The sequence below is a fragment of the Cucumis sativus genome, chromosome 1 (genome assembly GCF_000004075.3).
Source record: "Cucumis sativus cultivar 9930 chromosome 1, Cucumber_9930_V3, whole genome shotgun sequence".
Lineage (NCBI taxonomy): Eukaryota > Viridiplantae > Streptophyta > Magnoliopsida > Cucurbitales > Cucurbitaceae > Cucumis > Cucumis sativus.
In genome coordinates, this window is record NC_026655.2 from 5,099,808 (window position 1) to 5,235,213 (window position 135,406).

A 135,406-nucleotide genomic window follows, 5' to 3' on the forward strand; every position below is an offset into this window, starting at 1 on the left:
ACAAGGATAAATTTTATCAATTTGAAATTTTACTATATTTTGTAAATATTTTAAATATATATGAAAATAATTGGAAACTAAAAATGTTAGGTTTAAATCCTATATATTGGACACTCAACTTTGTATGTTGTTCTATTTTGGACTTTGAACTTTTAATCGTGTTTGTTTTAATACCTAAACTTTTAAAAATAACATATATTGATCCTTGCCGTCATGATTCTGTAGACTCTCTATGGTGAGGTGGGCTTAATAAATAGAATGACAGATATGATAATCACTTTTAATAATCCAGAGTTTTAATTTTAGTTAAAGGCTAGAGGGTAAATTGATGTTTTATCAAATAACTAAAAAAGTTACCGTCTTTCAGATTATGATCATCATCATTTTGACACAATGTCGATTTATTGAGGCAGTTCTTTTTTTCTTCCATTTATTTTTTCTCCTTTTTTGGATGTTATGATTTATCATAGGAATATATGTTCACAATTCATAGTATAGTTTTTAGGGGTTAGAGGAGGGATTAAAAATAAAAACTTGACCTATTTGGCCCCTAAACTAACTAAAAATAAAATTCATTAATTGCAATGACTTCCATATTTTTCATATAATATATGAAGTATGAAACCATCTAAAATATATAATTGGAAAATTTAAAAATGTGACCATAAGATTTGAATAATGTGGTTTAGATATATACTCATTTATTTTTAAATATTTTGTATAATCGATCGAATCATTCTATTTCATAACCTAATTAAAAAATTCAACTATATTTATTTTTTGTCTTTTTCAAAAAAACAAAAATATCAAAGCAAAAAAAATTCAACAATATTTCTCACTTTCAATTGATGTGTTTAATGACACATTTAATATATTTTTTTCAAGAATAACATGTGTAAGATTTGTATCATCCTAATTTTTGCTATATTATATAATTATTTACTTAGGAATAAAAATTAATATTAAATTACAAAATATAAAGAGGTTGAACGTTTAGACCTATGACACCATTTTAAATTGTTAATTTAGAAAAAAAAAGAAAAAAAAAACTAAAACTAGTGAGTAAATTTAGATTTAATTATATATTATCTAATCGTGTTTATCGTGTTAATATAATTTTATTTTAATTATTATATTCAAAATAAATGGATTGGACATATAAAAGAAATTCTTTTAAAAAAACATGAAAATAGTTTATAATTTTACTTTTATATTCGTTGAATCATTAGATTAATTGAACTTGAAATAAAATAGAAAAAACGGAATATGATTGGATATCGAATAGGATTTTAGATTTGATTTTTTTTCCATTGTTATTGTCAAAATAACAATTAAATAAACAAATGAATAGACACATAAAATTTGGTGATTAAATGGCCAAATCAAATAAATCTTCCAAAAAAGTCAAACTATTTTTTTTATATTGCATAAATGGCACTGTTTAAAATTGAGTAGAATGACTCCTCAAATCAAGCGAGATAATCGATAATTAGTTCTAGTAATGATAATAATGTGATCGAGAAGATTAAAATATTGCAATATCATGAAGAAATCGTCCTTTTGAGAGATGCAATAAAAATGAATAATAGCATTTAACATACACGAAACTCAAATTACTATTTAGGAGCTTAATTAATAACTCTCACTCAATGGATCGTATATTTCATTTCAGTAAATTATCAGATTACTTCGAATTAATCACACACAATAATTGTTCGTATTGTTTTCATGCTCTTACGAAAAAATACTATTCCAAGATTTAAGAATTGGATCTTGAAAACAAGTAAACAAATTAAAGGGTGTTGTTATTGTTATTATTATTTTGAAAATAATTTGAAAGTAATAAAGGACAACAACTAGGGAGGAAAGTACTCAATCCAAAAGAAACAAATTAATATGAACCATTAAATATAGTGAAGGAGAAGGAAGATTAGTTTATCAAAATCACCCATAGTCATCAAAATTATCTTTCATAAATATATGGGTGTGTGAAATATATAAGGATTGTTTTATAATGTTTACGAACTGCAATAAAATATCAACCCGAATCATAATAGTCTATTTTGATCTATCATATACTGATATTTGACTATATTTGTATTTCTTTTTTATCATTTAAAATAATTTTTCTATATATAATTAGTATTTTGCATATTATTTTTTTTTATGAGAATTCTATAGTAGAAAAAAATCGATAGACCTCATATCCATGTGTGCAGTGTAGTACAATATATCATCGTGGATTGGATTAGTCTTTCTAATGAGCATCCTCGATTCTCTTATCTCTTGAACCTCTTCATTTTCAATACGAAAATGAAACGACCTTTCCTTCCTCTAATTATGTCGAATTGCAAGACACGTTAAAATACAATATAAATCTTTATATTTATGATGGTGCAAGGTTTTGGTGTTGATTTGCTTTTTTCACGATGAAATTTTCTGAACATGAAGAAGGATACATGGATGACTTATATTAATTTTTAAACTTAAACAACCAGTAAACTCACAGTATGAAGATTTGAAAGAAAAGAGATATATTAGGAGAGCAATGAACATATCCATTTTTTAGGGCAAATATGAAAAGAAAATCTAATTACGACTTTATGAGAATGAATGTAATGTACAAAGTCGGTGGCATTATTATTTTGCTTCCGTGCATTTAGATCATAATATCATATTTCCAACGTTCTCTTTCCCAAAACAGGACCAAACGCGGTATTAGTTGAACTTCTTAAACTAAAAGTCAGGCCCAATGGTGCCCCTCTCTTATAGGCTAAAATCAGGCCCAACATGGCCCAAGTTTATTATGGTTTTGACCAATAACAAATGATTATATATGAGATAGATCACTCTCGACTTGACCTATACTCGAACATCATCAACCCAACCCAACCCAACCATTAAGCTTTTGGATTTAGTTGATTTGGATTATTGAGTTCACTTATTAAATTTGTGTCATTGAATTAAAATTAACAACTCAATCTCAATTATAAAGAAATTTCTTTTCAATCTCAATCTAATGAAGTTAGTAACCTAACCCAAGGTTGGGTTGGATTGGGTTGATCAAGTTTTCAAGTAATTAATTTGTTGACACAAGAAAACTGTAAAGACGTATATAACATTATTTGTTACTTTATATGTTAATTCATTTAATACATTGCAATTGCCATCTCAATAAATGTTATAAGAAAAAATAATCTTAGTTGATATCTCTAACCGTTACACAATCGAGTATAGATTGAACAAAAACTACATTTTCTTAGAAATCGTCTTTAACTAAATGGCTACCGTGCACTTAAAATCTATTTGTTTTATTTCATAATTAGAATAAATTATTTTCAATGTTAGACAATGCTTGAATTTAGATCACGTATAAGCAAGGTGCATTAACATTAATGCTCAACACAAAAAATTTGATTTACATTATAAATTTACAATATAATTACTACTTGCAATTTTTATTTAAAAAAAAACGATAATTAGATGGAAGCACATGAATCTGTTGCTAATATCATCCACTTTATTGTTGCAACATTAACGTGTTCATAACTTATATCGATGAAATGAAATGTATGAAGAAAAAGTTAAAAAGAAAAAAATAATATAAATTTGATACAACATTGGTAATTACAAATTGAAAATTAAAAAGAAAAATTGGTATTTGAATTGATAAGTACATTTATGATTAAAAAAACATATTAGATGGAAAGAGATTAATGACAATTGGTGGTGACAAAAAACTTGCATTGGAAATGTAGTTTATGTTAATTAGAATGTAATCAAGTGTTTAATATACTCGTCTTTATATAATCATAGAACTAACTAAGGTTTGTTTCAAATTTCAACGACTTTATTTTTAAAATTTCAAAATTTAAAAAACTCTTTACTTTAATACAACAAATGGCCTAAGGGGTTGGTTTTTATTATTAAAAAAATCGGGTCTAAAAGGCGAAAAAGCAGAAATAAATAAATAAAATCCAGTCAAACACGTCAGTGATCTAACGAACGTCACAGACCTCTCCTCGGCGTCCACGTCAAGGCGCACGTTAGAGCACAGCACAAAATTTCACTGTTCATTCACACAACACAACACAACACAACACACACACAAGTCCCCATCAAGAAAATGGCTTCCCATCTCTCAAAAGCACAAATCCCCATTTTCTTCGTCAAACATTTCTCCTTTCTCTTTCCCATTTCTCTCACAGACCTTCTTCAATGGCGAAACCCACAAACCAGCACCGTAGTTTAGCACCTCCTGACCATGATGATTCTCCTCCCCTTAAACCCATTTTCAGAGCTACTTCCTCTGCTTCCATAGCTAACAATCATTCCATGCTTTCAAAGCTTGATTCCTCCATAGCTGCTGTTCCTAATCCTTCCTCCTTATCCACCCATATCCCATTTTCCACGCTTCATAGTCAAACTGGGTTTTCATCTCAAAGATCAAAGAATTTGAACCCACCTCCAGCTCTCTCTGTTTCTTCTATGCTGAAATCAAAACCCCACCTCCAAAAAATTCCTTCTGGTGGGGATGAGAAATTGAGTAAGGTGTGTAGAGAGTTGGGTAGGAAGAAGTTTTTTTATGAGAAGAAGGAAACCAATGATGGGTTTGATAAAAAAGGTCTTTGTCTTGTGGTGAAGCAGAAGGAGGAGAAGGAGGAGAAGGAGGAGAAGGAGGAGAAGGAATTGAAAGAGCCTCAAAAGGAGCAAAAGATTGTCAGCTTGAGACCAACAGTTTCTTTACTTCGAAAGAGTGGGAGAAGGAAATCATTTGCTGTTTCACAAGTTGAATTGAGTGATATTTTTGCCAAAAATGGTGTGAAAGTGGTTTCTGTTGATATGCAACCAGCTATGCAGATTCATGCTGTGGATTGTGCAAGAAAAACTCATGACAGTATGGAGAAGTTCACTTCCAAAACTCTTGCTTTATCTCTCAAAAGGGTAATTAGTTTAAGGGTTATGTTATGTATACAAATCTGTGCAATTTATTGAAATGAATTAGCTATTAACTTTTCTTGTTTGATTTCTTGCTTGTGGTTTTCCAGGAATTTGATGGGGTTTATGGTCCGGCTTGGCACTGCATCGTGGGGACAAGTTTTGGGTCTTTTGTGACTCATTCAGTTGGTGGTTTCTTATATTTCTCACTGGACCAAAAACTGTATATTCTATTGTTCAAAACGTCCGTACAAAGAGCTGATTGAGATTGAAGTAGATGTCCAAAACACAGCTGGGAAGTCCAATAAATTTGGCATATTAGAGTTTAAGAGAGGTAAAAGAGGCCATCCATCCGAATACTTGTACATTGATTATGTTAAGAAACACACCAACAATACAGAATATTCACTACAATATGTTTAGAGATCTCTTACAAGCTGTTTACTGAACAATTTCATTGCAATTATTGAGGTTTAGTGAGAGAATAACCCTTACTTTTACAGCTCAAAGACTCGTTCTCTACATCTACTTTTCGGCTTCCACTAATCTTTCTGTTTAAATTGCATGTACACAATCTCTCTATTTGCTGCAAAGATTGACTGATTAAGGCTTAGTGGTCTGTGATACATCGATAGCAAAGAATGTTTTACAAGATTTAAGGCTAAATTATGCAGTTTTGTTTCTTGATATGAGATGTGTTTATTATAGAGCTTTCACTCCGCTACCTGATTTTGTAAAATGTAGCAAATGTTTGGTCTGGACAATTGGAAAGGACAAGGAGAGAGGTCTTTACCCCACTCTCCATTTTTTCCAACTTTCTATGTTATAAAGTTTCTTTCTTCAGCTGGTGATATGAGTTATTACTTTACTGAAAATGATGGTAGGCAGGCCCACAGCTTTTATGTTTGATATTGGATGCACATTCTTCTTTGACCGGTACATGTGCATTCTTATTTATAGCTCCTTATTTTGAAGATTGGACTACTGATTTTTGGCTCTTTCTGGAAGTTGGAAAAAAATTATCACTTAGTTTTGCATTGTTATTTAATTTGGTGGGAGGTTGGGACCCTTGGGTCGGTTCTGTCCCTAGTCAATATTAAGCATCTTTTATTCAAAATATGATGGCCAAGGACAAAAGTGACTATTGTTAGTTGAAATTCCTTTCTTGCTTGAACAATTAATGACAAATAAAAAGATATCTATCTGCATTTAAAAAAGATTGGCTTCTTCCCCTTCCAAGTTTTCAGTTAGTAAAATGGGATGAAACCAATAAAAAAATCCTTGAACTTGCTGTCACTTTTAATAAACTCGAAAAGACATTTAGGGGAGGGGATTATGACTTTAAAAGAAGAAGAAAAATTCTTGCATCATGCAACACTAAACATTTGTTTCATTGTAAATGGAATATGAAAGCCAACCAAACACCTTGCCTTTCTGGTTTCCCTTGAGGTTCTATCATTGATCCAGCTATGGCCTTAAAAAGAAGGAATATTAGCCTTTTTCTTTCCCTTGTTCTTTGGCTTTTTGATGTGTAAATCGAAAACCACTTTCTTGAACACCATTTCCACTCTTCTAAATTTGATGGGTCATCATGGGAGAAACACAATTAAGAGAAAAGAAAGGAGGGTCCTCTACACCCATCTGCGATAGCCAAATATTCTTCAGCTCTGTACCTGAAAATTCATAAATTTTTGTTGGGTGAAGCTTTCAAAAGCATTAGAGAAAGCTTTGAAAGCAACTGAAGAAAAAATAAATGGAAAGCAAGTCCCTCACTGCTATGGAAGAAGTTAGCAGCTACAGAGCTTCATGAAGCTTGATATCTATATTCAGCATGTCATACAACACTATGTACATCCTACAAAGAATTAAACTGCAAGGAAAAAAATACCCGCCTATAAATCAAACTCTCTATAGTTGAAACCTAACTATAATTACTGAATAATTTACCAATTTGGGAAGTTAAGAATCGCTGTTCTCGTCGAGAGAATTTTGAACTTTCCCTAATTTGTGTGAAATATCAGCTAACATTACTTTTCCTTCATGCTTAGAGAATTTGCCATCTGCTTCGAGTTCTCTCACGATCTCGTTAAGATGAGAGAGCTCTCGGGTCAGTGCAGAAGTTCTTCCCTTTCCTGCCATTTTAGAAACAGAAATCAAACTTCTCCTAGAAAGTTTCACGTCCATGGTTGATATAACACAATACCTGTATTTTCATCTATTTGATTGACACTGCCAGAGCTTGAATGTAGAGAAGAAATTGCACCATCTGAGGATAAGTTGTTCTTCTTTGTCTTTTTCAAGCGGCCTAAAAGATATGTTTTTTCTCCTTTAAAGTTTGACACTGGTTCGGTTTGGTCTTCTCCTTCAACGTTCCCTAGGGAGAATGGCAAAGCTACCTCTTGATTGTTTGTACTTTCTTCTTTGCTATTTACCCCTCCAATCTTCAACGCAGGCGGTACACTCATCACGTCAAAATTGTTAAAATTTTCCTTGTTGTTCTCTCTCCCGTTAAAACTAAAAGGCGTACTACATTCAGATTTTTCATCCGAAGATAAACAGGATTGTGACTTGAATTCTTGGTAATCTTCATCAGATATCTCATCTTCCCCAAGATATCCATATTTTTCTCTGTAAACATCAAGTTCAGCCTCTCTCTTAGCAAGCAAATCATTTGTAGCTTGTAAGGCTTCCTGATCATACTCTGCCTGTTCTTCCATCATTCTTTGGTACTGTAAAGCTTCCATTTGAACGGCCGCTTTTTCAGCCTGTAATCGAGTAATCATGGCCATTGCATTGTTTGCTGCTACAGCCGATGCGCTTCTTTCTTCATCCAGTTCCATGTACAGCTCCATGAGCGATTTTCGATCTATCCGAACTTGTCTTTTCAAGCAATTCAAAATGGAATCATTGTCTCCTGGCCCCATCATATCTGCTTCGTAAGTCTCTGCTGCAACCTCTGTTCTATCAAGTGGTGATTTTCTAGAGATTCTAATAGCCCACCTGGGACTATTATTAGCAGAATCTGTTAGTGGAATACCAAAAAATTTATTCCCTTTACCAAAAACAGGAGTCCTTGAACTTTCATGCATGTCCTCAGGTTCAGGTAACAATGGCACTTTAACAGCCTTCGCATCCTCCTTAACTGCACTCTCATCAAATCCAGATACTACAATTATTCACAAACAAACCAAATGAAAGAATGCTGTAGTGAAAGAAAGAGAAATTTTGGACTTACATGGATGAGCATCAAGATTTCTTCCATGTATACCTTCGTCGTCTTCGACAAACTCTGATTCACTATCTGACAATAATTTGAGTTCGGTGTAACGAATGTGCGGCAATTCCAAACCAGTTTTGTCGTCGTTTCTGAAAGAGGGCGTAAATGAAGCTCGTGGCGAAGGAGCAGGAGCTTGTGAAAAGGTACTCCCATTTTTCCCTTTTGAATTGGAAGATTTAACTTTCAATGGCTCTCCACAACACGAACAACAAGAATAATTAACACCAAACCCTTTGTCCATTGGCAGGCCATCATCTTTCTTCCCCACAGGCGGCAAGCTCACAACTTGACGATTATCATCCTCAACAAAACATTCAAGATCCTTGTGCAATATCCCAACGAGGGATTTGTAGGTATTGCAATCAGATTCCTTTTCGGTTGCAAAAGAGAGAAGACAAACCTCACACATCTTTCGAATGTCGGAGAGTTTCTTGTGGTTGTGACAATATGCAAGAGATGAAATATCCTTCTTGTGTCCTTCACAAATGGAATTGTTGTAATAGAAATCTGTATTTTTGTTAACTAAAACATGGTCGATTCTTGTGCAGTACAAACAAGGAACTCGCAATTCAAAGAACTTAGCGAATTCGTTGGCCAAAAATGTAACAATCCCATCAATGAAAAGCAAAATTATGAGAACCCATTCAAGAACTGCACACACTACAAAATGTGGAAACTGTCCCAGCTCTTGTTCTACAAAACTGGTGAATGAACGTTTTGTCGCCATCTTTTTTCCCTTTTTAGTTTCTCTTCCCAAAAATTAAATAATTTTTTTTACAAATTCTAACCCAACCTCCCCTGTTTTATGAATTTGAAATTGTTTTCTGAAGATGAAAAGATCATGACCTTGGTGGGATTGGACCAGACCTAGATCATGATCTTTTTTTCTGTTCTTTTTCTTTTTCCTTTTCCCTTCCCCTTCCCCTGCCCTGTTTGTGTTTCCGATCAAAGGCGACAAAGCAAGAGGTTATGAGCTAAGTTAGGGGATTTAGACTTTTTAGGATTTATTTCCGATACTTTAGGGCCCAATTGAGGTTGGCTTTTATGACCAATTACCTAAAATAACGCTCATTCCTCCACTTCCCAACCAAACATTATATCACTCAAATTAAGGACCCAATTAACATTTTTTTACCATTTTCCTTTTTCTTTCTAAAGATTAAAATATAAAACGTTTACTATATATGTAGTTTACTAAAGAAAAAGACTCTAAATTTTTTTAATTCCATTACATTACATTTGATAAAGTTGATGAGGATTAGGATGAGTCAACGTTTGGTAATGCAACTGGAAGATTAGAGAGGGTATCCTCAAAGACCCATGCAATGAGCTTTAAAAAATTGTTAGTCTGTTGTTGGCAATATCTTCATCATGAAGCTGCTTCAATTATTTTATGCAAAGGATTACATTTTTTATCACTACTTTATTTTATTGAGGATCATTCCTTTGCTTTGGGCTGTGGGTTGAACTTTTTAGACATTATGTAATTGTTTAGCTTGTACATACATATACATATATACGAAAATAACAACTCAATTTCAATTTATATAATACAATCTAAACAATTACAAATAGGTGTATCGTTTTAAAGTGAATAATAAGTTCGATTGGGTTATTTTATTGAACTCATTAACCAATCTAACCCATAAGATTGTTGTTTATTTGAAGCAAACCGCATTGATTGTAGATTTTTTGAACCCCTAGATTGCATTGAACAAAAATTTCAATTCTTTGTCCCTAGAATACAAATTTTATAAGCAAAAACGAGTGAAGACTGGTTTCTTGATAAATATATTTACAAGTTAGTATAACAAAAATGTTTAATGCTTTCAATACTCGTCCAGACTCTAGCTCGTGGGTAGAATGTTTGCACACATGTAAGGAGATATACATCCCTTGACCTGAAAAAAGGAAGAATTAAAAACTTAAAACAACAAAATTACACTATCACTAAACAAAAAGATAAATAATTTTGTAAATTCTTGGGTTGGCAATTTCATGATATCGTTTTATCATTTGATGCTGAAAACAACTTTTCTTTAGCATATAAGCAACAACGCTTCCTCTAACAGGTGTTTTTCAATGGTCAGTTGGGAGAATAAAAGAAAAGGAATAACACCATCTAATAGCAGGCATGAAAATTTATGTAAATCTCAAAAGGATCTATTACCTGCAGTAAACAAGAAGGAATTTGAATAAACCCCTGCAAAAGAAGGTCGACCTTTTCCAAAGTGCCATGGGGGACGGGTGTGATAACATATAGGAGACCTTTAAATGTATCGATGCCTCTAACAATTCCTGTTCCACGAGATATTAGTTAAAGAATTAAACTACACTAAAATGATGTTCTTAGGGAATGACTTTAAGGCCTAAAGCAAGTAGGTAAGTCAATAATAGAGATAACACAATGTAAAAGAAGTAACCTACCAAGACCGACACACCACGAAGAATTTTCAGAGTTGTTGGAGCATGTAGCCAAACCAACAATTGTTGCATTCAAACTATAGAAGATCTGATCACTTGGGACCTATGTAGATAAATGGAGACATAGTTAATACCGGTACATTGCAGGGGTGGTGGTTCGGTAAGAGAGGTGCAACAACTCAATTAGTGATAAATATTGCTGATGTGTTAAAACTCAATGGTAGGAAAATTGAAGGGGAAAAGAAGAGAGAAAATTGGAGAGTTTTGATTTTTGAACCAACCTGACAGTGCAGGTGTCTAATCTTAATGCTTGATATTGGAACTTGGTAAGGAGGGTGAGATGCCAGTGCATTTGCAAGCTCTTTAATTGTGGTAATATTGCAATCTCTGGGAAAGCACTGTCTAAAATAAGCCATAATACGCAAATCTCGCATAAGACTTGTATCCTTTTGCACTAGTATCCTAACATGATGAAGGAAGAGATGTAAGAAAATTATCCATTCAAGTATATTGTCACAAACCAAATGTCTTTATGAAACAACACACAACATGACAATAACTTTATGAATTATGACTTTGTTCAAGATGGCGCTAGAGCAATAAGCAACAGCAGACCACAAATACAATAGAAAAGACAATGTTTAGTTACTAAAAGAATGGGAAGATGATAATAAAAATAACATTATCAAAACTAAATAAAGCCAAGTCATTCAGTGCAAAGAGATCCCGGAAGGGAGACAAGAAGATATTAAAACATCAGGATCACAGTGAGGATATATATGAAAACCAACAATTAACCTGCATAAATATATTCTTTTGAAACTAAAGATTGCAAGAAACTTACGATCGGTTAAACTCGTCTTGCCGAGCAGAACGAATTTCTATTAGACTGGTCGTCCCGTAATTTTCCTCCTCTTCTAGCCAAAATTCCCCAGCTGGAAGGTTCTTACTCTCAGCAGATATATTTATTTTGACTACATGTGATGGAGCAATGTATTTCAACATGTCTACCAATATCTCATAACCAATACCTGGGAAACAGGGTCAACATAAATACGTATCTCTGACCAAGCCATCTCTCCAAAGCAATTAAAGCAGGAAAAAGTAATGTTTAAGCAGATGTAGAACTCAAACGAGCAGGATACCTTTCACCCAGCCAGGTGTATTTACAATAAGAGGTAATTCAATCTTCGCAAGTTCTTCGGTCTTGTTAAAAGAATTGTACTCCTTGTGGTAATAGTCATACAAAGTATTTGCATAACTTAAGTATGCTTTCGGATCTCTTTTTGAGGAAATATCACCAAAGAAAAAACATCTAAAAGAAGAATAAAAAGAAACAGTGAGAAAGTAGAATTTTCACCTTCACCACTTCAGAAAATACGAAAGGGACGTAAGATACAGTAAAACCATCCTTGTTTAAAAATTTTAAATGCATTTTTACATTCATTTAGAAAAAGAGATTAAACGGCAACATAAAATATGGATACTTGTTAAATGGATTCAACATAATCTACCTTTCTGGCGTCTTTAAGCAGGGAGTCGACAAGTCTAAAAGAATAAGAGGAAGAAAATTACATCAGTCGAGGGAGACTGTCAGTAGGAAAAAATTTATTGGCAAGTTCATGAGAATTGATCAACAAGGCAAGGACTCTATAACATAATTACCTGGGATTAGTCTGTCAACCACAGTGAGGGACAGAAAACCCGGTGGAGTAAACTCAGGCTGTCCAACATCTGAATCCAGATAAACCACTTTTTTATACCTGAAAACAATAATAGAAGAAATACATTGTGAAAAACATGGCAACTTGGGGAAAAAGAGAGGTACGCAAGCAAGAAATTCATAGTTCCGAATTGAAATCATCAATACTTAAAAGAAGAATAAGATCACCTTCGAAGGAAAACATTGAGAAGGTGGCGTGAGAAAGTACTTTTGCCACAGTTTTTTGCACCACAGATAAGAACAACAGGGGGCGGCGAAGTGGGAGAATCAAAAACTATGGATTCTGCAGCCTCAGACCATTCTTCAGGTATAAAAATATTAGGAGATGAATTTTCAAGTTCTAAAAAAGAAGACATGGATGGGTTTTATTGAGTCCACCCAAATCTCCAGCAACTGTAAAACAAATTCATCAATTCAGTGTACAAACATATATGCACTTGTTCAAAAAGTTAGACTTCTGGCCCATTATCATTAAATAATTTTCCTCATCGTCATTTTTCTTTTGTTCTCTAAACAAAAAAGATTGTACACTCAACCACAGAATAGAAAGAGTTGATACCAATGTGGAGAGAAAAGTTACAGAGATCAGAAAAGTAGAGTAAATTACTATTATGATTACATATAATGAGATGAACTGAAAAGACGAACATGTAGAATCGCTGCCTTAACCTCCTCTGTGGAATCCCTGGATTTAAATCATTCCACTTGTTTGGAGGAAAAAATTAATAAAGTAATTTGAAATCAGTTCAAATTTGGAAAAATCCTTCTATATTTTTCTTTCCATTGCATTTTGCTTGCAACAATAACTTCGATCTTTTCAAATACACTGTTCCATTCTTTTTTACACTCAACTAAGCTATATGCGAGTTCTCTCTTTTGCAATGTTCATCTTTATATATATATATAATCTATTGATTGATTTGAATAAGAATTATATATCTCAATCTGTTTTTTCATTTAGACTCGTTGAACATTGGTTTTATAAAAAAAAAATTAAAAAATTGCTTATTGATTTTCTTCTTTGGAGGTGAACAGATTAAACCAGCGAAACAAAATAGAAAACCAATAGAAATAAAAACCTTAGGAATCTGAAAAATGAGCAGTACCTCACAAACTCCAAGAGTTAGGGGCTGAAATACAAGCAAATTTGATGGCGAGATTTCGTCGGAAGGCTGATACTGCGGGAGCTAAAAATGCAGCATGGGCGTCAGCAGGAATGGAGGGCGGCGAAGAAGGGTGCAGTGGCGGGCAATCAGAGGGAGGAGATGGTTGAAGGTGAAGTAGGGTTTAGAGAGAACAAAAGCTCCGATGATTAATTGCAAGTTTGGTGACAGAGTGATGACGGTGCCGTTGTCTTCCCGCGAAGGAGCGGAAGAAGGGATTTAGGTTATATATATATAACCTAAATTAAACGTAAATTTAAGTTCAAAATATCCTAATTAACGTTAATTTAAAGTTTTAACCTAAATTAAACATTTACCCAAACCCAAACTTCTCCTTTTTCCTTTTTAAATCTAAAATATCTTAATATATTTAATTTTGGCTAATACTTTAAAAATTAAAAATTTTAATCCAAAATTTTGAAAACTGATTTAATTTAATGTAAATCTAATTTATTAGATTTCAAACATCAATTTGAAAACCAAATTAAGCCAACCCATGGCTATATCCCAAAATAATTAATAGTTACAAATTTAATAATTAAATTTAAAATAATTAAGTTTATAGCAATATTATAAAAAATTTGTAAATATAGCAAAATTTGTAAAATTCTATCAAGATAGAGTCTATCACTGATAGATCATGTTGTAAAAATTGGTCTATCACCGATAGATCATACGAGTCTATCAATGATACAAGTCTATGAGCGATAGTTTTGCTATATTTATAATTTTTTAAAAATATTGTTATATCCTTAATTATTATTCCTCAAATGGTCATCCATTACAATTACCCTAAAATTAAAATGATTGAAAATAACGAAACTAGTGAAAGTATTTACAAAATATTAGATTCTATCGATGTTTATTTAATGCACTGATAAACATTGATGAAAGTCTATCTATGTCTAGTAAACTATAAACATAATGAAACTTGGTTTGATTCGTAAACCTCTAGAACAAACCTAAAATTCTGATATTTGCTCCAATATCCTTAGTTTTACTATTTCACTTTTTACTCTAAATTAAATGTGCAAATTACAATAATATTGCAGAATTAAGTTATTTAACACTGACGTATGAAGTTAATAAGCCGACACATTTTAAACTTTTGCCTTACTTTTGCCTAGTTAGCATACAAAATAACAAAAAGTTTAAACTATAGATTTCATAATTACTTATATTCTGCAACATACAGATACAAATATCTATATATCATAAAAAAAATGGAAAAACATATTCAAATACATTCATAAATATGTAGCCATCCAACCAAAGATATATCCAAAAACTTTTTCACAACAAATTCCCTAATGGGAATAGTTTGTCATAAAAAGGTTTGGTAGGATGGATAGAAGGAATATCTACATGCAATGTGGCATAAACTATTTATAAAAAAACAAACAAAATAATCTTGTCTTTGTATTAAAGAAAAAAACCCCAACTTTCTTCAATATATCAACTTGGCTACTCTTAAAACATCAAGACAAAGTCATGTTTATTCAATATAATTTTCAATAGTTTCCACCAAAAATTTTGAAATAGTTACACGTGCGTGTAACACCTATTTGTATACAATTTTAAATCATCAATTGATCTACAAGTTTAATTTTTTTTTTAAAGTATTGAATTAGTATGGAATTGTCATATATGTATATGCTTATTAACTTTATGCTCTTTATATAGGTACATAATCGGTATGAAATTAATATCATAATTAGCTAGTCAACTGACACATAGAGTAATTGTTTTTGTAGATTCGTCGTGCTCTCTTGAGATGGGGATATGCGTTATTATATTATAATTAAGTTATAAAATAATATTAAGTTAACTAAATATCTTGAGTGTTTCATGGATTCTTCGTCTTCCTCCTCCATCCACACACACATAACGTAGTCTTCAGCAAGTGAGAAAGGGATCTATCCACTTGCAAAAGAAATTAAAGTCCCAAAATTATTCTTTGAAATTTTGAATTATGGAATCTCCCTTCAATCTTCTAATCAAATTATGTCACTAATCTCTCTCTCTCTTTCAAAGCAAAGAACCTCAACAAACACAGCTTATAAACATTATAAATCCAACTCAATTTCCTCTATGTTTCTTCATTCCATCCTTTTTTTTTTCTTCTTTTGCAATTGAATAAACAAAAATTCAACCAATCAATCAATTACCAAAGCTATGATCGGTAAAGAATCAAGATCCACGGAATCGCTATGTGAGAAGTCCATGTTGTTGGTAGCGAATTTAATCAAGCTTTCCAGTTCGATTTCTTTCGCTAGGACGGCGAATAATGAACCAACCGCTGGATCATCTACGACCACGCGACGGCGATCGGGAGGAAATCCAGCGGCGACGCCTCTAATTCCGGGAAGTAAACGGCTGCAGGAGCCGCAGAGCCGAGCGAAGCCGATATACGTAACGAAGCCGGGCGGAGGTGGCTTCCAAATCGGACATGGATCGCCGTCGCCGAGGTATTCATCGTCGTCGTCTTCTTCTGTGATTTATGAAGAGAGTGATTTTGATGAGGGGAATGTGGATGGTTGGGCGTCTGAGTATATAGAGAAAGTTCATAAGAACAGGAAGGATTTTGAACAATCGACGATGAAGAAGCCAAAATCAATGGCTAAAAGTCGATTTCGTAGAACCAATTCCTCTGTTCTAAATTAGCTATAGCTTCTTTCCTCTCTATCTTTGAATTTTATCACTTTTTAAAAAAAAATTACGAGTGATGGTTCATTACTATGTGTTCATCTTCAAGTTCCACCATTTTAGGGTTTCGGATCCCATTTTTAACCTCTCAATAATGTAATAAGTGTTTTATCTATTAGATTATGATTAAATTAGTCTAATTATTTAATTAATCGTGCTTATACTATAGCTTCCAAACACTTTAATTTTTTTCAAAATAATGTATATTTTAAATTAAACACATCATTAGTATTTGTTTCGACATGGTTGAATGTGTCCAAACATTTTTCTTTTCAATAAATTATTATACGTCATTACTTAATTTTAATTTTTCACAACTATTAAGGCATATACTCTTTGTATTAAAGTTTAAATACTTCCACTTAGAATGTTTGGTTGAATTAAGCATAATCACTACTTGGTTGTATAAAATATTTTAATACATTTCATCTTTGACAACATTTAAAAAATATCTCGTTTATAATTTCAACATTCTTTTGACGTAAAGTAATTAACCAATCAATTGTCGCTAGCTTATCGACTAAATCCATATTTTTTTTATTACGTTCAAATATCAAATATGTATTTTAAAAACAGTTTTAGTTTTTCTCGGTTTTTATGATGTGTTTAATTATGAATTAGATTGTTTAAATGGAAAGTGGTAACGAGAGATACTTAACTTTTGAGTGTTGTCCAAGTTTTGAGCAGCCATAGCAATGGCATCCCCTTTTGTTGAGAATCCTTACTACCTAAGAAGAAAAGTACACCATGGCTCTTAATTAATCAACCAATAATGTTCTCAAATTAAATTAAATGGGAACTAAATCCCACTTTAATTATTCACATATTTCTTTTAATAGAAATTCTCCCATCATTATTTAATTAATAGTCTAATTCTCACATCATTATTTAATTAATAGTATGTTGATGTAATAGTCGGTAAAATTTTATTATATTTATAAATATTTTAATTTATTATCTATTATTTAATTAAATAAAATAATATTCATATTAACGTCATAAAATATTAAAGTTATATATTTTGAATGAGCTAAAAGTATTCGACGAACATTATCGAAATAAATTTAGGTCATTATTCTCGAATGAAACATTTGTAATTCAAATCTTTCATTATATTTAAATATTAAATAGCGAAGTTTATCTTTAATAGATGAAATTATTTAATTATTTTTTCCACTTATATTTTTTGTTGGAGAAGATGAAATAGAACTTTTGAATTAATTAGGATAAAGAAGTTGAAAGTATATAATCTAAATGGGGCTTTCCAGCATGTTAGTGTTGATATTTTTTAATGGTCTAATTTTGAAGTACTAATTACACTCATAGTAATGAATTTTTGCAATTGAAAGTAAATAGTTTGTCTTTTCTTTAATTTTTTTAAAAACACTTTTTAATAATTCGTAAATTTGATTAATATACTTTAATAAATCATGAATTTAATCCTTTAAATTAAACTTGGATGGAAATTGGTTGAAATAAAAACCATACTTTTAATGCATGGAAAAGAAAATGTCTTCTTTTTAATTAAAAAATTACTAATGATTTGGTTTTTAATTAAACATATAAAAAATCACTTTCATCTCTTAACTTTTTACTTTGTTATCACATATTACCGTTATTTTAAAAATCAAAAGTTGGCATTAGTTAGAATTCTATACTTCTATTTCAGAAAAATGGAATCATATAAATAAATATAGAAAAAAATTAGTAATTACCAAAAGAAATATACGAAAACCAACTTTTTAAAAAAAAAAAACAATAAAGAAATAGAAATAGAAAAAGAAATAAACTATTTACCTCAATAGAAAAAAATTACTAAAAACAAAATTCATTATCTACGATGTAAGAATAATCCGACAACCCAAATAACATATACTACTCATATTATAAGGATTGAGTTGATTTGGTTTAAAATTTAGATTAGTTTTTTTTTTTCAAATTGGGTTGAGTCTCAACTTGAGGTTTGAAAAATTCGATTCAACTCAACTCGAATTAATGATATTATATATATTTATATTAAGTTTTACAATATTATGCTTTGAATATTTTTTTTATTTTAGAAATTTGGTTAATATTTAACTCCTTCTTAAGTAATACTAAATGTCATAAAACTTTTTGTTAAGTATTATTGTATTAACATCGTACTTCATTAATGTTTTTGGATGTGTGGATTTATGGATATGAATATAACGTCATAATGTTTTTTTAAAATTAACAAATATTAGAAATAGGAAAAAAGTAATACAACTCGATAATCTAATCCAATCCTATCCAACTAACCCGAAAATTATAATTGGTTCCAAAATATCTCTAAATTCAACCCAAATTCCTTTACCTCAATTTTTAGAGTTTTATAAGAATAAAAGGAAAATTGCATCAAATAACAAAAACATATTTTTTTTAAAAAGAAGTTTATGATACCTATTTTGAGTGATATTATATAGTAATTATATGATTATCGACTTTTAAATTTATTACTATAAAAGTATAATGACATAAGTGTTATTAGGAGAAAAAAAATGCTATTTTTGGAGGGCGATGATAAAACGTGTAAGAGTGGAGAAAGAATAGAGATTTATTCGATGGGGGAAAAGGGAAAGGAAGAAAGGAAGGGGGCAGGAGAGAGCAATAATGGATGGAAATAATGTAATCCGGATCCTGAAATGGAGCCCAACAAATCCGCATGGAACTGATTTCTATGTCCCACATCACATAACACCATTTCCTTCTCTACCACTCACAATCCCTTTCAACCCTCTCTCTATCCCCAATCCTTTTTCTCTCTTTTTTGTTTCTTAATACTTCCAAACTATTACTATTCCTCTCCCTATCAAGTGATCATCGTCCAAACGGTTCTCGAACTTTAAATTTTCATCATACTTTTTGTTTGATTTCAAAAAGAATAAAGAAAGATATGTGATCATGAGTAGTCAAAGTAATTTGAACTATATTAGTTTTATTTTAAAAAACTCTAACTAATTTGAACTAACTCACTCAAATGGTTTATGACTTAAAACAAGTTGATATCTAGATAACTTTAGGATGTTACTTAGGCTATCGAGACCAACCCCAAATAAGAGTAAAAAGATCCTACAAAAGGAAACCAAACAAATTGTGAAATGAAACCTATATGAGTGTTAAGACAATTTATCTAAGCTTGCAAGCCAAAAAAAAAAAAAACTCTGAGATATTAATTTGTAGATAATAGATTAAATCCATGACATTTTAGGATAATTTCTAAAATACTAATATATTTGTTAATCATGGACAATGTCAATAGGGCTACCAAAGCTATAAAAGAAATAATGAGCAAGTTGCAAAAGAATTCCACCACAAAATAATATTGAAATCAAGAGTATGAGCAATATCAAAATATGACGGTATAACCACCTTTGACCCACGATCGAGGATGAAACGCTATCCTCAATCACAAGATGCACCAACCTAATCTAATCAAAGATGAGGAAATATGAGGTAGCTACATCACCATAGCCCCTCCCTTATCAGAACTTGATATTTTTCATACTCAAAACCAAAACACAGGAAGTCCACAGAAAGATATCGAAGAAACCAAGTCGTTTTATCATTAAACTGAAGTGAGCAGAGACTGCTTGTTAGGTTCAGTTATACAAACAAACACCAAACGAAGATGAATCTTCCAAAGGCAATGACATAATAAACAAAGAAAACAACAAGCCATGGCAGTTCTCTATTTTTACTTTCTTTTTTCCTTTTACTTGAACCCTTCTTTAGGGGTAGGGGTGGTGGGGATGTACAACTACAACAAACAACTTACGTTAGTCGCCTAATCGCTTTGCGTTTTGGATCAATATATCATACCATTCAACCCTACAAAGTGATTTTAAGCAACACTGATAATGTTATCCCCATTGCTGATACTTGACATTCCTTGGAAAGCAGAGTGTTTCATTGACGAATTGGTTGAGTCTGAAGGCAAAGCGAGGTTAAGAGAAAGAGCTCCTGAGTTTAATGTCGATTTTGAATTCAAGTTAAACTCAAGGGTGGTTCCACTGAGTGGCAAAACTTCAGCACCAATTGATGTTGTATCAGTTTCCAAGTTAAACTCAAGTGATGCATCAGTCTCCATTGGAATTGGTATAGGTAAAATTGCAGGGCAAACAGACAAAGGAAAAGTTGGTATCATGGGATGATATACATTTATGTTACAAGTTTCAGGTGGTGGGGGTGGCAACAAGGATTGTAATTGGGAGGAATTATCTTGAACTTGAATTTGTTCTTCCTCAGCAGCCTCTTTTACCTAATGAACCCACAAAAGGAATTACAAGTAAGCATCCATTCCAACTTACACTTGGTAAAGTATTCTATAATTACAAGCAAATGATTAAACTCACTCTGAAACATGCTTTGACACCATGAAAATCACATTTAAAAGTGTGATCGAACACTAAATTAATTTTAACCAATTTCAAATCACTCCTAAACATGTTCTACATCCTCGAAACCACTCATCATATTAACTTGTTCGGTTTTGCCTATAACTTTGCTGCAAGAAACTAGTGGTTTTCTTCCAGAAGATTGATCAAGAAAAGCTAGAACAGAGAAGCAAACTCATAAAGGGGATTCGTCAACTCATGAACCAGTAGGCCAAAATTCTAGTTAGCCACTATCCCAAATGAATTCACTATTACAACTTGAGATCAAACTTGGCAACCCTATGGAATCAAACAACAGAATGCACAATACTTGAAAAAACCAAACCATCCGTCCATACATACGTAAGTTATGAATTGATTAAAGACGGAAGTTACCGTATCAGTAGTGATATCAAAGAGGCTGGATCTACGGCGGCGACGATTAAGGTTGCTTCGGCGTAGAAAGTATTTCTGGGCGTGGCTAGCAACCTGAGTTGGGGTTCGAGTCTTAACAAAATTCCTCGAAATTCCTCTCCAATCTCCTTTCCCCACTTTCTGTAATCCCAGCAAGAAAAGCTTGTGTTCTTCCTCCGTCCACGGTACACCTGAAAATCATCCCCAATCATTAACAACTCCAAATTCCAAATAAATTCCACTAATTTACAAGCTTCCAAGATAAAACCTAACAAAAATCGAAACCCCCCGCCGATTATCGGTCATTTACACAACCACTCTACAAATCACATCTAAAAAATCACTAGGTAAGCACCCAATTCAAAGAAAAGCTAAGAAAATCAAACCTCGCTTGCGTTCACGCTCGCGATTCCCACCGGAATTGGGAACAGCGTCATCCGCAGAAGCATAACCGGCAGGGGAATCTTCCTTCCTGTCGGCGGCAGAGACAGTAGTCTTACAGTTGCTACTATTATCATCAATAGAAGCTTCAAGAGGATGTTCATACTGAGAGAGATTGTTCATACTAACGCTCTTCCTCATCGGGTCAACCACAACTCTGACTCCAAACAACATGAACTCCTTGGTGACGCCGGCAGCATCCATGACGGCGTCTCCGGGGGCCTGCATCGGCATGATGGGCATCGGAAAAAAGGAGAAAAGAAACGAAACGCACCGAAATTAAACAACAATATCAAAAGACAAGTGGTGTGGTGAAGATTTTGGTTCCGTCATTATATATATATACATATACATATACATATACATATAATGCGGCGATGACAATCATGGAGAGGCTACGGAAGTCAGTGTTTTTAAATGCAATACGTGTCATTTTCTTATTGGCTGTTCAGTTTTTTGTTTTTATTTTTGTATTTTCTATTTGTCCAATTTATCATTCTCTTTCTTTATTTAAACATCAACAAGAGAAAGAGAAGATCATACCAATTTTGTAAATAGGTGTAGTTTTTTAGTGGAAATTATTGATAGTAATTTGTGATCAACTCATACATTATTTTAGTTTAATAGTTTAAGTTAGAGTAAACAATTTTAGGTTTTTGTTATTCCATTTTAATTTGAATTTTAAAAGGTAAATTGTAAATTAAAAATGAGTGAAAATATAATTTATCATTAAGTGATAATTTATTGTAAGACTATGATTAGAACACATAAATCATAAATATTGAAGTGCAAGTTTATATATAATATGGTATTAGAGGAGCTTTCATATATACTAAATACAAATTAAATACTATTCCAAGTTGATGTTGTTATATTTTTCAATGATCATACAATAAATTGCAAGTAATTTAATACAACCACAATATTAAATTTTCATTTACCATAAAACTTTGAATTTTACTATTTTCATTGTTTAACGCTTTTGTTTGAAAACAATAAAAGTCTTAATCTCAACTGTTTTTCAACATTTAAATGTTGTAAGACCAAACAGATTGTTTCGTGAGATTAGTTGAAATGCGTTTAAGCTAATTCAAATAGTGACTGAAGTAAAATTTATAACACGTGAGGAAAGTTAAATTGGATTGGAATTGTTTGGATGAGATTTTTGAAAGAAAACATAGGAATGTAAAAAGATAGGGAAAAGGAAAAGGAAAGAAGAGGGGAATTGGGGTATCAAATCAACAAAATATATGGTTGAAAATGCTTACACATACCCCAATATGAGATTTGTAGGACAAAGCATTAAATAACAAAAATCACATCACATGAAGAAGAAAGACAATTTCTTCTTTCTTCTTTCTTTTTTTTTTTTTCTTTTTTACAATTTTACTTTGCACATTGGTCCCTTTACTTTTTAGTTTTTACCAATTAGTCAACACCCCAAGTTGTATATCAAATTCTTCCCTTCAAAAACACAACTACCTTCATTCAACCTTTTTTTTCTCTTCTCTTTGATATATATATTTGGTCACAATCACTTTTGAGATTGTTTGGGTTTTACCATATGAATTCAAAAAAGTAGAAGAATCTCTTGTTTTCCACTTTTTAAAGCTCAAAATTTTATTTTAAACGACGTAATCTCGAGTTTAGTATGATTAATTAATAGAGTTTAGTATTTAAATTATTAGGTTCGGGTCTAATTTAATATTAAAATTTGAATTTGCGTCATCTATTAAATTTTATTTTCATTAGCTTGCACATGTTGAAGTTTATAAATTATAATTACATCTTTTTACAACATTGTATTTTTCAAACTAGTTCGAACGTGTTTATCATGTTCTACAAATATGAATGAAATATAGCAATGATATTCAATCATAAAATTAAAAGCTAGATTATAATTGCAAGTACCACGATAGAATACGTAATTTTTGAGTCCGATTAGGTTATAGTAATAATAAACATATCCACTAAGTCCATCCTCCACGGGGAGCGCAGGAAAAGGAAAATCATCGTTCTTTGGTTAGCAAAACGCCAATAAAACCAAACTTTTTTGTTTCCTTTTGTACAATTTGATTATGAACCGTTGGCTAAGCATATTCGCTTTCTGTCACAAATGTTATTATATAGTTTTTTTTAAACTTATTTTCTTTCTTTTCTTTATTTCACATTATCTTGTTTAATATTTGTTGGTGTTACTTTTAGTAATATAAGCTTTTTATTTATTTTATTTATGGGTGGGTTGCTTCTTGGAGGATAAATCAAGATAAGGTCATGTGGGGTTCACCCACCAACCATTTTAGTTTTCAATTCCACCACTAACTCAAACAAACTCATCACTTCTAATAACATAACTTATATATCACCTTTGATTTTATTGGGGAATGTGACAGAATACGAACAATCAGAATACGTCGACGTCTTAGTTGTTGGATGGTAAGAAACTCTTGCTATTCGGCATATATTGAAAGGTTCTTTGGATTGACTTTTGTGTGTTTAGGAACTTTTTTTTTTCATGTGAGAAAAATTGTAAATTTGAAGAAACGCAAGAGTGTTGTCGCCTATCGATATGAATGATATATTTTAAGCTAACTTAGTCAATGAGAAAGTATTATTCGATAGTGATGCATTGAGTCTATTGTTTGTGTATGATTTAAAGATACTAATTAATTATCATTCCAAGATGGTTCGATCGAGCGGTTGGTTTTTAAAAGTAGATAAATAAAACTCTATTATTTGCATCTCGAATTTCAAAATGGATGGACTTTATGTGTCTAAAGAGATTGAAGTTGTCAACTTAAACAACAAGTGGGAGTATGAGTGTGAGAAAAAATAATGTTTTTAAGAAGAAAAAAAGAACTTATTTTTATTTAAACACTTTGGATAAAAATTGATTAAAGCACACTTGAAACTATTTTGAATGCATGTTGAATACTCCAACTTCTTAAAAAATGACTTGATTTTTAATTAAACACTCGAAAAAACATTCCTTCAAACTCATTTAATATCTCAAATAAAATGATGAAACACGAGCACATGTTTATTACTAATTTTGAGTTATGTTCACTCTACCGTTTAAATAACTAACAAAATTAAAAACAAAAAGTTCTAAACTAAAACAGACAAAATATATATGGTAAACCCGTGGGTCCTTCCATGTCTATTTTCTTTTCAATATTCGATTTTTTTCAATGTTTTTGTTTTCCTCCTTTCCGTCCACCTTTTTCTAATCAACTTATCACATCGTAAGAAAATTATATCAAAAAAAGACTAAAACTATGTTAGATGAATAAGAGAAAATTAAAAAAAAATTACATATTTGACTCGTATCATCAAATATCATCAAATTACACATATAACTAGAAATTGATCTTCTATCATAAGCACTTATCAGCCGAAGGCTTCATTATATATATAGAATTTCAATGATTTAAGGAATCTAACCAACCAAATCGTACACAAAACGATAATTCAATTTAAAAGATCACAATACATCCAATCAAGAAAAATATGTGATTATCTCTTGTCAAAATCATATCTTAAAGGGAAGGGAAAAATGAGAAAAGCATCTTTAAGGAAATGAAATGTGTGTGTTTATGGACAAAGCGTGAGAAAGGAACATCCCATCAAAGTACTTTTGTGATGGCAAAATATCAAAGGATCTTTACTAACTTTCATCCACTTCATATCTTAAAATAGTATAAAATAAATTGTCCAAAGTAGGCTAATTAATTAACCCACTTTCTCTTTTTAAAATAACCAACACTCGTCACACATTATTATTCCAAATAATAAATCTTTCCATTGATCTTGCCAAGGAGTTTATGCAGTATTTAGAAAAAGAAAAAAGGTATTGCAAAGAATAATTTATATGTGACCTTTTTGTTTTTGTATTATAGAAGATTAATTAAGTATTGGGTGTCTTACATGTGTTTGTTTTTCTTTCTTAAAAGAATAATGAATTAGAACAAAAGAACGTTGAAAGTCAAGTCTTATGTTGGTACACTAATTTTGAAGTCAGAGGTCATCGTACAATGAACACAAATTTTTTTTCCTTTTCAATTATGTAATTATTGTTTTTTATTCTTTTGAAGTAATGGATGATTAAGTGCTAATTACATGTTTGGTAAATTTAGTAATTATATTGAGGGATCTAAAGTATGGTTTTCATCCAATCTTGCATTTTAAAATGGGATATAAAGTGTTACACTTATCCAATGAATTTTGAGTTTAGTTTCGATTGGATCTATGTTAGAGTTTGTACAGGATTAGGCAACCTTTTGTGAATTTTAAGCTTCTTCTTTTCTACTTCTTTTTCATTAAGCTTCCAATAGAAAATCTCTCTTGCAATCACTTATAGGTGCTCGGTTCCCTTACCGGCCTAAAACGTAGAAGAGTATGTAAAATGGTAAAGGCGATTCTTGCTAATCCTTCATATTTTCTATGCATGTAGTTGTAGAATTCCAAATCTAAGAGATATGACACCTCCCTGACTGTTCTAACAAATTACAAATAAACAGCTTTTACTTTTCAAGTAAAGAATATTAATTCTAAAGCTACAAAAACACCGACCTCTTTACTTGGGCATGCATCTTCTTCTTCCTTGAATCGATCAAATTAGCCTCTTTATAAGTGAATCATCGCAAGCAATGTTGCAAGAAAACTTTGCCTCCACCTGAATTCTGTGATACTGTCATTTCGTAAGTTCTTTTGAAGACGAAGAGCCCCATGGATCACATCCTTCCAATAAAAATGGGAGGTGATGAGTTTCAGAACTTGAAAAATAGATGTTCAACCTTGAATTTCATTCAAACAGTTGTAGTTAGAAGCTCGGTTCCGGTCCGGTTACTTGATTTAGAATCAACATCTTTGTATTTGTCATTGTTTATACCAGATCTGGATATCTTCGCTTCTGGAAGATTAAATGGGGAATTGTTTAGAGCAATAATTTCACTAGATGATGCTGTGAGGAGCTGCTTTAGTTGAGACTGTTGGCAGATGATTCGACTGTTGTTCCACCCAGGAAACGAGAAGGATGATGACACGTTATCCTGTAGGAATGAATAAACAGCCCTTGCAATAGGCAAGTTTCGTGCAGTTGAGTCTTTCTCCAACGACCCCCTGCTGAAAATTTGAGAATATTCAGTTGACAAAAGAGTTTGGTTTCTCAAAACTTGGCAACTAGCTTTCAGATCACGTAAATTGAAACTATAAACAATATGCAAAAACCTTGAGCAAACAAAAGATATCTGATCTTGGAAACTTAAAATTTGAGGGAATTGCAATTGTATATATGTAATCTTTGTTTTCAGGCTTACTTTCAACAGCATCCACTTAAGGCTGTTTGGAGTGAGCGTATAACAAGGCATCATTTCTTTTGGGAACTCTCTCCTAATTAATATTCATTATATGACTCAAAAACGAGTGTGCTATTAGTTAATCATCCCCAATGGTGCGTCCTTTGCAAACAAAATAGAGAGACACAAATCACAAGGACTCTTATTCCTCACCTGCCCAATTGCTCCAAAATTTTGGGGGTCACTCAACTGTTTTTAACTGGACAGTGGCTTTGCCTATTGACTTTAGCCATCTAATATCTCTCACTCTCGCGGGCTGGCATATGGATGGGAGAAATCAGAGATTATTTGCTGAAATTTGACAATGGAAATATTGTACAATGTAATATTTTGGTGTGCAAATGTTCCAAGTCTTTTTCATTCTTATAGTCATGGAATACTTCTGTGATCTGTTCAACTGGAGACGTTTTTTTGTAACTCCTTTGGATTGAAGCTCATTCTCCCATATATAATTAACCCTGATAATACTATTTACAACTAATTGCTAATCAACAATGGTCAGAAATTCGTGGGGCTTCCATGCACTCCTCCCTCGAAATTAAGCATATCCAGCCAGTACCTTGTAAAGAACTACATAAAAAGCTTAATCTACTTTAAATCCGTTATCAACTTCCGGACATTTCAGTGATAACCTGTGTGTAATTTAGGGTGCCAAACTAAAGAGATTTTTTAACTAGCATATTAGCAACGTGCACATTACAGCTTCACAGAATTAGTCAAGTCCAAGAAGCTCAAAAGGAGAATATTGGCTTCAGCTGGACTATGGAAACCCTTTTATAATCATATCCGCCTCCACCATACATGACATTTTATTTCAGAAACGTTAGCCATTATTAAATTGATTGCAAGACAAATGAAACTTACCCAACTACAACAGCGGCAAGTTGAGGAAGATCCTCTCCATCCATAAGCATTTCATTCATTTTGTTAACCCAAAGTGAAACTGCGGTATATGCACCACCTTCCCACATTCTGTAGAAATGCCAGAAATCAGTTTAGTATAAACTTAAGCCGAAGTTAGCACAGAAGATAAACCTATTCTTATCATACCTATGCACATCCACAGACCACACAAGTTTGCTTTGGCGGAAAAGTTCAGGGAAAAGACCTCGCTTTGTTGCTTCAGTGAGAACCCTCGCAGCACGTCCTTTCTGCCCAAGCCACCAAAGTGCTTCTAGCAGTGTATTGTAAAACCTCATTCCAAATCCACAACCTTCAGCATTAAGTTTGTCAAAAACATACTCAACCATCTGCCAATTAGAATCATCATCGTAATCTCCCTTGATCATCTGGCCAATGACTTGATGAATACTAGATACTCTGGTTTTAATCATCTCATCGAGTAATTCAGAGGCATCATCCCACCTGGAAAAATGAACTCTATGATGTAAGAGAGAGCTTTAAAATAAAGCATTTGTAAACTCAATAAACTAGAAGACCGAGTGTTAAAAATTCAAGTATAACGAAGTGGGAGCTTTGGGACTGTAAGATTACAAACCAAAGATCACTTCAATTTTTCCATGATGGTTAATGATGATAATTTCCAGGGATATAATCAAACAAAAATGTTTAATACTGAGGGAAAATGATGTTCATACAAGGCTGTAAACAAACCAATGTCAACTGATAAACTCTTCCCTATAACTCTGGCTTGGTGTACATCTATAAATGACCAGTCTTCCTGGTCCATGCAGTGAACTTCTTTCTTACACAAGGCTAATAAACATGCCAAGGACATGACCATGCAATGAAATGGGGGATTTTAGAAAAGAAGAATGTTTCAGATGCAAATCAGACTATTTAGCTGACATGGCAATATAGAAAGAAAAGGTAAAGGATATTTACTTTTCTTTTTCCAAAGTTTATCTAAACGTTGCATTTGTTGGCCTATTAAAAATTAAGAGGATCTATATCTATCTACTAGAACACTGATACAAATGCAACGGTGCAGAATGCTTAAGCTTTTTCTTTACAACTTTATTAAATTGATCGAGTGAGTTGTCTATGAGTTATCGCTGAATGAGTGAGAAGAAAGCCCCAATCCAAGCTAAGGAGGATACAGGAAAATTTCAATCAGCACCGAGGTTGGACTATAAGTTATTGGGTCACCCTGTTGACTTTCCACATCTTGGAGCAGTTGGATGAAAACCAGAGGTTTGAACTTTTCCTTTAAATTTTGCCTTGGGTGTCTATCCTTCCAGACCTATTTCCAAAGGTTTCAGAGAAATATCCGTTTTCCAAACTTCCAAGGCATCAGATTTCTACTCTTATTAAATCCCAAGTTTAACTTAAGGAATTCCACGTTATGCGGATTTAGAGGCCATTGATAATGGCGATCATAAAAAATGCAAGAAATAATCTAAACAGCAGAATAAAGAGTGTTTTCTGTATCTCTCCAATTGTCTGAGAATTTGACATTTCTTTGTTCCCATGGCCACCACATTTTTTACTCGAGGCCAATTACTATATCTTCAGATTGAAAACACCAATTTAGGGCCCCTCAAGAAAATATATGATTTTTGTAGATCGAAAATTTTTCCATGGAAGACAAGCGGATAGTACATCCACAAGCTTCAGATGATTAATATGGAGCGAGTTTCTTCCCAATTCAGAACCCTTCTGAATGCCTACATTAAGTTCTCTTACTAGCAATCAAGAAGCAAGTGAATCTCATAAAGTTTATCGCTTGGCATGCCATTTTAGCCATGCAACTTGAAGCAGATCGCAAAATCTTCTTATGCTATGCAATAAAATCAAAGCTGACTCTTAGGAATAGACATCAAAGACCTTACATAAATCTCCTATGTCTTACAAGTTGACAAGACACTACACCCTATAAATAAACTAGCTTGTCTTACATTTCCATAATGCATCACATATTTATGTTTATTTTGACAAAGCAACAGTGTCATTGATAGTATGAAGTTATAAAAGGGAAGATTCCATGTGGAGTATTACAAAAGACTTCTTCAATTAGAGAGAGGGGAAGAAAAATTCTAGTGGTGAAAGATAGGGGAGCATTTACAGCAAGATACAGCCAACTTATATGTATCACAACCTATAATTGGTAGTTTCATATGGTAATTTTACGTCATGAACCAAAAGCTTATATAGTATGAACCAACCTCCAAGTTCTCAAGATCATATAAAGGCTACAAATATAATTCTTAGAGCTGAGAGAGAACAAAATAATAAATGATTTTTTAATGAAAATAATAACAATGATAACTCAATCTATTTCAAGATCCAAGTATAAGTGTTTAATTAAGAAACTTGAGTATCTCTCTCTTGAGCCCACCTCCCCTCCCTGCGCTCTCTTCATATTTTTAACTGTTGGTCACTAACAAGTCCCCGTGAAAAACTCTAACAAATTCCAACCATCTTTTATAACCACATACAATCTAATTTCTAACTAACCAACCTCCAATGCATACAAAATTCCAGACAAGTACCAGTACAGTTTATACCAACAGGAAATAAAATTAAGAAAACATAAATTGATAATGAGCACAACTTACACAAACAACTATATATACACAAAACAATGGGTACCTGCCATTCTTAGCATAAACTGCCAGCATCATGCAATAGCACAATACACTTGGCAATATTCCGGAAGCTTTAATTTCAATGAACTGCTCCTTGCTCTCATCCACAAGACCTGCAAAGCAATAAACACCTAAAACTCCCTCAAGGGTCTGCTCATCAAGTTCACATCTCATTTTTTCCATCTCAACGAAGGCCTTTATAGCTTCTTCATACTGACCACTTTGCCTATACCCTTCAATAATGCCACTAAATGACTTTGCATTCCTTGAAATGCCATATTCTCTCATTCTCGATAAAATTGCTTCGAACTCCTTGTATAGTCCACCTCTAGCAAATGTGTGAATCAGAGAATTATAGGTATCAATGGTTGACTTACTTCCCACTTCATTCATTGTGTTAAAGGCAACGAGAGCTTCATCGTACAATGCAGCCTGTCCGTATGCTTCAATCAGTCCACTATATGCTTTAGAACTTGGAACGATTCCTTTCCCATTCATGTGAAATAAAATTTTCTTGGCATCCTCGTGCAGCCCTCCCTTTCCACAAGCAAATACTAAACCCTCATATGTCTCCATATTTGGGTCAATATTCTCATCCACCAAATCATGAAACAAAGTTACAACCTCCTTGAAGTATCCACCCTCTCCAAATACTCGTATGAGAATGTTGTAAGTAGTAGCATCTGGCTCAGCACTACTCTCTTTCATTTGAAGAAAAAGCTCACGTACATCATCATACCTCCCATGTTTCCCATATAAATTCAGCAGAATACTATAAGTGGATGCATTTGGTACACACCCTGCTGCTTGCATCTGCTTAAACACGTCCATTGCCTCCTTAATCGACCCTAATTTTGCATGTGCCTCAATTAGCACATTGTAGGACGATATATCAGGCAAATACCCTTCGGACTCCATTTCTTTTAGGAGCATAGCAACTTTCTCAAGCTTACCCAATTTTCCAAATGTTTCAACAATATAACTATATGTTGTTATCTCAGGAACTATCCCTCCCTCTATCATAGTCTTGAAGACCATCTCTGCCTCATCACCTAAACCGCGAGCAGCACAAGCACTAAGCAAGGTATTATAAGTAACAAGATCAGGTTGAACCCCTTCATGCCTCATCTCAGCAAACAATCCCAACAATCCCTCCCAGTCCAAATCACCTCTAGCACAAGCATTAATCACGGTATTGTAAGTCAATATATTAGGCGAAACTCTCTCTCTTTTCATCCTTTCAAGAAGTTCAAGTGAAGTTTCGTACTGACCATTGCGCCCATAGGCATTTATCAAAGCGGTATAAGAAAAAACGCTACGTATCACTCCCTGGCTCGCCATTTCATCGAATATCTCACTACATTTCTCCAGCAATCCTTCGCGGCCGAGCAAGCTGATAATAATGGTATAGATATGCTCGTTCGGCTTGCACCATATCTGACGCTGCATGTATTTGAACAGGCGTAACGACCGCTGCCAGTCCCCGCGTGCCGCGAATTCCTTGAAAACCAAACTGAAGTCATTGAGCGAAAGCCTGTTCTTAAAGATATCGAGACACCGAGCTATGCTACCTCGTGGGGGTAGGCTACTAAGCTTATTAATTAGGGTTTCAACGTCATAACTGTACTTTCCTTTCTCAACAATTACCGACGGATTTCCAAGAACAAGATCCTTCGCCTTCGCTCTAACCTTCCCAACGTCGGAGGACAATCTCCAATCATCTGAGAAAAATCTACGGCGAACACTGAAATTGGAAAGTTTCGAAAGAAATGGAAGTTGTTGACACTCTAAATACCGTTTCTGAAACGTCGATGGAGTTCTCAACGGATTCGGCACTGAAAAATACGGTGAGAGCGCCATTACATAAATCTAGATTTCATTGGCCACTTGAGTACATGAAATAAACAATTTCCAATTTACCAAACGTAACGTTTCCCTTCAAAAACTAGATTGAGAGAAACAATTAACATAAAAAAGAAGAACACATTGAAATCTATAACAGAAACAACAACACAGAGAATTGAAATTTCAGAACCGAATTCTCCGATTTGCTTATTGATTTCACTGAGAGAGAGTTGCAGCAGGAGCGAGAGAAACAACGGGCGGGAGAAGATGAGAGCTGAAATTGGCTCGGTGAAAGCCACGTGGAGAAGTTTTGGATAACAGTGACGTTTCAAGTTAAGAAGACGGAGCGAGTTTTCGAGCCGGGTTTGGTAGTCGGTTATCTAAACCGACCCGGTTTTCCTTAGGGGGAAATGGCGGGATTATAATATTAGGCGTATTTTGACTATATGCTGTCGTTAAAGTTTCTTTGTTAATGACTTCTTTTTTATTGTTGTTTAATTTTATTTTAATTAGAATAATATTGGAATGTTTTCCACATAAGGTATGGAATATATATTGGGCCCCTCTTTTTTTTGGTATGTTCATTTTCATGATAATATATATATATATATATAATTATTTGACTATTATCTTTTTACTTGTATTTCAAATATTTCAAATATTTCAAATAATATTTTTTACCCAAAAGAATAAAGTAGTCGATACCACGATGTGTCGAGTTGAGTTCGAGTTCCTGTCAAGTCAATTACCTTTTCCTTTCTAATGTTATAAAGATAGTTTTGAAATGTGTATAAAGTGCCCGTTTGAAGCACTCAAATAGTAGATGGGTCGATGAAATCTAGTGAAGGAAGCAATCAAGATGTTGTGAGTTTTGGTAAATTACAAATTTAATTTTAATAGTACGGATAATTGTAAAACTTGCTAAATTATAATTCTTCTAGATTAATCAATAGATATAGACATTAAAGAATGTGAGCTAAATGACATACATTTTGGAATCGAAAACTCAAATTTTAAAAATAAAATTATATTGAAATAAAATTCGACTAAATAGGTAATATTTAGTTTTTTTTGTCACCCAATTGAAAAAAAATGTTTTTTCCTTTAATTTTGAGTCTATCTTAAAATGAATTTATGACATCAACTATTACCTAACAAATCCAATAGATCAATAGTTGTCACACGAAAACAACAATATGTCGTTTGAGATTAGGGAATTACGACAATAAAAGATTTGGAGAGAGGGTTGCGCCTGCAAAAAAAAATTCATAAACGCCATAAATATACAATAAAACATATTTTACAAGTTCATGTCAATAAGTTTTCAAAACTTTAATTCAATAACTTATTTTACATTTTGATACTTAAAACTATTTGATGCAATGTTAAAAGTCCGACATCTAATTTGCAAAGGATTTCCCTAACCAAGAGCCCACGAGTGAACTAAAGTCAAAGAGAAATAAAGAGGCGGGTCATATATAGGAAAATGCAATCACAAAATAGAGTTACGAAATTGACAAATAAATAATATAGAAAGTATAGAATCTACACACGTGTTTACGTGGTTAATCGAGAATACGTTAGTTGCATATACACAACACATAGATAACAATTGTATTAAAAACAGTGTCACATACGCAAAAGAAAAACTACATCTACAAAGCTAGCTAGATAGTTCATGTAGTGCATTTACCTAAATCCTAATCGTACTTCGTTACTAAAAGCATTGTATAATATACTCCAATAAAAAATAAATCAAAATCTTGAGTTTCCGTTATAAAACTTCATTCTCGCCAAATAATACATATACAAATAAATAAACAACCTTAAGAATTGCAACCACCTGAAGATCGTTAGAAACGAATGTCTAAACAACGAGACTACAGATAACTTCATCGAGAACTTAAACAAGAAAGGTAAATAAACTATGATGAATGAGAGCCTTTAAATTACTCTTTATTGCTTATTTGAATTATACATCCTCACAGATATTGACATATGGTCACTAGTGATGTATACATATAGATATACATACACACATACATGCATTGGCTGATGATCAAAATGTTTACCTATAAAAGATATTCTCATGTATTAAATTTAAAAGAAAAAACATTAAAATGCGTAATTTAACTTTTTCCTTTTCTTTTTATTTTCTAACTTAACCCAAATAAAATAAAAAGAAAAGAGGACTTGTTAGTGTATTCGCTGCACACGGTAGACACGAAATCACAGCCGTCCAGTAACGAATCAGACGCAGTGTGATAGAACCAACAACATGCATTGAAACGCGTGTCAATCTGTCAGGCCCAATAAGTCCACGTCAGCATTCCACTCCGTGGGACCACTCGCATGGCGCGAGCTCGTACGTGCGAGAAGAAAAAGGGGAAGAAAATAAAATTAAACACCGGCGTTGTTGCGGTTAGCCACTGAAGTGGCAGGTGGTGTAATTACGCGAGGGTAAGGAGGGTAATTTGGTAATTAGGGTTGGACTTTAGTCTTTCAGTTCGTAACAGACAGCTGATGTAAAAGCGAGGGGGGGAAACAGAACAAACCTCCCCCCTTATTCTTCTTTCTCTTTTCTTTCTTCCTTCCTTCCTCACAACCTCGACCAAGACAAAGAAATACTCCACGCTTCACTTATAATGGAAGACTCTGAGGTGATTTTCCTTTTAATCGCTGCTATTTCTTCTTCCTTTTCTGATTCTTGAAACCACTGCCCTTGCCGCTTTTTAACTAACTTTCTTTCTGATGTTTTCCCTTTTTGTGTTGGGTGTTGTTTTTTTCTTTGATTTGTGGCTTTTTTAAGGGGAATGTGTAACTGGGGTTGATTTTGATCTTATTGAAATTTTTTTTACTGCTCTTTAATGGGTTGTTCGTGGTTTGTTTAGTTTGATTTTGTAATGGGTTTTGCTTGTTTTCAGAAATTGACTGCCTTGAAGAAGGCTTATGCTGATATAATCCTCAATACGGCGAAGGAGGCTGCAGCGCGTATTATGGTTTCTGAGAGGAACGCTATTCGGTGTCAGCAGGAGCTCTCCACTACTAAAGATGAGGCGTTCCGGATTCTGCTTAGGCTTAAGCAAATGTTGGATTCTAAGGTATAATGCTTTTTTTTTTTGTATAAATGGGGTTGATTTTTCTTCTTGTCTTTTGTTTTCCCATTTCTTGTTTGAAATTGTTTTGTGTTCTTCTGATCACGTTCTGATGCGGATTGCTTGGTGGTTTTCGTTTAGATGAGGTTGTTGTTAACGGTTTTGAGATGAAAAATTTTCGATCTTTACGCTAGTTGGTCATCTTTAATGTTGGATAACGGGTGTTGTCCTTTCGTGATGCTCAAAACATTTCTTGTGTTTGCTTCGCTTGTAGCCATTTGTTAAATCAGGCATCCAATCAGTTGGTGCTGTTTGCTGGCTGTTTATCGGTTAATTCAACTATTGCGTACTAAATAATTTAAGTCGGTAGTTGCAAAACATCACCAAACATTTTGAAATCAAGTGTCATAAGAATGAGATCAAAGAGAGCAAGAGCCCTTAAAGTTAATGTTTTGCTCGTGAATTTATGAGGAAATTGGGCAGAATGTCTGGTTTAAGTCATGTGAAATCTTATTTGATTTGTCAGTTGAAGTCTCTTGCATTGGTTAACTTCTTGAAGAATCTGCTTCTGGACGCGTCACAAAAGAGAACTGTTTTTGCCTTATCGATTTTTCAAGGTTTCCACTTTAATGCTCATGGTCTTGCTCCCATCATTTTCGCCTTCAGGAGGGAAGCGGAGCTAAAATTGGAATTGATATATCATACTACTTTTGTATAGCTGCATAATTAAAAGCAAACAAATATAGCTCTTATTCATTAGCCGTTATTTCAGTTTAATAGTGGTTGAGTGAAATTCTTAACAGTTGTATCTTTCTGAACATAACCTTCGAAAGAACTTCAGTTCCCTCTTGTGCTTATCTAATTTTTGTGAACTAAGTGTGGAGCTGACTTGTGCCATCTTTTCAGGTCAGTGAGGCAGAGATTGTTTCTTTAAATCAAAAGAAAAAGATCGAAGAGCTTGAAGCTCAGCTTGAGGAAGCTGAGGACATAGTGAGGGAACTTAGAGTTCAGTTGCAGGAAGTTCAAGATGAATTGGAACACGTGAGAAACAAAAATGTGGAGCCCCAAGATAAGCAAAACTTGGCCAATAACATTGTGTCTCCAGAGGCTTTTCCAAACTCACATGAGAAGATCGCACCTTATGACATAAGTTCAACATTAAATGGGACATGCCTTGACAGTTGGCCTGAAAGTAAGAATGACTCGCAGATGGATAAAGGCCAAGTTCATAGGGATTTTGCCTCTATGGTGATGAGGAGCAAAGAACCTGAGCTTTACAGAAATGGCTGCACTCAGAGAGTACGTGCATTTGAAAGAAAATCGTTTGATGGAAAAGTATGTGTGACTGGACAAGCTGAAGATGTCAAGAATAAGGTGTGTAATATGGATGAAGAAGAGGGTAAACTGATGCGTAAAACAAACACTACCAAGGTTGATAATATCAGTGGAGAAAGGAAAAATTCTAATGAGATCAAGGCATTGCCTAAGCTATTAAGCAGGGATACTCAAGTACCAATTCTTAAATCCCTCCGTCGAAAAAGAAAACGGGCTACTAGATACAACAAGAAGAAAGTTTTAACTGTTCTTGATGACACACCTAATCAATGCAAGTCGCCTGATCTTCACTGCTCAGAAAGTCTTTCAGTGGATAATGACGATGCTGGGAATTTTTTGTCAAAAAAGGAAATTGATAGTCAGAATGGTTTAATTTTGCTTTCAACCCCCTTACTGTCTGAAATTAATGAAATACCAACACCTTCAGGATGTCCTGACGCCAGTGAGGGAGATGGAGCAGTAATAAATGATTGTCCTCTTAGGAACATGACAGACCATGATACAGCAGTTGTAGGTAAATCTGACTTCGGTAGCCAGGAAAGTTTATGTGGGGAAAATTTGGAGGCGTCTACTGATAAAGTGGACCTTGATCCAGTTAAGGAGTCATCAATCCAATTGGATATGAAAAACTCTGATGTGATTGATGAGATTCCTAGTCAACAGTCAAATAATAAAGTTCTCAAGTATACATTCCAAAGAAAGCGAAAGAAGGAATCTTTGAGCAGCCCTGATGGTAAATCATCAGTTGATGAAAGCATATCAAAGAAAAGGATGAAGGATAAACAAAGTGTATCGTCAGAATCAGACAAGTTTAGCTTAATGACAGAATCATCACGAGACAACCGTCGGTTGGCTCAGGTTGCTCGGCAGGTTAGTTTTATATTTTCTTTAACATGCCTAGTATAACCTTCTGATTTGTTTTAAAGCATCTGGAATTAGTTTCTCGCATACCTGTGGCTGTGGTACTGGATGAGGTCATAATAGTTGGTTTCTCTTAAAGAGTTAAGTTTTGTTGTTTAGTCCTAGAGGTTAGGCTGACAATACATCTACTTTAATTCCATGTTCAGATAATTTGCACTATGTTACTTAGACAAACATTGTCTGAACTTTATTTTTCCATACTACCTGCCACTGGCCATTTGTCAGGATTAAGTTTTAGGGTGCATCTGCTCTTACCAATTAATAATACCCTATTATGATATTAAAAGTTCCTGGGAGAGATTCATGTTTAGTATGTGGAGGAGATTCTAAATTCTAGTATTTACAAGCATAGCTTCTGGTAGTAGCATACAGTATCTCATTTAGCTAAGTAAAATTATTGTTCGAAGTGCATATCATGTGGTACATGCAAGTCCATGTGATATATGGCTCTATCCCCACCATTCAAATTGTTTCTTCATTGTTTATGATTCTAGCTTATGGTTGTCGTTTTGGATGACTTTTGGATACCGTCCCTTCTTTTGAAAACCATTAACTCTTATTAATTTCTCTCGTAAGTGATGCTGATATTTGGGCATGTTTCTTGGCTCTGATGCTTTGTGTTTTGTGAATATTCGACTTCTCTTCGGTTTGTTATCGTAGGCTATAGAAGAAACACGTATAAGTAGATAGTAGTCCATTAAATCACTTATGAGGTTTCGAACTCCATTTATACATATATATGTAAAACAGACCTCCTGCGGTCCTAGGCCATTGTAGTTCGCAGCTCCCAACTCTGACGTGCTTTTCCCAGAAATGCTTACATTAGCTAGGCCGAAAGACTTCTTGCAACCAAGGAGGTGGCTTTCCCATAACCAGTCTTTATTGCAGTTTGCATCTCTTTTGAATATTATATAGCTTTAGCTAACATGCTGGTCCATTGTGTTTGGTTTTCTTTCATGTACGAGGAAAACGATAACAAAAGTCTTTATTTCCAACTCCCTCTCCACCAAAAATAACAAAAGAAATAAATATCAAATCGAACCACATTTACTTGCTCAAATAGATGACCAAAATTTTTGATATACTATCAAAAGGTAGAATACAATATAAAAACCTTGATGGAACTTATTGTTGTTGTTTTATTTGGGGATCTTTGCACCCTTTTTTCTATATTCCGTTTCAACATATTTCATGTCAATAAATGAGAGGAGCTCTAATGCCAAAGCTTTCTTGTTTACTAATGTAATCCTGAAATTATGTTTCTGCAGCTCATATCTTTGTCTGAGAAGAAGTGGCGGTAGTAGAACTCTGGGTGTCCAGAAATTCATATTTATTGCTTGAGAAATAAAACCAGCTGCAACAAAAAGAAAAAAGAAAACGCTGAAATGGGCTGCTTAGCAAGAAAATATTGGTTGCACTGCACAGCGAATGAAATGTTTTTCCAAGCAAGTTACACAGGCCATGAGCAAGTACGCCATATGGGCACTATATGTCCACTAACTTATGAATGTTTATGTAATCTTAATATCCTTCCCTTCGTCACTATATTAAAAACTTGAATCTTGGCATTTTTCTTTCCTTTGGGAAAGCTTAGTTAAATTATATTCCAATTTTCACATGATATTAATTTCTCGAGTCCTTGTGGTAACAACGTCTATAAGAAAACATGCTGCTGTTATAATATTGAAAGAACCAAATGGAAAGGAAAAGAGAAATTCTAAATTCTAATGGTCCAGAGTTTCAACTAGTTCGTTGCCTTGTAAAGAACCATCTTTGAAGCTAAAGGGCCAAGGCTTGCTCCAATTCCTTTTGGATAAAATCCTCTTTTAGGTGATTCCCAGCTGGTCTTTTTCTTGGCGTTTTGATTCATCTTATATGCTTTTTGGGCATACTACCCTTTGAATCAAGGAGTGAAGTTGAATGTCTAAACTGTTTAGAATAACTTACCTTAGATGGAGTATGGAAACCTTATTTGTCTACAACTCTGTTATGTTTATTCTTCAAAAAGTAATTTATACTTTTTAACGTTTTAGACATTTTTATTGCTTGTTTTTTCCACTGTGCATCCCTAAATATTGGGATATAAAGTAGGCTTAGATTAGATATTCACCCTGACAGTGATCATGGTGAATTACTGAATTGTGAGATAAGGAGATGCTTTTTTAGGTGATGAGACAAATATTAGATTTTGAGTGCTGAACAAGTTTGTTGAATCCAAATAGTGGAGTCAAAGAATCAATGAAATAGTCAATTAGGAACAAATTGACCTGCAGTTTGAAAAGTGAAGGCCTCCATTAATGGTGAAAGGGAAGATATTGAATAAACAAGTCCTCGTCTTTCTCAAACGTTTCAAGCTTACATTGGAATAAAAATTTGAAAGAATGTTGGACAAAAATTAGAATCTACAATGAACTTGTGGTCCTAATCTACAATGGTATATTGTATTGTTTTGTTTTTCTAATTAATTACAAGTTTAGTATATTTGGATTTTTGGTTTATGTTTTGGTTAATCTTTCTAATGCAAATTGAAATGTTAATTGGCTACAGTCCCCAAAATTGTATAAAGATTTAGTAATGTATTAAATACAATTAGGAAAAGATTATCAACTAAACCACTAATTTAATGTTATTTTTAGAATAGAAAATGAAAATAATTTAAATGGTAAGCTTGTTTGTGGTTGGGTGAACTATATTTAAAGAGTACTTTCCTTATTAAATTTGTATAGAAGCAACAATTTAGTCCATAAATTTTGGTTTGTAATAAATTAATCATTGTACTTTTTAATTATGAATTGATTTAGTTTAGTAGGTAACGATTTAGTTCTTGTACTCTAAGATTAATAACAAATTAGTTTATGACTAAATTTTTTATGTCAATTTTTATTATGAAGTATTTTAAAATAAATTAAAATATTTATAACTATAGCAAAATTTTAGATTATAATAGAAACACATGTTGACTTATATCATTGTTTATCAATGTCACTGATAAAAGCATATTAGTATCTATAAATGCTTGTTTTTTTATAGAATCTGAAATTTTACTATATCTTATTTTTTTATTGATCCATTCCTATGATGTAGACTTTATATTCTATGAAATTATTCAATCTCTAATTAGTTTGTTGGTTTATTTTATGCAAATGAATCTCATTATGTTTTTATAGAGAATTTTATATTTTGGACTAAATTGTAATAAATTTTAATGTATAAAAATTAAATTGTTAAATAATAAAGTTGAGGGTTTAAATTAGTATCAACTAAATCATTACAGACCAAAAATCAAAGTTTTTAAATTAAATTAACATTTTTGTGAAAGTTTAAAGTGATTTTTAACCAAATTCGTTTTAGGAATATTGTTTTCTTTTTGTCCTCCACATTTATGTTTATTGTTGTCCTGAAAAGGTCGTTTGAGAATCAAAACGACGTCGCCGAAAGGGTTCTTGCCATTTCCTTTTCTATGCAAATCAAGGCCGCACAGCTCAGTTCTTCTCGGGAGCGGTGAGGTCGGCGACGATCAAAGCTTGGCTGAAGATTCCAACGGCCGTGAACGGAGAAACGTTGAAGTCTCGGTGAAATGGGAGCAGCGAGTAAAGCGGGCGATTGGGCGTTCAAGGCCTTTACTGCCGGTCTCGGTGTCGCCACCATTTATCTCACTGCTACTTTCTCAGTCAACGTCTACAGAGGATTGTCTTGGCACAAAGCTCAATCCGTAATATTTCTCTACTTCGCTTTATGCATTTTTTGATTGATGCCCCTGCGTATAGCTTATTGTTCATAATTCCATTCCTTCTTTTATCAAATGATGTTTAGTTTTTAGTTCTTAGCTAATTTATCGCGTTTTTAGTAATTCGGACTGAATTTCGACATTGGAATTTGGGGTTGAGCCAAAACTTCGTGATTGGTCCAAATCAATTGTTGGAATTAATAGATGATGTGGGGAACTTATTGAAGTGAGTATTGACGATTATGGTGTAAGTTGTTAGGTTCTGAATGTTTCGTTCTCATCATTTGTTGGAAGCAGCTAATCAGCATAATCTTAATACTTGAACGAGGGAAATGATCTTTGTTATATCAACATCGAATCCAAAGCTTAAGTGGGTGGGTTCCTGTAAATTTAGTTATATCTTTACTTTACACTCCCTATCCTTGTGAGTTTGAAAAATTGTAGGAGGTTCAACAAATAAAGTGGATGTTAGTTGGAGAGGAAATGATGTTGCACGAATCACCCTTTTAACTAAAAAGCTTAAACTGATGGATTACAATAAATTTAATTATATCTATCTTTTAACAATCCTCTTCTGTTTTAGGACTGAATTTGTGTAGTATGAATTGCAGAATTGAGTTTTTGTTTAGTGAGAAAGTTAATCTATGGTGGATTTTACTCTTTCTAGTGCGTTCCGTTGTATTGGTGCAAATCTAAGCAACCTTTTAATCATTTGAGTCTTTCTTATTTAGTTTCCAATTGGGAATCTCTTTGTTTACCTTTTTAGATGCATTGGGGTGTTTCCCCTTTCTTTTCTAAAAAAAACAAAAAAAGAACGTTAATATATGGTTGTAAGATGAATCAGTATTCAGTGTGATTCTAATAATTTCGTATGGGGAATTAGTAAACCGATACTTCGGAATAATAACTCTTAGTTTGCGGTAACTAAATCTACATGCTTGACAAGACTTTTCAAAGTTTAAGTCAACCTTTGACTTGCTCGAATTTCATGGTTACCTTAATCTGGACTTTGTGCTACTTATTTGAGGATTTCTGGTGATAAGATAAGAACTTATTGTCTTCCTCTATAGGAAAAGCTTAAGCAATGCCTCTTGACTATCTGGTTTCATGGACTTTCAGTTTTGCTATCATTCATCTGCCTTAACACATCATTCTCTAATAATGTTTGTTAGATACTTCATTGGTATTTAAGCACATTCAAGATTCAGAGGTCTGCAAAATATTTGCATCATGATACCTCTTGAAGGACTAAAAGGGTCGTGGCTTCTTTTTGTGCAGAAAATCAACAATGACAATACAAATGAAGAGGCTACATAGTTTGGATTTTCGAGACACGGAACATCTGCAAGTTCAACGTTTTTATTTTTTTGTCTTCAAATTTTGTATGATCAGGTTCTAAATTGATTTCAATGCTTCACTTTATACCTTATCTTTCATGGGAAGAGCAGGAGACTTTCTTTTTGGATATCTAGCATAATTTGGTTATTGTATTAAGGGCATTATTCATACAAGGTCAGCAATTTACTGCAGATCATTTCAACTATTCTAATTGGAATGGCCTTATGTGCCTTCTGATGTAGTTTTTTCTTATTCCATACTTTTGTTGTTTATCATTTGATCTTTTTTTATCCATGTGTTGCATCTCATTGCAATGTATAAGATAGAAGATTAGTACCCTATTCGACATAATGGTTGTTGCTCTCTTAAGGAACACTTTTGAGTTATAGATTAAATCTGTATTTGAACTCGAGTCATGTTCCATATGCTATTTTAATTTTACGAGTTACACTAATTCATAAACATGCACAAACCAACACTAAACTAACTCATATTTTTGTCACTTACCATGCTAAACAAACTTATATTTTCCTTTGTCACTCTTTAATGCTGAAATAGTAGCAAGCATTTGTAGGAGCAACTGGAAAGTTTTGGTGCAACTATCTTTGAGTTTGAGCTATGATTTGCAAGGGGAAATCATTTTGAAAATGACCCTAATCTTCGTAAAAATAATAGTGTAAAAGATGTTTTTGGCCACTAGAAATATATAGCATTAGAAAGTCAAATAAGAAGAGCAAATAGAAGATTTGCTTAGTAGTAATCACTGACATTTTATCTCTTAAGAAGAGTATTTGATATGATTTGATAAGTTAAACCCTAAAGAAGGAAGACTAATGCAAGTCAATCTAACCAAATTTTGCCATATTATCTTTTTTTATTAATTCAAATAATTGATTAATAACTAATGTTTTTAGGGTAAATTACAAAAATTAGTTGTGATTGGACTTTAAACTTTGGTATAATAATAGTAAAGTTGAAGCTAAATGATAAAATTTGAATTCTCAAGCTTATATAATCAATTTAGTTTATACAATGATGTAAATTTGACTTAATTTTTAATCTATAAGTTTGAAAGTTTAAGATATAATTTGGTAAATTTGTCATATAGTTTGTAATTTTACACACGTTATGTCATTTTTAAAGATGTCCTCGTGGCTATGCAATCCTCATTTTCACGATCCAATTACGACAAATTCGAACGCGCGATGGAGTGGAAGCAGTTTAAGAACTTCAACTTCGTCGGAAATGGAGTAACGACTTAACAGTTTTTTATCAATACCGTCGATCGTTGTTCACTCTTGATTCACACGGATAATTACTCTCAAATCTCTAGTGGTTTCACATCTTCAAGCACCCAACCAAATTTGGAGCTGAAATGGAGGAATCGAAAGCAGCGGCGTATTACGATGAGCTCACTCGTAAAGGAGAAGGAGCAGCAAGGTTCAAACGAGGTCTCGGTTTTTCCGCCTCCGACTCCAACAGTGACGTGGTCTCCGCGTCCAAGGGCTCCGCACTGCCGTCGTCGTCTTCCTTTCTCAGCTCTTTTGTTAAAGCCTCTAGCCCTTCCAAGCCCTCCGAGTTCGAAAAACAAGCTCAGCTCGAGGCTATTCAGAACAAGCTCAAGAAGAAGAAACCAAGCTCCCCCGATAGACAAGAGAGGCGCTCTAGGGATTTGGAGAGAGATAGAAGGAAATCGAGCCCTAGACGAAGGTCTTTGAGTAAAGAGAGGGAGAGACATTCGCACTCGAGGAGGCGGAGTTCGAGTAGAGATAGGGAGAGACATTCGAGGCGGCGAAGTAGGAGTCGAGATAGGTATGGGGATAAGTATAGGGATAAGGATAGAGAGAGGAGTAGTAGGAGAAGAAGTAGGTCTAGGAGTGATTCAGATAGAGACCGGCGGCGTCGACGGAGTAGAAGCTTGTCGGTAGAGAGGAAGAGGTCGGACGACGATGGTAGCAAAGGAGGGGGAAAACAGAAAGGCCGTAAAGTTGAAAGACAGAAGACTGAAGGTGTTGATTATTCAAGATTGATTGAAGGATATGACATGATGGTATGCTTCATACTTCCTAGAATTTGAATTGGATATTTCGTTTTTTTTGCAATTAAATCAGTTTCTATGCGTATCTCTCTTGTTGATTATGCATGTCTTTTGATCAAAGTGCTGATTCTCGTCAGTCTGTCGTTTGTTTCTGCATCATTTACTGCTTGGATTTTCCCTACCATTGAATTTTTATACTATATTTTGGTGTATAAGCAAGTAAGAGTCTGATACAACACTTTTATATTCACATTGACCACCTACCTAAAATTTCATTTCCTAGGAGTTTCCTTTGCAAATATTGTAATCTTGTAAGGTAGTCGTGTTGGCCTGCGAGATTAGTGGGGTGGGCATAAGTTAACTCCGACACTCATAGATGTTTGATTTTAAAAAATCCTACAACTACAAGGTACCCATAATGGTTTCTGTCAACATTAATGGTTTCTGTCAACATTTTTGCATCTTGCGGTTTGTCTTGCCTTTGATTGTTATAACGCTAGTGTAAACTTGGGTTGTTGAACACACGCAGTTTCCAATGGAAATGGAGGTATTCTTACATAGATGCTTTGTTTGGGGACAACTGTTGAGTCTTATTTAAATCTGAAAACTTGCATTTGCATTGTTAAGTAGGTGTCAGACATGGTAATCTTACTCTTCACTGTTGAAGTCTGAAAATTACAAATGGCACCATGTAGCTTTTTTAGTTTACAAATTATGATATGTTATGTTCTAACAGTAGTTTGTAAGGACCCAACACCTGTAACTCAGTAAAATCCCAGCAAACAATAGAGAAACAGAGACAGTACTCTGTATTTATATATTGATTTAGTTATAACGGAAGACAAGGTTCATTTACTATCCTCTAACAAAGGAAATACCACACTAGATAATATCAACAAGTAGAAAATAACAGAGATAAAGGATAACTCTCCAGCTAATTCGAGAATGCTGGCCTTCTCCAAAAGCTGCGGCTGCTCTTTTCTCTATGATGATGCCTCAGCAATCCCAAAAACATTCCCTTACATACTCCGGTACCTTCCTGTCGGTTCCACATCAGAATATTCCTTCCATAAACCTAATAGGTTAAGCTGCCCCCTGGTTATTACCTTTTCTGCTTCTACGTTTGTATGTGTGAATGATAGGGGGTCTAACATAGTTTCAAACGTCCATATCAGTTGGAAAATCCGACCTCTTATGTTAAATGTACCAAATTGGTACCTGTGGTTTTTTCTATAGGTATGTTGCATATACCAATTTCTTTAAAATTAACTGATAGAAGACATGATTTGCAAAGATGCCTGAGACCGTTGTTAAGATGTGAGAGAGTGGTTTACAAAGTAGTCTAATTTGAGTGCATAATTTGCAATTGTTATTTGAAGTTAATTTGTGCTATAAAAGTTTGGTTTCCAGATGATGGTATTCTATTCGCGGTATCGCATAAAAACAAAGAATTTATCTATCTCCTAGTAATTCTCCTTATAATAGACAAGTGCTGCGGTACTGGCTTCCTTAATGGTGAATTGACCTGAACCGTGATATTATTGCCTTTACTTCCCCATCTATGTCATCTCTAAGCAGAATTTTACCAATGTATTCTTTTAGTTGGAAACTGATTTCTTTCTTTTGCTTGTCACCAGTCTCCCGCTGAAAGAGTCAAAGCGAAGATGAAACTACAACTTGCTGAAACTGGTAACTTGTCAATTGGTACTTAATATTTTGTTTCTTCCACACGTAGGTCGAACAATGAGGTGCTCTCTCTGAGGTTCTGACACGGAGCTACACCTTCTTTATCTAAGAAATCTTAGTGAACAAATCATTGATCCAAATTGATCTGAAGCTATTTACAGTATGAGTGGAGATTACTCAAGAATGGATTATGACTTCCATTTTCAAGTTCTCCCTTTTCTCCAATTGTAATGGGGACTTTTAGCACACAAACAAAAATAGACATTTGATAACTATTGAATCTGGCCCTTCATATTCAAAATGCAGCCAGAATGGATGATACAAAAGGCACAGGCCCAGGTTGGGAAAGGTTTGAGTTTGACAAGGATGCTCCGCTTGATGATGAAGAAATTGAAGGTATAAATTTTAGCAATTAGGCTTCTAATTTCTTATTTGAACCAATAGTTGATTTGTGAACTGAAACTCGCATTGCTTTTTAAAAGTAACGATCTTTATACCCACGTACTCAACATTTGTTGTAATTGCTTTTATCTATTATTATATATTATCTTTTCTTAACTTCAAGCACCCTTTAATGTTTCTTTGTGGCTTTCTAACTTGGTATTGATGAGACCCATAAAATAGTACCGTCGATCATTTATCCTTCAAAATGTCTTCTACCAAAGCTATTTTGTGCACCTAGAAACAGCTTCATAGAACCACCTCTATGCAACCATCTCACTCGAATAATGCAAACATATCTTTGCCTTTGGCTCTTATCTTGCATAGTATGTTTATCAACCTTCTTAAACCACGGGAATATCTACCAAACAATCACAAGGCCTACTTTTCCCTTAAAACGTTTCCAAGCATAATTTGGTGTGCCACCAAAATTTACCCACAGCACCTTGTTAAGCGGTAAATTTGTATTTCAAATGTCGTAAATTGATTTTGCTTCTCTAGTAATTTGGTTGTTAATGACCTAGGATGGAGATTATTATAATATTATCGAGTAAATTGTATTTCCTTATATGGCTGTCATGATGCTACCTACAGCTGCAGAAGATGATGCAACATTAGTAAAGCATATTGGACAAAGCTTTCGATTTTCTGCAATTGAGGTTGTGCCTTATTGCTGCTACCAATCTCTTAACTTGTTTGACTGTCTCTTATATTATAGCTGCAATTACTTTAATTGTTATTTTAGGCTAGGAAAGAGGAGCAAATCAAAGCTGCACATGACGAGGCCATGTTTGGAGCACCAGTGCGTCAATTATTAAGTACAACCGATGATGAGGACAAGGTCGAGGCCGAGAATGAAAGGGTGAAGGAGTCATGTGATAGTGGTATGGCAACAAATCTATTGAGTGAGAAGGTATTTCTGCTTCTTTTCTCCCTCTTTATTTGACTACTTTCGAATGGGAGTATGATATCCAGTCTTGTCTTTTGGAACTCATTATAGATAATTGCAAAACAACAAGGTTCTTGGCGTGACCGTGCTCGTAAAGCTTAGGTCAAACAAGCTCATATTTGGTAGGTTCCGAAACTAAACTGCATCGAAAATTTATTGCCAATTGCTTATGATGATCTCTGTTCTTATGGATTTTGTTGCATTGATGAGAATTGCGGGAAGAGAAAATTTTGATAGTACGGTAGTATGTTATATTTCCATATTTTCACCCTTCATTCTTTATAATAATGTCTCCTAAGGTGGTATTGGATAAAAAACACATTTGGTGCTCAACTTTTACAAAACTTACAATTTGGACCATGAACCTCGGCTTTTAACGGTTAGTCTAGTCCGTAAACTATATGTAGCATTTTAGTTCTTGTAATAGATGTATTTCTATAACAATATTGAATCTCTAGTTAGTCTATAATAGATCTCATCAAAACTTAAAACTAATTTTTACTTTATGAACTAAATCATTTCAAATTTTAAAGTACTAGAACTTAACTGTTACATGATAAAGTTTCATTTCACAGCTAAATTGTTACAAACGAACGAATAAATTGTTATTTCTATTATAGAAGTCTTTAAATTATTTTTATTTTAACTCGCAATGGGTTTTGATTGTTAAAGGCACCCAGAACGTGAGATACAAGTTTTGCCCATAATACTTAGCCTAGGGAATGGTGTACTTTTTGTGATAAATGTCAAATAGTGGATATTCGAACTTTTACTAGTGGCTTTATAATTTATATTATGTATATTTGTCTCTTGTTCTGGTTTTAAGAGTTTGAAGATGAAACATGTTTTTTTATTGATTGTGAACAAAAAAAATGAAAATTGTGAATGATACAATAAATTAAAGTTCATGTAAGCATTAAATTATAGGAAGAAATATTAAGGATTTCTCTACCATTTTCCCTTACCAGAAATTGAACATAGGATTAAAAAAATTAAAGTTTCGTAGTCAAATCGATGAACCTAAATGTTGGAAGTGAAAAGTGATACCACTTCTTTACGTAGGCTACTTATATATGAGGGTTGAATTAAGAAAGTTTTTTCGTATTCACCATTTAAAATCTAATTGGTTCCACACTATCTAACTCAATAACTAATGTAAGGTGATTTGTTGTTGTTGGCAGCATTTGAATCCCTTCTAGAATTGTGGTTATGTCCAATGGTAAGCACTCGTACTAAACAGAGTCAATATAGCTCCAATCTTCATTCTTTTGTCATCCAACATCCCATGAAATTCTTCAATTCACTTCAACAAATGCATTGATGGTACCTCTCCAATAAACACATGCAAATTGTGAATCTCCCAAAATTGCTACAATTAATATATAGATACATATATAGCTTTGTAATCTATGTAAAGTGATCTATGATGTCCTAATTATTCATGTCACATAAGAAAGAAGTCAAATTTTGACTCGTTACATTATTCCAAAGATCTTTAGGGAACTTGTACTTTTGAACTCAGATGAATTTTGTTTCAACCTCTTTGAGCAAAAAGGGATACCTAATAAGGTAAAAAAATACCAGATTAATCAAAATTGAGAGCCAACAATATATATATATATATATATATTCAACCTTTTTTCTTTTTCTTTTTTTTTATTTTAGTTAAATTATAGAAGCTTTGAAAAAATTTATTCGTGCTCTTGAAATTCAAAGATAATTAAATCATCTATATATATATATATATTATCACAAAACAAATTACTAACTTCAAATGAACACAAGAAGGTACCTTACGATCCCGTGGCCGCAACTCAAACATTTGTCCACTTGTCTGTTAATAATTGGCCGAATGGGCAGTAAAAAGCCGCATGCATTTTTTTATTGGGCAAATAAAAAATATATATATATATAATCCCGAAATTCTCATCTTCTTCCCCCCACAAACTCTCCGATTCAGCCGCGTCTCAGCCTCTTCGATCCGCTTCCTCCGCCGATATTCATCAATGGCTCCGTCCTCCAACCTTAGTCGATGGCTGAGGCCTGAGGTAATTAACAATCATTCAGATCTGTCCTCTAATTTTTCTCCGGTTCTGTTTTGTTATTGATTGATCTTCTTTTCCATGCCGTCTAATCATTTCGATCAATTCCATTTTTAGGTTTACCCTCTTTTCGCGGCGGTAGGAGTGGCCGTCGGAATCTGTGGATTTCAGTTAATCCGTAACATCTGCATCAATCCTGAAGTCAGGTCTCTCCTTCTTTCTCTAAACTTTAACTTTTCATTTGTGTTTTTAAGTTCGATTTTTTTTTTTTTTTTTTTTTTTTTTTTTTTTTTGTGGTTTAATCTGCATATTCTCGTGGTATAAATTTATTATGATTGCAGTTTTGAGGATGAGTAATACTAAGTTTTGAATATAAACCTACCTCTGACCCTTTGCTATCCCTGTGATTAGTTCCAATAGGATGAGTATAGATAATTTGTTCGATTATAATGCATGCTTACTATAAACCAGTGCTTAAATTAATGGATTTAACCAGTCGAATTGTCGATTGCTGTGGCATAGTAACTGCAAAGAATCTTAGGGTTTTTTTTCTTGTAGTTTTTTGCTAACATAGACAGTAGACCTGGCCAAGAAGATATGTCAAGGTGCAAAATTGTTATGAAACTAGTTTCAAATCCCAAACAAACGAAAACGTAAATTACCAAACTCTGCTTGTTGAATTTGACTAGAAATCTGAAAAACCTTATTTTGGTAACCATTTAGTTTTTTGTTTTTAGCTTTTGAAAATTAAACCTACAAACATCTCTGCACCTCTAATTTTCTTGTTTTAAAAAATCAAGCCTTGTTTTTTAAATTTAGCGAAGTATTCAACACAAATTATGAAATTTTTTGAAATATACTTAATTTTAAAAAATAGTGAGGGGTTGTATCACTGTGTGCCCTTGTCAAAAGGGATCGATTGGCTTTGATTGAAATGGGGTATGTTTTGTTTCCTTCATTAAGAGTTCTGTAAACTGATTAGTACATCGTTTTTCTAATCATTCGAGAATCAGAGTTACCAAGGAGAATAGGGCTGCTGGAGTGTTGGATAACTTTGCTGAGGGAGAGAAGTATTCTGAACATTTCCTGAGGAAATTCGTACGCAACAAGTCCCCAGAAATTATGCCATCAATCAACAACTTTTTCACTGACCCAAATCGAAACTAAGAAGGCTATGAATGAATTACACATTAGATTGGATGTAGATTTGAATTTGAATTTGAATTGTTGGTGGGTTGGTGGCTGTAAAAGTTTAAACTATGCTCTGCTTTTACGTTTGCTTTTATTGTTCATTTGAGAAAGTTTGAAAAACAATGGATCGATAAAAAATAAACCATTCTGATCCAAAATTTAATTTCAGATATCATGAAATTCTGACTTTCATCTTTGCACATTTTGATGGATATGCGCTTTATGTTATAACTGTGAAATGGAGCTCTAGAATTTTGGACTTTTTGAGAATATTACTATGATATATTTGTAAAACTATGTGTTTAGATTGATTTTCTGAATGTTTATAAACATTTTTATCGATCAGTTATCAATTAAATGAAATTTGATGAACTGAGGAATCTATCAATCAACATAGTCTCTATACTATGATATCTACTATATCTGCTTGTTAGTTCATAATTATCTCCACTAACCCAACTTTCAAGTTATGTGGAAGTCTGTAGTCAGTCTGTTTGATCTATCAATATTCACTCGTAATTCCAAATTGTATGGGGCAAGATTAAAAGATTCTTGTTGCATCATCATTTTATTTGTTTTGTTAATTTTATATCGAACGTATTTTAATACAAGGATGAGGTTACACTATTGTATATAAATTTGCAAGAATATATGTTTAATTTTCAATGGTAATCTGGAAAGTCTGACGATTATCGTACGCAAGCCAAAATCTACAATTGAAGAATTGCGCATATGTCACAGATCTTGTTATCATTACCAAGACCTTGAACAGTTATGATAAAAAGAAAAAGATACTAAACAATATGTAAGCAATCTCAATAGCAATCAAATTGCGTTTGTAAAATACTTAGGTAAACATAATAAGAAAATAATAAACAACTATGTTTACAATTGAGGTCCATTACTGTTAATCTATCAAATAATAGATTAACTCAAAATTTAGAGCATGAGACTTACCCAATAGATCTACTTGTTACCATTCCAAAAAAATCAATAATTCAATTGCACATCTACAATTATTGAACTAATATACGAAGAGGGGAAAAAGGACCAGAAACGTGATTAGAGAACTGATTCCTAACGTTACCTATGGCACCATTTTATCTCAATGTGCATAAATTGCGCTACTTCTATTGCACATTGAAATGAGAACAAAAAATTGATGTTTCAAATAATTAGAACGGTTTCTAGATTCAGACTACAGAAATTAATAGACAATGATACAACAGAAAACTGATTGCACAAAGGCAAGAAATGCTCTTTCTACTGAGCATTTCAGAATGAACAGCCAACCTAAGGTGGAGTGAGAGAGAGTAAGAGCAATACAATTGAATAAAACATTGAATAGTTGAAGACACCAAACCTTGATGCTGGAACTTCAAAAAAATGAAGATCGCTGGGCCAAACACGTCGCAGTATATATTGTTTGATATGGACCGACCTGTATTTGTTTCCAAATATTGGAAAAAGATGTTAGAAAATCAGGTGTTGCAATGAAGGAAAGTTAGGGAGGGAAGAGCTCAACATCCATTGATGGAAAGCTAGACTGTGCTATTCTCATTCCCCTCAGTAAATTCTTAGCCGTTTCCTTCTCCTGCAAAAAGAGAATGGTTGTTGAGTGAGACTCGAATTACAAGTTATCCAAGAAAGAGTTTAACCATCAAACACGCAAAACCAATAATACTCACTGGACCAGTGTAATCCAGAAGCCGTGTACAATATATTTCTGCTTCATCGAATTTCTTTTGTGCTTTATAGTATGTAGCAAGAAAAAGTAGAGCTTCAACCATGTTTGGTCCTTCCCTCTCTTCAGCTTCCATTCTTTCTAGATCTTTTTTGTAATAGAATGCTGCCTCTTCAGACTGTCCCAATTCAGAATGCAGTTTAGCCAATTGGTGAAGAGCAATTGCTTCTCTATCGTTACAATTTGCAGCTCTTCTGTAACACTTGATTGCATCCTCCAGCATTCGTAGCTGTTCGCTTTCGTAACACTGAGCCATGGCAATCCACAATCTGGAATCGTTTGGCTGCAAAAATACAGATTTCTTGAAGTAATGGAGAGCATAAAAAGGCATGCCCATCATTTCATAAGCTTGCCCTAACCCATACCAAGCTCGATAATCACATGAATTTATATCTACAGCCCGTCGATAGGCATCAATGGCAGCAGGAATGTTCTTCATCTCCACAAATTCATGTCCCATCAGAGTCCAAGCAGATAAATAATTTTTGTTTAATTTGAGTGCCCTTCTGAAATACACAACTGACTTTTCGTGCTGCCCCTTCAAACTGTAGTAATTTCCAATAATGCAGCAAGATTCAGGTCTATATTTATCTGTCATGAAAACTCTATGAGCAAGATAGCTCAATGCAGAGAAGCATTCTTTTGCATAGAGCACATTCGAGTACATATCCATGTCTTCCACCCGATATGGATCATTCCTAAGAAGTTCTTCAAATATTGCTTCAACTTGATCAAACTCTCTCAAACTATATTGGGCTTTTGCAATTTGAGCTTGTATGTAATTACTAAAACTAAAAGTACCTTGTAAGTTCTCATATTTAACCAAGGATTCATTATGCATCCTAAGTTCTTGGTAAGCACTGGCAAGAAAAAAGTCCTTCATCCAATGGTTATTGAGATTAAGGCTGTTCAATATGTCAATTGTAGTGCACAAGGATTGCAGCTCTGACCACGCACTCCAGTTCCAAGGATAGCTGTTCACCGACTCCACAAGAGCTGTACGAGCAAGATTTTCACTGCCTTTTTGTTTGAGTACGAGTCCATACAAATACAGTCCAAAGGGGTCAATCATGCCATTTTTTCTAAGGGTTGATAATTCCCTTTCCAGTGAAACCAGCTCTTGATTTACAGCATCGCTTTTACCCAATGATCCTTCAAGTTCTACTACCTCTTCTTCTTTCCGCTTCTCACCAGCCTACACGAAGCAAGATGTTAGTTTTCAGCTTGGGCATGGGGATTTCAAGTTGACGAAAAAGAGAACCACAAAGTGAAGGAAGAAAAAAAAATACATAGATGTGAATTATATAGAACATTGAACCAAGCAACATCAAAACATTCATCATAAAATAGAAGATGAGCATTGAACTTTATCTGCCATAACGAATAGCAGTACTTAAATACAGAAAAGAATTTCATCAATCTCCCCTCACCTCGTTTTTCCAAAAAGATGATTTCTTTTAATGTGATTCAGACGAAAGCCATGAATACCTATAATGATAAAAATAACAACTGAAGGCAAGTTAAGGGAGTACTCTCGATTTCAAGTTAATTCCTTGAAATTTACTGCTTTTCATTTTTTTTAAAAAAGTTCCAAAGAAATTTCTACATGTGTTTCTAATTGGCCTTCATTTTTATCATCAAATACATAAATTGAGCCACTGGACTGAACAAAAGGAAAATATCAGTATTAGTAGTCATTGTACTCAAATAGTTCGTGTAGAAAGCATATCTAACATAAGTCATCTTTCCCACCCACAATCTTCAAATTTCATTTCTAGAATTAAATCAAATAAGTTGTTTCACTTTTCATGTATCAATTTCCTTGATGATTCTATATTAATATTAACAATCATGGACAATGAAACAATAAGAACACGTTCAATGAGTCAATGACAGGTTTAGAATGTCTCTTCTCCAACAAATCCCAAAGAGACATTGAACCTCACACTAAGGACCATGGTCTTTGGTAAAGTGCTCAGAACACTCACAAGTAACAATCTATTTATGTGCAATGCGTTTAATCTGAAAATCTAGGTGAAGCCTCAAACGCAAAATAACATGGGAAAGATCACTATTACTTAATTGACATTGAGAGGTTAAATATATGATTTTTTAAAATCAAAATAACCACTTACCCTCTCATAACTAAAGATCCCAATGTAACGTATCTGTATTCTAGACTTTGGTTGCTTAGATGAATATGTTATTTGACCATTTTATTTCTGATTGGGAATCTGAATTTATGAACACACTCAAGGAATTCCAATAACATTACAGTTAAGCTTCACCTCAAATATCCTTGTCTATAACTTGGAACATACCATGATTGTTATTCTAACTTGTAACGTGGAAACTCATAATCGTTAAGTTCTCCTTATACTATCAAACTACAGTCTTTTCAGTTTGAAATCTTGAAAACATACGACCTTGAAAGGTTAAAATGGCACGAAAGGAAAATGTTTCGGATAGATCTCATCATTAAGCATATAGAATATGGATATTAGAAAAAAGTAACAAATCTTTCGTTTACTATTTTTCTATGAAAAGCTATACCTACGTATGTATAGAAATAGAATATGCAAGGCATTCCCAACACTTCTTTCAGGTAAAGAAACATTCTCTACATTTCTTCACTTGATTTCAAAGTTATCAACTAAACTGAACCAAAAAACTAGCCAATCGGTTAACAGAACAAAATTTAAACATGTAGTGGATATAATGACAACTGAACATGTAAGGACTGATGCCATGCAATCGAGTAAACTAGCCCTTAGCCTATCTTATCCATCCAGTCTGTTTAACTTATGACAATATATAACAAAAACTTTAAATCAAAAAGAAAATTTATAGGTGGTAAGGATCAACGAACCAGATAAAGAGCGTACAGCCGCAAGAACACGGATTTCTTTCCATTTTGCTCTCGAAGAACATGAGCAGCCCTCTTGTATTCACGGCAATCAAAGTATGATTTGGCCAGAAGGTAAAAATCACCATCCACAACCTCGTCCTCCTCCATCACTGGCGTAGAAACATAAGACATGCCAGCAATTGGGGTCGAACTACCCTCATTTGAATGAAATCTTCGACGAATACTTGAACTTCCACGTTGAAACCTGGTGTTTGAAGGTGTGAACTTAGCTGGATCTTGCTCGATACCCACCAATTGCTCTGCTGCCCTGTTGAGCCAAATACATGTCAAAACTTCAATGAGATCTTTTAGCCATACAACAAATATACGGAGAATATTAATTGTTACAATAGCTTGCAGATTGTCCAGAAACGAGATACCAAGACTAGAACTCTGATCAATTACAACGGATGCAGTTTAAAGTTCAACATACATTAAGTATACGTCGATTCAAAATCACCAATTCCCCCACTCCCGCTGCTTCCTAAGAAACCATGAAACACTAACATCTAAAGTTTAAAAAAATCCACACCCAATATCAAAACCAATCCCATCAACCACGACTTGAACTCTGACCAATTACAACGGCCGGAATTCGAATTTCAACATAGAACAAAGCAAACAAATACACGGTTCAAAACCACCAATTCCTCCATTTCCGCTACTTTTTCATAAACCCACGTAACACTAACATCCAAAACTTCAATAAAACCCCTACCCAATATCAAAATTAATCACATCAACCACAACTCAAGCAGTTGAAGCGAGATTAAGCACAAAAAACAGATCGGAAACATCAAGACAGAGAGTGAGAGAGAGAGAAAATTTAGGGCTATGAGAAGTGAACCATTTAGAAGCAGAGTAAAGACAACGATCACTGAGCTGACGAATTGCAGTACGAAGCTCGTGTCTACAATTATCTTTGGAAGTCATTGAATCTATGGTATGGCGCCCTTGTTGAGCTGTTCTTTGTTTGAAACTCAAACTTCAAATATTAGGGGGGTGTTGCTTTGCTAACATACGCCCTTGCTGTTTGTTTCGTTTCGCCCCACCACAATCGGAGGCTCCGCCTCCTGCCTGCCCGCCCGCCCAAACTTTTAAATCAATCAAATAACAAATTTACAACTTCAAAATTCTTCTATATCGGCTCTTTCCATGTTTGTGTATTCTCTTTTCTTTTCTCTTTCTTTCTTTTGCTTTCTTTACATTTATGGCCCAAACTACATCAAAGCCCACTTACTCATTAAAGCCCAACCATCAAATTGTAATTACTATTTTAGAAATAATAACTAATAATATAACAATATTTTTAAAAAATTACAAATATAGTAAAATTATCGTTGATACACTTGTATTGCGAATAGACTTCGTATAGTCTATCAATGATAGATTTATATCATTGATAAAATTTGACTATCATTGATAAAATTTAACAAATTTTGCTACATGTGCAAATTTTTTTAAATGTTACTGTATACTTAATTATTTTGAATCTAATTGTTAAATTTGTAACTATATTTTCTGATAATTGTACGATTGACTCAATTTCTCAAAGCCCAGTAGTTCTTTAAGTGGATATTATTTCAAATGATAGTTGGAAATGTAACAATCATATTCAAAATAATTTAGTATATATCAACATTTAAAAAATTTGTTAATATAACAAATTCTATTAATGATATAGACCAGTATTTGCAATAAATTTTGATAAACTTTGGTATATTTTCAATATTGTTAAAACGTTACATATTTGATTATTTTGAATATAATGGTTATATTTGCAACTATCTCTTGTTTTAATTTTAATAGAAAATAATAACTTGTATTTCAAGTAGTATTAATATAGTTGCTTAATAATAGTTTGAATCAGTCAACTATTGTATTATGACTCAAACACCGTGTGAGCTATGGTAATATGCTCACCTGGTTGAAGTGTGGACCAAATATTTTTAGCTTATGCAATGAAGATTATCGAAACAAAATATCCATTATTTGTTGCTACAATCCATACTAACACTTGTCGCTTATTGCTACTTTTGCCAACATTCATTATCGTTGTTTTTCATTCATTTTAACCCTGGCTAATTTGGTTACTCACCCATTTCAATGGAAAAATAAAATTATAAAACATAGTTAGTTGATTCCTTGATTTTCAACCTCATTTGTTGATTATCAATCTAACTTATTGACAACATTTATTTATAGCTGCTCTATGGTTTTCACAGTCACATAAAAAATTGTGCTTCTCGTTTTTCTCGAAAGAGATGTATCATGATTTAAAATCACATTTGTAGACAACATAAAATATGAAGATTTGACTCACATAATTATACATGGCTCCCAATTAAATAAAAGAGTTTGTTGCATAACCTAGAAGTTACATAGAAGAGAAACAAATATTGAAAATTGACGAAGGAGAAAAAATAAACTATAGCTTCGAATGAGCATCGAGAAGTAAATCACAACGTACATTTTGTTACGTCGATTTGATAATTTCAACCCCAAATCATATATGTTTTTAAAAGCGGGGTTAAATTTAATTTATGATTTAAAACATAAACTACAATTATATGCTTTATTTGTATAAAAAATTTGATTTGTTTTAGTGTATAGTTCGATAGTTATTGAAAAATATTGGTAAAAATTCCATTTAGAAAAACCCTGGAAGGGTTAAAATTATTTTGTTTGGGCAGAAAGAAAATAGGAGGGAAAATCAAGAGGAAGAGGGAAAAAGAAGATGTTTCGATCAGCGGCAAAAGCACCACCATTTTCGCTATGCTTCGAAGAAAAATCAATCGAAGAGTAACCAAGACGAAGACGAATACTGTTTTTCTCCATCTTTCCCCACCATTACATAGATTCTTCCTCTCATGTCCCAACTTCATTACCCAATCTACCTCCGCCCTAGACACCGCCGCCGCCGCTACGGATATCGCCACTCTTGTCCTCGAATCCGACCCTAAAAGCTTGAGGGGATCCCTCCATGGATTACAACTTCAATTTACCCCTGAACTTGTCGACAAGGTTCTCAAGCGCCTATGGTTCCATGGACCGAAAGCGCTGCAATTTTTCAAACACCTTGAGTACCATCCATCTTATGCCCATTCTGCATCTTCCTTCGACCACGCCATCGACATTGCAGGTCGTATGCGTGACTACAAGACCGTATGGGCTCTAGTAGCTCGAATGCGAGCTCGCCGGATTGGACCCAGTTCAAAAACCTTCGCAATCATAGCTGAGAGGTTCGTAGCCGCTGGAAAACCTGATAGAGCGATCAAGGTTTTCTTGTCGATGCGGGAGCATGGGTGTCCTCAGGATCTGCATTCGTTTAACACCATTCTCGACATTCTCTGTAAGTCAAAACGTGTAGAAATGGCTTATAACAATCTGTTCAAGGTTTTGAGAGGAAAATTTAAGGCTGATGTTGTTAGTTATAACATAATTGCAAATGGATGGTGTTTGATTAAGCGTACACCCAAAGCGTTGGAGGTTTTGAAGGAGATGGTGGAAAGAGGTTTAACTCCAACTATTACTACTTACAATATACTTTTAAAAGGGTATTTTAGAGCTGGTCAGCTTAAGGAAGCTTGGGAGTTCTTTTTGCAAATGAAAGAGAGGGAAGTTGAAATTGATGTTGTTACTTATACTACTATGGTTCATGGGTTTGGTGTTGTGGGTGAAATTAAAAGGGCTCGAAAGGTTTTCAATGAAATGGTTGGTGAAGGGATTCTTCCTTCAACAGCAACTTACAATGCTATGATACAGGTTCTGTGTAAGAAAGATAGTGTGGAGAATGCAGTATTGATGTTTGAGGAGATGGTAAAGAAGGGTTATGTGCCGAATTTGACCACTTATAACGTGGTTATAAGAGGATTGTTTCATGCAGGGAATATGGATAAGGCTATGGAGTTTATTGAGAGGATGAAAACTGATGGGTGTGAACCAAATGTTCAGACATATAACGTTGCTATTCGGTACTTTTGTGATGCTGGTGACGTTGAAAAGGGGTTGAGTATGTTTGAGAAGATGGGGCAGGGGAGCTTACCAAATTTGGATACGTATAATGTTTTGATTAGTGCAATGTTTGTGAGGAAGAAGTCTGAAGATTTAGTGGTTGCTGGGAAGCTGTTGCTTGAGATGGTTGATAGAGGATTCATTCCTAGGAAGTTCACTTTCAATCGAGTTCTCAACGGGCTTTTGCTGACGGGTAATCAAGCTTTTGCAAAGGAGATTTTGAGACTACAGAGCAAATGTGGCCGTCTTCCTCGCCAATTTAAGTTATGAAGCTAGCATCGATTATAAATGATGGTGTGAGTTTCAGTGCCTTCATTTGACCTTGTTGTGCAGCTGGCACTTCAGAACCAGTTCCATTCTATCTGAATACGTCAAACAAGATTTTGAACTATATTTATGGATCTGTAAGTGTTTGAATCGTTTATGGATGGGCAAGTTACTCTCCTTGATCCCCTGGTTAAGAGGTAGAATGAAGGTGATATCTTGAAGTCTTCTATCATGGTCTGTTTGGTAACCATTAGTTTTTGGTTTTTGAAAATCAAGTCTATTTTTTTTTTTTCAATTTATTAGCATGGTTTGCAAATTTATCAAGCAAAAAAGTTGAATTTTTAGCCCAATTAAAAAGAAAGAAACAAAATTTTAAAGTTTAAAAAACTGACTTGGTTTCTGAAAGCATAGGTAATAAGTAGATTACAGAGCTAGTAATTTAGAGGTGAAATTAGTGTTTGTGGGCTTAATTTTCAAAAACTAAAAATAAAAACCAAATGGTTACAAAAAGGGCTCAACAATGCATTTCCTCTTTTAGAGATTTCAGGTGTAGAGTACAAAGCAGCAGATATAAGTGGTCACTGGAGTTCATTTGTTTCAAGTTGGCTTGCTAGTTACTAGCTCATATCAGGTCTATATCAGTTTTGATGTTAAAATATGCTTAATTTGATTAATTAACCATAAGTTATAATCATTTGACCTCAAAATATTTTCCTTGACAGATATCCATACTGATAATGTTGGAAACTTTCAGAAGCAGAACAGTCGAATGCCACAGTCTTCACATAAAACATGTAAGATTTCATGGACATATGCTAATGTTAATATAAAACACTTGTATATTAAGTTGGATTTTATAAGGTCCTGTTTGATCATTATTTTATTTGTGGTTTTCTGTTTTTGAAACGTAAGCTAAGAAACACCACTTCCACCCTTTTGTCTTTTTGCTTTTCTACTTATTCTTGATCTGGTTATACAATCTATGGACCAAATCTTGAATGAATCTTGATCAAGAAAGATCGTTTGTATTTTTACGAAATAGAATATAGAAATTGAAATATTTACCAGTAAATTTTTTTTGTGTTTTCAGCATCCACAGTGACTCTTGCCTATAAATAAAAAGACATACTTTGTCACATCTCCCATTTTTAGAAATTTGATGGCACTTTGAGAGCAGAGTTCTTATTGCCATCCGTAAGCTAAATGCCACCAAATTTATCCAGGAACACAACACCATTGACTTGACAAGGCTTGGTTGTATTCTGGTTTCGTAAGGGTTAAAAAAAAGTGTTTTCAAGCCCTTAGAAATTCAATTTAAACCACCCCAATTATAATAACTAAGGTTATTGCTCTGTTGATGGTTTGGAGTGGGAAATTAATGTATAGTTTTACTGATTCCGTTTGGGTTTATGGCTGTAATTAAGTCCTTTGATATTGTATTTATTAGAAATCTAAAGCTGTCTGGTTTCTAATTTGATCTTTAGACTGAATAACTATGATGAGCGGCAAAGCATTTCGAAGATTCAAACTATGATCTACACGTTAGAGTCTTAGTGTAATAGTTATCCAGTTTTATCCTTTTCTTGCAATGCTGAGTTAGGGGTATCTTAGTGTTTTTTGCTTTGATTGATGGTGTGTTATTTAAAGCTTCTTGAACCTTTTGCAATTCATATCTGGTAAGATCATTCTATCTTACAAGTTACAACTTGTAGGTTGATAAATTCTAGTCTTGGAAGTTTTGATCTTAAAGCAATTCGCATCTCAGCTAAATCTTACCAAATAGGTTTGGAAATTTTAATGTATCCAAATGGTTTCTGCTCGAATTTCATTAAGGTTCTAGATCTTAACAATTTTTAAGGGAGATTTTCTTCTATCATGCAGGAGGTTTGTTGACATCATGATGAAAGATGGGAATGCTGCTTGACAATATAATGAAAAGTTTCCTAAAGAAAAAAAACAGTACAATGAAAAGTCCTTTAAAACATGTAAGAATAATTGTTTTTTAAAAACTAAAAACAAATGTTTGCATAAAGATAGACCAATAATTGCCTCCATATAATGACTAGTGGACTTGGTGTAATACATATGCTTTTCACTTCAAATTATTTGCTGAGTTTTGTTTGAGTATACATTTCAAATTTACAATATTTCTTTGGTTCGTTTTTTAGTTTAGCGACTATGGGATGAGAAATCGAACTTTGACCTTTTGCTATTCGTTGAATTTATACTTTCATCGACTCTCTCTTGCATTTAATTAAATGTTGAATGTAAATTTATATATAGAATGAGTCGTATTAAAGTGATTATATATCACATTTGGTATAAAGTGGAGTACCCTTAACGCAACTCATACAAAGTAAATATTGTATTTTTGTTAGTATCTAATAAGTTGTCTTTTATACAATATTTGTGAATTATGAAGCATATGTACCAAACAAAATTAATAAGATTTTGATAAAAACCAATGCCAAAGCCTTTTTCTCAAACGTGTGAAGTTATTTGATGGTTGGTTTGTGTATTAATTGAAGTTAAAATTATGCAAAACATGATTATTGTTGAAATCACCTGTTATTTTTGCAATTTTAAAAATATTTGACATGAGTTATATTATCACAATTTTATTTTTGTTGTTTTTGTACATTAATCTTTTATCTAAATACCCAAAATGGCAATATATTGTAAAGGGTAAGTAAAACTAAAAGAATATATCTAAACTATATAGATTGTTTGAAAAGTATTATAATTATTATCCAAACTATACACATATTTTAATTACTATAAAGGATCGTTATAAACTATATCAAACTAATAATTTAAAATAGTGGTCATATGATCGTCAACAGAGTTGCTAGTGATAGTAAAATTGTTGCGGCATGGTATTCAAAGTATGCAATGAGATGCATAAAGTTTTTAACCAATAATAAGAAATGAAATTATTTTTGCAAAAAAATTAAAATGAGTAGAGAGTGTTTAAAGAATTTTGTTGTTTTTTAAAATGACCCATTTTCATTTATTAAAAATGATTGTTTTTTTGTTTGTAATGAAATAAAAATTCGATTGCATTTAATTTGAGAAAAAGAAATGCTAATATCCACGTGTACCAAAAAAATCTTTTTTTTGAAAAAAGAAGGGATGATAATAATTCACGTAAAGGCGGAGGCGCGTAAAGATTCAACTTCCCGCTTATTCAAAAATATTCGAAAGGCCAAAAGAAAATGAATAATCCAAATCCAACGATCCAACGCTCTCTAATTCCTTTTTCAAAAATTACGAAAAACCCTTTCCCCCGCCTAAAGTCTAAAATCTCTCATCTCTCTCTCTCCCTTCTTAATCTCAACGGTCCTCATTCACTCTCTCTCTACCCCATTTCTCTCTTCCCTCCAATTCCCAACCTCACTTCCCGCATTATTTCCTTCACCCCTTTCTAGATCTGCGGCGGCGGCGGCGGCGGCGGCGGTGGTGACGGTGACAGCGTAGGCTTCATGGCGGCTCTGCCATCCTCTTCCGCTTTACCGGATTCTTCTTCCTCTAGACATCATACTTACAGTAGAAAGCAGAAATCCCTTGGTCTTTTATGCTCAAAGTATGGTTGTTTTTTTCTATCGGTTTAATCGATGCTTTTTTGTTTTATGATTCCAAGGTTTTGATTTGTTTTTGGGTTTTGTGTAGTTTTTTGAGCTTGTATAACCACGATGGAGTTCATTCGATTGGGCTTGACGATGCTGCATCGCGATTAGGTTTAATTCTAGTTTGAATTTGTAGTATGAGATGTTTAGTTATTTGGTATTGATTATTTTGTCTCCTTGAAATTTGAGGGTTCTTTTTTGTGTACAGGTGTGGAAAGGCGGCGGATCTATGATATTGTGAATGTTCTGGAGAGCGTTGGGGTGGGGAATTTAATTTGATTTTTATTGTTTTTTTTTTTGGTTTGTTTTGTGTTTAATGAAGTTGTTTTGTGTTTAGTCTTATTCTGTGTATGTGCTAATTTAAGATCGTGTTTTCCCTCCTTGTTTTTTAGGTTCTATCGAGAAAGGCGAAGAATCAGTACAGTTGGAATGGGTTTGGAGCAATCCCTAAGGCTTTACAAGATCTTAAAGTAAGTTGATTTGGTTTTCCTTGGGAGAAATAAAGTTGGGGCTGATTTAATTTCTGCTGTTGTCTCCATTTGGGTTATGGAAATGGCGTAATTTGTTTTGAATTGTTTGATAGGAAGAGGGATTGAGGGAGAATTGCAGTGCATCTGATGGTAACGATTATGCAAAAGTAAGATAATTTATTTTTCTTTTTTTAGTTCATATTTCCTCATTTCTTCCCATTTGTTGCATGCGTATGGGCTGGAATTTGACGTTTCCTTGTCCTGCATTTAATCACATTTAGGTCTCGGATGATGAGGATGAGGATGAAAGATTTTCTAATCCAACTGGAAGCCAGACCTCAACTGCAGCTGTGCCGAAATCATCTTCATCATCGTTAAAAGCTGGTATGCATTTTCCTTGTTACTTGAATTGGCCCTAATTATCTTTGGAAGTTGCCCATCTGCCTTTTTTCAGTTTGGTTCTTTTGATTGCTTGAATTTATTCTGTGTGTTTGAGTTGGCTGTCTTTTGCCAACATTTGTATGTTTGGAGTTCAATTTTCAACCTTTATATTTGTTGTGCTAAATAAAATTGGGTTGCCTCCCACAATGAGATTCCCTTACACTTTGTATTAGTATCTGCAGACAATAGAAGGGAGAAGTCATTGGCGCTCCTTACACAAAATTTTGTTAAGCTATTTATCTGCAGTCATGTGAGTGAAAAAATAAACCACCTTATCTTTCACTGTTTATGGATGAGTCTCTGTGTGAGTTCTGTTGACTGATAGAAATTGACCTTACAGGTGAATATGATTTCCCTTGATGAAGCTGCTAAGCTCTTATTAGGAGATGGCCACAATTCATCAATAATGAGAAGTAAGAAATCTTGAACTTTGATATTAATTTTAGAATGTGAACTGGAAAATGCTTGATAATAACATATCTTTTATTGTATACAGCTAAGGTAAGGCGACTATACGACATTGCAAATGTGCTGTCTTCTATGAATCTGATTGAAAAGGTACTGCATTACCCCATATTGCCTAGGGTGTTAAGCTCTTTAAGTTCGACATCTACAGTAGGGGAGGGGGTGAATTATACTATAAAAAGCCTACTGAATATATAAGAACATCACTAGTGTAGACATAATACTAATAATAATAGTTTTAACTTGTTTAATCAGGGTTAAATGCTTATTTATTGATTAGACACTTTCTTTATAATTTTTCTAATGTCCATTATCATCTACATGATATCAATATTTTCCGTTGACACTTTCCTTAAAGTACTGGGCGCTGTGTTTGTTTGGTTTTTGTTGTTTTTTGCACAAGTTTTACGTTTGTTGAAATTATGGGCAGACTCATACAACGGACACGAGAAAGCCTGCGTTTAGGTGGTTGGGAGTGAGGGGTAAAGTCAAGAATGAGCCAACCCTTCTTCCAGAGTCCAGAAAAAGGGCATTTGGAACTGACGTAACAAATGTCAGTTATAAGAAGACTAAGGCTGAAAATTCTGCTTATCAGGGTTTTAATCATTGCCTCAACATGCAAAAGCTAGTGCAGTGCGATAATTCTTCACAAGAGGATAGCCAGAACAGTCAGGATCAAGAATGTGAAAGAACTTCCAAGAGCTATCAATTTGGACCCTTTGCTCCGGTATCAGTAGCTAAAGTTGGTGTCTTGGACAATAACAATGTGAAGCGGACTCACGACTGGGAAAACCTTTCCTCAACATTCCGTCCCCAGTATCACAATCAAGGTAAATCCCCTAATTAAACACAGTTGAACAACGTGCTGTTTTATTTTGAAATGCCATAGTGGATTTAAATGGCCAATTGGTTGAATGTCCAAACTCCAGTCACCTATTCATATATCTTCAGTACTCCCATTAGTTTTCGTTTTCAATTTTACTTCAGCACCGCTTCTCATGCTTGATATTGTAACCTTTATTGGTCAATATTAGGTGACAAGTTTGGAATTTTTAAGATGATCTTCAAACTTGATACAAACTAATGTTGTGGTGTTTGTTCTTGGAATCGTCAGCCTTAAAAGAACTTTTCTCCCATTACGTGGAAGCTTGGAAATCATGGTATTCTGAAGCAGTGAAGAAACCTATACAAATTTCTTGATGTGCTTTGTTGCGTGCTCGAAATATTTAATAAGCTTATCTCGATTAAGCGTTGTTTCTACTGCCGTTAGTAAAAAAAAAAAAATGCAAGCTTGACCTTTTCCTTGGTTGCATTTCCTTAATGCACCAACGTAGTATAAGGTCATCTTTGAAAGTGCCAAACATTTCCAATAGGTTCTTGTTTGTTTGTATTATCCTGAAAACAAGCCTAACATAGTTGTTAGTATTTTTTTTTTCTCTCTTCTTTCCCACCATTTTATTTTATTGTAGTTATTTCTTTTCCCCTACATTGTTCAATGAAATGGGCGACTTCGCCTTTGTTGAAAAGCGATTTCCTATTGGAATCAAAATGATATACATATTGGAAATTTCGTCTGGAAATCTTATTGTCTTGCTTGTCTGTTCGACAACATCCTAGGTTTCTGGATGCAATTCTTGTGAAAGTAAATGATTGCAAAGAAAACTTCCAAATCAGAGAAGTTGGCTTATCGATTCTGGATGATCTTCTGGTACTAGTCCTCTATCTATAGCTTGCTGTCTGTTTCTTCCACTTGTTTCATGCCATATAATTCCTCAAGTCCCACAGGATTCTTTTCCTATTCATCCTGCTGAACTATCACAGGACATTAAATTTTGGAGAAATCAAGGCAGTGGTTACTGGAATGATTCTCCTGATATCACTTGTGTTAACTGTCGATTTAAACTTTTAATCTCTTAAGAAACTTTTTGATTAGTTTAATCATGCCTAAATTGTCTCAGATGGACGGTTTTAACCGAGGAAATGCTGAGGTTGAAATTAAAAATCAATTGTTGCTTCCAATTTTCTCATTGCTCAAAATACTTCTGTCATTGTTGGTGTTGTTACTGTCAGTGATTTAATATAATATCTTGGATTTATTATCCTTTTCAATCTGTAAAGAAAGTTACTGGTGTTTTAACTCGTTAAACTTAAATGAATCGATGGAACTAACTAAGATAATGTTGGGATTGAATTTTATGCTAAGATAATGTTGGGATTGAATTTTATGTAACCTAAGTAACCTCAAAAAAATCAGATCGTGAATCTTAATGAATGATATGTTTCATACAAAAGGAGAAACTCATATTTATTGTAAATTAACCTTACATCAGAATTGATGATACAAAACAATTCTAGCATCCAATTCTCTTATGGCTTAAAATATGTTCTTTGTGGTAAGGTTTCTCTTCTCTTGCCATTGAAGGTGGTTTGTATATTTATTTAGCATCATTGATTTTGTTTCGTGAGAAGGTTATTATGTTTTTGACAAATTCAACTATGTTTGAGATAGCTTTATACGAATTTGAAATGTTAGTATTGAGAAACAATACGAGGGATGAGCATAATAGATCGAAAAACCAACTTGACTAATTAAATCGAAGTCAGTTTATCGAAAAAAGTAAGGGTCGGTCAAGATTGGTTTTATAAAGTTTTAATTCGAAAATTTCTAAAAAGTATTTTTTTAGTGTTAAATCGGTTTAACTTGATAAAACGGACAAAATTTGATCGATCAATCAATCTTTACTCATCGATATTAAAGTTAGTTTGAAGATTTACTAAACCAATTAATCAATTTGGGATTAATTGATTTTGATTGACAAGTTGCTAATCATTCTTGATATGCCTAACCACCACTCATGACTTAAACACAAAAATGACCTTACCGTTGGATCCTAATTTCCAAGATGTCCTTCATTTCAATGTTGACCCTAACCTAGTCCCTTTCTTTCAAATCATTTAATGCCTCAATGATGTTCCTTTCATTTCGCACATTTCTTTGTTATGACATTCCAATACTTTCAAATGATAGTTTTTTTTAATAAATAAACGAATAAAAACAAATTGTTGATTTTATATAGATATGGATGTTTGACACTAAACTCCATGGGCGTCAACATTAGGTTAAATTACAAAAACAAATTCCAATTTTTCTTAAATTGCAATTTGAAGAAGAATATCTACTAGAAGTTCTAATTGAAAACTTCTTTAGTTTGATAAATGAATGTTTTATCTCTAAAGACGTACTCGTATCTCATTATTGTTTGAAGTTCGAATGAACGTAATAATTTTAAAAATTAAATAGTTGTTCATGCATTTAGTTATGATAAAGACATTTAATGAACGAATGTCTTCTTTTCTCCTTACTTGTTATTTTCAAAATTTATCCTTTTTTCTTCCTATATATATTTGTTGTTGAAATTTAGTAGATAAATTTATTTTTACCCCTAAAAAATGTGTAATTGTGAAGTTAACTATGAACAAAGAGAGAAAGAGACCTTAAAATTGGAGAAATTTTGATTTAATTTTATTTCATGACAGTGAAAGTGAGAGTAGTTGCGAAAAACAATTATTTTGAATTTTTGGTACGAAAGAGAAAATTTCCCGGTTGTTTCTTCTTCTTCCTCTTCATTTCCATGTGGAGTGTTTCATTATCGACTACAGATCGAGTAAAATTTGAAGTAAATTTTCACCAATTTCCATGTGAGTTTCTCTGTTTGTTGATGCTTACGAATTGTACTGTTTCATTTTTCTGTTTATAATCAAACATGTCCTCTGCATTTTCTAGAGCCTAATAATCGCGAGAAAGAACAGAGTAGGTTAAATTCGAACCGATTTTAATTTCTTATCCCTTTCTTCTTCTTCTTCTTCTTCTTATTCTTCAAATCGCAGCTTGTGAGATGAAAAATCTGACATGAAATCGAAGGATTTGATGTAAATTTTGATTAAAGGTTGCTGACTACATTGCCACTGTCATGTATGGGACCAACATTCAGAATTTGGATAGGGATTCCAAGCTGTAACCAATTGGGCATTGTCTGGTAATCAAATCTGAACTAAAAACCCCATTATTTCCATATCGCATTTAAAAGAAAAATTCAGATCATCTCATCATTTATATTTTATCAGCATTTTGTTATCTTGGAAAACATTTCTTTAGCTTTATTTATTCATATTACTGAAAAAATTATAATAACGTCCATCCTGTTAGCAAATGGCTGATGTCTGCAATTTTTGTCAGTTGGATACATTTAGTCAAAAACTTGTTAGCAAATTGGGGATTTAGTGTTGAATTAGGGTTTTTTTAGTGCAATTAGGTCTGTAAGCTTGTTGTTGGTGGGATTGTGGCCAATATCGATGATGTGAGGTTTTTTTCTTACTATCCTCCCACTATTTTTCAGGGTCTAGTGGTAATCACTACATACTTTTGCTTTGCAAAGTGTATGAATAGTTCTATGCCACTCACACTGTGATAGAGCTTCAATTTTAGTTTTAAACTTTCAAACTGTTTAGTTTGTCAAACAGTTCTTTGTTTTCTTTCTTCTAGAATATTTTTTTACAAGCACAGTGATTATATAACTGGTGAAGGTTAGTGTTCTTGTTTAGATTCAAACTACTATTCACAAATCCTTTATTTTAGGATACCTAAACCATATGTTATGGATGCCATTACAACCTCACATGAATTAACAGTCGAGAAGATCTTAGGTATATAAGCAAGGAAATTAACCCCATTGGTATGATGCCTTTTAGCTAGAGTTCAAAAGCAAAAATATACAAGCCCAATTCCAAGATGAACAATATCATACCTTTACAAAAATGTGGGGACTCATTATCTTTATACGTATTCAAATATATAATCAGGAAATTATTGGATATACGTATATTTATTATGTGAGAGTTAGATGCTTAGATATATGCAACCAAGAAGATAAAACGGTTGACTATTTTGGTTATGTATCATGAAAGTATTATATAAAGGATTTTATGAGTCTGTGAAATTAGTTGAAAGGGAAAATGAGCTAAAAAGTATGGAAAAGGAATTTAAAAGAGCAGATATGGTGGTATGTCAATATCCTAGATATTTCCTTGTCGTACTTTCACGTAATTTCCTAGGTTTAAAGATGCATTCCTGAAAGGATCACATTACCTATATATATATGTTCAAATCTATTCATGATGGATCTTTTTGAAAAGATGCGGAAGAAACATTTGATAAAATGTCAATAATTGATCCAACAAACACCATATATCTTATTTGAACAGTCTAGATCTTTAAAATTGATTTAATATATATGTATATATTTTAGTTAATCCCTTTCTTTTGCCGGTGAAAATTTCTAATATTATAGATCTGTATCTGAATTCTTGCCGTACTTTAAAAGTTTGCAGTGCAACTGTTAGGTGAGAAAAACTGAACCCTTGATCAAAGTTGATGTAATCTAGGATTTGTTTACGAGTACATAGTATATTTTGGTAGCTGTAGTTCTTTTAAATATGCATTTTTTCATCGTAGTGAAGTTTTCTTCTCTACTTGTTACTTTTCCCGTAAGAATTTTCTAGTATAGTATATATTATTTGCAATTTCCCTGTTTTATCTTTGTCGAATATTAATTTTCAACAGTGAATTCCAATTGTTTACCACGGAGATCGATGAGAATTTAGGGACTTTTGAACATTGATTTCCAGCTTCTTCTTCTTCTTTTTTTTTTTTTTTTAATTTTTTTAAATGAGGTTTCTAATCATCCATAGACTGTAGAGCGTTCAATAAAGAAAGCAAGAACAAAACACGCCTAGGCTTGACCTGCTGACCCCAAGGACATGAGCTAAACTATTTGAAAAGTATGACCATTGTGCTAGTCTGTGTAATACTATAGCAATAACCACCCTTGCCCGAAATATTGAGCAACAAGGAGTAAGGACTAAGGACCGTGCAATCCTCGATGGAGCTTATTTATGATTTCGTATCGAAGTTGGTAAACAAACAAATAGGTGTTCAACGGACAACAAAGATTAATCTGGTTCGTGAAATACTTTTCTTTTGTGATCAATAATTCTGACTTTAATGAAAGTGAGAGAGCATACTACAGCTTCTCAAACGTCGTAGTCAATCACTGAAATGAAAGTCGAGAAGAACGGAAGGGGAGGGGTGAAACAACCTAACTTTTGGAACATACTACAATCTCAAGTCACAATCTTTTCTTTCATTTAAGTTTAGTATATTGGATGGAAAGAAAGTTGAAACTAGTAAAAAGACTAGTAATTCATAACACAATGTAGAGAAGGAAACTAGAGTGGGTTAAAAGTCTCGTGATCTTTTGAGTATCAAGATGACCGATAAACTAACTACAACAACTTTACTAAGTTAACGACAAAATGAGTACAATCTCAAAAGAGGGAAGCCAAACAAATGTTAGTTGGGATGTCTTAACATCTCATTAAGAACGTACAAACATCCTTTTTCAGCTATATCTGTTCTCTTCTAGCTCCCTTAGCTTAGACTACTAGATTTTAAACTTACCATAAAGAAGGATTCACATTCTCTTTTATATTTTTCTTATTAGTAATCCTTCGGGACGAGGAATGATTTTGTCCTAAGAATCTATAAGATCTAGAGATGTAATTTAACCTTTAATTGAACTTTCTTCCTAGTTTTGTCACAGCATGGTCCAGTAATAAAAACCAGTTCTCCTACTTATAAACAAAAACCTTAACCTAATATTGACCTAGAGCATAGGAAATGAAGACAAAACCTATCTACAAAATGAAAACCTTGAAAAGAAGCATTAATGTTAGGCACTCAAGAAGGGGAAGAAATCAAGAGGAGCCAAGCAAAAAGATAGATTACTCTAGGAGAAAAGAGGAGCCAAACACTTGGCAGAAAATGAAGGGTTCAAACTCAAAGAAAAGAATGGGAGTGTCCTTTTGCAGACACACAGAGAGGAGGTGTTCAAAAAAGGATCTTCGTACCAAATACATCTAACAAATTTCCCATTCAGTGGAGCACTTAAGGGAGCAGCTGAAAAAGGCCAAAATGCAATCTCTTGGAAAGTTACAAGCCTTGACCCATGTGCTTTCCTCTATTTCCATCCTCTGCTGTTCTATTATTTATCTCTTTTCTTCCTTTTTGTGGAAAACTATTACCACTATCTCTCAAAATTATATCGAACTTTTTACCATGTTCCTCTTTTTTTAACTTTTCCTCTCACCTTTTTGCCTAATGTTACTAACTTTACCATCCTCTTTTGCCCTATATTGGAGTAGGATGGATGTTTCCTTTATTGGGTCACTGAGAAAGTTTTAAACTTGAAGGCTCAAAAAGGATATTTCTTTTCCCTAACAAGAATCTCTAATCATTTTTTTTGGAACAAATTGCAAATACCACCTTCGAAGTATGATGGTAGTTGCAATCACACTCAAGTTTTTTATTGTACAAATCGATCCCCAAACTTCTACAAGTGTTAAAATTAGATCCTCAAACTTACAAAACTGATAGAATGGTATGGTCATCTCTTATTTCATGAATTAGTCGATATTATTGAACTAGAGTCAAGATTTCTAGGATTAAGTTCATTATGCCCGTCTAGAAAATAAGGAAAAGAAAAAACTAAATTAAGATTAAAATACCATTCTATCAGTTTTCTTAGACCAAGTCCAAATTTTCAAATCACAAATACTAATGATATTCTTTCCCCCTGAATTTTTTTTTCATGTTATTCTTGTTCAATTGTATGTCATCAACTACAAAATTTCATCCCTAGATACGAAGGTTTAACTTTTCAGTGAACAAATCAACAAAGAAATTTACATATTTACTTTCAGTAACAAAAGAAAAAAAAAATACAGTGACTTATACCTTCGAGATTGCCCTAACTCTATGTTGAATTCACCAATTCTTTTATGAATTCAACAGATCTTTTCAAATCTTGGGAGAAACTAGCTTCTCTAAATGAAAAGGAACATGATTTCAAAGGACCATAATGGAATAAAGGGGGGTAATGAAGGAATATGTTTTTTATTTTTAAAAATAAGGCAAAATTAGGGGAACTTCCAGGGGAGGAGCGGACATTTTTTGAGAGAAAAGAAAGTTTTAAATAATCTCAATGATTTCACAAATACTTGCATTTTAGCCTTTTAGGGCTGGCAACTTATAAAGATATGTTCCAAAAAAGCATATGCCACATATGTACATTAATTTAGACTATACCCTATGGGTTTTTTCTTCTTTTAATAATATTATTATCAATTTTACTTTAGTGGGTGGCCAAGTAAAGAATCATCCCCAAATCCTACCAGAAATGACATCAAAACATTGTGTGAAAGAGAAATATCTCTTTCAGGTCCAAACCTTTTCTTTCTCCTTCATTTCCTCTCCAAATTTTTTTATTGGATGTGGAATATTAATGCCTCTTTGCAAACCAAATATTACCAGTGTAAAGAGAAAACCACCCCAAATAAATAAATAATTCTTTAAAAAAAACCCAATCAAATATAGATCCTGATTTACATTGAGTTGTCTTCCACTTTTAAGGAGAAAACAAAAACAGAAAAGAACAAAAGATAGAGCCACTTAATCTGAGATTAAAGACCAAAATTTTCCTAGGATAAGTCTTGATTAATTGTATTTATAATTTTAAGTAAATAGTGCGTTGTCCGTTTTCTGGAAGCTGATTGTTGGTTCGTTCATGGAGAGGGGCCCGAGCAAGCCGTCACTGTCAATTAGAACCAAAAACAAAACCCCATTAGTTTGTTTTCTCAGCCAAAATGGATTAAACCCATCTTAGATTTCATGTTTTTTATTCAATATTTGGTCGTCCATCAGTTGGTAGAGAGATATAATATCTGAATGGGATGAGGTCAAATTTGAAGATGGTGAGTCTGTATTATGTAACAGTGAAAAAGCAAGTTCTGCTGTAGCTTCTATGCATGGCGGATAGAAATAAAATCTAGAAATAGAAGTCAATTAAAGGCTGTTTAGAACCATTTCCTACGTTTTACGTTCTCCAAAATTATACAGAGAAAGAACCAAAGTGGGCCATTTCTTGTCTCTCCCACTTTTTGCCAACAGAAAGAAAAAAATTCATCTATAAAAAGTTCCCCTAAGTCATCATCGGTCTTGAACAATCACTGCTTCCAAATGGGAATTATGGAATACCATCAAACTTTTCATAATTCTGATACATATTTTGATCAATCTTACTCTTCTTCTTCATTTTCTACTTCTTCGTCTTCTTCATGTCAAACTACTTTCAAAGGCCATTCTTCTTACATCTCTTCTCTAACTCTCGCCGGAAAGTTTCTCTACTCGGGTTCCTCCGACAGAGAAATCCGATCATGGAGACGAAACTTATCGCAAAATTGTGAAGAAAATCAGGAAGAATTCCAAAACAATATGGTTACAGCCGGACATGGTGCAGTCAAATCCCTTGTGGTTTCTTCTGACAAACTTTACAGTGCTCATCAAGACCATAAAATTCGTGTCTGGAAAATCTTTAATGATTTCGATCACCATCAAAAGTACACTCGCTTAGCTACTCTCCCGACGCTCGGCGATCGGACGGCCAAGCTTTTGACTCCCAATAATCAGGTCCAAATCCGACGGCACAAGAAATGCACATGGGTTCATCATGTTGATACGGTTTCAGCTCTTGCTCTGTCAAACGATGAGTCACTTCTCTATTCCGTCTCGTGGGATCGGACCCTCAAAATCTGGCGAACTTCCGATTTCAAATGCCTGGAATCCGTCGCCGGAGCTCACGATGACGCAATAAACGCCGTCGCGCTCGCCGGAGACGGTGACGTATACACTGGATCAACGGACAAGAGGATTAAAGTGTGGAGGAAAAACCCAGATGGGAAAAGACATTTTTTGGTCCAAACACTTGAAAAACACAGCTCGGGAATTAATGCCTTGGCTCTCACCGAAGATGGGTCGGTTTTATTTTCCGGCGCCTGTGACAGATCGGTTTTGGTTTGGGAGAAGGAGGAAGGAGGTGGGCTAATGGAGTTGGTAGGTGTGTTGAGAGGCCATTCGAAGGCGATATTGTGTTTGGCTGTGGTGTTGAATTTTGTCTGTAGTGGTTCGGCGGACAAAACGATAAGAATTTGGAAGAAGGCTGTGGCCGGAAATTATGTGTGTTTGAGGGTTTTGGAAGGGCATAACGGTCCGGTCAAGTGTTTGGCGGCGGCGGTTGATCGGTTCAACCCAAACGACAGTTCGTTTATGGTTTATAGTGGTAGTTTGGACTGTGATATTAAGGCTTGGCAGATTTCTGTTCCTCTTGCTTAGATTCACAACTTTTTTTTTTTGGTTGAGGGATTTGTGTATATATTATTAAAGAGTTTAGTTGGATTTCAGTTTCCTTTGGTGTTTTTTAGAAACAGTCGCTTGATGTGCAAGTGAGTGATCCTTATGCCAAATTGGAGGAGGTTTGCCTTTGGATCATCTAATATGAAGATGATTAGTTATTAGTTTGTGTGGTATAGAAAGAATAGTAATATTATAAATTATGGTTGGACAAGAAAGTGAGTGTACGTCAAAATGAACATAACTTAATTGACATTTGAATGTCTTCGTACAACTAAAAGTTTATGGTTCAAATCTATTACTAAAACAAGTAGACAACTGCACAAAGATAAGTGTAGCTCAAGATGCATTTAGACACTATCTTATACATAAGTCGAGAAAGTTAGAATATAGTTTCTTATAGTTTGATAAAATCCTCATAGATAGTTTTTATTGAATCAATCGTAGACACTATTTATGAATCTTTTATCAAATTACCAGAACTAAATTCTAACTTTTGCAAATTCATATAATCAAATTTACAATTTAATCTATTATATAATCGATTTAAAATAGTTATTATAGTTTGGATCTTATAAATAACACCAAACCAAAATATCATCTCAAGGATCTAATGTTTGAATTGCCAATCTAATTTGGATAAGTTAATCCAATATTTTAGTTTCTTTTTATTACGAGGAGATAGCTTGTTTCTTTGTTCCTATATAATTATATATGAAGATATATAAGTTTAGTTTTAAATTTAGGATTATTTTTGCTTGTATTTAATAAGTGTTTAAACTTGTAGCTAATTTGTATCTAATTAGTCATTACAACTTTCAATTTTTTTTTCCTTTTTAGATATTTTTGAGCAACTTACCATTATTAAATCATGTATTTGTTAAATCAATTTTTGTATAACAGATCCTAACTTATATATATATATATATATATATATATAAAGCACATTGTATATAAATTAAAGCAAATGAAAAGGAGTTCTAAAAGTTAAAATTTTATTTAATCCACTTAAAAAGTTCAGAGAACAGTTAGATTAAACCTATAATTTATCATGTAGTATTGTGTCTTTATGGGACAAATATTGAATTGAAATTAAGAGAATGGTTTCACACAAATGTTTTTGTTTTTCTTTGTTAGATATTATCTTGTTGCCTTTTCTTTTATCCCTGTCAATTGATTTTGATAAGACAATAGAATGAAATAAAGTTTGATAAATGATAATCACTTTTATGTCTTACAAATAAGCAAAGCTTAAATTATGAAATTATTAACTTTTGGTAGTGACTTTAGGCACCTGTGGACCTGATGCCAACTTACATAATTGGATCTATAGTCTAAATGTTTAGTTAGCGTATAACATTGTTGTATTATTTAATGAAAGTTTTATCTAACGAGACAAAAACTATATTAGAATGTGTTTGATTTACAATATTAATAAGTTCAAATTTAAATTTACAAACTTTTCAGAGTTATTTTTCTTGTACATGAAACTTCTCTTGGTGAAGGATTCAAAGCTTTAACTTTTTTTTTTTTTTTGTTAGATTTATGTACCTTAATCAACTATGTTATTTATAATAGTTAACATTTTATTGTGTAGTTTATATGTATAACATAAATCTAGAATATTTAAGGTCATCCAATGCCTACTTTTTTATTTTTACCATATTTGAGGCATGAGATTGAATCTTAAATCTCAAAGTTGATTTATACATTGATGCTAGTTATATTATATTCATGTTGGCGTTGCTGGTCATTTAAACTATATTCAACGCATTTAAACCATATTCAACGAAGATGTACTTTTGTTTCAATTTATGGTATTTTTGTCCACTCTATTTCTTCATTTAGTAAAAGGTTCTATTTATTTTGGTTTATTTCCAATTAATGTTGCAACCCATGGGGAAATTTGAACTTAAAGAATGCTCCATATTTGTATAAGCCCTCATTTATCATGTTCTCACTTCCGACCTTACCTTTTCTATGTAATTAGCTGTGATTATGAATATGTTTATGTTTATACCTTAATATGGGATAAAGTTTAATGGGATGCTTTTGATTTATATGATTTCTTCTTTAAAAAGTTAAATCGTGGGTACACTTTTGTAAGAAAACTCAATAAACCATGAAACTCGTATTAATTTTTCTATACTCACAAGCATATAGGCGTGAGGAAGAAGCTAATATTCTAATTTATTATCAAAATTGAACTAAAAAGTAAAAAAAAAAAAAAGAACAAACAAATAGAATCAAAATACATTGAATTATTTTGCACCAACAAAGAGAAAAAAAACGTGTCTAGAATAAAATTACATAAGCTTCGAATATTACTCATATTCACATTTGCGAAAAATAATTATGTCTAAAGTAATAATTTAATTCTAAGCATAAAACAGTAACCAAATTAATAAAAAAAACGTGTAATCATGCAAAAATAAAATAAAGCTCTTATTGCAAAATTGTTTTTTTTTTTTTTTTTTTTTTCATTTTGAAAATTTTGCTTTTACAATTCCTTGACATGATTTTTACCTCTTCAGAAAAAGAAAAAACATCACAATTATTAGTCCTAAGCTAATCTTTAATACTCATAATAAGAAAAAATTGGAAACACAATGCATGCTTAGCAAAAAAAATTCCAAGGATTTTCCAATTTTGGTTTAGATTTTGAAAACGTGTAAGAGGCAGATAACTATATATATATATATATATATATATATGTATGTATGTATGTATATATATACTCTTAAAAAAACTCACGATTATAATTAAGATTCTTTAAAAATCATTGAGAAAGAGATCATAATAGACATAAACCTGCATCAGTTCACCATCTGTGGTTGCAATAATTTAGGAACAAAATATGTAAAAGTTGAAACTCTATGCCTAATTAGGTGGGTCCAAGCAATTGAAGTGAATGGGAGCATGACTCTTCATAACATAGGTACACTTAAACACATTAAAAATGCTATAAAAATAAACCATATAACACTTATATCAACAATCAATAAAATACTAACAATGAATATTATTCTTTTCAGTGAAACCTTCTACCATTGGAATATATGATTATATGCAAATTCACCAAAAACACCGACTAAATACCAAACTAAAGTTTTCTTTTTCTTTAATAAGAAAACAATAACTTTTTATCTCCCAAACTACAGGACGCAACTCATCAATTTGTATATTTGTTGAGAGGGTGAAGGGTCAAATTGAAAATAACAATAGTAATAAGAAGACGGAAGAAAAAAAAAAGGGAGGAAACCACACGACCCTTCTTTTGCAACACCTTTATTTATTTATTTTAAGACTTTTCCCTTTCAACCAGACCCTTTTTTCTTTTTGGAATTGGGTTATTGAGAAAAATTATGCAAAATAGCTTCTTTACAAACAAGAATTAGTTGGATTGTGGGGTTCTATTGGTAAAAAAAGAAATAATATAGGGGATGGACCATAATTAAAATACTAATGCTACTGACGTTCACACCTATAATAATAATATGAATGATCTTAATTCTAAGAAGTGTCAACATTTTCAGCACCTATCCTCTTTATCCTAAACAAATAAAATAAAAAATAAAAAGATAGAGAATTTACCATATAACTAATAAAATGTTCACATCAAAGTCCAAATTGGATGCATTGACACAAAATATTTAAGGCCAAAGAAGAAAGTAATGAACAATAGAAGAATTATAGATTATATTGAATAATTGAAAGAGGAGGTGACATCAGAAAAGGGCTTTCTTATATTTTAAAAAGGGTTATAATTATATACTATGCGCTAACGTGGCAGGCCAATATCATAAAAAGATCTAGTGAAAATATCTTCACCTGAAGCAATATGTTATAAAATTATAGGTAGAAAGACTTTTGGGAACTACTTAGCATATTTACAATCTACAAAGTCTGATGTTTGAGGGAGGTTAGGAAAGGGTCATTTTTCACATATCTACCTAATTCCCCCCCTTTGATTTTCCACTTTTTTTAAAAAAAAATTCTTCTCTCCAAAAAGAAAGTACTCGGTTCTCACGAAACAACCTTCCTTTCTCTTTATTTATTTCATAATCTTTCTTTCTAACTACTATCATTAGCACAACTTGAGGTTGAAGCATCCATTCCTTTCCTTCAACCATTTAAATTCTCATCCTAAAGCTGTTTGATCTAAATAAATCATATTCTTCCAGCTTTAAGTACGTTTGACATGTTTGGAGAGTACTCACACTAACATACTCCAATTCTTAAGTATAGTTTCCTTAAGTTAGTACATGAAAGTATGAACCTGCATATTTATTAAGTGACTTCTCCTTCTTATTTTTTTAATCAATTTTTTACAACCAACGATAAACTTAATTTTACAATTCTACGCCTCAAAAAGTACTTTACCAATGCAACATATTAATCTCAGCCTTGTTAACTCCATTCAGGTGGCCAAATGCCCCCTTAAGTGTTCAATTTGGTTAGGTATAGAGAGAATCACTTGTCCAATGAAGTTGGTGGAATGGAATGTGGCTATTTATAAGATTCATTCTTTCACTTTCTTTGACTCCCACTCAAAATATGTGCAACAGTGGACTCAACTCGATCATTCCTCTTAATGGAGCTCAACCCAACGATCCAAGGGTTTGAATTTTCCTTTTGAGACATGTGAAGCCCATTAAGGTTTCGGAATGCCATTGTTCTTGGGGGCTACCTTGGGGCTTGGGCAACCCTAAACAGTAACAAACTCAAAAATTTTACTATTCAACTAAGTAATGGAATAGATACACCTATGTCTAGAAGAGAGAGAAAAGAAACTATATTATCCTCACGATAACTAACTTGAAAACCAATATTAGCCCATGGGGGAAAATGTAATTCACTTACAATATAAAGACTAATTGAATACCTTGGAGTGCGAGGACTGAAATGACATGTTTAAATCTTATTTAATCATTCACCACAAAGTAATCGACAAAAAGTGTAAAAAAACAATACAAGATAAAAGGATGAACAGGATTCTTCTATAAAAAACCTGTCCCCTAAGCCTAGAAGATATTTGCATGTAGTTTGAAATAAACAATCTTATCTCCAACAATAAATACGTTACTTTTGACTAAAGATAATGGTGTAAATTAATTCCAAACTTGGCTGCTTAGCTAAAATTCATCATCGAATAAGACATCGCATCCAAATTTCTATTTATTAACAAGTTTAATTATATACTTTAAACTCAAATCAGGTTAATCTAGCAATTATAAGTACAGCTTATAGCCTTTATACCTGGCGACATGGTTTATCAACCTTTTCCTCTGAGCGAATCTTTCCAAGCTGGGTTCAGCACGGTTTATTCCTTTGTCGTTGGTGCAGTGCAATAATAGGTAACTTGACATAAGAGAAACGATTAGATGGCAAAGCAACTTACAGCATCGCATCCATGAAAAGCTAACGAGGAAGATTAAGAAACGTCCATCTTATCGGATGGTCAGAAGTCTTTACCTGTAAAATATTCCAAAAAGCAACTCCTCGTGCCTAAACAAGGATTATGGCAAGCATATGGCTAATGATTTAAATACCATAATTTTATATATTTTAAATACTCACTTTTTTTAAGAACTCAATTTATTTTGTACTACTCTTGGAAAAATAATAGTTCATACAAAAAGGTAAATATAGTACTAGATTTACAAACCTGTGAACCCAATGATCTTGAAAGCCTCTAGTAGATTAACAACATTTTTAACAACACGTGGGGCAGAAGAATCGAACCTCCAACATTAAAGTCGATGCTACACGTTTTATGTCAGTTGAACTATGCGCATTTTAGATTGTAGTCTTACAACTTAGAGCTAAATACATATATTGTCACCAGTGGCAGTATACTTAGAGGAAAGACAACAATAGATAGATTTCTAAAAAATTAGTTAACAACAGACAAGCAAAATAGCAGAGAGGGGTTTCACCAATTGCCCCCTTAATCATGAGCTTCCTCAATCATAGTCATGCCTATTTTTGGAACTTTAAATGGGATATAAAATAAATAGAGTTTACAGACTTAGCGAAGACTAGAGAATTTGAATAACTTGATGAAGGTATGTGGCGAGATGGAGAAAGAAATAAACGTGCGTGTACTCTTAAGCGGGTGTTGAAGGAATAAAATATACGTCTAAACACAAAAGCAGGTGTTGAGGAATAAATGATTATTACCGATTTAATTCTGAAATCTGTAAAAAAAAAATTATTCGGGGTGGATCTATGTTTTTCACGCACAATAAACAACATGATTGCAGGTGAGAAAGGAAATTTCTTGAAGCAAACGATGAGGTGTTTTCGTGTGTGCTAAATTTGTCTATGTTCGGGAGACTTTTTTTATTAGATTTGCACATTTCGATAAACATTTCTTTACCCGTTTGATTTGTTGTTTGGGGTCAAGTGCTTTTGTAGTTAAGTAGAGTTTATGCCCTATTTTAGGTATTTTATTGATTTGGTTCTGGAAATTTTTTTAGCTGGATGCGATTGAGAGTGATACGAATTACACATCCCTTCCTTTCAAGGGTGGAGTTAAGTATGTCGGTGTAGAGAAAGAGATGGACTTGATGAGGATAATGGGGGGAGGGAGAAAAACCAACACGTAAATCCAAAATGGACGGTGAATAAATAAATGCTTCATAGTAGTTCAATAAACAAATGTCACTTAAGAATTATTCAGCGTGAAATGACATTTGATATGCACAACAAATAAAAAGGTGCCTATCTTAAGGTAATATAATCACATTCTTGAAGCATTTTGCATACTAAACAGCCGGTTGACGCTGTGAAGAACACATGAATTGAAACCAAAGTGAACGCCCACAGAATCTATTACAATGGGGATTTTGCTGGTGTACCTGGATCACGAGGATACTTCCTCGGAGTGTGCCGTTCTTTAAAACAAACAACGGCAGTTCGCTGCCCATATGGACTATGTGATTCCACTGCACAAGTAAAAAAGGGATCATTAGACAATATTTACGTAATTACAACATAGAGATAGGAGGGTAAAGTTGAGGTAAAGGATAAGTTGGAAATACTTCAGCGATGGAACTAAAAGTAAAATTATGATTAGTTAAGAAAATAGTTCTAAATCCAACCTTGCCCAAGAAAAAGATTTTCCACGAGAATACTACAGTTTAGTAAGTTCCGTACAAATAAGCCTTAATAACCCATATCTTATGATCAAAGACAATCCAGTCAAATCAAACCAAATACTAGAACAAATATTCAAAATCTTTCAAACAAAACATAAGCCTACTAATAAAATACGCTTGACGAAATTCACTGCAATGGGTCGAAATTCCAGTTAATTGACTGGCAAATCCTATAGTTTTTACATCACGTTCATATAGATTGTAGCAGAAATTGGCAGCGTCAGAAAGTTTCTTGTAGTTCCAAGTACACATTGGAATAACTAAGTTGAAGTATCTAGAAAACCAACTGGCTATGGGGTAAAGTGGGAGTGTCTTTTCAGGAGAGATTTCTGTACTATAAAGCAATCCTCAAGGATGACGCGAAAATCAGTTGACTTTATTACTGTACACATGAGATTATGACATTGCAGGAAGACCAATAAAAAGACAAACACACCAGGGCATATTTGCAGCAAGGAGGCACCCATCATTTCAATTGCCTTTTCTGCATTTGTGACTTCTGCCTGTCAATACGAGAAATTCTAGAATGAATAAGTCATGCAACAAAAAAGTAACAAACTAAAGATTCACAAGATTATTTAAATTTAAAATCAAAAGAATACCAATTACGCAAAGAAACTTTCTCAAAATGAGTTAGATATATTCCAACTCTAAACAATTCAGTTCAGAGAAATCTCCAAAATCATGAAGTATACTAGAGATCAGCTTAAAATCAAAAGGAGTCTACTTAAAAATTAAAATGGTGGTAAGAAAAATACAGTTACCACGTATCTTTATATTCATATCGTCCATGACAATATTTGTGTAGCACCTATACTTATATCACTTTAGATTGACCATACAAAAATGAATATCCTGTTGTGCATTATAACCTGTAAATGGCTACTTTCATATATGGAAAAGAAAACAAGAAACTGAAAATAATTAAAGTGAAATGGGGATTTTAACATCAAATGCCTCTGCCTCCAGAAAGCAACAACAGTATCAATGATGGTAACGATGTGCATACAGTCCCAGACTCCCAATGAAGTAGAAGAACGCAATCAGAGAGTAGACGTTCACAATGTTAACCGATAGAGAACATACAAGAGGATCGTGGCCTTTGGCAGCTAAAAACAAACCGCCAACACGAACCATAGGAAGACAATATTCAGCTGAAAGAAAAGATATCAAAGAAAAATAATAAGCAAGAGCAAAACAACAAATGTCTTGAAGATTGATAGAAGGAAGCTATATATATCAAATTCAGATGGTACCTAAAATTCTCATTTCTGCGACAGCTCTAGCCACTACTACATCAAATTTCTCTCGTAAGGAAAGATCATGTCCCAAATTCTGCCCTACACCGAGATATATAACTGCCACATTAAATATAAACAAAGAAAGATTGGAGACATGAGCAGGTGTTCTTCCCTCTCTCTCTCAGAAGATAATAATACATAATATAGAGTAAATTTATCTCAAGGAAAACCCTCATTGATGACTTCAACTTCTTAAAGTATTCACAAAACAGTGAATATAATGATGAAATCTAGCCTGCTGCCAGCTCTACCCTCGAGGAACTGTTGAACATGCAAATCTCTTTACAATAACTCAAGCAAAAAACGTGTCCCTTCCACATTTTTGAAAAAAAGCACTATCGGTACATCGCCAAATCAAAAAATTTTGATCATTATCCAATAAAATGGATACTAATCACCAAGTATATGAACTAATCAAGACAAGTGAATCAAACTTGAATGGCTAAATAGACCAGGGTGTTTAATTGCGTAAACGCAATGTCCACTTACCTCTGCTCTTCCTCGCACAACTTGAACATTTGTCAAACCGGTATGACCCACTGCATGCTCCAAGAAAAGACACCGCTTATTCATAGACTCCATCAACGTTACTTGCCATTCTAGTCCATTCAAATATTACCAAGTTAAACCCCCAAAATAATAGATAGGATAAGGAAGCAACCAAAATTGAATATTCGTTATATCACAGAATAGTCCCTGGCGCATAAAATGCATTTTCATCATCATACGATTCGATTGTGTTCACCTGGGCAAGCAATAGCTATAATCAATCCTGGAAGCCCGGCCCCCGTTCCAACATCAACAAGTTTAATGTCATCGCATGGACTAGTCGAACAATGCGACATGTACAGATTCCGAATTGGTGGTATAATAGCCAGAGAATCCTCGACGTGCCTTTCCATCACTTCATTTACTTCCGTAATAGCCGTAAGATTCATTTTCTACCAGAATTCAACCATACATCCATCAAACTAAAGCTAACGACAAGAAACACAAATAAAATTTCAGGAAATGAAACCAGCGTCAAAGAGAAACCAAGTACCTGGTTCCACTGAAGAAGAGCGTCGACGAAAAGATGAACCTGGTCTTTTTGGCGGGAAGTTAGGGTTTCAAAGTGAAGAAATCTGGAAGAATTGCAAGTGACGGTGAGTCGCTTAAAGCTGGTCCGGATAGGAAAACTGAACGGCGTTCGCTTCGGAAGAGGCGAAAACTGTTTGATAAAAGTCCTCAAAGAGAACGAAACTGTGCTTGCCATCTTCCCGCGCTCTTCGGCCTCTATTCAGGAAACCCGTTTCTCCTTCGTGTCTTGACGACCTGTCGTTCGATACATTGTTGATTGGGCCTTTTCACTTGGCCCACTTTCAGTCCAATGATTTGACCCATTAAAAGCCCAAAAATTCAACCCGAACTCTTGACCCAACAAAACCCGACCCACCGAACCGTCTCTTTACCTATTGAATATTTGGTTTAAACACTCTTTCTATATGTAGTTTTAAATGTAGGACCCTTTTTCTTGTTTTAAATGCTATAAATACTGTCTACATTCATAATACAAGTTTTATTTTAATTGAAGTACATTCAATAACTATTCAAACATTAATTATGGTATTTGATAAACCTAAACATTGTTAAGTTTAATAGCTTTATATATGTATCGGTAAATGTCTAGATCATTCAAAAACTCAAATTTTTTTTAGTTACATAATGTTCCTAGATTATATAATGCATAGATCATATAGATCTCATACTAGCTAGCATGTTACATCAATAAAAGAAAAAGGAAGGGACCAAAATCTTAGTGGACTAGCTGGGTTGTTTCAACACAAAAGATTTTATAACATTTTCAAACTTTTTTCTCAAACAAATATTCTTCATCCACTCTCTCAATCCTCGTTTTATTTCTCTTGTTCAACGAGAATAACAATGACAATAACAAGTGGAGTTGCTTCTTCTTCCTCTAACAATAATACATGGTGTTTAACAAGACAACATACAAAGTTTTTCACAAGCGAAAATAAACCAAAATTCAGAAAATGTTACGAAATTCATATTTTTATGTAGGTGATGGATATAAAAAGAAAAGCATAAAGAAGCAATAAAAATGGGAATGAAGGGTATGAAAAGTGAATAGTGTAATGGGGAAGAGGGTATGTAAGGGAAAAAGGAAAAGGGGAAGAGTAAGATAAAAATGGAATAATACATAGTGGCACAAAGGACAGTGCAGAACCCACACTTTCTACTTAGTAATGATGGTGACCCAACTTTACAGACAAACTCAACCTTACTATTTTTATTTTCATTTATTTAATGTATACATCTAATTTAATTATAATATATATAAACATTTTATAATGTTGTTCTATAGTCGTGGGGCCTCTCCACCTACAGACACCAGCATTGAGGTGAGGAATCATAAAATAAAGAACAGCCATTGAGGCCCCACGATTCTTTCTTTCATAAACCAGAAAAAAGAGAGGAGAAAAATCAATTTTGACCAATTTTGTAAGTTTTAATTCGAAAATCACCCTCTATACATCTTTACCGTTTTCATATCAATCGTGATAGTTGTCTTTAGCTATGATCATTTCTTAGGTTGGTTGCATTTTCAACAATCATTCTCTCTAACAAAAAGCTACCAAATCTCCACTTAAATACTCTAAATTTTCTTAAATAGAATAATACAATCTATGGACTTCAACTACATACACAAATCATAGTAGGATTATCAATTGGAAATTTTACGACGTGACTAAGTTAACGAGGAACGTTGATATATATATATATATATATATATATATATATCATCTATATACACCTATAATGGTATTATATTGTCCTATTTTAAAATGTCATTATTTAATTACAAACCCTATGGTTATTCTATGTATTTAATTATTGTGAGAGTTTGATTGCATTTTTGAAAACTCGTCCAAATAAACTCTAATTAAATATTTCATGAAGCATTTTAATTATTTTAGTTCATTCAACTTTTAGTGGTTCCCTCGTTAATTCTATTTTCGGACAAAAATAGGTGTAAACTTTTGTAGAGACATTAATTTTAGTGAAATATAAGTTTTATCAATACACAATTTTGACAAAAAAAAATAAATTCACAAATTTCAACCAAAATAATTATTCTAATTCTTTGAGTTTTAGCTCATTTTTTTAACCATATATATGGGTATGATCAAACCTCTAACTTTTAGATCAACAACAAAAGTACTATGTCAGTTAAGTTCGATTTTATTCTTTAATAAAGTTTTAAATGGTAATTAATATCTTATATATTGTTCTAAATAAGTTTAGGTTAAAGAAAAAGGACCCACACTGTTTACTTACCTCTAGCCATTAAATATGGGTGGATTTATTGGCTGCATAAACAAACAACATTGTGGGGACTATGGAGATTTTATTCTTTTCGATCATCTTCGGGTTTGAACTTTGTTTGCTTCTAATTATTATTTTTCTTTTATTTTTATAAACAAATATTTATATGTGTAATTATATGAGCGTTGAAAATTTTCGCTTAATTAAGATGGAGTATTATTTACTAGAAATTATAAATATTTTGGTTCTGATTATATATTTTGAAACAATTTTTTTTAGTATAGTTTTTGTTTTATATCAAAACTAATTATAATTGGGTCTTAGATTTTTTTAAAACAGATAATTAAAAAGTGGAAGGAAAAAAGGTTGGTTGGTTCATTAATTGAGTTTTGTTTTATGGGTGAGATGTGACCTTATGATGGAAGGTCAACCATTGGTGTGATTACATTAATTAGGGGTTTTATGGGGTAATTATATAGTTTGTTTGAATAATGTAGACATTATTATGTGTCTAATCATAGATTTCTATATATTACTATTTTAAGTTCGAATTTTGTGCCAACGGCCCATTTTGATTAAGAGGAATTACTCGAGGTTCTATTGTTATGAACAAAAATATAATTAATGAAAGTGCTTTTGAATGTATTTAATCATTTCTGAACAGTTTAATTTGGGTTGTGTTTTCAAAAAAAATTGTGAAGTTCTGTCTCTTTTCTAAAAAAATAAGAACACTAATGTCCATTAGTTCAGTTCTACTAGTTAACTTCACAGTATTGAATTAGGATACAAGCATTAATTGAATAAAGGAGTGGATCAATAGTAACTTTGGGAGTAAAATTAAAGAAAGATGGATAAGATTGGAGAAAAGAATAAATAATTTATGTATGTATTTATAAGAGATTAGTATATAATAATCGAGTAGTTTTAAAATAATATATTTATAACGGTTAACTGATTTAATAATCATTAAAATGCTTTTAAATCTATAACGTTAAAGGTTTAAACGATTAATGAATTAAGAAATTTCGAACGAAAGTGAAAGATATTATTTTGATAAATTATTTTTCTCATATTTTTATCGTAAAAAAAAAGAAACATTTTTATTTAAAGATCTTAACCAAATAATTTTAGAATAATTAATTTGAAAAAATACACATTTCCAAAATACTCCATCTCAATTCACACTAAAACTTTAGAACTAACACTCCAAAAAACACTAAAGAAAAAACCCACAACAAAACAAAACTAATTAAAAAAAACTCACTAAGCAAGAAAAAACACACAACAAAACAAAACTACATAAAACTCACTAAGCAAGATTCCTTTCATTTAATGTTAATTCAATAATTGATGATAATATATAGAAGAGAACAAAAAAAATTATCATTTAACAAAAATAAATTTAAACGAGAAGGCAAGTAAAGCTTGATCAAATTAACCAACTAGAGCCTAATTTAACTGATATCAAATTTGTATTAAATAACGATAGAGTGTGTAATTCGAATCTTTTCCTACGTACATTCAATTATTGTACTGTAAAAGCTTCACTCTAAGAGTAATTTATCAAATTACTTAAATTTAAAAATTAAAATAATAACGTTACCAATAAAAAAACGTAAAAATCCATCTATAAAGTAGACAAATATTATGTCATATATTTTGAAATTTAGAGGAGTTACTTTTCCTTATTAAACACAACAACAAATTTATTATGACCCAAACTTAAGCCATGGAACCTCTTTTTAAAGGTAAAAAAAAGATTGATAATAGTGAGTTCTATCAAATAAACAAAGTATTTTACAAAAATAGAGTTCACCGTATGAATATATCCAATGTATTTAAAATGAACTAATAGAGTTTATCACTGTTTGAATAGACGATCCTATGCATGCAAATCATTGTTCAAATAAAGTATTGTAGGAGAGCAACAAAAAATTTCTCATTAGCTACAAAGAAAACGAAATAATAATATTATATCAAAATCATCTTAATCACTCCATAGATGCTCAATAACAATTCATAAACATAAAAGTTGATATATATTTTAGTCAAGTCATAAAAACTTAAAAGTCCAAACTAAACACACATGATATATATATCATGCATACCCAATACGATAAAACGTCAATGGGATCTTATACCTACCTATATTCCAAACTTTTGCTTGCATTAACTCACTCCCACACTACAATTAGCTACTCATTGTATACTCAAACGGTTTATTCACCCTAGGTTTTCTCTAAACCTCTTAACTATTAACTTTTGAATTTGATTATACAAGAAGTTTAAGTGTTATAGGAGAAGAGATTTATGATGTAGTTTTTTCTTTTTTTCTTGTTAATAGTACATATACATTTGATGATCTCAATCAAACCTAGCTATGACATTTTGTTTTGGAAGACAAGGACGAGTAGGGTTTAGATAAGGGTGTCTTAGGAAATGACAAGTAGAAGAAAGTATATATATATATAAATTTTATTTAATGGGAATCTAATAATAATTGATTGTCCCCATGAAGACCGAATCATTATTCTCAAATTGATCAAAAAGAAAAGAAAAGAAAAGAAAAGAAAGGTGGGAATTTTCAGTTCAGGTAAAACATTTTGAGTACAATGACATTCTGTTTATTCTCTAAAAACCCCTCGAAACTACCACTTCCACAGGGACAAACTACCACATTCATCCACTTTCTACAAAATTTCACTTTCTTTTATGTACTATTTCCTTATTTTTCATTACTTCATTTATACCCACACACAAAAAACCCTAAATTGTCGAGAGCTTTCAATTATGATTCATGTCCCCCACATTTTTCAAAAATTTTATTTTAAAAAATACGTGTCGACTTTTGATAGGGTATGAGTATGATAGACCGAAAATTAGAGTATATTGATCAAACAAACCGAATCAAAAGGGTTTGGTCGGTGTTAGCTTGTGACTTTGGTTAGTCTGTTTTTTTCATGGTCGGAGTTAGTTCAAATGTTTACTAAATCAACATTGTATAGTCATTTAGTAGTGGTTTGATAGAAAATTTGAATGGGACGGATGGATGCTTACCCTAAATTTAGGAGGATATTTGGAGTGTTGAATTTTATTATTTTAATATGTAGTTCTTTTTAGTGTATACTAATTCGATTTGGAAAAAAGATAACAAATCTTGTAATAAAGACGAGATGCGATAGAAGTAGAAAATAGTGAATATGTAATAAAGAGAGATTTATGGTAGTTAATGGTAAAATCTATAATAGTTGAAAACACGAATTATTATAATTAATTTAAGTCGACGATACAATGTAATATTCACCCTACTCATTTGAAGTTGGGGACTTAAACAAAACTTCTAGATATATATCTCTTTATCTTTATGTTTAAAATTGAAAAAAAATGTGAAAATTGATGTGATATGACAATTGATATATAACAAATCCAAAAAATGTCCGTGACATTATTTACGACCACGTATATATTATTAATGATAAAAATCAAGAGAGATTCTCTATCCCTTGAAGACAATTGACAATATAATAACTTACCAAATCAACACAAAAAAGGACAACAATATTTGCTGTCAATTCCTCGTTAATATACTTCTCAAATAATAACCCAACGTATATTTTAATTTTTATACATCATTAGTTGTCACGTCAATCTCCATCTCGTATTAACTATAGAACGAAACTTTTCAAAATCGTAAATAAATGTAGTTAAAAGTTAAAACTCGACCTTATAGTTGAATCTATATCTCTCTTTTTTTACCTTTACTATCACATATTCCAATTCCTAAAAGTGCTTTTAGTATAGAAATGTGTTTGAATCTCCATCATCATCATTGTTTAAAGGACTATGATACACTCTTAGCTATATATTTAAACCCAAAAGAACAGAGAGCACTAAACATTTTTAATTAAAAGGAAAATCATGCTTTGAAAAGCACTTATCTAAACACATATATATACATAATTAAAAAACAGAAAAAGAGCTGAAAAGAGGTTTTGTGGTTTGTAATGTTTGGATATTTGAAGAATAATGGAATTTTATAATTAATTTGTGTGTTTGTGTATTTGTTTACTGTGTTAGTTTAATACAAAATTATTCCAACTGCCAAAAATATTCCCTCTCTCTTTAACAAAACCCAATAAAGCTCTCAAAATAAGGAGAGATTTCTTTTATCTACTCAAGGATATATACAGTCACAAACAGCCTTTAAGTTTTTCTTTCCTTTTTTTTACCATCATTAATTAAAATAATCAATATTAAAAACACTTCGTTAAGTGATTTTCCTTTTTTTATAAAAAAAAATTATTCTTCCAAAGCTTTCAATTAATTTAAATGGAAAAAGGAAAAAAAAATGGAAGCTTTGGTGAATCCCAAAGACTATGCATATTCTCTTGACTCATGACATTTATGCAGAGCTGAGCTGCTTGCTAGCTCCATCCACCACTCTTTATTGTTCTTCTTTTATAGGTTAAAAAAATTACCCTTTAGTGAATTAAGTTTGATTCTTTAAAAAAAAAATTAGAATATAATATAGTGTTCTTCGATTATAGTTGTGTGATTTTCTCGAATATGGATTAAAAAGTTGTATGTTTGAAATAATCACATTAGATGATAATGAATTTGAAGTATATGTTTGGTCTCTCTTATATGTTTAATGTGTTGAAAAACTGATAATTTGTTAATATCATTAATTTTTTCAAGTTGACACGTTTATATATAAGAAAAGAAGTGTTTTGTGTAGAATGAGATTATTCCACGTCCATCTTTTAAATAGCTCGAGGGATGAAATTGCACAGGAATGAGTACAACCTAAAATACATTGTTAAAAAAAGTTAATTTATAGGGTGAGAAATAAATGCCATATAGTATTGACTTATACAATATATTATATTGCTTTCTCTTATTAATTTCTTTTTCTTATTATTTTCAAATATAGCAAATGAATAAAAATATAGTAAAATGTTACAAAATCCAACTACGATAAATCGAGAGATGGACTACCGCCTATATCTATTTCTATAATGACAGACACATATAATAGTTTATTTTGATTTATATCATAAATATTTTGTTCATATTTGTAAATAATTTTCAAAATTAATTTTGTCATTCAAAATATTTGTTTTTCTTCAACCTGCTTTTCAAATTAGGTATTTTAAATTCCGGTCCAATTGTCTAACCACAGTTTTTTACACAAACATAGTTGCAACCCAGAATGCATTAAAACGTATTAATATTGGTTTTCTTTTATCTGAATCTCCTCTCCATTGAGAGAGAGAGAGAGTGCAACAAAAAGCTTCCACTCTTCCTTATAATGTCTTTCTCTCTCCCCTTTTGTGAAAGAGAGAGAGAGAGATGAAGTATAGGTAGACAAAAGGGAAAGAGGGTTAATAATCAATCTCTGTTTCTCTTTCTCCTTTCTCTCTTTTCTCTCTTTTCTCTCTTTGTTTGTTCAATTAAGAGAGAAAGAATCATCATCATCATGGCACCAAAGGCCTTGGATTTTTCTTCAACCTTTGAAGAAATCACAAAGCACCCAACAAAAATCATCATCATAATCATCATCATCATCACCATCATCATGTCCTCCTCCTCCTCCTCTTCCTTCATCATCATTACACCCTCACCCTCACCACCACCATCACCATTTCTTCTTCATCTTCTCTCTCCAAACCCTAATTCCCAATTAATCAATACTCTCATCATCAATGAAAAACAAGGGTTCTTTCTCTTCTTCTTCTTCTTCTTCTTCTTCACCAAAAGGAAGAAAAAACCCTAATCTTCATCTTCATCTTTTTTCCTTTTATGATCTCTTTTAATCAAAAAGAGATCGATCTCTCTTCATCCAAATCCCTCTCTCAACAAAAAGCTTGCTCTTTTGGGGAATCAAGCATCTTGGTCCGATGATTTTTGATCCTTCATTCATTTGATCGATCAAAGTTCAAACACAACAACAACAGCCAACAAGAACAATTAGGTTTTCTCTCTCAAGTTTTGAGTTTTTTTTTTCTTTTTTCTTTTTAATGTCATATTATGATTATTATTATTATTGTTGTTGATTAATTACTTGTAGTTGATTTTTAATTTAGTTGTTAAAGTTTATGTCTTTTTGTGCTAAAACTTATCAAAAATCCCATCTTGGGGTTTATCATCATTTAATTTTGTGTCTCTTTTATTATTATATAAGATAAAAGATTTACACTGTTTTCTCTATTCTTTTTCCCATTTGGGGTTTCTGTCTTTTTATGATCTTAATTATTCACAAGAATTCACATAATTTTCTTTTTTCTTTTCATTTTATTCATTTGGGTTTTGCAGAAATTAAACAATCTTATCAATAACTTTGAATCATGACATGTATAATCACTAGAAAAATGCTTCTTTTTTTTTTTTTTCATTTTCTAGGGTTTGTAATTATTATGATGGTATGATCTCATTATTATCAAATTTCAATCATTTAACTCTTATGCCTTACAATCTGCCAGCATGACCATTTTGAATTAACATGCATCCACACATCAATCCTCGTAGTCGTACGTTTGTCCTTTTTTTATATCATTTCTTTCAATTTCTTCATGTGATATCGTCTACAATAGGTCGTTTAATCCATTGCTTAAATAACTAAAGTGAGTTATAGATTAAATACAAATTTCTTGTTCAGACATGTTATTGATAATCATATCCTAACTAAGATCGAGTAATTAGTTTTTAGCTTAATATACAAATGTTTTAACCAATTAAGTTTAACACGAAACTCGAAATTGAATTGGATGATGATCAAATGCTCCAAAGTTAAACACTTTAGGTGTGGTTGACTACTATTACTTTGAATGATATTTTCTTGAGTTGGGTATTTTTTTCTCTCTGGGTAGCTAGCTAGACTACAAGTCTAGAAGATGTAAATTTTTGTAAGGATATAAAGAATCCCATTTTAATAGTAAAGGAGAAATATAATGATGGTACTTTTGAAAGAAGTGTGTGTGTGTTTTTTTTTCCTTTCAAAAATCACTTTGAAAAGTAGAAGAAAGGAAAATTTTCTCAAAGGGTTTCTGTTTGTTTCCTAGGAAAGTGGTTTGGTGGTGGGAGCTCATGATCCAAATGCTTCACTGTACTTTATTATTATTATCATTATTTATTTTAAATTTTTGAAGAGGGTGAAAAATAAAATTTAAAAAACAAAAAAGTAAGTTGAAAGTAAGAGATGTAGATAAGTCGTCTCGTTGATTTCTTGGTATATTCGGTTAATGACAAAAGTGAAGAACTTTTTTTATTTTATTTATTTTATTGTTTTTGAATTTTGAATTTTGATGATAAAAGCTGTCTTGTTTCCTCATTGTTATTGATGAGAAATGCACATGCATTTTTATTATTGTTGTTGTTGTTATTATTTGGAAATATTTTGAGAAGGAGAGAGAGAAAAAAGAAAAAAAAGGAGAGAAATAGTAATGTTTAATTAATTATATTTATTTTGTTTAAAGGAATTATATTATTATTATAAGGTATAGCTTCGATTGAATGCATATATATTATACAGAATTTTTCTTCAGAAGGGGATTCTCTTTTTTGATGGCCTGCTTACATTTTTGTATAAAGTTGTGTTGGATAAAAAATGTCAAGTTTTTTAACTTCCCAATGGAATTTTTGACTTTGAATTATATAAACATGGAATGGGTCAAAAGGGGTTTTTTTTTTTTTTTTTTTTTCTCCAAATGGTATCATATAATTGTTGTATATGAAAAAAGGTTAGTCATTTTTATCTTGATTTAATTTTTTCGAACAAATTTAATTTAAATGAGTTGCGTTTGTTTTATCTTTCTCTTAATTAACTATGTGGATTTACTTTGTCTAATATATATACAAACCCTAAAGTCATAGTATTAGTTTGAATTTTATAGATAATTTTTTTTTTTTTAGAAATTGGATTTTAATATATGAATTGGATTCCATTCGATAATTAACTTTATAAACGCTACATTAATACATATAATTTTTTATGTATTTTATTTAAAAAACATGTCAAGTTTTAAAACTAAAAGAACGTTTTTTAAAATAAAACATGAATTTTTTTCTTTTTAAATTTAACTAAAAATTTCAAGTGATTTGAAAGCTTTCTTTTTTTAATTCTTTTGTTTCTTTTCATGAATTTAGAAATAAGCTTCTTTGTTTATAAAATAAGAATGAAATAATTAACGACGAAATACGCTTGTATTAATTTTCAAAAATAAAAAATAGAAAATGTATAGAAATTACCAAGCATGAACGTAATTTTTTTTAATGCATCATATGATTTGTGATTTGACATGATAGATTAGAGAAGATAAGATTCCTTTTTAGACTAAGGAAGAAAATTTAATTAGTGAAAAAAATTAAGAGAAAGATAAAGAGGCAAATTAGAAAGAGTTGAATCTAAAGGGAAAGTGAAAAACAGGCCACAAGATTAAGAAAAAAGCAAAATAGAGAAGAAGCTTTTGTTTTTTGCTTTTTGAAATATTACACAAAGAATCACTTTCCAAAGAAAATTATCAAATTAAAGTTGAAAAGAGAGGATTATTGAAAACCTTTATAAATGGGTCATTAGGGTTATCGTACACTACAAACTAAAGACTTAAAATAAAACAAAAGACGAGACCAACAAAATAAAAGCATATAGTTCAAATGACATTAATTAAATATTGTACTATCAATTTTCGTATTAAAATGAAAACATTATATTTATATTAATGATTTAGGTTGGGTTGCATGGGTCTTTTGAACGGATTATCAATTTATACATGCCATATGTCATTTGTTTGTAGAAAAATATTTGTTATGTACTGTAAACAAAACTATTGTCCAGATAATTTTCAAGTATACATTTTTATTCCAAAACTTTGAGCTTTTATCAATTAATTATTTAAAACCTTTCATAAGTTTATTAATTTACACCTACTAGAGTTAATTACACTTGTTTATGAGTATTTTCATAAGTAAGTCAACTTACACCATTTATGATTGTCCTTAAAAATCATCAATGCACTGGATGAACTCAAATAAGATTCCATCCAATTTTGTTCAACTAATATTATTGTGTGAAACTTAAGATTTGTGTTTATTAAATTCTTAAATTTTCGTAAGTGAGTATGACGAGGAAAGTTGTTTAGATCACAACCTTACAAAATAGACAACTAGAATATATGCATGGACGATTAATAAAAGTAATTTTGACTAAAAGTCTAAATTGATTTATTTATAAAAGTTATAGAAATCTGATTCATACAGCATTATAAATTTCGGTATAAATATTTACGGTCACGAAATTGGTTTAGGGGAAAAAATTTGAAAGTCGCAAACTGGTCTCTAGATTGGGCATTAGTATCCTGCCTCCTTTACCTATTTGATATTTGGGCCTAAAGCCCATCAAAATACCATTGGTGGGCTCTTGTTCGGCCCATTAGTTTCTTTGTTTTAAAAGGAAATTTGTTTTCTTTCAAATGTAAAATTACTTTTTTTTTAAAAAAAGTCATAACTAAATACTTGTGCTTTTTTTATTTTTTAAAATTCTTAAATATACAATTTTCATATCTATGAAAAAACAATATTTTAATTCAATTACAAAATTCTAAAAACATCAACAAATTATGGATATACATAAATATATATATTAGCTTTAGCAAATTGTCTTCTCCAAAATTAGATACCAACAAACAAAAAGAAAAGGTCTAATTGACTGAAGTAATAGTATTGATCTTCTAAATAAAATAGCAAAAATGTATTTGGATGGACCATGTTTTCATGATGAATATGTGAGATATTACGAGTATACATTATTATTGTTGGTGATTTTAAACCCAAATTATAATAATTGGTAAATAATAAGATTAATAAAATAAGAAAGGTTAAAAATGGCATCCCCTAAAAAAGCAAAATAGAGAAGAAGCTTTTGTTTTTAGCAAACACCACACCAATATTATGTACAAATAATCTATTTTGCACTATTTCTTATCCCTCCTTCAAAAGTTTACAATTTAGTGTTACATGATAATGTATGACTTATGTGGTGATGATGAAATAATAATAAATAAATAATAACAACAATAATCTTATTTAATTAGCCTACGTCATGGCAGATGTCCAAATCTTATGCTTCCTTAATGTATAGCTTCAATGTCCACTAATTGGATTAATTAAAGATAACTAAAATATAATTATTGACGTTAAAGCTTGCAAATGATTAAAACAGTTATATATATATATATATATATAGTTTAGCCAAGTCCAAATCAATGGATAATGCCAACTATATTAAACCTTATTATTTTTTTCCTTTTTGTTCATATTGGCCTTTGATTATTATTATTGTTTAAGTATTTGAGATTCAGCCAATAAGCATCAGCTGACTATGCCAAACACAAGATATGTGTATACATATATATATATATAGGTGAAACGATTGTATTGACATTATTTTTATAGTTATTGTTTTCTTTTTAAGATCAGAAACAGAAAATAATTTTAAGTTATTTAATGTATTATAATTAAAGTTATAAAGAGTGATGTTAGCTTATATTAAAAACATTCCCAAAAGTATTGTATGGATATTTAATAAATGACTATATATAAACATTATATTTATTGAGAATAATAAATTTATATTTATATATAATTAATCAATTTCATAAATTGGTATTTTATTTATTTTATAAAAAAAATGCGATTTTTTAGTATTATAGTTTAAGTATATAAGAGGGTGAGAAGATTTATTTTTAAATAGACAAATATTTGAATATTACATATTAACTCATCAACTTTATATTTTAAAGAAATGAAGAAAATTGTGTAATAAGAATTACTCTTCAATTTATTATAATATGGAGTGACATAACCATTTCTTAATCTTCATATTATACTAAAACACTAACAAGTGACAACGAAAATTCCTTAGTTGATTGACATTTATTGTTTTTTTTTTTCAAGTTGAAATTCAATTTCAATATTTTCCAAAATCTTGTTAGGGAAAGCTATTACAAGTTTTCACATTTTACTAGTAGAACATTTTGTAGCCAATTATTTAAATGGTTAGTTCAAGTTCATCTAACACACGTAATATTAAAAAAGACTACGTGAGAGTACTCAAAGATATTAAAACATAAACATTAAAAAACTCTATGAGTCATGCAAACAATTGAAAGAAAGTTATAAAAGGCTCCATAGTTTGGGTGTGTCACTAGAAGAAGCTAATTTTTGTTTGATCTAGATATCGACTGTAAATGAAAATGTACCGATGAGCCATGCAAATAATAATTGACAAACAAAATTTATTTGTAAAATATAAAATTTTAAAATTTATTTCTAGTAACAGAGAAGGAATTAATAACATTATATTGTCATTTATATTTATTTAGAAATGTTCAAATAATGAAAATTATTTTGAAAAATACAAACATAAAGAGTGGGATGAAAACGTGGGTGTAGCATAGGAATTATCTTATAATATCTCAATATGTCAAGTTTTGTTATTAATTAGAAATTTAAAATAAGATAGGAATAAATCATGGAATTAAATTAATACATATCATGTCTATTAAACTAATACCAACTTGTTTCTCTTAATTAGACTTGATCCAGTCAGGTTTCATTATTTTTTCCCCTAAAATTCTTTAATTATATCATACTTAATTATCATCATTTTCTCTAATGATATCAAAGTAATCTACGCACGTATGTAATTACTTATCTCATGCTATACTATTTTAGTCTAAACATATATAAAATAATCAATATAATATCTGTCAAAATGTAATATACAAACTGTTTATAAATAATAAATGAAATAACTAAAATAAGTGTAGCTCAACGTTCCACATGCTATAAACATATTTGAAATTATTTACAAAATAATATAGTAAAAACTATCCAATTATTTGAATTTTGGATTTTTGTTTTTTTTTTTTTGGTTATACTTTGTAAAAAAACAATAAATTCAATGAAAATTGAAGACTATATTAGAAAGCCTAATTTAAGTTCGAGATCAAAATATATTTTATACACCATTAGGGATGTTTGTAAAATATTTGAAAATCGAACCGATTTGACAAACCAAACCGAAACCAATTGAATTCAGTTTCAATGCGCGGTTTATGTTATGTTGAAACTACTTCTTATGCGGTCAATTTTGTTTAATGTTTTATATTGATTATAAAATCGAACTGAATCGCACTATTTAAAAAAAAAACTAAAGAAATATTCATGAAGGTATTGTTTCTAAAACTTGGTTAAATATGTTGACCCGACATGCACTGATATCTAAAATAAAATAAAAAGTACATTTTATAGAACTCACTGCTATTGTTGTGGTTTGAGATTGTTTGGAATTTAAAATAGAAAGACAATTTTTATCGAACTTGATGCTTTGGTAGACATATATTCTTCATGATTTACACAGACAAAACAAAACTGCATATGCAGTTCGGTTTAATTTTTGTATGAGATTTTTTTTACATTTTGCATTTGGTGCGATTTTAATTTGAAACCGAACCACGAACACTCCTATACACTGTAAAGATTCATTAATAAAAAATATACACGATATTTGAAGAATTTTTACATAAACTTCCTTCTAATTACTAATTTTATTTAAATATGGTTTGAAATAAACAAATGTGAAAGAATTGAATTAGGGAAAAAAAGATGGGAGTGAAAATGAAGGAAGGAAGAGAGTATATGTTGATAAAATGTCTACTCTTACGCGTACAACTATAAACTAAAATAATATATATTGTTTATAAGAAAAAGTAATTGAAATTTAGTTAATATTTTCACCAAATAATTGGATTTGTTGACTGTTGTGAAGGCCATCGTCGCATTTAACGGTAACGGGAATACGGACTCCCAAAATAATTAAATCATTAATAATTGGATGAGACCCTTCACAATTATTCTGACGTCACCTTCATTACGTATTGTGTTATAATGTTATATTCTGCATCTCAACTATAAGTTATTATTATTTATTTCTTTTTCAAATATCCATTTATAATTAGGTTATATCAATTTAAATCTTAATTTTAACTATTATTTTTAAAAGAAAATTCAAAAATAGAATAGTCACAAACTATTTACACTTTTTCTTAAACAAAGTCATTAAAAGAGACCAAATCCCTAGAATGGTAAATAAATATATATATATATATTTGAAAATATAAGTAGGAAGATTTAAACTCAGAGTTGAGGTTGAGGATTATAAATATATAAGTTTTACAAATTGTGAATTCAAATCTGGAACAACTAAATTTGTAAAATGTGTAAATAAAATTAGAAACTGATTTCATATGTTATGCACATTTTTAGAAATATATACATTTATTAAACAAAGAGGACCTTATACTTGACAGTTTAACGGCAGGGGGAGGCAGGTAAATGCCGCCGCGACGGTCGGCGGGATGTTGATTCACCGATCCTCTTCGCACAAAATAATACAAAGATTCATTCATTCATTGCAAAGTCAAAACTCCATTCCACTCCCAATCTCCGACCCAGTCTTCATCCAACCTTCATAATAGAAAAAAAAGGCAAAAAAAGGACAAATCTTCTCTCTCCGCGCAGACTTTTGCCATAAATCAAACTCCCCAACACTCAATTTCATCAAACCCATCGGTTCTTTCCCTCTCTACATTTCTGAATTTTGCCCTGTTTTTGGCTAAGAAATGGTCGGCCATGGCAACCACAGGTTGAAACTCTCCATCTTCCACCACCGATCTTCCTCCGATCCCAAACCTCAACGCCCAAAAGACTGTCCCCAAGAATACCTTTGCCCAATTTCCAAGTCTTTAATGGCCGACCCAGTTGTCGTCTCCTCCGGTCAAACCTTCGAGCGTCTCTCTGTTGAAGTTTGTCAAGACTTGGGGTTTTCCCCCAGGCTTGAAGAAGATGACTCAAGGTCCGATTTCTCCTCTGTTATAACCAACAGGAACATAAGATCTACCATTCTCAAATGGTGCGATAACAACGGAATCGAACATCCCCAACCACCGTCTTACACTTCCATTGAACTCGTTGTTCGTCAATTAATGCAGAAGGAGGAGCAGGAGAATCGATTCGAGGTTTCTGATAGCGCGTTGATTAGGGGCGTCGCTGATAAACCGACGGGAGTTGCGGTTCATGCTACCACCGAAGTTGGGTTGCGACTGAACCGATTTCAACTCAACTCGCCGGAGCAGACTGAGGAGGTCATACGGGAGAGTACTCTCTTGCCTTTCAAAACACAACCATCTAGTTATGCTACCAATTCTCCTTCCTCTTCACATGGAGGCATCGATAGAGATTCCAATCACAGAGGATATTCTGATTCGTATGCCCCAAATTTAGAGGAAGAATCTCGACTCATTTTGAAATTCAGAAGCAACGACGAATTCGAGCAACGAGAAGGAGTGATTTCCCTACGAAAATTAACGAAATCAAACGAATCGATTAGGGCTTCTTTGTGTACAAAAGAATTCCTCGCCGCCTTACTTCCTCTGATTTTATCCCGATCTACAAATGTCCAGATCAACGCAGTAGCTTCCGTCGTGAATCTCTCTCTCGAGAAAGCGAACAAATTGAAGATCGTACGCGCAGGATTTGTTCCGCCATTAATCGACGTTTTAGACGGCGGAAACACCGAATCTCAAGAACACGCTGCCGGCGCTTTGTTCAGTTTATCATTAGACGACGAGAACAAAATGGCGATTGGAATTCTCGGCGCGTTACCGGTGTTGATGAACACGCTCCGATCCGACAGTGAGAGAACGAGGAACGATTCAGCTCTTTGTTTGTATCATTTGACTCTAAACCCCAGCAACCGAGTCAAACTGGTGAAACTCGGTGCCGTTCCAATTCTGCTATCGTTGACGAGAATCGAAGGGTGTACGAGCCGAATAGTACTGATTCTATGTAACATTGCGGTGTCTGTGGACGGGAGATCGGCGATGCTGGATGCGAATGCGGTGAGTTGTTTGGTGGGGTTATTGAAGGAGAAGGAGATGGATTCCGAGTCGACTCGGGAGAATTGTGTGGTGGCGCTTTACGCACTGAGTCAAGGAGGATTCCGATTCAGAGGATTGGCGAAGGAGGCCGGCGCGGTGGAGGTTCTGAGAGAGGTTGAAGAAAGAGGAAGCGAGCGGGCGAGGGAGAAGGCTAAGAGGATCTTGCAGATGATGAGAACCGGTGGGAGCGGCTCGGTCGAGATTGAAGGTGTCGTCCAACATGGTCTTGATATGGGTGGAGTCAGCTGGACCGGTCGGGTTGGTACCGGCTTGAACCGGTACTCTACAAATACCACTAAGTTTTGATTTGATTTTTTCTCCTCTTTTTTGAATGTGAATTTTATTTTTAGGACTTAGTTATTTGTATAGTTATTTATTGATGTTCAAAGAAAAAACACGCATTGCTACATTCAATTTTTTAAAATGTATTATATTTGATATCAATTTTGTTTTAATCCACTTAATTTTGGGTTTGTTCTTTCACTAATTTTTTAGAAAATATTTGTATTCAATATTTACCGAGAAAATGCATGTAAAAACAAATTTTTAATTTATAAAAATCTTATAATAAAACAATCGAGAGAGCAGAGTAGTGTCTATAAGCTTATTTTAATTAAAATTAAAGTAAGATATTGAAAAGTGTATATTTGTTTGGTAATCTTTTGGCTTTTAAAATGTGATATAGGACCTTTTTATATTAAACAAATCGTTGAATAATTTTTAATTTTTTTAAAAAAATTGTGTAAATATTTAGAAATCACCCATATTTGGAATAATAAGTTATAATTTTTTAGCTCATCTTTCTATCCAAGAAAATGTAGGCTTTACGACTAAAATTAATAATTTTGTGTTTTGTTGAAGTATACTGTACGACTGGACAATGCGTCTAAGAGATAGAAAATATGATCTCAAATAGATTTTGCCATGTATTTTAATGAAGTAACATAGTCCATCCGATATTTAACTAGTTTCATTTTACAAATATAAAAACTAACATGTATGTTTTGAAACATATACTCTAAATACATATAAACTTTAAATTTGAATACTAAAACTATATTTTATCCCACAATTTTCCTCTCACACCATCATATCCATTATTAAATTCACAAGAAAAACGAAGACATATCAACCAATTAAAAAGTTAAATAATTAATTAAATTTGATGTAATCACCACAAAATTTGTAAGGAGCACCTTTGAACAAGAAAAAGAAGAAGCCAATATGATTCATAAATAATGAATAAGACAAACTTACCTTCCTTCCTTTATAATATAAAGTTCAAATCTTCCAAATTCTGTACACTCATTTGATCATGAAGACTTTTTTTTTAAAAATTTGTTTTTATTAACTAAAAGAAAAACAATTAATAAGATCAATATAAGGTTTGGTGAGGTGTTGACCGTTGACCAAGGAATTAAAATGGTTCTCACATTCCATTACATTACATGTGTGACATGTCCTAATCTTAGTATTAAATTAAAAAGAAAAAAACTAAGATTCTAATTTTCTTTGTCAAACTTTCAAAGGCAAATAGACAAAATCACATTTATACATCTATGTCTATATCATCCTTATACTGTTATTATTATGTGACGAGTTTCCATTAAATTATGCTTGAATAGCCTTTTCAAATGACAAGACACCATTTATCATTTAACAATAAATCTTCAATGTTTACGTAGGTTGCACATTTAGTAAAAATAATTACTGTTTTTGTGAGGGTAATCTAAGAAGGATTGAATCTTCCGTGTAGATCTAAGCCAAAGAGGTTTTAGGAGAGAAGGTCACACGTTCTGAATAGGAAAAGCCTTTAGCTTGGAATTTAGGCAAAGTATTTACCACAAACCATAAATATTGTACTAATAGAAAATATTGAATAAGAAAAATATGATATTTTTGCTTGCTTCGTGTATTAAAATCTCATACAATATTTTCACAATGACACTAATGATAACGAAAAGTTAGAATAACGTAGTTGACTTTGACCACCTCATCCGGTCAAGTTGTTAATAAGCATATGACATTTGGGATGGAGGTGAATTTTATATAACATTATATTTTAGAAGATAGAAAATTTAAAAGAATTAATGTACCAAATAATATTTTATAATGTTTGACCTAAATAGTTGTAACGTTTAGTTAAAAGATAAAAGACAAAGTAAGAATTTAAGAAAAATAAAAGTGAAAAGATGTGATTGTCCGTTCAAATATATCTCCGTTGTTAGATATTGATGTTTCGTATCTATGGTCCAATCATGTCTCCACTTACTTGAATAATTGTAACATGTCAAGTGATCTGACTCTATTCAATTATATTATAGAGTTGTGAGAAGAAAAATAAGTGTAAATTATGAAAAGTTGTAAGGGAAAAAATGAAAACACAAGGATTTCATCTCAAAGTATACACAAATTTTATGCCAAAATCCAAATAGGAGACACACCTGATCTTGACAAAACATAATAGTAAATTTGTTTGAATAGAAAAATGGTGGGACTTGAAAAATAGAAAAGTTGCATACACGAATTTGTTGTTTAAGTTAGAGACGGAGAGAGTGGAAGCTATTGAATTTCAAAGTAGGAGTAAAACTACCTTATTTGAAGTTATAATGAAGTATTTTATGGAAGTGATTGACCTAAGTTAGAGTACCATAATCCCTATAGAATGATTATATAACCAATCAAATTGTTGAGCATAGTAGATCTCATGTTCCGCTAAGATTTGTAATCTTGGTTGTGGCTGAGCATCTCCTCTCAATTCCATTTGGGTCCAAAAGTGATTTTAGGGACGGAACGTATGTAAAACACGTCTCATTAGCTATTTTTCGAGGGTTATTATTGGACGAGATTGAAGGCATAAATTTGGATTTTGACACAAACGTCTTTCGAATTGTTTTTTAACCAAACTTTGTCATTTTCTCGATTTTATTAGTTCTCTTTTTATTTCATGTCAATTATGTGATTTGATCTAAAATTATTTCTTATAATAATTGATAAAGGAAATAAATTGAGCCAAAAGAAAAGTCAAATTCGTTGCCATTTAAACAAATGGGCCGTTCACGAAGCCCACGCTAAAGAGAAGCCCAAAACAGGGATCCATATGATGAAGGAACGAATCGGCTTCGAAAATTGACGGAACGATGAAGAAGACGACCGGTAAGAAGAGGCGTCTTCAAAAACCAGAACCACCGGCCGATTCTCACTCCGATGGACCTCAATTTAAATCAATCAGAACTGTTAATGGCTTCAATTGCTCGACTATTGACCCGTATCCAGCTCATTCTTCTCCCACTTCGGACGAATGTCTGTCCGTGAGGGATGATCTGTTGAATCTTCATGGCTTCCCGCGAGAGTTTCTTAAGTATAGGAAGGAGCGAGAGAGGCTGAGCGAGTGCTGCTCTGTCGTGGACGGCGTCCGCGCTGAGCACCGGGATAATGTGGAGTCGGAGTTCGTCGATGAGAAGGAAAGCGTTTTGGATGGATTGGTGAAAACTGTGCTATCGCAGAACACTACGGAGGCTAATTCCGAGAGGGCTTTTGCTTCTCTCAAGTCCGCCTTTGCTGCTTGGGAGGATGTGAGTCTTCTGCTTTCTTTGATTGGATTACGGCTGTTCTTTCTTTTTATGTTGGATGACATGTTCTTAGGACAGATTTCTGTCAATTTCTTTTTGCAATGGAACGTCAATGAACAGGATTTAGAAAAATGGAAACTGAATTCTCTTAGTTAGTTCTTGTTTTGTCAATGTAATATTTTTATCCAATATCATTATTTAGTAGTTTTTCTTGTGTCGTTCTTGCATAAACCATAACCATGAGTCAATTCTGAACTTGAACATCTCTACTTTCTAATCTTTTGAAAGTTATCTTTCATAATAAATCTTATATTTAGTTTAAGGGCAAACAAAATTGCTATCTGAAATTCAAATTTGGACAATGTGATTGGAGAGTTGGAGTATGTAGGACAGACCTTCAATGGTTTTTCCCAGCAATTTTGATGAAGTGTGCCTTTTAAGAAAGGGGTTTTGATTTATCATTTATGTACTCATATTTGAATGTAGGTTCTTTCAGCTGAATCCAAATGCATAGAGGATGCCATAAGATGCGGAGGATTAGCATCTACAAAAGCCTCTTGCATAAAAAATATATTGAGTTCTCTGTCAAAGAGAAGAGGCAAATTATGCTTGGAGTTCTTGCGCGATTTATCCATCGATGAAATAAAGGCAGAGCTGTCGACTTTCAAAGGAATTGGCCCCAAAACGGTATTGTTTCTCAAAAAAAAACAACTTCCTTTGTAATCTAATTTATATTTTAACATTTCAGATTTTGTCAGTTCATGGAACTATACCACCCAACTTTTGTATCCTATAAAACACAGACACTGACGCTCCTGGCACGTCTCTGTCCATTTTTCTCTTAATCTTAGGGGTTTTCAATTCTCACCCATTGATTTTTCCATCCTCAAAACCCACTGGCCACTTACATGTAACGAACGAACGTTCTTTTAATCTTCAAAGCAAATATTCACAGTTTGTTCAAATATTCACCCGTACATTTATTGTTGTAAGAAAAACAAAGTGTGTCCCAAACATGTCGTGTCCTACATTTTAAAAATTAACATGTTACCGTGTCAGCATTGCATCGTGTGTAAATGTTTATGCTTGTGTCTTAGCCTTTACCTATTGGGATCGTAGTTTAAAGGCTTCTACTGTTTTTTTCTCTTTTTTTTGTGTGTATGTGTTTTCATGGTTAGCTATGGCTTGCATTTTTCATAAAATTCCTCGAACATCTTGGTTGCTTAGTGTTATAGCATCAATAATCAATCATACAAGTTATAAATGACAGGTGGCCTGTGTCCTGATGTTCAATCTTCAGAAAGATGATTTTCCAGTGGACACTCATGTGAGTAATTGAATTACTCTTTCGGATGAGTTTGTGATCCGTGTTCTCTAAAGACCATTGAAAGGTTTTGATTCTCCAACGACATGTTTGCAGGTATTTCAGATTGCAAAGTTTGTGGGTTGGGTCCCGGATGACGCAGACAGGAACAAAACATATCTTCATCTCAACAAAAGGATCCCAAATCATCTCAAGTTTGATCTCAACTGTCTTCTTTATACTCATGGAAAGCTCTGTTCGAAATGTACGAAGAAAACAGGCACCCGACAGCGAAGGGGATCTGAAGAACAATCTTGTCCTTTGTTCAAGTACTCCTATAACCCTTAAATCTGTGAATATAGATGTATTTACCAAAAGTTTATTTATGAAAGCTTCTAATCCTTTTTTTCTGTTACTGTCTCTTTCTTTTCTTTTGTTCCTACATTTTTAGAAAAATGCCATGCTAATGTCCACAATTAGGAATGCTTTTTCTGTAAGAAAGTGTTTCATTCAAGGCCATTATTATTATTATTTTTAATTGAAAATACCTTGGACTTTGCCATTGGTTAAAACAATATCTTTATTCTTTTAAAAAATGTAAGATTACTTTGATGTCTCCTTAAAGCATCAAATCCATCCTTAAAAGTAGAAATTCATTAGGAAGTTGGACAAAAATTAGGATTTGGAACAATGTGATATTTCAAGCCGTCCGTACACCTGTTTTGAGACTTATTTTTCATTCGAAATTCTAATGGGTTTTTAATCTAAAAGTAATTTTGAAACGATTTTAAAAAGATAAACGACAATGTTTCATCTTTTGAAAAATATTAATGGGCAAAGTTCTTCATTTTTGTAATAAAAAATTTATAATACATTTACTTAGCTCTACATTTTGAGAAGCACATATAACTAGAGATGTTCATTTAACTCATAGAACCCGCTTAAGATTGTATTAATTTGATTAATCATACATAATTTACGAAACTAAAGCTGAGATAGAATATATTAAAAATAAATAAATGAATAGAGGTATAGGAAGTATTCATACAATGGGAAATACATATCACTATTCCCATTTTAAGAATGAAATTCATAACAAACAAAACACCCAGTTCCAAAATTAAGATAAAAAACACAAATAAAAAGAAGTTCAAGAATTCAAAAATAAAATGCAATTTTTTTCCTTTGTTTCTTTGTTTTTTTTTTTCTTTTTGGCTCTTCTTCTTCCTAGAAAATAACATTGATTTGCATATGAGCATCAATCCTTTTCCTTCCCTTCTTCCTTTTTGATTTGTTTATTTTTTCTTTTTTGGTAAAAAACGAAATAAAAATTAAAAAAAGAAAAGAAAAAAGAAAAAAAATAATAAAAGAAAAGAATTTCTCATGTATTAATAGAATTAAAAAGGTCACACCTTCGTCGAACCTCCCCCTTTCTTCCCGTTTTAACGCCGTGAACACTGAGCTTCTCCATAGCGCGACCAAAGTCGTGAAAAAACGCCGTTTGGTTAACAGCGTAAAGATCCACAAAGGGCTTCGTCCTTGGATCCTTATCGAGGGCGTTGTCAGTGGCCAGTAGGCCTAGGCCACGTGGAAGATTCTGGTAGAACATATTGTCGAATTTGCCAGGTGTTATGACGTCGTTGAAAGCTGACATGGCGGTGTCTTTTTCGTAATTGGCACACATGGTCTTTAGCTTTTCGGCGAATTTTGGGTATATGTCTGGGTCGGTGGGTGACGTGGGACTATGGTGGAAGAGTCGGTCGGTGAATTCCTTGCAGTGGGAGAAACCGATGGTGTGACCGCCGGAGAGGGCGACCAGTTCTTGGACGGTGAAGCCTCTTTCAACGAAGTAATCGATGAGTTTGTCCATTGTGAAGTTCACTGTTGGGAGGTTCCCTTCCACATTGCCTGCTTTTGATATCATTCCGTCTTTTCTCCCCAATCGAACGTTGTAGAATGGTCCTCCCACCATCACTACTAGATCTCGAGTCGCCTAATTATTTGTCATTCATTATTCCAATTGTGTTAGTTTTTAGATAACTGCTATCAATGGTTGATCATACTGTTAGACTAATAACAATAATAAAAAGATCATAGATGCATGCAACACCCAAATCTATCTTATACAATAATTAAGCGATGAGAACGAATGTAGTGTTGTGCGGATCCAATTTTCATTTTCTACATTATTTCATGTTCTAACCATTGTCTATATCGTTACTTTTAGAAAAGATTGTTGCCTAAAAAAAACTAATAAAAGATTGCCTGATGTATGTTTTAGTGAAAACAATTCATATCATTTACACTATTTATTATTAATGATAATTTTGAAAGAGGTGTGATGGGAAATATTATAACTTTGAAATGATATGATACGTAAGAAAAAGAAAATTAAGGCGTAGCTAGAAGGTTAATATATTAAGAAAACTATGATGATTGATTGACCTGTGCCAAGATGTCAGAACAAGACACAATGCCAGGGCATGCGAGTTCGAGGTTGGTCTTAGCATGGACGACGACATCGAAGGCGTCACCAGAAAGGGAGTGGTTGATTTCAGCCTCACGCTCAGCTTGGTTGAAGGAGTTGGAGGAAATGAGAACGGAGGCATCACAACCATCAACCATACAGTCATGGAAGAAGAGGCGAAGGGTTCCTGCAGCGGTAACAGGACTGGTTATTTGTTTATTGGTGACAGTTTCACGAATAATCTTCTCAAAGTCGGGACATGTTTTTTGGTAATAACCGAGGGAGAGTTTGGAATGAACAAGAGATGGGAAAGGGAGGATGATGGTAACGAGGAAAAGTAAAGGGAAAGGGAAAGGGAAAGCCATGGTGGGTTAGAGGGGAAAAGGAAGAGGAAAACTTAATGGCTTCCTCCTTATCTATTCCTCTATGGGGAAGCCTCTTCCAATGGAGGGCAATGAGGAATAAGAAGAGGAAGGAGGAAGCAATAATTAAAAAAAAACAAACATTCCTAAATTAATACATTAAGAAATTTTGGGATCTCCATCAATTTCTGTCCATTCGACAAAACACTTTTTTTGGGGTTTTCTGTTATAAATCCAATTCCAAATCAAACCATTACCTCTCTTTTTCTAAATTCTATTTTCTACTGTTCTCTATTCTTCTTCCCACTTTTTTCTCTTTTCTCTACCTCCCATGCAAACTTTCTATATATACATATATATAATATATATATTACATTTTTGCATGAATCTAATTCTTTTTAGGTTGTATTGTATAAAATGACAGATAGAATCATACTGCTTAATTGGTTAAAGTTACTTGCACCTATCTCTATATTGATAAAATTTACATAGACTTGTCACTCGTCCATTAGTTTTGACCATAGTATCAAACCCCATAAGATAGCACATGAGTATTCAAAAACACTTCATACAGTTTTACGTGATGTCCAATATATGCATTTGCATAGATGGGGAATTCAATTCCCAAGTAAAGTGGTTTCTGTAAGTTAGTTTCAGAAACTTTATTGTCGTTTTTATTAAGAACGAAAAGTAGTGGAAGACAGCTTTGTATGTTGGAGGTGGAAGCCTCTTCCAAGCTGGTTTCCATTTCAATATTACAAAATTCCCCTAAACCCTGATCATCTCTTCACTTTTATCCTTTCCATTTTTCTCCTCAATAATATAAATCACTGAAACTTAATCAAATTTCTTTGAAATGTTATTGTTTTCTTTTTATGAAAATTAGTTAAATGAATTCAAATAATTAAATAAAACTTATCAAAATAATAATAACTTATTTGGTGGATGAAATAAGATTTAAAATTTACACAACTTGATAAAGGTGGTCATTTTAGTTTCCTAATTCCTCTAAACTTTTTTTCTATTTTTATCCTTAGAATAATAATAATCTTACACCATTTTATTTGTTCTTTTTATTAAAAAATAAATCATTTTTTTATTTTATTTAAAAAAATTCCAACCCAAAATCCTATATAAAGAACAACAAAATAATAAAATTGATGATAATATTTCTACCATTTGATTTTGACACATTTAATTGAGTGTTAAATTATGATGAGGTTGAAGATGCCATTTGGCTTGGGAGCAGGTTTGGAATCAGAGTAGTCAGTGGCACCCTTTTTTTCCTTTGTATTTTTGTATGTGTTGTCTCCCAAATATGTCCCCACCCCCCACAGCCTTTCCAGCTCAAGCATTCCCCATTTTTTTGAAATTTACCCCCACAAATCATGTCCTTTTCTGGAATTTCACGCTTAGTCGTCTCTTTTCTCTTTATATGAATGATATTAGAGTATTAGTTGCAGAATTTATGAAAGGAAGCCATGGCAGTCCGTAAGTTCCTCCTCCTCCTCCTTCTTGGGGTCTTCGTTTTCCTCTGCCTTTCACAGGTAAAGCTTCTCTATTCCTACCTCTTCCTACTGATCTTCTGCCCTTCGCAACTTTTAGTAACTAATTGTTTTTTTGTTTTTGAATTTTGAATGAGTCTATTTTCCCTGGATTTCTTATGATGTATTTGCATATTTCAAAGATCTAAGGTTTGAATGCTTAGCTAAATTTTAAATAAAAATATGTATGTATATTCTTTTAGATTTTAAGTTTTGTAGATAACAAGTAAGAAATTTAGTGGGAAAGATGTGTTTATTGCTTATTTTTTTAAAACTAAAGACAAACCATTTAAGGTATTGTTTCGTAGTTAATTGATTTTTTGATTTTAGTTTTTGAAAATCGAGTTTACAAATACCTCTTTTACATCTAAATCTCTCAAGTTTTCAGAAAACGAAGCTAAAATTTTAAAAATGACAGAAAAAAAAGTTTACTTAAAAGAAGGTGAAATAGTAGCATAGTTTAAATGTATTTTTTTTTTTTTTTTTTGACTAGGTTCAAATGGTTACTAAACACAACATAAATGAAAAAACTTGTTCTTATTTTTAATATTTAATTAGAAAAAAAAAAAACGATAGTTAGACAAGTATTGAAAAAAATCAATTACAATTTTCTTAAACTAAAAACCAAAAACATCCAATGGAATTTGTTTTATAAGTAGCTAGGAGAAGTATAATATAGTTTTGAAAACTTGTTTTTATCTCTAACGAAAAGTGTCGTATACAATATGCAAAATTTTAATGGTGTGTCTAATAGAGGGAAGGTTGACCCATTCTAACATTTGAAAAGTAACAAAAAAAAATCTACCGAACATAAAAATTAAACATTTAAGATTCCATTGGAGTATATATATAGTAAACACACAATTGAAAGTTCATATTTACTAAGGTTATGTAGGACGTAACGCAGGTATCTTCCAATGGCTACGAAGAAGAAGGGATGAAGGAGATGGAATATGATGAAAAAATGATGAGAGGGGCAAACAGAAGGCTAATGCAATACATAGGTGAGAGAGAAAAATAGACACACTGGTGGTTTTTTTTGTTTTTATAATTTATATGATGCGTTTATGGAAAAAATGAAAGCAAAACAAATTGGGAATTATATTATTACACAGATTGTGGAGGGCAATGCAGGCGTCGTTGCGGGGCGCACTCGAGGCCAAACCGATGCATAAGAGCGTGCGGGACATGCTGCCGGCGCTGCAGATGTGTGCCGCCGGGTACGTCAGGTAATCGCGAGATGTGTGGCACTTGCTACACGAGCATGACCACTCATGGGAACAGAACCAAGTGCCCTTAATTAGCTATACCCAAATGCATCATCAACTAAACTACTACGTTTTTCGATCTTTTGAGTTAATTTTTCGTTTCCTTCTTCTTTGATGTATGTTTCGAATTGGTTGCAAAAATTTTCTTTATTGTTTTGTATTTCCATGTTTATGCTTCCATTTACGTGCTTAGTTTTTTAAATTACATCTTGATCAGTACATCATATATTTCTGATTAATTAGGTGAAATTACTAATTGGGTCTTTAGTTTGAGAATTTTCTATGAAGGTGGAGGGATTTAGATTATAGTTTCTTTGAATGCTAACACATAATTATAGTTTAGTCTAACTATATCTTCACTCTAATTTTTAGTTTCAAAGATTTATTATTTATCGTTTAGTTAAACTTTATAGAATTATTGTTCAATTATTTTTATTCACCATTTTCTAAATTTAATCATTTTCTCCTATTTGCTATTGTTGATAATTTTTCTAAATTTAATATAGTTGCCAAATAAACAATATCATACCTAAGTAATAAATTATTTGTCTTTTATTTTTTCTTTTAATCTTTCCATTTAGATTTAGTTAGAGAAACGTGCGGATTTATAATTGATCACAAGTTTAATGGTTTATAATTAATTTTACCATTCCTTGATCCCAAACTAAATAATAAAAATAATGGTTGATGCAAAAATCAGAGAAAGAAAACAAATCTTTACTTTGAGTGAATTTTTACTTTTAGAAAATTTGCACACATCTACCTTTATACAAATGTCTAAAGTAATTGAAGTTACCTCATATACCTTTATAAGTTACCTCATATACCTTTATACAAATGTCTAAAATAATTCAAGTTACCTTTATACAAATGTCTAAAATAATTCAAGTTACCTCGTATGAAACTATAATTAACTATTTATAAATAGGTTAACTTTAGGTGTCCTCCAGTTCATTTTTGTAATGATAAATTGATCGGATTCTATGTGATTTTTTTTAGTTATATTCGAAAATTGGGCTCCTCCCTTGGCCCATCACGATCTTATCTTGGTCATGGGCTCAATTACTCTCTTTAGTATTTGTTAGATCTAAGTTTGGTTCAAAACTATTCCTTAACATTTCTCTTGAGAAACTAACATATTCCAGAAAATATCATTTTTCGTCATTTTTGGTGAAACAAATATTTGGTCAAACTTTAACAAAAAAAAATTTACTATATTAAAAGGAATTAGACCTTAGAGAGATGCCGATCCTAATAATGAAAAAGGAGTAGTTGATAAAAGAGAATTGTTTCTTTAAAAGCAAGCAAAGGTCAAGTGGGATCCAATAGTAATGATATCATTTTATCATTTTATGGGAATGGTTGTCAAATAATTTGTGCCTACTCCTATGCTATTATATGAAACCATTAACCCAAGTTGATATATATAAGAAACATATGCATATATAGGGTATTTATTTCCATTTTGTGGGATTTGATTGTATCATGAATGAATTCTCTATGAACCTTTAATGTGTAAATAAATTATATGGTCAAATCTTTGTGCACCAATTGATTCATATTATTGCTATTATATAGGATATATTAGGGTTAACATGACCATTTTATAGGTACAAATTATTTGCTCTAGTCTATATGGACTTTAGCCAATTCTTTTTATGATATGAATCAAAGTGCATCTCTTTTGGCAAATTCATCATTTTAACTTCTTTGACCTACTCCATTCTAAATAATTTCCTACTTAAAGCATTATGATAGAAAAAGAAAATCTCTTTCAAAAGTTCTCATTTTTATTGCTTTGGAAATTAAAAAAAAAAAAAGAAACTTGTATTGATTAATATTGTTAAAATAGCAAGTTTTAATATATACAACAAATTTCATATTTTTCAAACTTAAGTTGGAAGTAAATTTACTTTTTGACGTTTTTGTTCTTTTCAAATATTTCGATATAGATTATTTGAGATGTTGTTACTCACAATTATCTTACATTTTTAATTATTTGCTTTTGTTAAAACTATTGAATTAGGGACTTAGATTGCACTCATATCTTTAATATAATCATATCTTTTGAACATCACTTCTTACGTACGTTCTATCCTCTTTCTTATACACAAACTAAGACTAAATTACAATTATTTATCGAGTAGCATATGCAATTTTTCCATTTGCAAGAGCTTCTAGACATACATATTACACATACAACATATACAATTAATAATGATTCAAGTGAAAAAAACTGCAAACAGATGAATGGTAGGAAGAAAGTATATTGGGTATTGTTTTTTGCTTTCACGCCACGTGTTACTAACATTTTAATTTCTATATCTATAAACGTTAAACGTTGAAGAACCACAATAAGTAAAATAAATGAAAACAAATGAATTTTGTATTCGAGGTGCTTAGCTAGGATAGGAACATGAATGAATACACATTAGTTAATTATTTTATATGTTACGAGATGCTGCAAACTAAGCACATATTCAAAGAAGATCACAGTAAAACATGTAAAGATATAGTCATTGACAACCATCATAAAAACTAAACAACAACAAAAATCAAATGTGTAATAATATGATTGAAAGAGAAATTTAATAAAATGATGATGAAATGTCGTGAATATGAATACAGGATGACTAGAGTAAGTCAAAATTTGTCCACACACTTTGATGCATGATGAGGCCAAATAATGAATATTGAATTGAAAGTGTAAGCTTAGGTAGAAACAAAAGCAAAAGGGGCAGCATGTTTTTGCTTTGTGTATTTGAAAAATGCATAGTGATTGGTAGTGATGGAGTGTGTTTTTGAGCATGCTTTGTGGCCATGCATGGCACAGAAAGACAAGCAAAAAGAGCAATGCATTCTCTCTTTCTTTAACACCTTTGCTCCCTTCCACTCTCAATGGCCTCATGTGACTTATTGCAATCAATTCCTTTTCTTTTCTTTTCTTTTTGGGTCAAAATCTCACCCTCTCTTTACATTATTATTTCATTTGCTTAAACAATCTCAAACATTACATGCCCCCACATTCATTCCACTTTTCCATTCCCTCTTGTCTCAAATGTCCATCATAATCAAAACCAAACATTATATATGTCTTGTCTTACGTCACTCACCTTGAAGATCGATGTAAATTAAACATACTCTTTTATTCACTAATTACTATTGACATGAAAAAATTATTCAATTTGATTGCTTTATTTCATTGTTGAATGTAGTAGAAGAGATGTGTACCTACAAGATTGCATCCTCAAAACCACTGCAATCCTCATCAACAACACCTTCCAAAGATTAAGTTAACCACTAGAATAGTTACGTAACATATCTTCATACTTATACCTCTTGAATGATTTGACTGAAACTACCATAACATTTTTACACTGTTTGTGTTAGTACAACCAAACACTTTTGGAGGCTTCACTATCTTTTCCATGTCAAGGTTGCTCTTTCGCTCGACCATTAGAGCCTTTAGATCTTCACCAACTTATTTTTGGAGGCACTCTAAATTGTGATACCTTATGGATAATAGTTTGTTATATCTAGAAATATCGATCTTGAGATAACGACACATGGGGTGAGTAGGGCCATGAAAAGAAATAAGATAGATTGATGAGGGGATGAGGGAGGGAGTGTGGGGTGGAAAAGGGGAAAAGTAACATTCTAAGATTTTCAAAGTGTAATTATGAATGTTGTGTTTTTAAAGTGAGAATAGAGAGGGAGGTTGGGTTGTCTATGTCCAACGTTGGCATTGGAATGGTCCCATTGGTTTTCTTTGCCAAAAAGAAGGAACACCAAATTGAATGTTGGATATCAAATTATGATGTGACTCAATCTCAATCTCAATCTCATTTTATTCTTCTCTTTCTCAATTTGAATTTTACAACCCTTTTCTTTTCCTAATGTCTCTAAAAATTGTTCACGCTTCCTATTAAAGATTAGGTGCAACTTCTCTCATACAAACTTATAAAGTATTTCGTGATGCTTTTGAAGTTAAGTAAGTAATTGCGTTTAAGTAGCCTAAATCACCTTAATTGCCATAAAACTTCCAATTTTAAGATTGAACCATATATTTATTTTCATCATTTTAGGATAAAAGAAAATAAAAATAGGAAATAATGCTAATCAACCACAAGAGGAAACAAGTAGGAATGGTTTGAATCTTCCAAAACCCAATTTCAATTCCTTAATATGAAATTCCAACTACAATATTTCATATTTCATCCATCTTTTGTTTTTCTTTTTATCTCTCCTTCTTTCTCTGTTCTGTTCTATAATTAACTACTCATTTTCTTATGCACAAATCTCACTCTAAAAACTCCCCCCAAAAGAAAAAAAAACCACAAATCTGTGTTCATTGAATCGTTATTATGTTCTTAGTCTCAAATATCAAATCCTCAACTTCCCCCTTCAGAAATGCTCTGCAGTGATGGCTGCCACCCTCTCGATTTCGCCGCCGTTGATACTGTTGAATTGCATTTCTTCACTCTGTTTCTCTCATTCTTCATCCCCTGTAACAATTCAAAACATATATATTCAGATTCATTCCACCCATGAAAATAAAATTTAATTTCAAAAGATAATGAGAGAAAAAAAAAACAACCCACCTGATTAATTTCCCCTTCAGATCCCTTCTCCGAGTTCCCCATTTTTCCTTCAAACTCCAACAAATTCCTCTTCTTTTTCGCTTCCTGTTTCGCTTTCAACCCCTGCAAAACATCTAACCCAACACCACCAATTTCAGAACCCGCTTGCCAAATCATACAAACTCATTAAACAAAACGAAGAATTAAGGAATTGAACATACCTTGGGTTGTGACGAGTCGGTAAATTTGGCCGAGAACGAGGGAATCGGTAGGCTTCAGAAGCTTGATTCGGGTCAGCCGAACCGAGTTGAAATTTGTACTGTTGGTTTGAGTATCGTTATCACGACGACGATGGTGGGTGGATGTGGTTTCCGATTGGCAAACTTTTGTGGAGATGAGAAGAGCAACGTAATGGCCGGGATTTGTTTTCATGATCTCTCCGGCGTTTACCGGCCAGTAAAGTCTGTCGACTTTTCCATTTGGGTGTTGGATTATTAGAGAAGCTGTGTCTATGGCTTGGCAATTTCCCATGAGGTTCGTTTCTCTCTCTACTGGTAATCAGTTTTTTGTCTCTCTAAACAAGTGGAAGCTACGGCGGCGAGGTCGAAGAAGAAGAAGAAGAAGAAGATTGAATTGGAGAGTGAATGGATGAAGCACCGACCTCTTTTATAGCATATCATTTGCTTGAAACGGTCCGTTTTAGTTTCTATGGCTAATACGGTAATTTCATTAAAGGATAAATGCGGCTTTTCACTTTGAAAAGAAGAAAAAAACGTCTGCTCTTTTTTCCTTTTCTAGTAAGTAGTAATTAAAAGGTTAATTTAAAACAATCAAATAATTAATATTGAGAAAATTAGCTTTTTCATTTTTTTATTTATAGAAAATTAAGAATATTAGCATTTTTATTTAATACTTGAAATGGACAAAAACTTTATTGTTATTAATTTCTATTACTTCAATAGCCTATAGATTTAAGGGAATAATTTGATTTTGATTTTGATTTTGATTCCATCAATTCAATAGGTAGATTTTCAAATTCATTAAATTACACTATAAGTGTTACAATTTATATCTTCCATTTAACTTTTGATAATTTACAAGTTTAATGTGAAATTTTGTCATGATTTCCAAATTAATTATAAGATAGCTTCATGTACCAATACCATCATAAATTTTAACCCATTTTTTTCTGGTAAATTTCTTCATCCATATCTAATCCATATTTATAATTAATTAAACATATAAGATTAAAAAATTAACTATTTACTACAAAAAAAAAAAAAACAATGGAGTTACACATTGTGTTTAATTAATTACCTTCACATTTTTACCCTTAGAGAGTTGACCAACTTCCTTTGTATGGATAAACATTAAATGCACTATGTGACATCAATTATCTTACTTCTATGTTTTGCAATTCCCAAGCATAAGGGCATGGGATTTTCATGGCAAACATTTAACTCATTTATACTATTTAATTTTAATTATTTCTTTTCATTTAAATTCGAATATTTTTTTTTTACAAATGTATGGTAATAAATGCTGGACGGAGATTTGAACCCAGACCTCTTGTCCACAGGAACATACAGCTCATGTTGGCAATTCGGATATATTCATCTACCGTTTTTCTTTAATGTCTACAACAATTAGTGTCGAGAGATTCAAACCACAAATCTCATAGTTACTATTACTATATAGCGTCAGTTGAATTAAAATTTTGTTGGCTTATTATCAAACTATACTTATTTTCATGACTGAACAAGAATAACATGAAAAAAACTTCGATCATGGATAATAATCTAATATATAACAACATTTTAAAAAGTTGCAAATATGGCAAAATCTATCATCGATTTTGTTATAGTTACAATTTTTTAAAAGTTTTGTTATATCCATTAATGTTTTGAATCTAATTAATATATTTATAAAATTAATATCCACTTTAATTCTAATTAATATATTTATAAAATTAATATCCACTTTAATCTATAACTTTCTTGTTTTATTACCTAATTTTTAATAAGTTTTTTTAGAAAAATCAAACTAGATCATAGAAAAGAAAAACTAAAAAGTTAGTGAAAATTAAATAAAACAAAATTATTATTGGACAAGGTGTTATCTATTTTTTAATTTAGGTATAGTTTATGTCTTTTATAATGTTTATCCATTCAAACTTCTATACAAAGTCATTGAAGTTTTATTATTTTAAAAATTTTGTGGAAGAGAATATTATTATTAGTTAAATCATGTAACGTTTTAAAGTCTCAATTTCCCAAATTTATTTTGAGAGTGCTCAAATTTGTTTTTTCATCTTTTAGAGAAAAGGAATTCAATAGTATAAACTTTAAATGTATTTAATATGGTGTGTAATTTGATCCAACTTTATCTCTAATTTTATATTAGTTTTGTTAATTAATTTGAATGGAATATTTTTAGAGGGAAAAAAAAAAAGATTATGAGAACCCCACTTAAACTTTTATGACATGATTTCTATTACATTAAATATGAATTATAAGACCAAAATAAGAGTCAAAACGTATAAATTAAACTTTAATTTGTTTTAGTTGGTTTAGTCATGTGATGACAAATAAAAAAAAGTATATATTTCATATGATAATATTATATTGTCTATTATTTAAGTCTATGCTTGAAGTTGATTATAAATTAGGTCAACATGTTAGGTTCTTTTATTTTCAAAGACTATACATTTGAATCACCACCTTTTAGGTTAATTATATATTTCATTGTTCCTTTCATAATCTCTTTAGTTTTTGTATATAATATAGTTTTTTAATACTATTAGAACAAAACCATGAATTTCTTTAGTTCGCTAATTCTTATCTAGATAATTATTCCATTTTGGCAAAATATTAGAATAATAGCCGTCTCACCATCGATACCACATGTTAAAAAAAATTTCCACTACTATGACAATAATAATTAGAAAAATTGTATCAGATGACAATTTTTTAAAAAATAAAATTCATGTTGCGAACGAATATGACAAGTAATTAATTATATCATAAAACTATTAGAGGGTTATCAGGGCTATCAAAGAATTATTCGTTTTTTTTTTTTTTTTTTGGTATTTTTGCAATGACCTCTAATAATTAAGTAGAAAAGTTAAAATAAAACTATAAGACTATGAATACCTCGTATTACAAAGAAAACACTTTCTTAAAGCATTATTTATACATCTTATGTAACTAAGTTAACTACTATACCTAAACTTAAACTACTTAAAAATCGAGATATTGATTTGAATCTAATGGCACAATTAAGTTGTTTTATAGTCTTTAAAGCTGGATCGAACAACTAGTAATTGTAAAATGTTTTAAACTTAAACTAAAATCGTAATGGAAGAAGGTAATTTGATTTAAAAAGTGGATGTGTCCCTATGTATGAAAGAAAGGAAGAGGAAGAGAAAGTGATAGTAAGAAGGGGTGAAAAGGGGACCCATTGAATAGAGTTTGTAGCAAACATTGGGAACCAACAAACAAACATTCATTAAGAAATATTTAATATCACAAAGTCCACTTAACCAACACATACTCACTTGTCTGATTTTATGTCTTCCCCATAATCTTCATCTTCTCTTCATCTCTTCATCTCTTCATCTCTTATATAATTAATATGTGTATGTATAATAATAAACCCAACTAACTAATCTCTTTTATTAAGATCTCATTATATAAAGTTTAGTATCATTGCAAAAATTTTGATACCCAAATCCCCAACCCCCCCTTTTTGCTTCATTAATTTTATATCATGCAATGCATTGAACCTAATCTCTCATTTTTCTGTCTTAACTTATATATTATTAATCTTTTAGATCCTTCAAGTAGTACATAGTATTTGCACTATTTCATTGTTCCTTTTCTTTTCCTTTTTCCCTTTGTTTCTTTTGCTTTCTTATTTTTTTTCTTTAACTTTAAGTTTAAATTGCAATTTACTTAAATAATCCATCTTTTCAAAACCTATTAGTATATATATAAAAAAAATATATAGTTTTGACAGAGTTTTGATATTGTAATTATAATTCATGGTACGATTTAGGATGGTTTTTATTAATTTATGTTTTTTTTCTTGATTCTTTTTTAAATTTAACTAACAACACAACTCTTTAATTTAAAAAATTTACGCATGGAAAAAAAAATGTAATTTTGAAAAATAAAAAACCAAAAAATGTTATAAAAATTACTATTAATTTAACTCCACACATTTGATAAAAATACATAAAATTGGGGTAGTGTTAGTTAGGTGCATAAATTAGTGGGTAGGTCTCTAACAACAAAGTCCATTAAACATTCTCTGGCCATTGTACCAAACAACACATATTAAGTCCAAAAATTGGTGACACACACCACAACATCACAACCAAAAAGGGGATTTCAAAGTTGCCAAAATTTTATTTTCATTCTGCAATTTATTTTGTAGGTCTAACAAAGGACAGAAGCCCACAAAATGGGTTTGTATTCTTGTGCTGTAAATGTTGGTATTGCAAAAAAAAAAAAAGGAAGAAAGAAAGGAAGAGCGACCAATAAACAAATGCCCATAAATTGGTTTACAAAAGCCTGCCATTACCAAAGAGCAAAGGAATCTCCTTTTGCAATTTGCAAGAGAATGTTGTTAGTAATAAGGCCAAATTCTTTCTGAGCTGCTCTTTCTTTCTTCAACTGTCTTGTATTATTGTATTCCCTTTTTTTCATAAATATATACCTCTTTCTTTTGTTTTACCACTACACATTCTATTCTGTCTCACTTTAAAACTTACCACAATTATTAACTTTGTCTCCTTTCTAAAAATTTAAATCTTATTGGGTAGAAAGATGAAACGTTAAAAGAGATTGTTTCATAGTACCTGATTGTAGATTTTAAAAGTTAGTTGAGAAATCGACAATTAATTGATCAATAAATTGTGCAAAGTAGAAAGCATTTGAGAAATTGACATAGAGATTTTTGTGGTTTACTAATACTTCGTTGATTACATCCACAGGAAAAGGAAGAGAGTAGCGGCACTTGTTATTAAAAAGATTAAGAGGCTGCACCAATAGGATTAAGAATTTGTACTTGGTCATTGGATTACCAAATAGCATATACAATACATTATTCTAACGTTAATGATCATTGAAGAATAATATATGAACGCATTTTAAAATGCATCTATCTTTATACATATCAATTTGATAGTACATAATATTTAACTTTAAATACAGATTCGAGAAACTATGATCAGTAACTTTACAACGGGACGAGGACAAAGTTGCTTTTCGTAATTTTTAAATTTTTCTAAAAATAATTTCTCTTCGATAATATTATATGCTTCTAGAATTTTGTTATTTTCGGTTTGTTTTCACTATTTGGTGTGAATGTTAATGTTGTTTTTTCCTTAATTTTCTAGGTGAGATTGAGTGAGTTTTGTGATGTGATGTTATATTTCGTATATTTGTTGGCAAAGAATAATATATTCCATAATTAAAGATGGAAGATTTCTATCTTTCACTTTACATTTTATTAAAAGTTAAAACTCAAAAAATGAATTCATCATTCTTACGTTAACTTGTAGTTTTAAATTTTGATAAAACGATAGTTGAAATGCATATGACAAACGTTAAACACGTTACTTTTTTAAAAAAATTTAATAATAATCTTTAAGAAAATGTTAAAAATGAAGATAAATTATTATAGAATCAAATATGTCAAAAGTAAATAAAAAAAATAGATAAATTATTTTTTCGATGGATTTTTAGTGGCTTGTTTAGCTCGTTTGGCTCAATTGTTAATCGTTTGATTTTATTCGTTTTACTACATGTTCCATAATCCATAACACAAGTTTGTTGAGAATGTGTGAAAGTAAGACCCAAGTCCACAGACATCTGGGTAATTCAAGCATCCCAAAAGAGCTAATTATGCATCAAGCCTTTGGTTGGTGATCTAGTCAAGTTTGTTTAATTGTTTAAACAAAAGAGAAATAACCAAATCAAAATCATTAGCAATAACGTACAATCTCTTATTCAATACCTATGTCAACACTGCTTGATATTGTTACGTGTTCTAGATGGATGTTAAACAATGGACTACCTCCACCTCAAAAAGGTAAACAAAATTTTGTGTGTTTACCTAAATTAAACGTTCGAATACTAACTTAAGTTATGTGTAGACATTTTTTAATTAAAATATTTCACGACCATTCGAAATAATTTATCAAAATAAATATCTTTTTTTTTTAAATCATCCCAATAATTATTTAATATGTAGTAATCTGTGTTGTTGTTTATTCCTTTTGTTAAAAAAAACTTTAAACATTGTTGATGTGGAATGGGCCTCCAGCTCGCGATTGATTATTGGGCTTGTTTTCTGGACTGTGGGTTACATAATTGAGCCCAGTGTAGTGTACTTTAGGGCCTGTTTGTTTAGCCCAAAATTTTAACGTTTTGTATGTGATTTTCCAGAAAATTAGATTTAATAAAAACTACCATTTTAGAAATAATAATTAAATATAACAAAATTTATTAGTGATAGACTTTTATCGCATACATAATCATATAGTTCATTAGTAATAGATCAATATTTTCATAGGACTCCTATCACTCATAAATTTTGATAGATTTTGTTATATCTATAATATTTTAAATGTTGTTATATATATACTAATATTTTGAATATAATTGCTATATACGATACTTGTTTGAAGCTAGAGAGACTTCTTGATCGGATTATTTAAAAGTTAGAAGATATAAGTTTGATAATAGATTGATATATTATAAACTTACGGCTACTAACTAACTATGTTTACTTACTAATAACATCCACAATTCGACATCATTGCAATTTGTTGGCATTTGATAACGGTCCCTGTGTCTTTGGATATTGTTGGTTGGACGCTCTTTATGGTACATTTGTTTGATAGCAATACTATTGGACCAACAATTACAATGTATCTAAATGTTAGCTTGTTCTGTATACATAACGACAAAAAATAAATGATCAATCATACTCTAATTAAGCAACAATCAAAGTTTAATTAATACAATTTTTTTCAACATTTTATAAATTTCTTAAAAATTTTCATATCATAAAATTGAGATCTTAACGTTTTTATTGACATCACATTTAGAAGACTGTTAACATGTAATTATAAAATTGTGTACATTCCAATCTTCGACGATCAAACGTGAGGATCTAAAATTAGTAAATTATTTAATTGATATCCAACTTCCGAATAACATTGACACAAAACAGTATATGAATATTAGTGAATTGCAAATAAAAAGACATATAGTTAAATTGTTACAATAAGATCATCACTTTAGTACAAATTTAATATGTTTCAGATCTTTCTCTTTCAAATACACAAAATCTTACTATAAAATAATATTCAAATTGTTTTATTAAAAAACATAAAGTATAATTATAAAACATAGAATGATGACACGTGTAAATACATTAGAAAATGACAAGTTTGCAAACAAGTTAATTTGTTTAATTTATTATAAAAAATGATAGGTTAAAAAGAGACTCAAAACTGACCCCACATGCACCAAAATTAAAAATTAAAAAAGAGCCATTAATTAATTTTAAAATATAATTTAAAAAGATTCAAAATAGGCAAATAATTTAAAATATTTAATAGTTTAAATTTTAAAGTCATTAAAAAAGAGTTTTTCCAAAAAAAATGTATTATTAAAAACATTGTTTTAGAATGAAAATTAGGGTAATTTAGATTGGATTCGGATAACTATTTAGTTTTCTCTCTAAAAGAAATTTATTTTTACGGGTTGGAAGGGATTGTTGAATTTTTAACCAAATTTCAAAATTTCAAAATAATTTTAGAAAGATGGGGTTATTTTATTTTATATTTTTAATTAAGTTGTTTTGTTTTAATAAAAAAAAAAAAAGTTAGAAAGAAGGTGAGATTATTATATTATTTTATAAAAATGGAAAGAAGTTAGAAAAGGTGTTTGAAGGGCAAATTTGTGTACTTTCATTTTATTCACTTTTTCGCCTCTCATTGTTCATTTTCAGGACAAATTGAAAACCCATTTCTCCCCTTCCATAAACCCTCAATTTCTCCATTTCAAATTCATCCGAAATGGGAGAAATCAAACGTAAAAGAGGCCGAAAAGCCAAAGATTCCAAGCCGGAGGCCCTAGATTTTCCTCCCCCCACCACTGCTACTGCCACCGTCGCCATGGATGACGTTTTTTCAGTTAGCAACGTCGAGCTTATGGAACCAGCATCCACTTCTAAGCACCATCAGAACCGCCGTGGGAGACCTAAGAAGCTTTCCAAGCATGTCGATAATCCCGACAAGTTCCCGCAATTGTCTCCGTCTAGACGTGGCCCTCGCGCTGTCGAAAATGGCGAATTTGCAGCTTCCGGCGATGCCTTGCCGTCTTCTATCGTTTCGGAAAGGGTGCAACCGGAATGGCCAGGCATGGCGAGAGTCATGCCGGCCATGGACGCTGTGGTTAAGGTGTTTTGTGTCCACACGGAGCCCAATTTTTCTCTTCCTTGGCAGAGAAAGAGGCAATATAGTTCGAGTAGTAGTGGATTTGTGATTGGTGGAAGGAGGGTTCTCACGAATGCGCATTCCGTCGAGCATTATACCCAGGTTAAGCTTAAGAAGCGTGGTTCAGATACGAAGTATTTGGCGACCGTACTTGCAATCGGGACTGAATGCGACATCGGTAATGGGATCCGTTGCCCTTGGGTTTTAATTTAATTTGTGATTCTTGGATTTGAACATGACGGATAAATTTTCACCCTAGATTATGCTACGTTCGACCTTTTCTCTATGTTTATCTCAATCTGCAATTTTGGGGACGTTATCATGCGTTCCGGTTGTTCAAGATTGTATTGTTTCTAGAGTTGAGAATCCTAGTCATTTCTTAGTGGGGTTAAACTTCGCACAAATTCATCATTTAGACTTGGGGAAATTCCTCGTAGTCATTTGCATCTTGATTTAGCAAATGGGTTACTTTAGATGAGATTCACTCTGCGCATTTATGTTTGGTTATTGTTACGATGGATAAATGTGAAAACTTTGTATGTAATAGGAAGACAAGGATTGATAAATCTGTCTATAATTAAAAATGTGGATGGTGGAAATGGATCACGATTTATGTAATTATGGTTTTACCTACCATTTTTCTCGTTGCATTTGCATGGATTTATGGTTCCATACATTTATTTTTTCGTCAACTTAAAACATTAAGTATTATGATGTATGATAATGCAGCAATGCTTACTGTTGATGACGATGAGTTTTGGGTGGGAGTTTCGCCGGTGGAATTTGGGGAGTTACCTGCACTGCAAGATGCAGTAACTGTTGTTGGTTATCCAATTGGAGGTGATACAATTTCTGTCACAAGTGGGGTTGTATCGCGGATAGAAATCCTTTCTTATGTGCACGGGTCAACCGAGCTTCTCGGTCTACAGGTTTTGCGCTTTGAGCCTTGACGACATTACTGCTTTTAGTTTTTTGGAATAGGGATAATGGTCGATGCTTTACGTCAACTATTTTCTACTGTAGATAGATGCTGCTATAAACTCTGGTAATTCTGGTGGGCCTGCCTTTAATGATAAAGGCAACTGTGTAGGCATTGCATTTCAGTCACTCAAGCATGAAGATGCAGAAAACATAGGTTATGTCATACCAACACCAGTTATCTTGCATTTTATTCGGGACTACGAGAAGAATGGAGCATACACAGGTATTTGGGCACTTAGAGTGGGACGAATATCAGACTGTGGTCCTTTTATGTTGTTTTCATTGATTGAATTGGCCTTTGTTATGATTTTCTTTGTTCTTTACTTGAAGCAATAAAATTTATTGGATGCCAGGCTTTCCAATTCTTGGTCTTGAGTGGCAGAAAATGGAAAATCCTGATCTTCGTGAGGCTATGGGTATGAAGCAAGATCAGAAAGGTGTCCGTATTAGGCGTATCGATCCTACCGGCCCAGAATCCAAAGTTTTGAAGCCAGCAGATATTATTCTCAGCTTTGATGGGGTCGATATTGCAAATGATGGAACAGGTAAATATGTATTTTATCATTTTTACATGATGTAAAAGCATCATCCTTGAACTGACAACCATCTATTGACTCATGTAGCCTCTTCTTTAATAATACTTTATAGTAATTACATACTTTGATTACTTCCATAACACTGAGAAGATTTGCAAAATATACAAAGATACATATAGTTCACTAGCTACCAAAAGTAGAAAGAAAGGTAGACACACTAACCTAAACCACCAATGAATTGAGTAAAAAGCTCTCCTATGATAGAAGGCTGAATGAGGTTAAAGCATAATTGCTGAGTACTGTTGCTTGCAGCAATATGTTAAAAAAGCAAGCCTGCCACATCTTTGTTTTTTCTTTTCCTTTTCTAAATACTAAATGAGAAAAATGTTTCATGCCTATTTCTTTGGAAGATTTCTAATCTCCTTTCTTCTAGTTTCCTTCATGTCTGTTTCATTGCACAATAATTTTGATAAGTTTTATATTTTTTCTATCCCACTTCCCTGAAGCTGGGTTTATTTCCCTTGCATCTTGTGTTGACTTAATTTCCAGAGGCTATTGAGCACTCAGTATATTTGCGGGCCTTTAGAAAAACACTGATTTGCTGGTCTAATGCGAGTGCATTTCAGAATCTAATCCTTGGATTATTTCTTCTGTGTCTGCACAAGTTATAACCTTATTTTGGAAAGTATGTCTGTAGAAGCCCCTTCTTTCTTATTTGATAGCCCACTCTGTCACTATTTTTTGCAGTTCCTTTCAGGCATGGTGAGCGTATAGGATTTAGTTACCTTGTCTCTCAGAAATATACTGGTGATAGTGCAACGATAAAAGTTCTGCGCAACTCTGAGACACTTAGTTTTAACTACCAGCTTGCAACTTATAGAAGGCTCATTCCGGCACACAATGAAGGCAGACCCCCTTCTTATTACATTGTAGCAGGATTTGTTTTTTCCACTGTATCTGTTCCTTATCTTCGTTCTGAGGTTTGTTAACCAACATACTTTTCTCCTCCCTCCGCATTCTATAACTAAGCTTCAGTAGTTGCTTTGATTTTCTCTTCTATGTTTTATTAGAATTTACATGATGGATTAACGTGTTTAAAAGTTTGTTGAACAGAATTTACATAGAATTTTGTTTAGTGGTTATATATCATAATCCTGTTAGGCATGATTCTCTTATTGTCTGTGCAACGAGTATAGCTCTCGGGTATCTAGCTCAGCTTTTACCTGCTTTTTGGTACTATTTGATTCTTCTATTGTAGTATTATGAGGGCACTGTAAATGAGATTAAAACTTGTACAGCAGCATCCTCAATGACACTATAGCTGTGTTAATGTGTCAGATTTTAGGCCTATTAACTTTGCCTCTAAACCCTAAACTTAAAATAGATCCTCCAAAACAAAGTGCACTGTTAGGTTCTACATTCTTCAGTGAGTCAAAGAACATTTCATCGGTGGATCTCATTCCATTCAGTTTTGGAATGTATGTACCATTTAATTTCTTAACCAGCTTATGTTGAAGGTCGAGAAAACATAGATCTCATTTTGATCATTAGTGGAACAATAGAAGACTGGTGGGAAGAAAAAGAGGATTTGTTTTCAAGATGTGAAATTGAGACCGGTTGATCTTGGAAGCCAATGCTGTGAGAAAGTGTATTACAGAGTGGATTGAAATTTCCTTGATGTGGCCTGCGTTATGAATTTAGCTAAGTTAGTTGTCAACTAAACTTATGTTTATTTCCATTGCTGGAGGGAAGGCTTTCAGGTGGGAAGTTTCCTTATTGTTTATATTTGTGTTAGAAATACTAACAGGAAAATATTAGAGACATAATTAAGCATATTTGGAGGACTATTTGCCATCAACGGGAGTTGGCGAGTATGTTGTATGTAGGGCGAGTTATTAGGAGGTTTGGAGGAAGGCAGAATATGGGAAGAATATCTCTCCCCAGAAAAGAGGTTGCAAATGGCCTCTCCAATTGAAGAGGATTGAAGAGAAGAGAGCTACAGAGTTGGAAAAGAGGGGAACATTTACCGCAATTAACCCCCTGATTATAGGCTTAAAAAAATTATAAAAGGAGAGACTCATATCTTGGAAGATACGCTTATAGCTTTCTTGCCAAGTATTCCAGTAGAAAACTGTTTTAAGATTCTCCCACAGAGCCTTTTCTTCAATATATTGTGGTACACAGTTATGGAATGATTCTACGTGTTTAAGCTAAGAATTTTTAAATCAGCAGTGCATACTGAATGTTGATAGCATAGTAGAAAGAGGAATAAATTTGAGTAGAGAACACTAGCATCACTCTTATTCATAAACGTCCATTTCTACAAGCTATGATATATATATATATAAAGATTGTAGTTCGAATTTTGAAGTTCTTACTGATTTGATGTTAAGTTTGCGTAAATCATGATACTGAACTTTCTGAAAATGCTTGGAATTGTAGTATGGAAAGGATTATGAATATGAAGCTCCAGTCAAACTCTTGGACAAACTATTGCATTCAATGCCCCAATCACCAGATGAGCAGCTAGTGGTGGTTTCCCAGGTTCTCTCACTTACCCTCTTCTCTTCAGTTTAGTGTGCTATATCTGTTGTGTATTATAGCATGTTTGGGAGTGATTTTGAAATTGTTAAAATCACTTTTATCACGTTCAAGTTTGCTCCACAGCATGCTTTTAACAATTTAAAATCAATATCGATTGTATGAATATTGGATTTATAAGTGTAGAATCAAATATTACATTGATTTGCAATAACTAAATGCATATTATGGAGTTATTTTGAACCTGTACTTTTTTTGGATTCTTAACCTCAACCGTTTCTTGTAAATTTCTTGCAGGTACTTGTGGCTGATATCAACATTGGGTATGAAGACATCGTTAACACCCAGGTCTGGATTATATCTTGCTAATCCACTAGAACGACATCATTTTGACTGCAAGTTATTAATAACTCTGCTCAATCATCTTTGTGCATGATAGGTCCTTGCTTTCAATGGTAAACCTGTGAAGAACCTCAAGAGCTTGGCTAACATGGTCGAAAGTTGCGACGATGAATTTTTAAAGTTCGATTTAGAATATCAACAGGTTCTGCCCCCCCTCTCTTAAGGACTATCTCTATTTTTTCTAATGATATCTTGAGTCTCATTTTCTATCTGCTGCAATCTTCCAGATAGTTGTCCTCCGCACAAGTACAGCCAAAGCAGCCACTTCAGATATTCTGGCCACACATTGCATACCCTCAGCTATGTCTAACGATCTCAAGACCTAACTTCAGATTGAAATTTTTTTAGGTATACGTGTAGTTTATTGTACTCGTCTACCGCCCTGCTGAGTATGTGAAGGTTCTGAAAGGTTTCATTTGAAGTGTGTGTATGCTTTCCTTCTTCATGACGTTGGGTTTAATACGAATGGTAGGAGGTAGATTTTCAAAAGGATTAGAATGAAAGATAGAATCGATCAAGAGTTAAAAACTGCATTGTATTGACTTCTCAGCTCTTGGAAGTTTTGATTAAATGATATTGGTAGTTGGTTAGGTGGATTTGATGACTCTCTATCCCTCACTGAACCCTACTTGTCGAAACTCTTTACCATTGATAATGTGATGATAACTAGCTAACTTATGGTGCAGTTTCTTGAATAACTGCCAACCATTTCAGCCGTGACCAAACCGTTGTATGTGGTTTTGCTTTCATAATAAGGGTTGTGTGAAGTTGAACTAGAACCAGGTTTAGGCAATTTGGTTCTTCACCTCTGCTGGGACTGTATTGGCTTCCTTCCCTAACCCTTTAGTTGGTTAGTACAGAAGTGAACATGACAATGTTGGGTCTATTTAGGATGATTTTCTAAGCGTTTTCAAACCTAAGTTCGAAATTTTTCTCAAAACAACCATGGAAAGCTTTTGCTATGGAAAAAAAGTTTATGTTTTTTCTATTTAGCGCAAAAATAAAAAACGAAATAACAAAAAGTATAAGGCATAATAGAGTTGAATGGAGGGAGACGATGAATAATATGTATAGTTTTTAATTGAAGTAAAAATTATTTTGGAACAAAGTTTAAATCTGTGACTTTATAAATGAAATCAATCTAAACTATTAGGAGTTTTTCTTTAAAAAGAGAATAGTGATAATGATAATTTAATTTAAGCTTGAACTCTGCCATGACTAAAATGTTGTATGGGCCCCCGACCCGCTGATTCGTGCCCCATTTACATCCACAACTGAACGAAGTCGAACTTGTACCAAGACGAAGAAGGCGGCAACGAAGCAACCTCTTCCTTCCTCCAAACCAATTCGTTCTTTTTACTTTGTGGGTCGCTTAGTCTTCTTGCGTTTTTCTCTGCTTTTGATCTAGATTCAGCTCATCCCTTCTTCAATCAACCAACAATGAGCTCCGACGAACCCAATTTGGACGAGTTCTTCGTTGAGAAAAAGCGCGCTAGGAACCCTCTTGTCCCCATCGGTAATTTCCCCTAATTTCTTCCTCCTTCCTATTGCTGTTGCTTCAATTTCATTGATGTCTGTTGAATGGTTGTATTGGACGTCTCCTTGTGTGTATATTTTCTTGTTTTTTCTTCCCCTTTGTGCTGTCCGGCGTCCGATTATAATCAGAAATGAATATGTTTTGGTTTATATGTTTACCCTTTTGGCGGTTAGGTTGCTACCTGAGTTAATTTCAACTAAACGAAACGAATTCTAGAGTGATTCTATCGAGCATCTGATTTTGAGCAAATTGCAGGAAGTGGGGGGTTTTCCTTTTTCAATACTGCAACACGAAGGGTTTTCATTTTAGTGTTGTATATGAGTTAAAATTGCTTATGAGAGTCGGTGGTTTGTAATTCTAGATATAAAGTTGTGTTCTTTTTTCTCCGTTGGTTTGTTTGTTTGATAGAATTCGATATTCAGGTGCACTTGCCACTGCTGGGGTTCTCACTGCTGGATTAATAAGCTTTAGACGAGGCAACTCTCAATTGGGGCAGATGTTAATGAGAGCTCGTGTAGTTGTCCAAGGTGCTACAGTAGCACTGATGGTTGGCACGGCTTATTACTATGGAGAGAATCCTTGGCGGTCGAGTTAAAACGTCCATGTACTGCTCTTTATGACTTTCTTTTCACCATCTTGTTTTACATTGCGACATTTCAGTAAACAATGAAAGATTTGTTGTCTTGCTATCTTTCTTTAGGTATAAGCCATAACAATCTTATTCTGTGATTCGGTAACGATATTTATATATACTCGAAATAATTCTTCAGGGGAAGGAAGTGTAATATGTATTCATTCTTGGGCTTAGGTGTATTGCCTTTAAAGATATTAATCTTGGTGTATTATTGATTTTTTTTTCCTTATCTTTTATTTGAAGTTCAACGCGTTATGTTGGAGCATTAACAATATAACTGAGAATCATTGGGCCTATTCTCAATGTCTTCATCTTAGTTCGATGAGCATCCATATATTATATTGATATATATATTCCCCTTATGACATATGATGGAGGAGCTTACTCATTCTAATTGTCTTCTTCTCTCCTTTATGTTGGGCATATGACAAAGTTATTTGTACTCTGCATTAATAGAGATAAGGGGAAGGGAGAGACAAGTTAGAAGTTAGGCATGTGGATGTTTTATTTCCTTTCTTCCGTTCTTTTTGATTCCACATGGTTTCTATTTGGCAGCATTGAAGTTGTGGCTGTAGATAAGCAAATTCTAAATTTCATTTTCATGTCTAAATCAATAGTTATACTTTATTTTGAAATTTCAACTTGAGATCTGTCACTGCATTTCCTTTAGATTCAACAAATAGGAATGTCTCAATATGGGGTAGGACCCTGCTTCTCTCCTAATCTTCTCCGCTTTCTCATTAATGTTAAGCTTCCACCTGGTTACAAATCATTGGGGGTGGAAAGTGCAAATCTTCTTCTCCACATGTTCTCATCTGCCAGTCCTTCGAGCGGTTCTATATGTTTCTCTAATTACTTTCAGCATTGAATGGAATTTGTCTATGAATTCCAGTCTTCAGATGTATTTGTGCAGATGAAAGAAATATGGTACATGTGCATTGTATAATTAGAAAGTCCTTTATGACTGAACTATAATTTAAATATTCTTGATCAATAAATCTATGTTCTTGCCTACAATATTATAATTGGAATTGTTTTAGTTCCATCCCTTATGAATCTACTAGATGCCATAATGTTAATTTATCTGTATTGATGTGGTTTACTGATTCTGGTGACAAGGAAATTTAGTATGTAAATGAATACTGATGAGAATGATGACTTTTATTAATTTTGCAATGTTATCTTCAAAAGTTTGCCTTATGCATCAGCCTTCAGCTTTTTGTATATTATGGAGTCAGAGATGTTGATTTTGCTCATCTTTCAACTTTGACTGATCAATTTGATGCAGAATTAGCTTCTCTTCAAAACGAAATTACTCTTTAAACTCAAATATAAGGTGAAGTTATTTGAAGTTCGTTCAACCATTATCGATAAATTCAGAAGCAATCTTCTTGCTGAAGTAATGTAAGTCTCTTCCTGCTTCCTTCATGATGATAACAAGACCAATACATATAGAAAGATCCTTAAATTTCTTTATTCTGAAGTTCGTTGTTCTTGTTTGTTTGTCCTTTGTTTTCTTTGTTTTCTTTTACGTTTCTATTGGACGCTTGTATCTTTGAACAATTTTCTTTTCATGTGTCAGTTAAAGCTGGATCTTGTTCTTAGAACTCAGGGACATAGTGATATCCAGTTTGTAAAAGTTCTTTTTTGTTATGTTTTTTAATTGATTCACTCATCTATTATTTTACATTCTTTCATGTGTTAACCAAATGTTTATACAGAACAGAATTCCACTTCCCTTCTCTTCAAGGAATTGGATAAGCCACAGCATGTGGGTGACGTTAGTAGTCATTGGAGAGCAAATAATCAGCACGTGAGCTGAAGGACAGGTGTCGGAATGCTAGGGAATTTAGTGTCAGTTGTCTGTCAATTTCTGGCAAACAAAAACTAGTGGACATGATTTTCCATCCAAAATCTGCCCGCCACGTGTACAGAACCCTCCTTCCATACCCATACAATGTCTCCAACTGTTTGCCCACATGGAATCACAGTTCCCCACCTGAAACTCAATCCTTCATTTCTCCATAGAAAAACTCAAAAAACCCCACCACCCAATTGAAGTTTCTCTTCTTATATATATACAAAACTCAAAGCCATTCGCACAAGTCATCTCTTTCCTACTCCCTTCATTAATTACCCTTTTTGTATTGGGTTTATACTTTTCTCTCTATGGCTTTAGCAGATTTGATGGCTAATTCTAGTTCCTCTTGCCATCACAGTGTGACTGCTTCAAGCTTGAAGAGGAAGAGGAGAGAAGCACGAGAAGTTCGCCGTAAAGTTCAGAAGCTCCGGTGGGTGATCCCTGGTGGTCGAGGGTTGCAGCGGGAACATCTCTTCGCTAAAACGGCTTATTATATATTGCATTTGAGATTGAAAGTTTGTGCTCTTGAAAGCGTTCTCAAATTGCAGGGAGAGGCCTAACTTATAGTCATATGATATTAAGGCTCTTCTTTGTCATATAAATTTTCTTTGTTATTCTTTAATTTTGTTTCCTGTGTTTCTGTTTGACATTGTGGGGGTGTTTATTGTATATTTGTATTGGTAAATATGTATACAAGTTGAGCATCTTTAAGCTTATAGTTGGGTTCGATAATCTCCTATATAATTTTCATTTGTTCTTTCGGTTTCAAAATGTTATACATTGAAAGGTTTTTGGCTTAAGTCAATATTCACAATAACATACATTATTGAAGTTTGCCGTCCAACTCAAATCAACTTTAAATTCCATAATTTAACTTAGCACTTCAAACACCCAAGCGTTGTGTTTGGTTTCATTTTAGATCTAGTTTCTAACTTTCAAGATCTTATGTTTACATTTGAAATCGATCTTATGTTTACATTTGAAATCGGATAGAGTATCATTGGTTAAGTTAAACAACATTCAAAGGAACTAAAGAACGTTGAAAACAACTTGAATCATTACGTATTTATTTCATAAGTATTCAAGGAATAAAGTATTCAAGAATTATTCAAAATAATATAAGTGGATTTTAAAAGAATGTTGTTATTGGAGTTTTATACCATTCTAGTGCTACAAAGTTTCTTCCATAAATAAGTGTAAATCTTTCATGTGGACTGAGATTAGGTGTCACTTCGTTTGAAGTGAATTTCTCTCTTAAAAAAATGCCTTTGTTTTCAAACTATTTAAT

The 135,406-nt window shown here is 32.6% G+C and overlaps 19 protein-coding genes and 2 long non-coding RNA genes across 39 annotated transcripts; 13 read left to right on the plus strand and 8 right to left on the minus strand.

Annotated features, from left to right (window-relative positions):
- The first annotated feature begins 4,092 nt into the window (after positions 1–4,092).
- LOC101220241 lies at positions 4,093–5,630 on the plus strand. The gene is made up of 2 exons (XM_004152495.3): positions 4,093–4,944; positions 5,049–5,630. The coding sequence occupies exons 1-2, from the start codon at positions 4,219–4,221 to the stop codon at positions 5,202–5,204; spliced, it is 882 nt and encodes a 293-aa protein (XP_004152543.3). The 5' UTR covers positions 4,093–4,218; the 3' UTR covers positions 5,205–5,630.
- Positions 5,631–6,119: 489 nt separating this feature from the next.
- LOC101220477 (probable myosin-binding protein 5) lies at positions 6,120–9,289 on the minus strand. Of its 4 annotated transcripts, XR_968968.2 has the most exons (5): positions 8,174–9,288; positions 7,142–8,080; positions 6,886–7,070; positions 6,712–6,808; positions 6,120–6,611 (listed from the first exon to the last, which is right to left on the minus strand). XR_968968.2 is itself a non-coding variant. In XM_011652998.2 (4 exons), the coding sequence occupies exons 1-3, from the start codon at positions 8,940–8,942 to the stop codon at positions 6,898–6,900; spliced, it is 1,881 nt and encodes a 626-aa protein (XP_011651300.1). In that variant the 5' UTR covers positions 8,943–9,289; the 3' UTR covers positions 6,120–6,611; positions 6,886–6,897. The 4 variants fall into 4 exon arrangements, 3 of the variants coding, with proteins under 3 accessions (XP_011651300.1, XP_031739899.1, XP_011651311.1); XM_011652998.2 differs by lacking the exon at positions 6,712–6,808 and having other exon boundaries at positions 8,174–9,289; XM_031884039.1 differs by having other exon boundaries at positions 6,120–6,808.
- A 565-nt stretch (positions 9,290–9,854) lies between these two features.
- Positions 9,855–13,742, minus strand: LOC101217238 (polynucleotide 5'-hydroxyl-kinase NOL9). The gene is made up of 10 exons (XM_004152403.3): positions 13,469–13,742; positions 12,531–12,755; positions 12,305–12,402; positions 12,154–12,187; positions 11,785–11,954; positions 11,484–11,670; positions 10,921–11,101; positions 10,643–10,742; positions 10,386–10,513; positions 9,855–10,116 (listed from the first exon to the last, which is right to left on the minus strand). Exons 2-10 carry the CDS (start codon positions 12,716–12,718, stop codon positions 10,063–10,065), a joined length of 1,140 nt encoding a protein of 379 aa, XP_004152451.1. The 5' UTR covers positions 12,719–12,755; positions 13,469–13,742; the 3' UTR covers positions 9,855–10,062.
- Positions 13,743–19,790: 6,048 nt separating this feature from the next.
- On the minus strand, positions 19,791–21,812 carry LOC101217469 (transcription factor MYB1R1). The gene is made up of 3 exons (XM_004152404.2): positions 21,426–21,812; positions 21,022–21,230; positions 19,791–20,510 (listed from the first exon to the last, which is right to left on the minus strand). The coding sequence occupies exons 1-3, from the start codon at positions 21,721–21,723 to the stop codon at positions 20,094–20,096; spliced, it is 924 nt and encodes a 307-aa protein (XP_004152452.1). The 5' UTR covers positions 21,724–21,812; the 3' UTR covers positions 19,791–20,093.
- A 4,010-nt stretch (positions 21,813–25,822) lies between these two features.
- On the minus strand, positions 25,823–32,532 carry LOC101217700 (pentatricopeptide repeat-containing protein At1g74850, chloroplastic). Of its 3 annotated transcripts, XM_031887296.1 has the most exons (5): positions 30,390–32,532; positions 27,888–28,202; positions 27,702–27,809; positions 26,277–26,604; positions 25,823–26,162 (listed from the first exon to the last, which is right to left on the minus strand). In XM_031887296.1, the coding sequence occupies exons 1-4, from the start codon at positions 32,243–32,245 to the stop codon at positions 26,289–26,291; spliced, it is 2,595 nt and encodes an 864-aa protein (XP_031743156.1). In that variant the 5' UTR covers positions 32,246–32,532; the 3' UTR covers positions 25,823–26,162; positions 26,277–26,288. The 3 variants fall into 3 exon arrangements, with proteins under 3 accessions (XP_031743156.1, XP_011651334.1, XP_004152453.1); XM_011653032.2 differs by having other exon boundaries at positions 25,823–26,601; XM_004152405.3 differs by having other exon boundaries at positions 25,823–26,604.
- Positions 32,533–34,738: 2,206 nt separating this feature from the next.
- Positions 34,739–39,246, plus strand: LOC101220716. Its single transcript, XM_004152497.3, has 4 exons — positions 34,739–34,890; positions 35,155–35,331; positions 36,232–37,530; positions 38,850–39,246. Exons 1-4 carry the CDS (start codon positions 34,876–34,878, stop codon positions 38,880–38,882), a joined length of 1,524 nt encoding a protein of 507 aa, XP_004152545.1. The 5' UTR covers positions 34,739–34,875; the 3' UTR covers positions 38,883–39,246.
- Positions 39,247–40,882: 1,636 nt separating this feature from the next.
- On the plus strand, positions 40,883–42,994 carry LOC101217943. Its single transcript, XR_180897.3, has 2 exons — positions 40,883–41,293; positions 42,587–42,994. It is a non-coding gene; the product is annotated as an uncharacterized LOC101217943 (long non-coding RNA).
- Positions 42,995–43,805: 811 nt separating this feature from the next.
- On the plus strand, positions 43,806–49,355 carry LOC101218261 (RNA-binding protein 25). The gene is made up of 7 exons (XM_011653053.2): positions 43,806–44,696; positions 46,322–46,373; positions 46,677–46,766; positions 47,406–47,470; positions 47,557–47,724; positions 47,812–47,882; positions 48,942–49,355. The coding sequence occupies exons 1-6, from the start codon at positions 44,022–44,024 to the stop codon at positions 47,860–47,862; spliced, it is 1,101 nt and encodes a 366-aa protein (XP_011651355.1). The 5' UTR covers positions 43,806–44,021; the 3' UTR covers positions 47,863–47,882; positions 48,942–49,355.
- A 210-nt stretch (positions 49,356–49,565) lies between these two features.
- LOC101218501 lies at positions 49,566–51,195 on the plus strand. 2 transcript variants are annotated; one of them, XM_031881052.1, is made up of 3 exons: positions 49,566–49,808; positions 49,920–50,008; positions 50,810–51,195. In XM_031881052.1, exons 1-3 carry the CDS (start codon positions 49,632–49,634, stop codon positions 50,967–50,969), a joined length of 426 nt encoding a protein of 141 aa, XP_031736912.1. In that variant the 5' UTR covers positions 49,566–49,631; the 3' UTR covers positions 50,970–51,195. The 2 variants fall into 2 exon arrangements, with proteins under 2 accessions (XP_031736912.1, XP_004152455.2); XM_004152407.3 differs by having other exon boundaries at positions 50,816–51,195.
- Positions 51,196–51,946: 751 nt separating this feature from the next.
- LOC101218739 (anaphase-promoting complex subunit 8) lies at positions 51,947–56,749 on the minus strand. The gene is made up of 4 exons (XM_004152408.3): positions 56,493–56,749; positions 55,607–55,913; positions 52,682–53,932; positions 51,947–52,587 (listed from the first exon to the last, which is right to left on the minus strand). Exons 1-4 carry the CDS (start codon positions 56,576–56,578, stop codon positions 52,498–52,500), a joined length of 1,734 nt encoding a protein of 577 aa, XP_004152456.1. The 5' UTR covers positions 56,579–56,749; the 3' UTR covers positions 51,947–52,497.
- Positions 56,750–58,314: 1,565 nt separating this feature from the next.
- LOC101218969 (pentatricopeptide repeat-containing protein At1g74900, mitochondrial) lies at positions 58,315–62,055 on the plus strand. 9 transcript variants are annotated; one of them, XM_031880092.1, is made up of 4 exons: positions 58,315–60,557; positions 60,649–60,720; positions 61,639–61,709; positions 61,808–62,055. In XM_031880092.1, the coding sequence occupies exon 1, from the start codon at positions 58,421–58,423 to the stop codon at positions 59,927–59,929; it is 1,509 nt and encodes a 502-aa protein (XP_031735952.1). In that variant the 5' UTR covers positions 58,315–58,420; the 3' UTR covers positions 59,930–60,557; positions 60,649–60,720; positions 61,639–61,709; positions 61,808–62,055. The 9 variants fall into 9 exon arrangements, with proteins under 9 accessions (XP_031735952.1, XP_011651373.1, XP_011651386.1 ...); XM_011653071.2 differs by lacking the exons at positions 61,639–61,709; positions 61,808–62,055 and adding an exon at positions 61,017–61,511 and having other exon boundaries at positions 58,315–60,134; positions 60,465–60,557; XM_011653084.2 differs by lacking the exons at positions 61,639–61,709; positions 61,808–62,055 and adding an exon at positions 61,017–61,511 and having other exon boundaries at positions 58,315–60,134; positions 60,474–60,557.
- Positions 62,056–63,136: 1,081 nt separating this feature from the next.
- On the plus strand, positions 63,137–67,029 carry LOC101219210 (E2F transcription factor-like E2FE). Of its 5 annotated transcripts, none has more exons than XM_031880237.1 (11): positions 63,137–63,509; positions 63,596–63,663; positions 63,761–63,813; positions 63,945–64,022; positions 64,136–64,189; positions 64,304–64,406; positions 64,637–64,713; positions 64,804–64,876; positions 64,960–64,964; positions 65,359–65,758; positions 66,043–66,508. In XM_031880237.1, the coding sequence occupies exons 1-11, from the start codon at positions 63,409–63,411 to the stop codon at positions 66,126–66,128; spliced, it is 1,098 nt and encodes a 365-aa protein (XP_031736097.1). In that variant the 5' UTR covers positions 63,137–63,408; the 3' UTR covers positions 66,129–66,508. The 5 variants fall into 5 exon arrangements, with proteins under 5 accessions (XP_031736097.1, XP_031736096.1, XP_011651404.2 ...); XM_031880236.1 differs by lacking the exon at positions 66,043–66,508 and adding an exon at positions 65,963–66,035 and having other exon boundaries at positions 63,138–63,509; positions 64,960–65,021; XM_011653102.2 differs by lacking the exon at positions 66,043–66,508 and adding an exon at positions 66,546–67,029 and having other exon boundaries at positions 63,140–63,509; positions 64,960–65,021.
- A 1,450-nt stretch (positions 67,030–68,479) lies between these two features.
- LOC101220949 (protein JINGUBANG) lies at positions 68,480–75,505 on the plus strand. The gene is made up of 2 exons (XM_031880231.1): positions 68,480–68,627; positions 68,817–75,505. The coding sequence occupies exon 2, from the start codon at positions 74,062–74,064 to the stop codon at positions 75,211–75,213; it is 1,152 nt and encodes a 383-aa protein (XP_031736091.1). The 5' UTR covers positions 68,480–68,627; positions 68,817–74,061; the 3' UTR covers positions 75,214–75,505.
- Positions 75,506–79,517: 4,012 nt separating this feature from the next.
- Positions 79,518–84,991, minus strand: LOC101219448 (ribosomal RNA small subunit methyltransferase G). Its single transcript, XM_031882808.1, has 8 exons — positions 84,738–84,991; positions 84,441–84,636; positions 84,185–84,294; positions 83,651–83,729; positions 83,481–83,548; positions 82,831–82,897; positions 80,491–82,181; positions 79,518–79,939 (listed from the first exon to the last, which is right to left on the minus strand). Exons 1-7 carry the CDS (start codon positions 84,948–84,950, stop codon positions 82,069–82,071), a joined length of 846 nt encoding a protein of 281 aa, XP_031738668.1. The 5' UTR covers positions 84,951–84,991; the 3' UTR covers positions 79,518–79,939; positions 80,491–82,068.
- A 15,272-nt stretch (positions 84,992–100,263) lies between these two features.
- On the plus strand, positions 100,264–102,473 carry LOC101221183 (U-box domain-containing protein 38). The gene has a single exon (XM_004152499.3). It carries the CDS (start codon positions 100,702–100,704, stop codon positions 102,322–102,324), a length of 1,623 nt encoding a protein of 540 aa, XP_004152547.1. The 5' UTR covers positions 100,264–100,701; the 3' UTR covers positions 102,325–102,473.
- A 2,653-nt stretch (positions 102,474–105,126) lies between these two features.
- On the plus strand, positions 105,127–107,438 carry LOC101219928 (putative DNA glycosylase At3g47830). Its single transcript, XM_011653127.2, has 4 exons — positions 105,127–105,593; positions 106,077–106,277; positions 106,861–106,917; positions 107,011–107,438. The coding sequence occupies exons 1-4, from the start codon at positions 105,159–105,161 to the stop codon at positions 107,239–107,241; spliced, it is 924 nt and encodes a 307-aa protein (XP_011651429.1). The 5' UTR covers positions 105,127–105,158; the 3' UTR covers positions 107,242–107,438.
- Positions 107,439–107,907: 469 nt separating this feature from the next.
- On the minus strand, positions 107,908–109,813 carry LOC101220163 (peroxidase 41). The gene is made up of 2 exons (XM_004152414.3): positions 109,339–109,813; positions 107,908–108,886 (listed from the first exon to the last, which is right to left on the minus strand). Exons 1-2 carry the CDS (start codon positions 109,723–109,725, stop codon positions 108,275–108,277), a joined length of 999 nt encoding a protein of 332 aa, XP_004152462.1. The 5' UTR covers positions 109,726–109,813; the 3' UTR covers positions 107,908–108,274.
- A 1,300-nt stretch (positions 109,814–111,113) lies between these two features.
- Positions 111,114–112,810, plus strand: LOC101220635. Its single transcript, XR_968988.2, has 3 exons — positions 111,114–111,269; positions 112,174–112,270; positions 112,382–112,810. It is a non-coding gene; the product is annotated as an uncharacterized LOC101220635 (long non-coding RNA).
- A 3,864-nt stretch (positions 112,811–116,674) lies between these two features.
- On the minus strand, positions 116,675–117,761 carry LOC101220404. The gene is made up of 3 exons (XM_004152415.3): positions 117,336–117,761; positions 117,136–117,248; positions 116,675–117,039 (listed from the first exon to the last, which is right to left on the minus strand). Exons 1-3 carry the CDS (start codon positions 117,643–117,645, stop codon positions 116,926–116,928), a joined length of 537 nt encoding a protein of 178 aa, XP_004152463.1. The 5' UTR covers positions 117,646–117,761; the 3' UTR covers positions 116,675–116,925.
- Positions 117,762–125,090: 7,329 nt separating this feature from the next.
- On the plus strand, positions 125,091–130,691 carry LOC101219688 (protease Do-like 9). The gene is made up of 9 exons (XM_004152412.3): positions 125,091–125,804; positions 126,356–126,555; positions 126,650–126,830; positions 126,961–127,152; positions 127,891–128,123; positions 129,586–129,687; positions 129,982–130,032; positions 130,124–130,228; positions 130,314–130,691. Exons 1-9 carry the CDS (start codon positions 125,207–125,209, stop codon positions 130,410–130,412), a joined length of 1,761 nt encoding a protein of 586 aa, XP_004152460.1. The 5' UTR covers positions 125,091–125,206; the 3' UTR covers positions 130,413–130,691.
- Positions 130,692–131,307: 616 nt separating this feature from the next.
- LOC101220872 (RING-H2 finger protein ATL48) lies at positions 131,308–132,531 on the plus strand. The gene is made up of 2 exons (XM_004152417.3): positions 131,308–131,602; positions 132,046–132,531. Exons 1-2 carry the CDS (start codon positions 131,527–131,529, stop codon positions 132,216–132,218), a joined length of 249 nt encoding a protein of 82 aa, XP_004152465.1. The 5' UTR covers positions 131,308–131,526; the 3' UTR covers positions 132,219–132,531.
- The last annotated feature ends 2,875 nt before the right edge of the window (positions 132,532–135,406 follow it).

Excerpts from the sequence above, each read along its gene's own strand:
- LOC101220241 (XM_004152495.3), top strand. The coding sequence starts at position 4,219 with ATGGCGAAACCCACAAACCAGCACCGTAGTTTAGCACCTCCTGACCAT. Across the intron at positions 4,945-5,048 it reads TTGCTTTATCTCTCAAAAGG|GAATTTGATGGGGTTTATGG; the intron begins GTAATTAGTTTA and ends GTGGTTTTCCAG.
- LOC101220477 (XM_011652998.2), bottom strand. The coding sequence starts at position 8,942 with ATGGCGACAAAACGTTCATTCACCAGTTTTGTAGAACAAGAGCTGGGA. Across the intron at positions 8,081-8,173 it reads AAATCTTGATGCTCATCCAT|TTAAGGAGGATGCGAAGGCT; the intron begins GTAAGTCCAAAA and ends ATGAGAGTGCAG. Across the intron at positions 7,071-7,141 it reads TCAAATAGATGAAAATACAG|GAAAGGGAAGAACTTCTGCA; the intron begins GTATTGTGTTAT and ends CTAAAATGGCAG.
- LOC101217238 (XM_004152403.3), bottom strand. The coding sequence starts at position 12,718 with ATGTCTTCTTTTTTAGAACTTGAAAATTCATCTCCTAATATTTTTATA. Across the intron at positions 12,188-12,304 it reads GGTTGACAGACTAATCCCAG|ACTTGTCGACTCCCTGCTTA; the intron begins GTAATTATGTTA and ends TTATTCTTTTAG. Across the intron at positions 11,955-12,153 it reads TGCTTAAAGACGCCAGAAAG|ATGTTTTTTCTTTGGTGATA; the intron begins GTAGATTATGTT and ends TTCTTCTTTTAG.
- LOC101217469 (XM_004152404.2), bottom strand. The coding sequence starts at position 21,723 with ATGCCCATCATGCCGATGCAGGCCCCCGGAGACGCCGTCATGGATGCT. Across the intron at positions 21,231-21,425 it reads CGAGCGTGAACGCAAGCGAG|GTGTACCGTGGACGGAGGAA; the intron begins GTTTGATTTTCT and ends GATGATTTTCAG. Across the intron at positions 20,511-21,021 it reads TTGATATCACTACTGATACG|GTAAAAGAGGCTGCTGAGGA; the intron begins GTAACTTCCGTC and ends TGGGTTCATTAG.
- LOC101217700 (XM_031887296.1), bottom strand. The coding sequence starts at position 32,245 with ATGGCGCTCTCACCGTATTTTTCAGTGCCGAATCCGTTGAGAACTCCA. Across the intron at positions 28,203-30,389 it reads GTTTATGCTAAGAATGGCAG|GTGGGATGATGCCTCTGAAT; the intron begins GTACCCATTGTT and ends TCATTTTTCCAG. Across the intron at positions 27,810-27,887 it reads TGGTCTGTGGATGTGCATAG|AATGTGGGAAGGTGGTGCAT; the intron begins GTATGATAAGAA and ends GCATTTCTACAG.
- LOC101220716 (XM_004152497.3), top strand. Across the intron at positions 35,332-36,231 it reads AGCAAATGTTGGATTCTAAG|GTCAGTGAGGCAGAGATTGT; the intron begins GTATAATGCTTT and ends CCATCTTTTCAG. Across the intron at positions 37,531-38,849 it reads TGGCTCAGGTTGCTCGGCAG|CTCATATCTTTGTCTGAGAA; the intron begins GTTAGTTTTATA and ends ATGTTTCTGCAG.
- LOC101218261 (XM_011653053.2), top strand. The coding sequence starts at position 44,022 with ATGGAGGAATCGAAAGCAGCGGCGTATTACGATGAGCTCACTCGTAAA. Across the intron at positions 47,471-47,556 it reads TTCGATTTTCTGCAATTGAG|GCTAGGAAAGAGGAGCAAAT; the intron begins GTTGTGCCTTAT and ends TTGTTATTTTAG. Across the intron at positions 47,725-47,811 it reads CAAATCTATTGAGTGAGAAG|ATAATTGCAAAACAACAAGG; the intron begins GTATTTCTGCTT and ends AACTCATTATAG.
- LOC101218501 (XM_031881052.1), top strand. The coding sequence starts at position 49,632 with ATGCATTTTTTTATTGGGCAAATAAAAAATATATATATATATAATCCC. Across the intron at positions 49,809-49,919 it reads GTCGATGGCTGAGGCCTGAG|GTTTACCCTCTTTTCGCGGC; the intron begins GTAATTAACAAT and ends TTCCATTTTTAG. Across the intron at positions 50,009-50,809 it reads TGCATCAATCCTGAAGTCAG|AATCAGAGTTACCAAGGAGA; the intron begins GTCTCTCCTTCT and ends TAATCATTCGAG.
- LOC101218739 (XM_004152408.3), bottom strand. The coding sequence starts at position 56,578 with ATGACTTCCAAAGATAATTGTAGACACGAGCTTCGTACTGCAATTCGT. Across the intron at positions 55,914-56,492 it reads CTTTACTCTGCTTCTAAATG|GGCAGCAGAGCAATTGGTGG; the intron begins GTTCACTTCTCA and ends TTGGCTCAACAG. Across the intron at positions 52,588-52,681 it reads TTCTGGATTACACTGGTCCA|GAGAAGGAAACGGCTAAGAA; the intron begins GTGAGTATTATT and ends CTCTTTTTGCAG.
- LOC101218969 (XM_031880092.1), top strand. The coding sequence starts at position 58,421 with ATGCTTCGAAGAAAAATCAATCGAAGAGTAACCAAGACGAAGACGAAT.
- LOC101219210 (XM_011653098.2), top strand. The coding sequence starts at position 63,409 with ATGGCGGCTCTGCCATCCTCTTCCGCTTTACCGGATTCTTCTTCCTCT. Across the intron at positions 64,407-64,636 it reads TTCATCATCGTTAAAAGCTG|TATCTGCAGACAATAGAAGG; the intron begins GTATGCATTTTC and ends ACTTTGTATTAG. Across the intron at positions 65,759-66,042 it reads TCCCCAGTATCACAATCAAG|CCTTAAAAGAACTTTTCTCC; the intron begins GTAAATCCCCTA and ends TGGAATCGTCAG.
- LOC101220949 (XM_031880231.1), top strand. The coding sequence starts at position 74,062 with ATGGGAATTATGGAATACCATCAAACTTTTCATAATTCTGATACATAT.
- LOC101219448 (XM_031882808.1), bottom strand. The coding sequence starts at position 84,950 with ATGGCAAGCACAGTTTCGTTCTCTTTGAGGACTTTTATCAAACAGTTT. Across the intron at positions 83,549-83,650 it reads CGCAGAAATGAGAATTTTAG|CTGAATATTGTCTTCCTATG; the intron begins GTACCATCTGAA and ends CTTTTCTTTCAG. Across the intron at positions 82,182-82,830 it reads CTTGCTGCAAATATGCCCTG|TGGAATCACATAGTCCATAT; the intron begins GTGTGTTTGTCT and ends TTACTTGTGCAG.
- LOC101221183 (XM_004152499.3), top strand. The coding sequence starts at position 100,702 with ATGGTCGGCCATGGCAACCACAGGTTGAAACTCTCCATCTTCCACCAC.
- LOC101219928 (XM_011653127.2), top strand. The coding sequence starts at position 105,159 with ATGAAGAAGACGACCGGTAAGAAGAGGCGTCTTCAAAAACCAGAACCA. Across the intron at positions 106,278-106,860 it reads AAGGAATTGGCCCCAAAACG|GTGGCCTGTGTCCTGATGTT; the intron begins GTATTGTTTCTC and ends TATAAATGACAG. Across the intron at positions 106,918-107,010 it reads ATTTTCCAGTGGACACTCAT|GTATTTCAGATTGCAAAGTT; the intron begins GTGAGTAATTGA and ends ACATGTTTGCAG.
- LOC101220163 (XM_004152414.3), bottom strand. The coding sequence starts at position 109,725 with ATGGCTTTCCCTTTCCCTTTCCCTTTACTTTTCCTCGTTACCATCATC. Across the intron at positions 108,887-109,338 it reads GTTCTGACATCTTGGCACAG|GCGACTCGAGATCTAGTAGT; the intron begins GTCAATCAATCA and ends ACAAATAATTAG.
- LOC101220404 (XM_004152415.3), bottom strand. The coding sequence starts at position 117,645 with ATGGGAAATTGCCAAGCCATAGACACAGCTTCTCTAATAATCCAACAC. Across the intron at positions 117,249-117,335 it reads CCGACTCGTCACAACCCAAG|ATGTTTTGCAGGGGTTGAAA; the intron begins GTATGTTCAATT and ends GTGTTGGGTTAG. Across the intron at positions 117,040-117,135 it reads CTGAAGGGGAAATTAATCAG|GGGATGAAGAATGAGAGAAA; the intron begins GTGGGTTGTTTT and ends GAATTGTTACAG.
- LOC101219688 (XM_004152412.3), top strand. The coding sequence starts at position 125,207 with ATGGGAGAAATCAAACGTAAAAGAGGCCGAAAAGCCAAAGATTCCAAG. Across the intron at positions 127,153-127,890 it reads TATTGCAAATGATGGAACAG|TTCCTTTCAGGCATGGTGAG; the intron begins GTAAATATGTAT and ends TATTTTTTGCAG. Across the intron at positions 129,688-129,981 it reads AGCTAGTGGTGGTTTCCCAG|GTACTTGTGGCTGATATCAA; the intron begins GTTCTCTCACTT and ends AATTTCTTGCAG.
- LOC101220872 (XM_004152417.3), top strand. The coding sequence starts at position 131,527 with ATGAGCTCCGACGAACCCAATTTGGACGAGTTCTTCGTTGAGAAAAAG. Across the intron at positions 131,603-132,045 it reads GAACCCTCTTGTCCCCATCG|GTGCACTTGCCACTGCTGGG; the intron begins GTAATTTCCCCT and ends TTCGATATTCAG.